The sequence below is a fragment of the Panthera tigris genome, chromosome A3, assembly GCF_018350195.1.
Source record: "Panthera tigris isolate Pti1 chromosome A3, P.tigris_Pti1_mat1.1, whole genome shotgun sequence".
In the NCBI taxonomy this organism is placed as follows: Eukaryota; Metazoa; Chordata; class Mammalia; order Carnivora; family Felidae; genus Panthera; species Panthera tigris.
Genome location: NC_056662.1, coordinates 101,100,056 through 101,244,234, shown reverse-complemented (window position 1 = coordinate 101,244,234; position 144,179 = coordinate 101,100,056). Strand labels below are relative to the sequence as shown.

Sequence of the window (144,179 nt, the reverse complement as noted above, 5' to 3'; positions counted from 1 at the left end):
ACGTGGAAGGGGACAGAGCCAAGCAGTGATCCGGCGCAAAGCTTTCGATGGATTTGCTTATTACTGTTCTGTTGTCGATTTCAGAACAGAGCACCCCAAAGCTTAGCAGCTTAAAAGAACGGCAATTCATTATCTCTCGTGATTCTGTGGGTTGGCTGGGTGGTTTCTCTGCTGGCTTGCCGGGGCTCACTCAGGCAGGGGCAGGCAGCTGGCAGGTCAGCTGGGCGGAAAGACCCAAACTGCTCTCCCCTCATATCTGCCAGCTGGTGCTGTTGCCAGGTGGGGAGCCTCAGGTCTCCTTTTAGTCACACACAAGGGGAGGTGTGGTTAGAGACCTCCAGCTCCCCCATGCAGGCTCTAAAGGGTTGAACAGACTATAGAAATTTATAAAGTAATAATAATGCTACTTTTATTATCACCATCCACTAGCAACTGTGACACCTCAGACATCCTGCATCTCTGTTATGCCACTGGATGCACAGGACAGCCCCCCACAGTAAAGAAGTTCAGGGTCTGCAAGGTTAACGGTGCCCACCCACGTTGAGAAACCTTGTTTCACGGGTTACTATTTGCATTGACAGCTATCCCAACATACTTTTAGTTAATATTCTCCCATTTGACATACACGAGCCTTACAAGCCTACACTGTCATTACCCCCAGGCCAATCTTTGTGCTAATTTTGTCATGCATTTTACTTTTACATAGGTTTTGAAGCTCACAGTATATTCCTTGTGGTGTTGCTTTCAATGGGCAATTGTCTTTAAGGAAACCGCAAAGCAAAAGACAGGTCTTTGATACTTACCTATCATGTCGTTTGTGTTTCTATCTGGTGAAATTTATCTTTTGCCAGAACTTTCCTTTGCATTTCTGTGATGCAGGTCCAATGGTGACACGTTGTCTGTTTCGTTTTCATCTTTAAATGGCTTTATTTTACTTTTATTTTTTAAGGATATATTTACTAGAAGTAGCATTCTAAATTGACATATTTTTCCTTCAGTGCTTGAAGATGCTGTCCCACGGTCAGCTACGCATCTTTTCCTGATAAGAAGTGTGCAGTCCTTTTTCTTGCTCTCCAATACTTTTTTTGTTTTTCCTGCCTGGATTCTTTCAAGGTTTTCTCCTTATGACCAGTTTTCAGCAGTTCGACGAGGATGTGCCTAAGTGCGATTTTCTTTGTGTTCATCCTGTTTGCGGGTTGTTGAGCTTCTTGGATCTGTGGGGTGACATTTTTCATCTGCTTTGGAAAATGTTCAGTCATCCTTCAGCTCATAATTCAGTTTTTAAAAGTTTTTTTTACATGTTTAGTTTTGAGAGAGAGAGAGAGAGAGAGAAAGAGAGAGAGACAGAGCAGGAGTGGGAGAAGAGCAGAGAGAGAGGGAGACACAGAATTCAATGCAGGCTCCGGGCTGTCAGCACAGAGCCGATGCGGGGCTGGAACCCATGAACCGCAAGTTCATGACTTGAGCTGAAGTCGGATACCCAACCGACTGGGCCACCCAGGTGCCCTTCAGCTCGTGGACCGTTGAGGGTTGGCTGGCTGTAGGCTGCTCGAGAATAGCTTCATCTTTGGCAGCTGGACTCTTTTCTACATGGTCTCTAATCTTCTAGCAGCCCAATGAGGATCTGTTCACAGGGAAGTTGCAGGGGCCAAGAAACTGAGGAGGAATTTATGCAAGGTCTCTTGAGGCCTGAGCAAGTCACAGGCAAGGGCTGAGGATCTAGCCTCTGTCTCCTGAGGGATAGAGCTGCACAGGGCTGTGGCCACAGGAAGGGAAATCACTGGGTGGAAGAATCCTGGAGGGGCCACAGCAGACAGCACAGCACCCACACTGCAGCGGGAGGGGCCAGATTCACTCTGCTGGGAACATGGTGGTTTCAATCTGGGGAACACTGGAGACACTTGGGTCATGTTGACTCTCCGGGGCTGGAGGGAACACCACGCTGACCAAGTTTCCAGCCTCTGCGTGCATGACTCCAGGAGAAAAACTCGCCATCAGCTGCAGACCAGTGACTTTGGCTTAACAAACCACAAAAACGAGGAGAGGCTCCTAAGTTTTTCGTTTACAAAGTGATTGATCAATGTTCTGGAACCCTCGGCTGCTTCTGTAAAATTTGTGGATTCTGTGGGTAAACAGCAACTCAGAAGCCTTTGTGATACTGGAGAAGATTTTGTCAAACGTATAACTTGCTTTCACAAGTTTGCATCTGTGAACATAAACCTAATGCACTCAAGCTTGTCACCCAGGGAGGCCTTGTGGTTCTAGCTATTTCCTCTTAGGCAAGGGGACTGCTTTGTTTGTCAAGAGCTGCTGAGCAGAAAAGTTGGCTGAGCTCATAGTAGAGGTGATTCACTCTCTCCTTGATAAAATAATAATATACACCCTTAAGAGTAATTACTGTGTAAGATAGTGGGCATGTAGGCTCCTTCCTTCCTTATTTCTTTCCCTCTTTTGTGTGTTTTTTTTCCTCTTTGTACATCTATTCTGACGACATTATTTTGGATGTTTAGAGCCTCTCAGAACAACTTGAATTGTGAGATTTTATAATTTACGTATCCAATTTTATGCACAATTTTGCTAAGTTTGCAATTAGAAATTGTACCTTAGATGCATCAATTAATTTTTATGTGAATTTTTGAACCAGTTCATTCTTATTAAACCAAAAGCATGTGTTACGTTTATTAAACATACAGACTATATTTTTTAATTAGGAATGTTATACGTTATAAATTTGCACAAGGATTTCCAAGTAACAGCAGATAAGCATGGGAGTCAAGGACTCCTTTTTTTCCTGTAGGACTAGAATAAGAAATGGGCACCTGGGTGGCTCAGTCGGTCAAGCGTCCGGCTTCGGCTCAGGTCATGATCTCACAGTCCGTGAGTTCAAGCCCCGCGTCGGGCTCTGTGCTGACAGCTCAGAGCTTGGAGCTTGCTTCGGATTCTGTGTCTCCCTCTCTCTCTGCCCCTCCCCTGCTCATGCTCTGCCTCTCTCTGTCTCAAAAATAAATAAAAACATTAAAAAAATTAAAAAAAAAGAATAAGAAAAAACCACTTTGTGCCTTGAATGCCTGCCATCATTAGGAGGAAAGTGACAGGATGAAGGAAGCAATTAAAGGGCATCATAAGACTTTAAATAAGAGAACTTATTTCAAAGATACAAAATCTATACTAATGATATGAACAGCAAAAGAGAGATGGAGTTGGAATTTTCCCGGGAAAACAAATGCACACATAGGATTTCCAAGTACGTTGGTTTTAGTCCCGGGTGTTGTAGGGTTACTCACTGGGCAGTCTGAGGAGCAAAGGTCAAGGAAGCCGCTTCCAGAGTTCCTCGAATCAAGCGATTCCGGAATCATGGAAAATCTGCTACGAATAATTTCAGTAGCAGCTCAAAGAAGACGAGTCCCGAGAGATCTCAGAAGCCATGATAAACCTCAAGAATTACAGGAAGCTCATCTGTGGGCTGCACACACTTTGGCCCACAACACCGGTAGGAGGGTAAGGGTTTCCTGCGCTATTCCAGTTTTTAGATCTTATACAAGCACCTTTTATTAACCAGACAAAATCTGGGGCCAAGGAGAAAGGGATTCTGGAAAGTGGTGTCCATGAGAATGTAGAAGGGCAAAGCAGTGATGCTAAGCAGACACATAAGCAATCTGGTCCACTTCTTTGTACTCCAACATCCAAAACACTTGTCTGCCCATGTTTATGTTTCCAATTAAAGTCCAATGGCATTGTGCGTCTACCTGATACGATGCAGCGATCCCAGGCAAACTCCAGACATGTTCTCCTTCTTCCCCAGAAGGGGATGCTTATTTGTTTTCCAGTTTAGCCACAATCACTTTTACCTTAAGTCATTTGCAGAATGAATTTACCACAAATACACCTTCTTTAAAAAGTAAGGAAAGAGAAGGCGATAGAGCCATCAAGTGCCTAGCTAGTACCCCCCAGGCCCTGAAGCCACAGTGGGAGTTCAGGAATCAGTACTGATCTCTTCCTTTGTCTTGCTGGGCAATTACCTGGAACCGAAAACCCATTTAATTCTTGGTAAGGGGAATTCCATGTAGCGGAGCCCGTGCATCACCTCCATCCTTGCCGCCATGGCCACTTAATGCCCGAGCTCAACGAATAAACGCTGGGGTGTCTGCATAACAGGCTAACCGACCCCCTCCGAGTTGGTCATCTCATCTGCCTGATAACTGAGAGCTCCCCGTGCAGGGCATGTGTTGTCACGAGCACTTGCGTAGGACACAAATACCCTTACAGCAAGTGCCTGGTCCAGAGATCCATTCATAAAACTCTACTTTGGAGCTTCTCGTCACCAACCTCCCAGGCTTGTTTTATCCAATCTTCTGACCATGTGACCACACTTTTAATCACTGCCGCTGAGTGAGCGAAGACTCTGCTTCAGTTCACCTCTACGAGAGGTAAAGCGGACTGGAGAAGCCAACTCTGAGTCCTGCCCACTAGATGAAGCTCTTCCTGCATGCTTTCCCCCAACTGTTCTTAAAGTAGTCTGCAAGGCTACAAAACTCTACGTTTGATCTGAATTTAGGCACATCTTGCGTAAAACCGGACTGCATAAAAATTCAGTGTATACTGGGCCTGAATTATTATTATTTTCTATGGTCACCTGTCTAAAGAGAATCCACGTAAGGGTTAGAATGAAAGAAGGGGAGCAATTCCACAAGTGTAGGTCCCATGGGAGCTTGAAGAACTCACCAGCCCTGGGGACTGCCTCAAGGCCTACCTAGCCTGTATATCCCACTTCTACCTGATGACAGGATACTGCGTGCATACATTACGGCTTGTTGGTAGGTTACCACTCAATTCGTAAGGACAGCTCAGGTCACGTGGCTACTGCAGGATCTATATACAACGTGTCGTCTCTACCAGGGCTTAACAGCAAGCCAGGAGCCCATCTCAAAAAGGGAATTGTTATCTGTGAAGAGATCAGAGCACTATTCTAATACCCTCGAGGTCCATACTGTGCTTCTCCTGTTGGGGCTCTCTGAAGCCTCCAAATGCTCTCTCCCCGTCTGCCACAGGCACTTTAAGCGTCACTGCGCTGCTGGGTCATAAAGTCCTCTGCCCGAAGCCCTCACTGCAGAGTGCCCTTCCCTTCTGGGTCTCACTCAAAACAGGCAACCTTACAGTTTTCTAAATAAATGAGTATATATTGGCTTCAAATCTAAAGAGGACTTCGTGCCGTGGAATCTGTTTCTTAGTTACTGAAAATATGTTTTATTTTTTAAGTCTATTTATTTTTTTTTAAGTAATCTCTACACCCAACACCGGGCTCGAACTCACGACCCCGAGATCAAGTCACATGCTCTTCCAACTGAGCCAGTCAGGCACCTCTGAAAATGTGCTTTCATCTTGGAGGCAATTTTTTTGACATTCCCCAGACCACTCAACTTCTAGAAACTTCTCCGCAACCAGGACCGTGGAGGAAGTTCGGTGGATTTGCCTTGCACTTCTGTATTCAACCACCAAATACATGGTTTCAAGCTAATTCTGGATTTTTAATCGTGCCAGCCCTGATAATGGTTTCTTAAAATTGAAAAAAAAGATTTGCCAATACTTTTTCAAAATGGTTCTTATACTTCCTTCCTCACCTTCTCTTCTCAAGACTCGAATTATTCATGTAACAGACTGCTTGAAGGTGTCGCACAGTTCGCCGATGCTCTCTCTGTTCATGTTTTTTTCAAGTATTTTTTTTTTTCATAATAGCACATCTTAGACAATTTCTAATGCTAAGGTTGCTAATCTTTTTTGCTGAAATATCAAATCTTGTGGCTTACATCTGTCTGACAGACTTGGGTCTCGCTTTTAAGTTTTGTTCGGCAGGACCGGAAGAACATTTTGTCCAGGGGTAATTTGCCCCACTACCAAGACAGTACTTCCTGAGTACTCAGCCGGATGCCCTGTGATCGTGAGGTTTCCTACTCTCACTGGTGCGCACAATAACTCTTTCTGGCCCTGTGTGAGCTCTGACAAATTTTCCTTGTAATACCTTTTTATGTTTATTTATTTATTGTCGACAGAGAGAGAGAGTGAGAGAGAAAATACAATTGGTGGAGGGTTGAGAGAGAGGGGAGAGAGAATCCTAGGCAGTCTCCACACTGTCAGCACAGAGCCTGACGCGGGGCTCGAAGCCACCAACTGTGACACCATGACCTGAGCTGAAATCAAGAGTCAGACGCTTAACCTACCAAGCCACCCAGGCTCCACCCACCGCTCCGTAACACTTTCAGGCAGTTTTTCCTCCAGCCTCAGCAGGTTCTTGACATGCATGTGTTGATCAATACACTCTTGAATATTGAGCGGAACAATCTGTAGACATCCTAGGTTCTCTCTCTGTGCTGATAATTTATCACTCCAAGGAAATCAGGGAATCAGAGCAAAGAGGAGGACTCTCTGTCCTAAAAAATATGTAAGCAACAAACGTAAAGACCTTGTAGAATTTCTTTGGATTTCTGGGCTTTTGTCCCACTCAGCAGACCAAGTCTTAGATGGAGAGGTAACAGGAAAAGCGGGTCACAGAACCCGAAGACAGCAAAGCAAATACTCTCGTCACAGGTTAGTAGACTGATTCTGTCCCCTGGCCCTCGGGGATAGACATGTTCTCTGCCGACAAACTTGTGCTGCCCTGGTCTGGCCTGGGACTCCTGGGGGACACCGCACCGGGGTGCTGCAATTGTAAAAAGCCAGTCCTGCAGCTAAGCCCAGCCCTGACAGAGCAAAGAGGATTACAACAATATTTATCTCGTGATAATTTCTCAGAATCCTATTAATTCTTAATTTCTAGAATAAATACACTTACGTAGGCAACAACTTCTGGCTGCCCCACCTGGTAGTAGAAGTTTTTTTTCACACTTAGGCAGCTTTTCACTTGTGCTGCCTGGTGGGACAGAGCACTCAGAATGGATGAGGACACACGGCTTAGCTGGAGATGACACGTTAGCAACGGCAGATGCTCAATACCTGGGCACTTACACACCATGACACCCACACTTCTTTATTCCTCTTCTCCCACATCGCGTGGCTGGACGGTAGTTTCTTGTGCCAAGAATATCAGGACGTTAGAGCAAAGAAGAATCTCCGTGGCCTAAATAACATCCGCAGGCACCAAATAAAAGGGGCCTGTACAAGTTCTTAGCGTGTCTGGGATTGTGTAATATCTGACAGATGCAGTCTTAGAGAGACAGTAAGAAAAATGTGTTACGAGTCTTAAAGAGACACAGAGGACTCTACAGTCACAGGACAGCAGACGGATTCTGCCCTTTGGCCCTCCAGGGAGAAACACCTGCTCTGGAGGCAAATTTATGCTGCTCTGGTGGAACCTGGACACTGGGGGTTTTATTGCACCTGTACCATTTTTGAGATAACCCAGCCCTGTGGCTGTGCCCAGTTATGCTCTATCCCCCGCTCATTTGCATGTTCCTAGGGCACAGCCCACTTCCCTGAACGCTGATTAATGGGCCCGTCACACCCTGTGCAGGACCCAGTCCCGGTCAGGACACAGCACGGACATGAAGGCCCCCGCTCAGCTCCTGGGCCTCCTGCTGCTCTGGCTCCCAGGTAAGGAAGGAGAACACTGGGAAATTACTCAGCCAGCGCGCCCCGTACTGCCTGGCCCGCCAGCCGCGTCCTCTTATGACACGATTCATCGTGTGGGTCTTTGTTTCTCTGTGCCCCATCTCAGGAGCCAGCTGCGAAATCCAGATGACCCGGTCTCCATCCTCGCTGTCTGCATCTCCAGGAGGCAGAGTCACCATCACCTGCCGGGCGAGTCAGAGCATTAACACGTGGTTAGCCTGGTATCAGCAGAAACCGGGGAAAGTTCCTAAGCTTCTGATCTATCGTGCATCCACGTTGCAAACTGGGGTCCCCTCGCGGTTCAGCGGCAGTGGGTCTGGGACAGATTTCACCCTCACCATCAGCAGCCTGGAGCCTGAAGACGCTGCCACTTACTACTGCCAGCAAAGTAACAATCTCCCTCGCACAGTGTTACAGACCAGAACATAAACCACCAGGGACGCAGATGTGAGAGGCGGGGCTGCCCCCGCGGCTCCTCCTGTGCCTGCATCTGCTCGGAGAGTTTGTCAGACGCAGCCCCACTCTGGGGGGGGGGGGTCACTGGGAGGTTTGGGAGGAGGGCAGGGAGGCGCCTCGCGCCCCTGACTGCCCTTCCCCCTCCTCAGTCCAGCGGCACAGACACGACAATGTCTCTTCCGATGTAATCCAGACGCAGATGTGGGCAATGGCATCCATCAGGGTTCACACAGCAGAAGAGAAGCCACTCTAGATTTCCAAGCAGGAATTTTTTTGATTGACTTTAAGTTGCAAAGAAATTCTGTGTTCACAGCAAAATTTAGCAGAAAGTAAAGAGATCTCCCGAATGTTCCCTGCTCACACACATGCACATGCACAGCCTCCCCTACTGTCAACATCCCCCACCAGAGTAGTGCATTTGTTATCGTCGACGAGCCTACGTGGACACATCATTATCACCCAAAGTCCATAGTTTACATTGGCATTTACTCTTGGGGTTGTGCACTCTGTGGGTTTGGACAAATTCATAATAACATTAGCCGCCATTTTCGCATCGTATGAAATAGTATCCTTGCCCCCCAGATTCCTCTACGCTCCACCTATTATCCCGCCATCCCCACCCTAGCCCCTGGCAACCACAGATCTTTCTACCGTCTTCACAGCTTCCCCTTTTTCAGAATGTCATATAGATGGAATCATATAGCACGTAATCTTTTCATATGGGCTTCTTTCACTTTGTAATATGCATTTAAGATTCCTCCATCTCTTTTCATGGCTTGTGAGTTCATTTCTTTTTAGTTTTGAATATTATTCTATTGTCTGGATGTGCCACAGTTTGCTTATTCATTCACTTACTGAAAGACATCTGTTTTGTTCCCACCACCCGCCCCCCCCCCCCCCCCAGTTTTTGGCAATTATGAATAAGGTGAGTATAAACATCTGTGTGCAGGTCTTGTGTGGACATCATTTTCAATGCTTTTGAGTAAATACTAAGAAACACAGCTGCTGGACGATATGGTAAGAGGGGGTTTCGTTTTGTGAGAAACTGCCAGACTGTCTTCCAAAGGAGCTGTGCCATTGTGCATTCCTGTCACCAATGAATGAGGCTTCCTGCTGCTCACATCGGTGTCAGCATTGGATGTTGTCGGTGTTCCTGATTTGGGCCATCCCAAGAGGTGTGCATCTCATCGTTGCCTGAATTTGCATTTCTCTGCAGACATGAGAAATATGAAGTATCTTCTCATACGCTTATTTGTCATCTGTATACCTTGTTTGGGGAGGTACCCATGAAGGTCTTTGCCCCATGTTTTAATCCCATTGTTTGTTTTCTTCTTGTTGAATTTAAAGAGCTCTTTGTATATTTTGGTAACAGTTCTTTATCAGAGAGATCCTTTGCAAAATTTTCTCTTGCGGTTTCTTGTTAGGAATTGTTGTAATACAGGGAATTAGAGTTTAACTACAGTTGTTGTTTTTTTTAATGGACTGGGAGTAGGGTAGGCAGAAGAGCAAATACGAGATTCGAGAGAGTGCCTGGTGCTCCCCCCGAGAAACCAGAACACATCACCACTGAAGGCTGAAGGTACAGGCTGCTTAACCATATGTGTGGTCCTCAAGCCTGTCTGGGAAGCCCCGGGGTAGATGTGCTGATGCTCTAGCCTCTGCAGCTCCTCCCCAGGTGGTTCTCCAGCCCTGACCTTGTCAACTCTGCCGGCAGGTGCTGACGGATAGCATCAAATCCTCCTCTTCTGAACTCCAAATCTCAGTGAGGGTGCCTTGTTGAGCACCTACCTCTACATGGAGCTATGGAGAAAAAAAAGGGGGAGATGTGTTTCCAGAAGTGATGGGTGGCTGACAGCAGGCAGCCCAGGATGGTCGCTAATTCCCAGCTGTCAGAGCTCTTCCGGCTGGAGGATAGACCCAGAATACACTTGAATGTTCTCCCAGGTATTAGCGGTACATCTGGGATCATAGCATGAAACTTTATTGAGTTATATGGTAAACAGAAAATGAGGAAATTACATTCATTATATATACACATATATGTATATAAATTACACATATAGCAAACGTTTGGCAAATAAATGGAAAACGTTTTTGACACACACACAAAACACTAAACATTAATGAAGCATTCTTTGTCCTTATCATGAAAATAACTTGCTCCTCAATATTTCCCCAGAAGCCTTCATCATCATCATCGTCATCATCTGTATCACTGAGAACTTCTTATAAATACAAAATTGCAGGTCACCTGAGACCTCGAGACGGAAACCTGCATTTTAACAAGTTACCAGGTGATCTATAGAAGGTGTAAGAAGCTGTTTTAGAGACTGTTTGCTTCAGCTTAAAGAATTTTTTTTTTCCACTGAAGCCATTGAAGACAATTGCTACTTACAGCTGTACGTGGAAACCACACTCAGCTCTATTTTCCAATTAACAGAAAACTAGACTTGAAGACATTTTTACGATGGTAGAGCCTAAAACACATATTTATCTGTCAATGGCATGATCAAACACTTTGCTTTTACTTACTTTAATTTTATTTCCAGTATAGTTAGCATAAGGCGATTCACCAGTTGCACCCATCACCCAGTGCTCCTCACAAGTGCACTCCTTACTCCCCATCACCTATTTTGCCCATCCCCCAACCCGACTTCCCTCTGGTGGCCACCAGTTTGTCGTCTATAGTTAAGAGTCTGTTTCTTGGTTTGGCTCTCTCTTTCTTTTTTCTTCTTTACTCATTTATTTTGTCTGTTAAATTCCATATATGAGTGAGATCATATGGTATTTGTCTTCCTCCGACTGACTTATTTCACTTAGCATTATACTCTCTTATCTCCATTCATGTCATTGCAAATGGCAAGACTTCGTTCTTCTTTATGGCTTAATAATACTCCTTTGTGTGTATATATATATATATATATATATATATATATATCTCACATCTTCCTTAACCATTTATCAGCCAAAAGACACTTGGGCTGCTTCCATAAGTTGGCTATTGTAAATAATGCTGCTGTAAACATAGAGGTACATGCATCTTTTTGAATTACTGTTTTTTGGGTTTTGGGGGTAAATACCCGGTAGTGCAATTATTAGATAGTAGGGTTCTACTTTTGACTTTTTTGAGGAATACTCTGAAAACTTAATGGATTAAAGTTGTTAGAAACTTGAGGAATTACAAAGGCAAGAGAATATAAATTTTATGCACCAGTATTGGAGATAAATCGACTTAAATTCCTTTGTGCAGCTTGATTTGGAGATTTTGTTCACTCCTGAAGCTTGCCATTAGAGTGTTTTACCCAGAGTAGTCACTACCTTCCCGTCCTGGTCCCAGATGAAGCGCTCTCCATAGGATAGAAAGCATCTCAGTGACATATAGTAGAACCACCCAGCTGAGCCCTGCCTGGATCATCCACACCATTGTTAATACGAACATTTGTGAATATGAAAATTAATGCTTAGTATTGTCTGCCATTGGGTTGTGAGGGGTTTGTTAACAATCGTTATTGTGCAAAAGCTGACAAATACAGTATTTATACACCTGCACATTTATGTAGATGCATTTTTTATTTTTTATTTTTATTTTTTTTCAATATATGAAATTTATTGTCAAATTGGTTTCCATACTACACCCGGTGCTCATCCCAAAAGGTGCCTTCTTCAATACCCATCACCCACCCTCCCCTCCCTCCCACCCCCCATCAACCCTCAGTTTGTTCTCAGTTTTTAACAGTCTCTTATGCTTTGGCTCCCTCCCACTCTAACCTTTTTTTTTTTTTCCTTACTCTCCCGCATGGGTTTCTGTAAAGTTTCTCAGGATCCACACAAGAATGAAACCATATGGTATCTGTCTTTCTCTGTATGGCTTATTTCACTTAGCATAACGCTCTCCAGTTCCATCCACGTTGCTACAGAGGGCCATATTTCATTCTTTCTCATTGCCACGTAGTACTCCATTGTGTATATAAGCCACAATTTCTTTATCCATTCATCAGTTGATGGACATTTCAGCTCTTTCCATAATTTGGCTATTGTTGAGAAAGCTGCTATAAACATTGGGGTACAAGTGCCCCTATGCGTAGATGTATTTTTTAAAATTGGCACCTTCAGTGTGAGTGTTTAGCAATCCATTCGTAATGACACTAGGAAGAAGTTAAAACAAAATAATATTTGAATAAAAGTTAAAAACCTAAGTTTTTAATAAAAGTTAAAAACCTTATTTATGGCAAATATGCATATATGTGTATCTATATACATACAAATGTATATATACATATTAGTTATATTCTAGGCAGTGCATAATTAAATATACATGTATTTATGTTATGTGACTATTATACATGTATATATATGGTGATATAACTATAAATACACGTTTATTTTTTCCAGATATAATTATGTGTTTAATGGTTATTGAACCCCTTCCAAATGAAAAATGTACTAAATTTGACTAAATTCTCACAAAAGCAAATTTCCCATAACCACACACACACACACACACACTCACTACTTTCATACAGAATAAGATTAAAAAATTGATTAATTCATTTGTTCATTCTCAAGTATTTATCAATGGATCACTATGTGTCTGGCATTGGGAAACTATTACCAAAAATCAAACCAAAACAAAACACACAAAAAAGAAGGAAGGAAAGAAATGACATGATCCCAGAAAAGAGTTCTCTAATATAATAATGGACACTCAAGACATCAAAAAAAGCTTTTAGTAAACAGAGCAAATACACTCAAAAGAATTGATCATCAAGCTTCAGTATCAAACCACACAGAAAACGTATTTACAATACATGCCTATGGGCAGAAAAGCTGACTGACATTAAGAAAAAAATATCTACCATACGAATAATAGATACAAAAAAGAAAGGAAATAATAATGAGATCAATGAAATGGAAAATTAAATATATGTTTAAAAATATACAAATACACATGTCTGATCACACTGGTAATAGTTATAAAATGTTTGATGAAATTTAACAATTCATTACTAATTTTTAGTTTTTATATTAAAAAAATTTTTTTAGCGTTTTATTTATTTTTGAAAGACAAAGAAAGAGCGCAAGCAGGGGAAGGGAAGAAAGAGAGGGAGACAGAATCTGAAGCAGGCTCCAGGCTCTGAGCTGTCAGCACAGAGCCTGACGTGGGGCTTGAACCCACAAACTGCGAGATCATGACCTGAGCCGAAGTCGGATGCTTAACCAACTGAGCCACCCAGGCGCCCCTCATTACCAATTTTGAATTAAGAAATGTCTTAGTAAACTAGGAATAAAAAGAATCAGAATAGAAGGCTATCATATAACTTTTCATACAAACTGGTTTATTTGTAAGAGCAAAAAGTGGGTGCTATTAAATATTAAAGATCACATTAGGACTGCGTCAGAGCAAAAGAGAAGTTATAGGTGCTCTAAGGCATGATAATTTGATGAGTAAAAACTGATGAGAATGAGAAACAGTAAAAATAGAAAAAAATTTTAACCAAAAGACATTAACCTCTAAAATAAAGAATAAAACCATGGAAATAGAATCCAATAATGTATGAGCCTTCTCTACTGCATAGTACCTTAAGAGCCATTGCATGGATTTGATCTATGAACATATGCTCTCCTGTTGTCCATATCTCACCAATATTTGTTCTGTAAGTAGCATACCAAGATAGAGCTGATATTTCACACCCATCCCTAAAAAATGAGAACTCATGGAATTCTATAGGAAAAAAAGTACATTTTCATACAAAAATTTAAGACTTAGAGGGTCATCCAATTCTTTTATTTTCTTGATTTTAGAAGGTGTAGCCTCTAATCTAATTACAAAATTTAGAGCCATGAGGACAAATAGGGGCCAGAAAAATTAGAGATGCTTTCTTCTTACAAACACGTTGGAGGAGCTCCTCTGGGACTGGATGTGAATCCTGCGTCCGATGAGAACCCCCAGTTGGCACTGGGCCCTACAGGGGCCCTGGTTCTGCGGCTGCAGCCAGACCCGCCCAACCCCTCACTGATTTGCATGTTTCCCCCAGAGAATCCACATTTCTGCTCTTCAGGATCCCCATAAATAGGCTGCTCAGTGAGTCGGGGCAAAAAAAGAACCTGAGGCAGGCCCTGGATTGAACATGGGGGTCCTGACCCAGCTCCTCTGCCTTCTGCTGGCCTGCCTCCCAGGTGAGGAGGGCGGCGCAGGGGACATCCCCGAGATGGTGGCCGTTCTCTCCTCCTGACTGGGGGGTCTCCCCAGGGCTCCGTGGATCTCTGACCCGGGATCTCCCCTCCCCGCGGAGACCCAGGTGCTCTCAGCTTAGGAGACCAGGACGCCAGAACCTTCTGGGAGGGAATGGAGTGGGATCTCGTAAACAACGGTGACTTTGTGTTTTGTTTCCTTGCCAGCTGCCGGCGGGACCGCTGAGTTGACTCAGTCTCCCACCCATCTCTCTGTGTCCCTGAAAGACAGCGTGTCCATCATCTGCAGGGCCAACGAGAGCGTTAGTGATTACTTAAGCTGGTATCAGCAGAAACCAGGCCAGCCTCCCAAGCTTATCATCTATGATGCCGATAACCTAGAGTCTGGAGTCTCAGACCGCTTCTCTGGGATTCAGTCTGGCACAGAATTCATCCTCAAAATCAGCACAGTCGAGGCTGATGACACCGCCGTTTATTACTGCCAGCACGATTATGCGCTTCCTCCCACGGTGCTGCAGCCCCGAGCATAAACCCTCCTCCCGGGCTGGGGCTGCTCCTGCGGCGACGGTTGTCAGGTGGTCGGGGTTCCAGCAGCTGCACTGTGCCCTGCGGTCTGTTGGTCGGGGCAGGGCGTGCTCTGGGGAAGGGCTTGCGGGGCTCAAGGGTGATGGCCTGCAAGGGACTTTGTCCTTCCAGAGTTTTCCTTTGGACCAACATAAAACAATGAATTCATTGAATTTTATCAAGGAGGCTTCTGGGTCAGGCTTGCAAAAGAATTTATCTACAGCATGGTTTTTGAATCTCTTCTCTGAGAAACTCTCCGAGAGGTTTTGTTTTGTTTTATTTTGAGACAGAGAACTAGGCTGAAAAAGGAGCCCATAACCAGGACAATACTCCTAATACGTTTAACAATAACAACAGTAATAAAGCAGGAATACGACTGACAGTAAACAGCGACAGTAACTAGTCCGCCCATTGACATTTGCCGAAGTCTTGAAGATCTGCTATGCGTTCAACGATGCACTAAGGCCTTACCCTTCTCGAGTAATCAGTCGCACAATAATCCTCTAGAGATGAGAAATCAGAGGTTCTCGGAGCTCAGGTTGCTCAAAATACCAGTGCTTGTAGGGAAGAAGAAAGGGAAAAAATTCTAATTTTCAGACTCCGTAAGTCCTACTCAGTAATTCATTCATTCATTTAAAAAGTAGGTAATATTATGGGCATCTGGCTGCCTCTGTCAGTTAAGCGTCTGACTTCAGCTCAGGTCACGATCTCACAGTTCATGGATTTAAGCCTCGAGTCGGGCTCTGTGCTGGCAGCACAGAGCCTGCTTGGGATCTATGTCTCCCTTGCTGTCTGCCCCTCCCCTGCTTGCTCTGTCTCACTCAAAATAAATAAATAAAACATTAAAAGAAATAAAAAGTAGATAATATTAAGTGCAGTAAAGTGAACTAACTGTATATCAGGTAAATTCAAAGTATACACCTGGATAAAGATAAACATGTGCATATCCTCCTCTGCTACCCAGTCCAGAGACCCGTGTTTCCAGCATCCCAAAGACCTCCTCATGCTCCTTCCATCATTTCCAGACTCCATCCCCACCACGCCCGACCGACCCCCAGCCGCCACCACTGTTCTCTTTCCTCTGGTCTTAAACTTCACATAAATGAAATCACGCACTGTGTACTTTTTGGCAGCTGGCTTTCTTTGGCAACATGTTTTTGAACTTCGCTTTTGTGGTTGGTATGGCCATAATCTGTCCCCTTTTGCTGCGGAAAAGTTCTCTAGCATGTGAACGCATCACGATTTGCTTTAAACGTATGTGTCCTTCTAGATTTGAGACTGTTGTTGATAAAGATTTTAGGAACATTTTTGAAACGTCTTTTGTGAACTCACGCACTCACTTCCCTTGGGTACATTCCTCAGAATTGCAAGCAGGGCGTTGCGTGAGCTCGGCTGCCAGTTGCTGTCTATGCTCCAGCAGCTGTGAATGAAAGTCCCAGTTGCTGTAATCTTTGCAATACTTGGTGTAGTCATACTTTTTACTATAATCATATTGGTAGATCTTTAGGTGATATTGTGGTTAAAATGTACATTTGCTTGATGATTAATGACGTTGAGTAACTTCTTATATGTTTTTCATTATTTATTTGGATATCTGGGGAAATATCTGTTCAAAACACTATATATATATATATATATATTTATATATTTATAAATATATAAATATATAAATATAAATATACATATATATATTTATATATTTATATATTTATAAATATATATATATTTATATATTTATATAATATATATATTTATATATATTTATAAATATATAAATATATATATTTATATATATATTTATATATTTATAAATATATATTTATATTTATATATATATATTTATATATTTATATAATATATATATATTTATAAATATATATATAAATATACATATATATATATAAATATATATATATTTTGTTACATATTCTGAAAATGGATCTTTTACCAAAAATATGCACTGGGAAACCTTCCCTCATTTTTAAGAATGTCCGTTAACTCTCTTAATGATATATTTGAAAGTAAGTTTCTAATCTTGATGAGGTCTAATTTATCAGTCTTTTTCTCCCTTAATTTTGCATGTGTATGTGTGTGCTCCATTTAATAAATATTTGCCTTACTTTTAGAGCCTAAAGATATCCTCCTGTGCTTTGTTCTAGAAGCTTCATTATTTTAGCTCTCACGTGTAGATGATAATGCTCCAGGAGTTCATAGTTTTGCCAGATGTAAGGTGGGACAAGGTTTTTATTTCTACTGTCCATTTAATCGCATTTCCACGTCCAATTGCTCCTCGTTATTTATTGGAAAAGAAAAACAGCGTATCATCCACTCCATTGTGTGGCAAATGGCCACCTCAGAATCATTTGTCATTTAATGTGAATATAATTTCTTTTACAAAAACCTTTCTTGCACAGCAGCTTGAAAAAAGAACCAAGGTCTGAAAAAAAAAAAAAAACTCATTGAAACCAAAGAGACTAGAAATGAGCTAGAAAACAGAAGAATGCTTACTTCAGTTGATAGGAAAATTCAAGGGCAGGAAAACCCAGACTACCGTGGGAGAGTCAGAATGATAGCTACCGTGTTGGGAGTAGTTACTGGCTGGGAAAGTGCATGAATGAGGTTTCTGGAGGATTTGAAATCTTCAGTATTTTCATCCAGTTGGTGACCTACATGTAAACCTTAGTCATTGGTGCCCTGAAAATGTTTGCCCTTTTTTTCTGTACGTGTTTCATCTCAATCAAAATGAAAAAGGACAAACCCAGAGCCTTTCAAACAAACATAAAGAAAAAAGCAAAAATCACTCAATATTTGTGGAAACTCAACCCCGTTAAAATATAAATATGACTCAGAAAGTTCTGAACGACCAGAAAACTGGTTGAGAAAATAGAAGGGGACACTGAACTGTGTGCCTTTACCCCTGAGGCACCACAGAGTTTATCTCGATTGATTTTCCTCGAACTACGGAGACATTTTATCTTACTTGGCTCACAGGAGAGCCTCCCAACCCCTTCTGGTTCTCTCCACACTGCTGCACCCACAGGGGATGTGCACGCTGTTCTCTAGGAAGGCGCTTCCCTTCCAAGTCTGAGATAAAAGGTCAGCTCTCGTTTTGCTTTGACTTATCAGGACTCATCAGTTCAGTTTCTCAAAAGGACACTCCCTGCTCAGTTCCTGGGGCAGCTGATGCTCTGGATCGCTGGCAAGGACAGAGGGCTGATGACAAAGGAACAGGGGTTGGGACGGTGAATTCTGGGGACAGAGGTGCGTATCAGGTGGATTTATCGACATGTTAGATGCATACATCTTGCTCCCTAGGATGGGTCATGTGATGTTTACATTCATGAGCCTGAGGAAAATTCCAGAAGAAACAAGGACCTGTGTTCTGATGAAGACTGTAACACAGAAGGAGAGGGATGGCACAGGTGACTTACACTCTCCTTTGAAGAGGCCCCTTTGTATGCTGCAAATCTCGGGTTCTTTTTGAGATTGGATATTTTAGGGGTTTTAATCAAAACTTTAAAAATGGTTTAGCCTGAAATAGGTAACAAAAGCAAAGTTCTAAAAATGACTCATAACGTTTGTACATAACCTTGCATTTCTCTCTTCTTACTTTAGGATCCAGTGGGGATATTGTGATGACGCAGACCCCTCTGTCCCTGCCGGTCACCCCTGGACAGCCGGCCTCAATCTCCTGCAGGGCCAGTCAGAGCCTCCTGCACAGTAACCAATATACCTGTTTAAGTTGGTTCCTGCAGAAGCCAGGCCAGTCTCCAGGGTGCCTGATCTATAGGGTTTCCTCTTGGGTCCCCGACAGGTTCACTGGAAGCAGGTCAGGGACAGATTTCACACCCTTACAGAGCGGAGGCCGAGGATGACAGAGTTTATTACAGCCTGCAAACTCTACAAACTCCTCCCATAGCTCTGCCCACAAACCTCCCCTCTCTGGGTCAGGCAGCTGCCCGCCCCGTGGTGAGAGTTCAGGGAAACAAGTGGGCAGATTATTGTCTTACTCTGTTCAGTTAGTCTCTGGGTGAGCTGGGATCGGCAGAGGGTTTCACACTTACAGACCAAAAGCCGTCATCTCCGGCACACGATTTTTCCCCTTATTCTTATGGATCAGTGGTGTATTTCTAAAGAATTCTTACGGTTTCTTTTCCCAAAAAAATAGACTCCTATAAGGCAGATGGATAATAAAGTCTTGATGATCCAGAAAAATCAGGCACGTAGATATACGTTTCTTCCAGTGTTTTGAGAGAACGTGAGCACTCTGAGCATAAACACATTCATGGAGCCTTCCCAGAGCTCCCTGTACCCAGCATGCCTTCTCACGGATTTTACCTTTGGTGGGTAACAATGTGCAATTATCTGTCCAAAGTGATCAGCTTGGGTCACAGGTGACTCGGGGCTCAGCAATCCACTCCAGACCATCTGCCGCTGGGGGAGCTCCCCTGCTGGGGGGGGGGGTTGACCTCACTCAAGGGCAAACTCTCCCCTTTAAGCAGAAAGAGGAAAATTCCCTTGGATCCAGGACGCGAACAGGTCTCCGTGTCTCTAATCTCATCCAGAGCAGCGTGGGCTTGGCTGTTTGGCATGACAAAGGCTAGAGGACACAGCGCACAGAATGTGTATGAGGATCACAGTATCACTCCATCCTCTAAAGGGTGACTGCAGGATATCAGACTCAGACCCCAACGAGACCGTCTCCCCACGTCACACAGCCACACACCGGCTTCCAGCCTTAGGGACCTGAAACCAACAGCACTGAAAGCAGAGACACTGCTTTCATCGTTCAGCGACGATGGTCAGGATTAGAGAGATTCCCAGAGGCGGATGCTCAGCTGGATTTCATGTTCCTTGTTCTTTCAGCCTGCACATGCTCTTATCATTTCCAGGTGCTGTGAAGGGACTGGTGTTGGCCGCTGGTTGGTTTTGTTGTCCAGGCCACAGGACGCATGGTTAGTCTGCAAGAGACAGACATTCTTTTTTAGATTTAGGACTCTCGAACTTTCTGTCTACAAATAGTACAGGAACATTTCCTAGCCATTCCCCCAGCAAGAGATAATCTAAAAATATTTTACATTTTATATTTTATATTTTACATTTTAGGATAACAGATTATGACATGAAACAACCAATACGAATTGGAGATCTTTATGACTGGAAGTTTGGATCTCTTGACCACCTTCATCAAATTCTCTTACCCCCTAATCCCTGCCTCTAGCAACCACAAATCTGATCTCTCTCTTTTTTTTTTTTTTTAAGTTTATTTTTGTTTTTGTTTCCTTCTTTGTTTTAGAATCCACTCATAAGTGAGAACACACACTATTTGTCTTTCTCTGTCTGATTTATTTCACTTAGCGTAATGTCCTCAAGGTCAATTCATGTTGTCACAAATGGCAGGACTCCCTCCTTTTTTTTTTTTAAACGTTTATTCATTTTTGAGAGAGACAGAGTGTGAGCAGGGGAGGGGCAGAGAGAGAGGGAGACAGACTCAGAAACAGGCTCCAGGCTCTGAACTGTTAGCCCAGAGCCCAACGCGGGGCTTGAGCTCGTCAACCGCGAGATCATGACCTGAGCCGACGCTGGACACTTAACCAACTCACTTAACCAACTGAGCCACCCAGATGCCCCGGGACTTCCTCTTTTTTAATGGCTGAATAATATTCCATTGTACGTATACACCACATTTTCTTTATCCATCAGTCCATCAATGGACACTTAGGTTGTTTCCACATCTGGGCTATTGTAAATAATGCTGCAGTGAACATGGGGGTGCAGATATCTTATTGACATACTGCTTTTATTTCCTCCCAATATATACCTAGAAGTGGAATAGCTGGGTCATAAGGGTAGTTCTATTTTTATATTTTTGAGGATCCTCCACACTGTTTTCCATAGTGGCTACACCAATTTGCAATCCCATCAATCATGCACAAGGACTTCTTCTTCTCCACATCTTTGCCAGGATTAGTTATCTCTTGTCTTTTGATGACAGCCCTTTTAATAAGCCTGGGATCATATCTGGTTGTGGTTTTGATTTGCATTTCCCGGGTGATTAGTGATATTGAACGCCTTTTCATGTATCTTTCATGTATCGTGTTGGCCATTTGTGTGTCTTTGAGAAAAACGTCTACTCAGGTTCTTTGCCCATTTTAAAATTAGATTATTTGTGTTTTTCTGCTACTTAGTTGTATGAGTTCTTTATATGTTTTGGATTAACCCCTGATCAGATATATGTTCTCCTGTTCTGTAGGTTGCCTTTTCATTTTGTGAATCATTTCTTTTGCTACGGAGAAGCCTTTGTTTAATGTGGTCTTGCTTGCTTATTTTTTATTATGTTGTTTGTGCTTTAGGTATCATGTCCAAAAACTCATTCCAAGAACCATGTCAAGGAGCTTTTCTCTGTTTTTTTCTTCCCCCTAGGAGTTTATGGTTTTAGGTCTTATAGTTAAGTCTTTAATCATTTTGAGCTTCCAGTAATAAGGTAAATAAATTGTGGGGATATAATGTACAACATGATAACCTTAGTTACAGTCACTATATGGCATATTTGAAAGTTGCTAAGACTGGGACACCTGGGTAGCTCAGTCAGTCAAGTGTCCGACTCTTGATTTCAGCTCAGGTCACGATCTCAGGATTGTGAGATAGAGACCTGAGTTGGCTCTGGGCTGACAGCATGGAACCTGCTTGGGATTCTCTCTCTCCCTCTCTCTGTCCCTCCCCCACTGATGTGCAGGCACTCTCTCTCTCTCTCTCTCTCTCAAAATAAATAAATAAACACTAAAAATAAAGAGGGGCACCTAGGTGGCCCAGTCGGTTAAGCATCTGACTCTTGGTTTTGGGTCAGGTCATGATCTCACGGTTTGTGAGTTCGAGCCCCCTGTTGGGCTCTGCACTGACAGCATGGAGCCTGCTTGGGATTCTCTCCCTCTCTCTCTCTCTCTCTCTCTCTCTCTCTCTGTCCTTCCCTGGCTTGCTCTCTCTCATTCCCTCTCTCTCTCAAAAAATAAAAATATTTTTTAAAAGTTGCTAGAACAGTAATTTCTAAATTACTAAATTACTAAATTCATCATAAGGAAAGAAACATGTTTTTCTTTGTTTTTGTTTTTGTTTTTGTTTTTTGTGGCTTTTTTTTGTTTGTTTGTTTATTTGCGTCTCTATGAGATGATGGAGTTAACTAGACTTACTGTGGTGATCATTTCACACTATACATAAGTCAAGTCATCATGCTGTATACCTAAAGCTTATACAGTGGCTGGATGTCATTTCTAGTTCAATAGAACTGAAAGAAACAAAGAATTTGGAGAACTTTAAAGGTTTTATGCTAATTTCACAGAAGTAACATTATTCCCTAATTCATACATCTTAAAGACTTTTGTAAAAAGGAGTTTCTGAAAATTGGACCTGTAATAAAAGCAAACAAGATAAGATTCTCACTACCACTCATTTCCCCCTAATCTATGTTTTCATACTGGATCGTGGGCACATCTTTTCCTAGGGTTGCCATGACAAAGTATCACATACTTGGTGACTTCAAACAACAGAAATGTACTCTCTCACAGGCCTAGAGGCTTCAAGTCTGAAATGAAGGTGCTGGCCAGACCCTGCCATCTCTGAAACCTGTAGAAGCTGATCTTCCCTTGCTTCTTCACAGCCCTGGTGGCCCCAGGCATTCCCTGATTTGGGGCAGCAAAAATCCAACCTCTATCTCTGTCTTCACATGGTCTCTTCTCTCTGTATCTCTGTGCCTTTTTGTTACCTTCTTCTCCTCCTTTTTTTTTTTTAGGTTTATTTATTTATTTTGAGGGAGAAAGGGTGCATGCGAGCAGAGGAGGGGCAGAAAGAGAAGGAGAAAGAGAATCCCAAGCAGGCTTCATGCTATCAGCACAGAACCCAACTCAGGGCTCAATCTCACAACCATGGGATCATGACCTGAGCCGAAATCAAGAGTCTGATGCTTAACTGGCTGAGCCACCCAGGCGCCCCTCTCCTCTTTTTCTTATAAGGCAACAGTAGGGACTAAGTGTAGGCCACCCAAAATGTGCCACTTAGGCATATTGATTATTTTAGGTAAGTTACTTGAAGGACAGCCTATGTAAGAAGGACACCTAGACCCTCTTCTGTTTCCCTGAAAGCAGGAAATAAATATCTCATGTGAAATGTATCTTCCCTGGACCAGGAGCTAAAGAGACTCCTTATCATCAGATACAAGAAATTTCTAACTGAGAGGGCTGTATAAACAACCTTTGTTACTTTTTCCTAAGTTACTACCACTGCCCAAGTCTTGTTTAGAATTCCTTACTAATCAAAGTTCTCAAAGTTCACTTTTCTTTGTCCTGTCAATTCCTCATAGATTTGTTGTTTCTTTGTCTAAGGGGTATGAAAACTGTCTTTTTTTCTTAGGCCTTTCTTAGGGCCTCAGTTTCATTATTGGGCCTCTGTGCACACATAACAAAAGTTTTCCCCATTTTTGTGCTTACTGTGTTTTTCTCTTGTAAATCTGTGTCATGTAAATTTCTTAGTCCAGCTAGAAGAACCTTGAGCAGAGGAAAGGCTCTTCCTCTCCTCTGCCACCAATCATATTCATTGAGGGCCCAACGTACTATAGTATGACCACATCCAAATTAATTCTATCTGCAACGTTTTTTTTTTCCCAAATAAAGTCACATTCTGAAGTAGTAAGGGGTTAAAACTTCAACATAATTTTTGAGGGGACACAATGCAACCAATAATAGTGTATAAAAAGTTTTTAATTTCATACATTTAAAAATAGTCCAAGAAAACTAGCTTTATGATTTTCAATAGAGACCATGCTATGTTTCTTTGTGACTTTTTTTTCTTCAGCTGCTTATCTTTCTTTCACTGGTAAGATTCATGAAGAGATCTGGAATTTTTAGGACGGCAGCCTGTTACTTAGCAATAGAAACACAAGTATTGGTACCATCACAGGCCAGGAGCAAGACCCAAAATTGTTTCGTTGAGCATCATAAGAAATGACCAGGTCCAAGAAACCAAAAAAAAAAAAAAAAAAAAAAAAAAATTCAAAATGGAATAAAATAAAAGGGTAATAATCTTTTAACTAGTGGATTATGGGACATGTGTAATTCTACATCTAACTCTTCACCATGATTTATCTGAGCAAATGAGATTGCTACCATAGAGTTCAGAGTTAATGATCAACACAATTGTTACTCCATTACCTTTTTCAGCACCGTGTTAAAATCTTACTCTTGTAGATTTTCCAGAAGATATTGTCAGCCTAAGTAATGAGGTAAAAACTGAGGCAAGCTTAAATGACCAGAAATTGAGTTTTTTCTGGAAGAACGGGGAAATCACAATTTGGACCAAGCTACTGGTGAGTCTGCTGAGGGTTTGGGGTAAGCTGTATTTATGGGCAAGAAATGGAAGAAGGGGTAAGGCCATCTGGAGTCCCAGCAGTGAATTCATTGGCTTGAGGATGGGGAGAAATTCTTGGTGGATGTTCACTGGTCAGCAGATAAATCTGGATCTTCCGTAAATCAGGCATCTAATGAAAATCTGTCTCTCGGTTCTCAATTTCCATTCTTCTGAAGGCCCATATGTGAGATTCTCCATTTCATATCCCCGGTTCTATATTAAATTGAAATCCTTTCACAATGTTCAGACCAAATATTCTTGTGGAATCTTACCTAGATTAGTATTTGTTAATTTGTTTCCTTGGTCAGTTCAGTCTGACTCTGGATTTAAATTACCCAAACTATAATAAGATGGCCAAATGGAGTTTTTCAACTGCTCCAGAATTTAGTTTGCAGGACAAACGCAATTTGACACAGGCACTGTTTATCAGGAACTGTTCAATTCAACGTGATCTGTTGACACATGAAGAAAAAAAATGGGTTATTTCCCTGTTTGCGAAGGGTGGTGGGATAGATTGACATCCCAGAGCAGCTCTGACCCAGCACCCTAATCCATAGGGATCATATTTAAATGAGAGCCCAGGAATGGATCAGTGCCCTGAGATATTAAAATAATGGAGGTAGTCATTGCTCTTCTCAAATATGGGATCTCCTATTGAATTGTACAATCATAGCTATGGCTTCCCCACATACAAGCCAGGTGAGAGCCTAAGGTTCTCCCATAGAGCTAACAAGAACTTCGAATATCCTGATAGGGCTTTGCTCTGTTTGATGGAAAAGAGCATGAAAAGAGGTTTTCTGGTTTTCTATCCAGGAAAAAATAATATAAAATCATTCCTTTTTTATTAGGTCCCATCATTCCAAGGGAATTATTTCCTTAAGAACTCTTTGATTGGCCTACTATGTGTATATGCGTGTGTGTGTGTGTGTGTGTGTGTATACCACATTGTAACAACTAGTTTCTAGGAATTTCATATTCATAGCCAGAGACATGAATTTTTTCACCCTTACTATTCTCTGTGCTGGGCTATAGGCTGTCGCTACAACAGACACATTATTTTTTCCCTGTCCACTTCTTTCGACCTGGGTGCTGTATAAAATTCAATTCACTGAGTCCGAGGGCAAGACCATTTATGCCATGTGATTCTAACATTCTTAAACAATTAGCCTACAAGAGTAGATACCAGAAAATTCTCAAACTAGCTCAACTCCATGTTGCTATTGGGAAAAAATTCTAATGAGCAGTACTTGTGAGGTGGGAGCTGTCTCCTTAACTAGATTAGGTGGAAGAACGGGAGCGAGATGGCCATTCGTCTCAGGAGACTGACCCTGGACACACATGTGTGCATTTCAGGGTCTCTGATTCCTTCTCAAGGGGCAGAGCCCTGTGTGCTGTATCCTTACAATACATTCACACTTGCAGAGTGAGATTCGTCTTTCCATTACTGCAGGTAGTATGGACTTTAGCTTTGTATTTTCTTCCAAATGCAGAAGACCTTTTATTTCACTTGCTTGAAGGTAGGCTCCTCCCACCCTCTCCTTGGCTCTTTGCACACTGCTGTACCCACCAAGGGATTTGCATATTGTCCCCTAAGGAGGACCTTCCCCTTAAAGTCTAGATAAAAGGTCAGCTTGAATCTGGCTTTGACTTGTCAGGACTCATAGGTTCAACTTCTCAAAATGAGGTTCCCCGCTCAGCTCCTGGGGCTGCTAGTGCTTTGGTTCCCTGGTAAGGACAGACGGGGAAAGAAAAAGGAGAACCAGGTGGGGAGGGTGAGCTACAGGGGTACCACTGTCTCCAGGTGTATTCTTTGTGCATGTCTGACATGTGTGACTTGTCCTCCAGGGTGGGGCAGGTGACATTTAGATCTGTGAGTGAGGAAGTTTCCAGAAGGAACAAGGGCTTGTGCTCTAGTGAGGACTGTGACACAGAAGGTGGGGATGGTGTCAGCGATGGTTAGAGACCTCTCTCCTCTTCATCTTCATAGATCTCAGGTTCCTTATTGTGATGGGACATTTTTGGTGGATGCTGGACATCGCAAGTACTGGGAGTAAAACAAAGTAGTATTTTAGCTAAAGTAAATGAGAAGGAAATAATGAAAGTTGCAAAGAATATTTGTATGTAACTTAGCACTTCTCTCTCCTTAATTTAGGATCCAGTGGGGATGTCACGATGACCCAGACCCCTCTGTCCCCGCCTGTCGCCCCTGGATAGCCGGCCTCAATCTCCTGAAGGGCCAGTCAGAGCCTCCTGCCCAGCAATGGAGACTCCTACTTAAGTTGGTACCTGCAGAAGCCAGGCCAGTCTCCACAGCGCCCAATCTATCAGGTTTCCAACCGGGCCTCTGGGGTCCCAGACAGGGTCAGTGGCAGCGGGTCAGGGACAGATTTCACACTCAAAATCAACAGAGTGGAGGCTGAGGATGTGGGAGTTTATTACTGCTTGCAAGATATACAACTTCCTCTCACAGTGATTCAGCCTTGAAGATAAACCTCTGCCTGAGCGGGTCCAGCTGCCCGAGCATGTGGCTTCTCTGGGGAACACACAGGACATTCTCTGAGTCTGTGAAAAAGGAAGGTGCTGGAGAACCCGAGGAACGGCTTGCAGCTGGATATCGGGCTCCACATGTCAAGGGCCCGTCAGCTGCACAGGCTGGCAGGCAGAACCAGCAGGGAAAGGGAGGGTCCTGTCCCGTGAGGGACCTGTTACAGTGACAGAGCTAATGACAGCTCCGCCTGGTCCTCCGTGTCGTGCCCGTGTTTGTCAAATACACGTAGCCAGTGTAGTAATGAGACAAGTGACACAGATGTGTGGCCAAAAAGTTAATAACTTTTGGAAATGAATAGTGTGGGATGTATTTTTCACAGGACCATATTTGTTAATCTTGGTATTTTCTCACTTTCTCCTTTTCCTACTTCTCTACTACGTATACTTTCCCCTCCGTTAATATGTACAAGAGAGCAATCTACACAAGCTGCCCTCACAGAGAGAATGGGTGAGAAAGATTAGCAAACATGTTTAATTCTGCTCAATCCAAGGACCTTTGCAAATTTTTAGTAAATATAAGATTTCGATGCCAAGTGTCTTTGATTTGCCTCCACCACATTTGCCTCCATTTCAAAAGTGGACTTCGAACTAAACAGAGAAAAGTAATGATGGAGACAAAAGTTGCATTTCTACACCACAGGAAAATCCAGAATATATGAGGTATTCCTTTCTCTCCTCAATGGTAAGGATGTTAAGTATACTGAACCCAGACATTGCTTTAGATATGATGAATTTGGAATCTATTGCTGTGAAAAAGATTTTAAATAATAAATAAGTGCATTTTTTTCACATGACATTGTCATGGGTTGAACATGACCCTGAACAGTATGTTTTTTGGGAATGTACACAAAATTCATGCTTTGAATAGATCCCATTCAAAAGAGTGCCTCAAAGGGACACGTGCCGTAATTACTAGTCATGCCCTTATGGCATCACATACCTGATAAAAGCAAGAGTGATTAAATTCACAAAATACACAACTTTGTAGGTAAGAAATAAAGTGTGTTGGGGATGATCGCCTATTCTAAGATAATGAATATCATGACAAGTGCAATTCAGTCTGATGTGTCAATTCTGATAGTTTTGATAGTGTGTGGAAAATGTATATAGAAATCAAGTAACCAGGAGCCCACAGATCATGGGACTTTGGAATATTGATGAATGCATGATTGAGATGGACAGAGATTATGCAAAGCACTGGGAGGAAATGCAGTGAGAGCAGGAAGACCAGGCTTCAGCAATGCCACAGTCATCTTACTCCGCATGATTCATAGCAACTTGTGATCTGGGTGTTCTACTTTGATGTCAGACTGTAGAGAAAGCCAAACTCACTCCGAGTGTTGAGATAGTTAAAGGAATCCACATGATGCCCTAATCCCACAGGTGCTATACTCAAAACAATAGTGAGAAATAAATTACCCCCCCCCAATTGAAAGGGGCCACCAAAAAGAATCAGAAGACAATCTAATTGGCTGTTCCAAAGAAATCCCAAAATACTCATGGTTGAATGTGGCAAGATGACTCTGTCTCTAATGAAACAGTCCCAAGGTGGGCAGGCTAATTTGGTAACGTAAGCGGCTCTGCTCCATTAGGTCATTTGGGTTTTCCCAAACTGGTCAATGTGTGTAGTGATTAGTGACCCTGCTTTTTATTTCACTCCTTAGCCTCAAAACCTATTCATTCCTTTTCTTTATTACATGTATATATATTTTTATTTTGAAGTAATCTCTACATCCAACATAGGGCTTGAATTTACCCAACATAGGGCTGAGGTCGCGAATCGTATGAGCTACTGACTGATCCAGTTTGGGAGAAGCCCCAAACCTATTCATTCTTAGGCTGATGGTCACTATTTCAAAATACACGTCTTGAGAGGCTAAGAGAAAAATTACCAAGTGTACTCACAACTGCAAAGAAAAGATCTCCCCCCACCGCCGTTCCCGAAACCAGCCAAGGCGTGCCCGGTTGTAGGTTGTAGTCTGACATAAAGGCGGGAACCAATCAAGTTCTGCTGAATGGTTTAAAATAAAGGCGGGAACCAATCGAGTTCTGCTGAGCGTTCAAATTTAAATGTTAACCAACAACAGCTCTGTAACCTCTAAAAAAGGGTCCCTAACTTGTTTGTGAGGGGCTATAAAAGAAGCTGTAAGATCCTTACTCGGGGCCTCTTAGCGTCACCAGCAACGAGTGCGTGGAGGACCACGTTCGAACCTGCAATAAACGACCCTTGCCGCTTGGCTTTGACTCTGGACTCTGGTGGTTTGTTTTCGGGGGGTCTTTTCGAATCGGGGCATATCAATCTCACAATAGCACATCTCAAAGGACAGTCTTTGAAGTCTATAGGATTTAATACCCAAGCAGTCCTCTTTGTGCGTTGTCGTAGACAGTGTGATTGACGGAGGCCACAGTCCTGTGTCTATTGTTACTCGATCTTCATCACAAAATGGGTTCCCTTCCCAACCAACTCTCTCCCGTGAACTCTTGGATGTTGATAGCAGCTGAGCCTCAGTGGACAGGGAGGGCTTCACTGTATCTGGAATACAACGAATCCTGGGAATGATGCATGACACTCTCTCGAGGGGAACTGGTATGAAGTGTAAAATTACCAAGTGGTTGGTAGTGTTTGTCCCTGGGTTTGAGAGCTCAGATACCCAGAGGTGACAATAATTAGCTCTACACCAGTAGAGGTGGCGGTGGTGGGCTCATGCCTTTGGGCCTGTGCATAGCTTCCACCCGTGTCACCATGGTTATGTCTCTCCTGAACAGAATGAGCATGAGCAAGAACTCTGGAGCTTGAGACAAAGGTTGAGGCCTGTTCATCTGCTCAGAGGTATAAGCTTGTGTTTGTTTGTTTGTTTGTTTGTTTGTTTGTTTGTTTGTTTTAGGTCTTATCTGTGGTGGATTCTCTGCTGAATTTTGCTATGACATGAAGTCCTAATGACCGTACATCCACGATCTTTTTTCCAGATCTCATAATTGGTGACCTTCTGATTTTCTCTTCCTAGGCCCTTCATTAAACAGTCACCCAGGAATCCATATCAACCTTTATCTCAAGCCAGTTCTCTATCCAGACTAAGTTCTCTGTGTGTGTTTGTGGTAGACAGAGGCATAAAGACAAGAATGCTTAGTAATGGAGGATTCCTGGCGTGGTAATCATGCTGCCTTCGGCTAGGGAAAACCAAACACTTGGAAGAATTCACGAATTCTACTCTTTTCCTGTCAACACCTCTCTTGTCATACCCTCAGGGCCAAAGCAGCCACATGTTCTCCTTTATTTTTCTCACCTCCAAGCACCTTAAAATAGAATTGTATGCAAGAAAAGTCAGCTACAACATAGAGAGTAGGGATCCCCTGGGTCTCCTCAACCCCAACCTGGGTTTTAGGTTTCCTTCCTTGTTTAGGTGTTTTTGAAAAGGAGGTGCTGTCTCATCCAGCTGGGTTGTCACCTGAGGGTGCACTTTGAGGATTTACAAAGAAATAGGATGCAGGACAATGGCTCTGGATTCCCAGCAAAGAGGCCAGAGTGAGTCCTGAGAGGCTGTGTATGTGGAAAACAAGAACTTGGCCCTCAGAACTAGGGCCACAGCCTTGGAAGCCTGAGGGTGAGGACTTCTTATCAAAGAGCCACAGGGGTCTGAGTTGGGGTCTTATCAGGATACCCAATTTTATCATGACCATCACAGCCTGTCATGCATTTGGGGACCCACCTTCAACAATGCATCCATTAGGCCCCCAAAACAAGGACTCTCAGGTGCCTTGGTTGAGGTGGGATGGACCCCACCGGATGAAGCAGGTTCGCGGTGGGAGCCTGTGGGTGAAACACCATAGTCCCCATTCAGAAGGCTCATAGTCACCCGAAGTAGGAAACAAGTTTCTCCTAATTGTACTGATGGCTCTTAAACTTGAGGGCCCCTCACTTACTGACAGAGGTTCTCCTCTGGAGCGATTGACGTCCAGCATCTGGAGTGGGTCTGTGCAATCCAGCTAGAAATGTATCATGGAGAGAAGACTCTTCCTTTCCCTCCAGGAACAGCTTCATTTTCTGTCTGGTCCTTATCAAGGATAAGAAATTCCTTTCATGACAGCTCTGATTTCTCACCTACAATTCCAGTCCCCTCTCAGGTCAGAAGCTATTCCCAGGAATCCTTCCCTGGGAGCCTTTTGCTCTCATCTCCCTCCCCATCTCGTCTCCAGCACCTCCAGCCCATCTTTCCTAAAGTCAGGAAACATGGACTCCGCTAGGAAGTGGTCCTCTGAGTTTCTAGGTCACTGAATCCTCATGTTGCCCCAGTTCTGTGATGTCAGGAACATATGAAACCTGCATTTTACCTCTTTTCTGTTTTATTTTGTAACTTTTGCAATGGTTGGGACTCTAAAGTGTTCAACATTTAACCTAGGAATGAAGATTCCTTTCATTTTTTTAATCTAAAAATTGTTTTGGGGGCGCCTGGGTGGCTCAGTTAGTTAAGCGGCCGACTTTGGCTCAGGTCATAGTCTTACGGTTCTCGAGTTCAAGTGCCACATCTGGATCTAAGCCTAGAGCCTGCTTCAGATTCTGTGTCTCCCATTCTCTTTTTGCCCCTCCCCCCCCCCTGTGTTTCTCTCTCTCTCTAAAAAATAAATAAACATTTAAAAAATTTAAAAATTGTTTTGGAGATTACAACCTTGGTACTATTTTGTCATAAAAAGAGATTTTTACAAAAAACATGTACTGTTTTCATGTATCATAGTCATTACCTATGATTGAATATGATACTAATGTAATAATATTTGTATAGAAAATATATACTTTGGCTGGATACCATTTATTTAAATGCTCTAAAATTATTTCTGAACTAATACTGGCATGTCATTTACATATCATAGTACAAAAAAAGGAAACCAGTGTTTGGATAGCAAGGATAATACAGACTTATTTATGTTACAGAAATAAATCATATTAGACATTATTTCCCTTTTCAAAATGTCGATTCCATAACGAGTGCAATAAAAATGTATTGTTAACCAAAAAAAAAGGAAAGAAAGCAAGCAAGCAAGAAAGAAAAAAAGAAAAGAACGAAAGAAAAGAGGAATGCTTTACGTTAATGAGTTTATAACACATATAAAGAACGACAAGAGGGGCGCCTGGGTGGCTCAGTCCGTTAAGTGTCCAACTCTGGATTTCAGCTCGGTCACGATCTCCCGGTTTGTGAGTTCAAGCCCAACGTTGGTCTCGGCGCTGAATTGAGAAGCCTGGCCGTGGAGGCTTTGAGGAGAAGACCACAGAGGCCTCTGACACAACCACCGGGTCCTCTTCTGTGTAAACAGGGGCCAGGCCATCACAGGACAGCCTCCCAGAGCCTCTTCCTCCCTCCTCACATACAGAGTTCATGCCCCACAGACCCTCCCGGGAATGGCCTGCCTGGTCTTCCTGGAGAGTCCGCTACCTGCTTTCACCCGGTCCTTACCCCAACGGAACACTAGGGGGCGGCCAAGTCAAGGGTTCAACTCACACAGTTCTCCTGGTGTAGGTCCTGGTCCAAAGTTGTTTTGTATTTTCCTATCACATCGAAGGTTATTGCTGTGAGGGTGTTTATTCAAAGTAAGCCTCTCATATCTCTCTCATTGTCTCTCATTCTCTCCCTGTCTCTCTTTCTCTGTAAATGTTAACTGGAGACAAATTTGGTAACAGCTAGTGCATGATCTTTCTTTTGTCCTTCATGTTCTGTTGTTGAACTGCTGTTGGGACCAGTACTACAAGGATAGTTGGAAACAAGGATACTGGCGAAAATGTTAAAACCTTGGAATTAAGGCAAAAACAAAGGCTGTTGCTCTCGTCTGCCCAGGCTCATCCTCAGGGTTGTCAGTGACTAGCAAATATTTGCTTTATTTTTTCCTGAAAATCAGTAGATTTCTCCCGTTTATTTTGCCTTAAGTAAATCATCTTGGAACAGAATTACCATTATACTAGATTAATATACACCCTCATAACTGGTTTCAAATTCCATCCAGGCCTGCTGGATTTCCAGAATATGAGAGAGCCACTGTCTGGGTTGAGGATGTTCCCAATTTCCTAGTCTAAGAGTGTGAGATGCGAGGAAGCTGTGTCCCAGTGAGTGCCTGACAATTGTCATAGCCTTGAACTTGTTGTTCAACTTTGAGATTTCATCCTGTGTCTGCTCCAGGCAGTTCAGAATTTAGTTATATCATAACATTTTATTTTGCTAGTGATCCTTATTCTCAGCTGGGGATACTGGTGATGTAGAGGAGTCAACGCACACATTTCTGGAAGCATCGACCCCGACCCCGTCATGACAGGTGATACTTCCAACAGCATTTGCCCTTGGGGTTATCCTTGGCTCCAGGTCAACAAGAGACTGAGGACATGTGAAGTTCACACTGAGAGGCTGCTGCTCTCCTAAGGCAGAAAATCACCATTTTCATTCACTAATTAAAATTCGCAATGACCCTTTGTTTGCAAATGTCACGTCTGAGGAACTGGGCGCTAAAACTTTAACCCTACTTTAAGGCGGGTAGAAGACACAATTCAACCAATAAGATTGTGTAGAAACAATCCACACAACTTTTGAAAATAGTCCTACAAAACTAGCTTTACAATTTCTAAAGAGTCTTTTCTTTCTCTTTCTTTCTTTCTTTCTTTCTTTCTTTCTTCTTTCTTTCTTTCTTTCCTTCTTTCTTCCCTTCAGCTGTTAATGTTCTGACTGCTTTCATTGGCATATTTCGTAGGAGGCTGCCATTGTCAGGATACAGACAATAATACTGGTAATACGTGTTTGTATAGATATCGTCAGGAGCCAGAAGGAACACCTAGAATGACTTTGCTTATAATCATAAGAAATGACCCGGCCAAGGCAGCTCCAAACCTGAGCTAAGGTAGTACAATGAATGGTGAACAATATTGTAAGTAGTGAAATACAAGGCATGTATGGTTCCACATCTACTCCACACGCTTACTTTTCTCTGCAACCAGGATTCTTGCCCCGAGTTCAGAGCTGAAAGCTCCACAGAATTGTGGCTCAGTTGTGTTCTCAGCTTGTTTTAACATATGATTCCTGAAGATTTCCCGGAAGATATTCAGGCCAAACACCCCTGAAGAATCTTACATGATACCGTCAGGTTAATCTGTTGTCCCGATCGACTAAGGTTGAGTTTGCGATTAATATTCAACATAGAATAACATGGCAAATGTGTCTTTTTCAATTGGTCCAGAATTTGGTTTGCAGGGAAAAGCAATGTGACATGAGCACTATTGTTCAGGAGCTGTTCATTTCAACGCCATCTGTGTCTGGCTGACGCGAGAAGTAAAATCACATCATTTTCCTATTTAATAAGGTTGGTGTGGTAGACGGACGCCCCAGGGCACCTCTGACCCAGCACCCTATCCCCGAGTGATCCGATTTAGACAGAAGCTCAGGAAGTTGTCAGTGATAGGCTGAGGCTCCGTGAATAAAATACTGGATATAGTCATTGCCTTTCTCACACATGTAATCTCCCTTTGAATTGTAGACTCATGATGTTGGATCCCCAACCTTTAGGGCAGGTGAGACCACAGGGTCCCACACAAAGCTAAGGAAACTGGGATGTCCTCATAGGACCTGGTTCCGCTTGATGAAAAGGCATCAAAGGGTACCATTCAAATACAATTATTGTAAAATCATTTCTTTTTCTTTATTTCCCATTATCTCAAGGGATTTTTGTCTCTGAGAAATCCTTGGAATAATTCTATCCAACTATCTAGATGTGTGTGTGGAGTGAGAAAATAAGATAGACTAGACACCGTATTGTAAAAATTGCTTTCCCAGAATTTCATGTTTTCACATTCACAGCCAGAGATATAATATTCTTTTACCTTTTCCTCTTGTCTCACACTGGGCTATTAACTCTCCCTACAAGAGACCCATCATTACGTCCCTGTCAAATTCATTTGTTGTTTGCACATTTGGGAAATTCAATTGCCAGGTTTCAGGAAAAGACCATTTCTACACCTGATTCTTCCATTCTCAACACTTCACCCGATGACAGCAGCTACCAGACAATCTGGAAAGAGCTCAGCTCCAAACTGCTATTGGGAGAAGTGCTGATGACCATACTCATAGGGCGGGAGCCGCTTCCTTATCCAGACCAGGTGGAAGAATGTGAGCAGATGTCCATTCACCTCCCAGAGATGGACCCAGGGCACACATGTCTTCTCCCATCTCCGTGCTTTCTCTAGTGCAGGCACAGTGAGCGCTGTGTCCCTGCCGTGATTCACCCTTTCACGTGGGATTATGTTCCCACTCCAGCAAGTTGCATGGACTTGACTTTATAGGTTTTCTCCCAAACACAGAAAACCTTATATAGCACTTTGCTTAAAGGGAGGCCCCTCCCACAACCTTCCAGCCCTGTCTGCACTGTTACACCCACAAGGGGATTTGCATGTTGTCCCCTCTGGAGGACCTTTCCCTTAAAGTCTAGATAAAAGGTCAGCTTGAATCCTGCTTTGACTTGTCAGGACTCATCAAGCCAACATCTCAAAATGAGGTTCCCTGCTCAGCTCCTGGGGCTGCTCGTGCTTTGGTTCCCTGGTAAGGACAGAAGGGATGAGAAAGAAGAACCGGGTGGGGAGGGTGAGCTCTGGGGACACCACTGTCTCTGGGTGTTTACTGTGCACATGTCAGACATGTGTGACCTGTCCCCCAAGGTGGGGCAGGTGAGGTTTAGATCTGGGAGAGTGCAGAAGATTCCAGAAGGAACAAGGGCTTGTGCTCTAGTGAGGACTGTGCCACAGAAGGTGGGGATGGTGTCAGCGATGGTTAGAGAACTTTCTCCACTTCACAGATCTCAGGTTCATTATTGTAATTATGCATTTGTGGTGCCTGCTGGAAGTCACAAGTAATGGGAGAAAAACAAAGTAGTTTTTTAGCTAAAATAAATGAGATGGAAACAATGAAACTTGCTAAAAATATTTGTATGTAACTTGGCACCTCTCTCTCTGTTCCTCAGGATCCGGTGCGGATGTCGTGATGACACAGACCCCTCTGTCCCTGCCTGTCACCCCTGGAGAGCCGGCCTCAATCTCCTGCAGGGCCAGTCAGAGCCTCCTGCACAGTAATGGAAACACCTATTTACATTGGTACCTGCAGAAGCCAGGCCAGTCTCCACGGCTCCTGATCTATAAGGTTTCCAACCGGGCCTCTGGGGTCCCAGACAGGTTCAGTGGCAGCGGGTCAGGGACAGATTTCACCCTGAGAATCAGCAGGGTGGAGGCTGACGACGTCGGAGTTTATTACTGCTACCAAAGTACAAAGAATCCTCCCACTGTGGTTCAGCCCAGAACACAAACCTCCCTTCCTGGGGGTCCAGCTGCCTGAGCATGTGGCCTCTCTGGGGAACACACAGGACGTTCTCTGAGTCTGTGTAAGAGGAAGGTGCTGTAGAACCTGGGGAACAGCCTGCAGCTGCACAGTACGGCCCCGTCAGCTGCACAGCCTGGCAGGCAGCATCAGAAGGGAAATTCAAGAGGTCCTGTCCTGTGAGGAACCAGTCAGGGGGAAGGGAAGAGCCAATGACAGCTGCACCTGATCCCCGGTCCCCGCCTGTGTTTTCAATTAAATGCAGCCAGTCTAGCCACCAGACAAGTCACACAGATATTTGGTGACAAATTCATCCATACTGCAGATGAACAGTGTGGGGTATGTTTTCCACAGCATCGTAGTTGCTAATATTGGTAATGTTGGTATTTTCTCACTTTCTCTTTTTCTTACTTCTCTGTGACTCCCTGTCCCCTGCATTCATATGTTCAAGAGAGCACTCGGCACAAGCTGTCCTCACCGAGAGTACAGATGAGAAAGGTTAATAACGATGTTTAATTCTGGTAAAATCAAATTAGCCTTTTGAAAATTTTCTGTAAATATAATAAGATTCCAGTGCCAAGATTCTTTGATTTCTCTCCATTACATTTTTCAGAGTGCAAAGGGGGTTCTCGCAATTTCAAAAGTGGGTTTTGATACTAAACAGTGAAAAGGAATGATCGAGACAAAAGTTACCTTTCTGTATCACAGGAAAATCCAGAATACATGAGATTTTTCTTTCTCTCCTCTATGGTAAGGGTGTTAAGTATCTTGAACGTAAACACTGCTTTGGATATGACGAATTTGGAACTCTGTTGCTATAAGAAAAGGTTTTGTACAATACATGAGCGCATCGTTCCATATGGTGTGCTCATTAACCAAAAATGACCCCGAATAATATATTTTGGGGGAATGTGTATTAAATTCATGCATTGAATACATCCCCTTCAATAGCGCGCTTAAATGTGAATCCTGACTAATCACGGGGTCATACCATTGGTTCATGGCACATACGACAGAAGCAAGAGAGATTAAATTCACAAGCATCTAATCCTATGCCTAGTTAAGAAAATAAGGTGTACTGGAGATGATCGACTCTTCCAAGATAATGAATATCATGACAAGTACAATTAAACCCAATGTTTCAGTTCCGGTTGCTTTGACAGGGTGTGGAAAAATGTATACAGAAATCAAACTGACTGGAGCCCACACATCATGGCAGCCTGAGTGATTGGTGTGAAACTCCTTTGCTAGCATGCATGTTAATCGTTATCAATTCAGACCTATAAACCCACTGCTTTCTTGTCTCCCGCAAAGTTTGGTATACGGTATATTCTTTCAACTCAAAAGACGTTCCAGTTTCCCTTTTTGTTCTTTCTGGACCCGACTGTTGCTTGGTAATTTCTTACTTGGTTTCTAAATGTTTGGGGATTGTTTGATAACTTTCTGTTACTGACTTGGAATATTGAAAGGAACAGCTTTGAATCCAAATGACAGCCCTGCCTTAGTTTAAAGCTAGGTTCTCTTTTCTGCTTATTATGGATCCTTGATAAGAAATACAATTGCTGAGAAGTCTGTTTTGCTTGCTGTTTGCTATGAGCATTGTGAGACCTTTCCTGATTGTAACCCGCTGTGTAGTAGAATGGGCTGTAAAACTTCCTAAATGTAGTCTGATATGTAATGGAATGAGTGATTGTGTACAAACTAACTGGCATTTCTTGCTTCTGTAAACCTGCTTGCTTAGCACATTCCTCACCTACCCCCTTCCCCCTTTCTTCCTCCCGCCACAAGTAAAAACCTCCCCTGTGCTATTTGTCTCTGTCTATAAAAACGCTATACCAACCCTAATCGTGGCCTCTTGCGTCACCGGCGACGAGTGCGCAGAGGACCAGGTTCGAACCTGCAATAAACGACCCTTGCCGCTGGGCTTTGACTTACGACTCTGGGGGTCTTTTGTGGGAGGTTTAGGGACTTCAGGCATTACAATATATGTCACTGTTTTCATAGAATAACGTTTTATGGCTTGTATCCATTTTAATTTTATTCACATACCCTGTGGCCCCCACTTGTGGTTTATCACAGCGAATGCTTTGAGGGAACATGTATTTTATGACCTTCAGCACAGCATCCTCCAAGTGTGAATTATGTCCCTGTGGGTGATGTCACTGTTCGGGGCGTCTGTGTCCTCACTGGCCCCAGGGTAGGGCTGTCTGCACTGGGGACTGGACCTGCTGAAGCCCGTCCCCTGCTGTGGTCCCCACTGGAAGCCACCTGACTTCATGTCACCTGGTCCCCAGGCCAGACCAGTCCTCCTAGACATGGATGGTCTTGTCCCAGAGTCAGGGATGCCAAAAGCGATTCCTTCTTAAAGTCAAAGATAGACACTGAACACAATGGAAGGGAAGGTACCCTCCAATCCTGTTCATGGGGTGCCCAGGCCGGGGTCTCTCACCAATGGGGGAAAATATTTTATGAAAATAAACATTCTGCTGGAATCCAGAACTCTGTGGGTTGAGGTTGTTCCCCACTTACTAGGGTAAGGATAGGAAATATGGGGGAAATGTGCCCAAGGAAGTTTCTCCTAAATTATTGTACCTAGTAGTTTTTTGTGAAATCTTATGCTTTCATCATGTGACTGCTCCAGGGGACTCAGAATTCATTCATTCTATTTTTATTTTATTTTTTTATTTCATTTATTGTATTTCTGATCCTTATTCTGCGCATGGCCGAGAGGTGCTTTAGAAGAGTCGATACGCAGATTTCTGCAAGCCCTGCAGAATGAAGGCAGTTGAAGTTTCAAACAGCACTTGAACCTTGGCTTACCCTTGGCTCCTGCCTAGAAAAGGCCACATGGATGTGTAGGTCACCAGTGTGCAGCTGTTGCTCCCCTGGGGCCGGAAGTTACTGTTTTCATTTACAGATGCGGACAGAGACTATACTTTATGATCAGGCCAGGAATGGCCACTGACTACTCCATTCAGCCCTTGCCTCTTTCTTGTTTGGTACAATTCGTGTTAACAACTGGAATAAAAAGAGGGAGTCAAAGGGAATTTCAGTTAATTAAAAAAAATCAGCTTGAGTGATTGAATTCTGATTTTGTTTCTCCCAGAGGGTATAAAATTCTCTTGTTCAAAATTTGTGTAAGCATTTTGTAGATTCTTGCAATAGCTGAATATGGAAGCAACATTGAATTTGGGATTCTCAGGCTCCATTTTTCTGCGAGTAGACTAGCTTTTCTAAATAAAAAAAAAAATCCAAAGAAAATTATTTTCTTTTTTCTCCTGGAATATTAAATTCAGTTTCTCTCTTTCAATTCCCACATTGTATGTTCAAAGGCAGCGTCGATTTAAACTTAAAAGACTGGAATGCCCATGTCTCAGGAGAACCAGGCTTTCTTACAAGGTCAAACGGATTATGAAAACAGCGATTAAATTTGCAGACAAGCTGTGGCTTCTAAGAGACCGTTATAGCAGGGACTCCCATTTCTGCAAGGGTGAGCCTAGGGAGGGTCTTAGAGGAGGTGAAAAACTTACCAGGCAGAGATGCTCAGTAGGCAATAGAATTATTGTCTCACTTTGTCCAATCAGTCTGGACACGGCAGCGAGTTTCACATTGACAGACAAAATGCCTTCATCTCCAGCACATGATTTTCTCACCTGAGAGATGAATCGTATATCTCTATAGGATTTTTATATTGATTTCAAGAAAAAGGAAACAAAACTAAATCCAATAGTTGGATACAGATTCATATGAAGCCGATGAAAAGTGACATCTTGAGAATTCAGAAAAGTCAGGTATGTAAACATATCTGGTTCTCAGTGCTTTCAGAGAACCTATACACTCAGAGGATTAAGCACATGCACTGAGCCTTCCCAGACCTCCCTGTACATCGGGAGTCGTCCTCTCATGGGTAAAACATTGTAGTTATTCAGAAGAGATGGACACATTTAATCCCAGGGGCCTCAGGGGCAGGAATCCCCTCTAGTTCACCTATGGTTGGGGGTGCTCCTCAATGGCTGGGTTGATCTCAGTGCTCTGACAATGACATCACTGGGTCTTTAATCAGGAAGAACCTCTATTCGTGTCCATGGAGGGAAGAGGCCTTTGTGTATCTCTAAGCTTGGACAAAACAGTGTGGGTTTGGACTGTTTGGACCGACAAAGTCTACAGAACACGGTGCCCACAATGTGTGGGAGTATCTTACTCCCCACCTGTGACGGGACCACAGACTCAGAAGTTCCATCTGCAAGACTGCCTTCCCACATCACCCCACCTCCACACCAGCTTTCAGTTTCACTGAACCCAAACTAATGTCCTCCGGCAACACAAAATTACAGTAAAAGCCACCCGTATAAGTTTTCTTCTCATTCAGCTGATGATGGTCACGTATAGAGATACACAGAGCCGCTCTGTTCCCCACTCAGACCCCATATGTCCCTTCACCAGATGTTATTATTTCTGTCCAGGCTGGAATGACTGACTTGGTTCAAGGGCCGATTTGTTGTCCAGGGCACAGAACGGTTTGTTAGAATTCAGAGTGTCACCCTTTCTGTCTACAGGTAGTAAAGGAAAACCGTGAAGCCTGTGTGACCAATTCTATAGGATGTTACATGTGTTGTGTATTTCAGAGCAACAGACTATGTGACAAAACAATCAGCCAGAATCAGAGACTCTTAAAAGACTTTTTTTTACATTAATTTCACAGGAAATGACAAAACTCTCTGATACTGAAGTATCGCAAAGAATACTTTATAAAAGTAACCTTTTCAAGAATTGCCTTGTAACAAAGAAAACACACGTTTCTCACAGTTACTACCTTTCTCACAATGCAAGTTTCAGTTTGGGTGATCAGTTTCCAAGCCTGCGATAGCAAAGCTCCACTAATTTGGTGGTCAAAGGGGCAACATTCTCTGATGTTGGAGCTCTGGTGGCAAGAAGTCTGAAATTAATGCTGTTGAGCAGCTCTGACCCAGCACCTAGTTCCCTGGTGACCATCTTCCATGAAAGTCCATGGAAATGTACAGGATACACTGAAACTTGAAAGGAATGCTGTTTCTCTTGTTCTAACATCATGGAATCTCCTTTTAAACTGGGAACTCATGGCTGTGGCTGCCCAAAATACATGACAAGAAAGAGTAGATGTGGGAAGAGATTTTCTAGAACTATTCGGAAAAAAATAATTTAAAATGATTCTTTGTTCATTTGAAATATCATTTCATCATATTTACTGCTAGAAACACATTTCTTTTGCCCTTTTCTCTTGCCTTAAACAGAACTATCAGTGGAAAACACTTTTGCACTTTTGGGGGAATTCAAACTGGTGCAGCCACTGTGGAAAACAGGATGGAGTTTCCACAGAAAATTAAAAATAGAGCTGCTGTAAGAGGGAGCGATTACACTACTAGGAATTTATCCAAAGGATACAAAACTGCTGATTTGAAGGGGCACATGCATCCCGGTGTTTATAGCAGCACTATCAACAATAACCAAAGTATGGAAAGAGCCCAAATGTCCTTCAACTGATGAATAGACAAGGAAGATGTGGTATATAGATACAGTGGAATAGTACTCAAACATCAAAAAGAGTGAAATCTTGCCATTTGCAACAAAGTGGATGGAACTAGAGTGTATTATGCTAAGCATAATAAGTCAAGTCAGAGAAAGACAAATGTCATATGACTTCACTCATATGTGCAATTTAAGAAAAAAACCAGATGAACATAGGAGAAGGGAAGGAAAAATAAGATAAAAACATAGAAGGAGGTAAACCATAAGAGACTTCTAAATGTAGAGAACAAATTGAGGGTTGTTGGAGGGTTGTTGAATGGAGGGACAGGCTAAATGGGTGATCGGTATTAAGTAGGGCACTTGTTGGGATGAGCACTGGGTGTTATATGAAGGGATGAATCCCTAAATTCTACTCCTGAAACCATGTAACACTATATGCTAACTAACTGGGATTTAAATTTTAAAATAAGTCAGGGCGCCTAGGTGGTTCCCTTGGTTAAGCGTCTGACTTCCGGCTCAGGTCATGATCTCACAGTTAGTGAGTTCGAGCCCTGCGTTGGGCTCTGTGCTGACAGCTCGGAGCCTGGAGCCTGCTTCGGATTATGTGTCTCCCTCTCTCTCTCTGCCTCTCCCCCACTTGTGCTCTGTCTGTCTCTCTCAAAAATAAATTTTAAAATGTGAAAAAAACTTTTTTAAGTTTTTAAGTAAAACAAAGCCTTGTTTTTGATCAAAGAAGAATTCTTATAGTATTTTGCATTTCCTGAATTCTTAAGGGCAACAGATTATGAGATAAAAGAACCAGTTAAAATGGCAGACTTTTAAGGGAGGTATCAATTAATTTTCACAGGAAGTAGCGATATTTTATGGAATTCAAGCATCTTGAAAATATTTTGTAAAAATAACATTTTAAGAATCAATGTGTAATGAAAAGGAAACATGACAGGTTTCTTGCTGGTACTCATTTTCCCATAAATTGGGGTCCATACTGGAGTGTAGGTAAAACCGATTAATTTATACCTTTACAGAAGGATCCTTTAAAACTAGGTTAAGGTATATGATATTGTTCTTTTTCTGTTTTTATCTTTGTTTTCATGTTCAATTCAATTGTTTTTTTCTTTTTCAACTGCATCTTTTTGACTTCTTACTCCAGGATGGTTAATTAGGAGTCTGACATATTCTGAAGTAAGACCCAGAATTGAAGTAGGTAGCATAATAAATAAAAGTCAAAGAAATACAGAAGTTCCAAAAGGTAATGAAAGAAAAGATAAATAAAATTGTTGGTAGTGAAATATGAGACATTTATTGTAATCCTGTCTCCTTACCATAATTTGTTACTGGCCACCCAGATTCTTACCATAGAGCTCAACAGTGAAAAAACCGTATCATTTTTACCCAAGATATTTTCCAACCTTGTTAAAAATTCTTATTTTGTTTATTTTTTCAAAAAAACCAACTCTTGCTTTCATTGATCTGCTCTACGGTTTGTTTAGATTCTATAGTGTTTATTTCTGCTCTGGTCTTTATTATTTCTCTTCTTCTGCTGGCTTTGGGGTGTCTTTGGTGTTCTGCTTCTATTTCCTTTAGGTGTGCTGTTAGATTTTGTATTGGGGATTTTTTTTGTTTCTTGAGATAGGCCTGGATTGCAATGTATTTTCCTCTCAGGACTGTCTTCACTGCTTCCCAAAGCATTTGGATTGTTGTATTTTCATCTTCATTTGTTTCCATATATTTTTTAATTTATTCTCTAATTGCCTGGTTGACCCATTCATTCTTTAGTAGGGTGTTCTTTAACCTCCATGCTTTTGGAGGTTTTCCAGACTTTTTCCTGTGGTTGATTTCAAGTTTCATAGCATTGTAGTCTGAAAGTGTGCATGGTATGATCTCAATTCTTTTATACTTATGAAGGGCTGTTTTGTGACCCAGTATGTTATCTGTCTTGGAAAATGTTCCATGTGCACTCAAGAAGAAAGTATATTCTGTTGCTTTGGGATGCAGAGTTCTAAACATATTTGTCAAGTCCATCTGATCCAATGTATCATTCAGGGCCCTTGTTTCTTTATTGATCCTGTGTCTAAATGATCTATCCATTATTGTAAGTGGATTATTAAAGTCCCCTGCAATTACCACATTCTTATCAACAAGGTTGCTTATGTTTGTGGTTAATTGTTTTATATATTTGGGAGCTCCTGTATTCGGCGCATAGATATTTATAATTGTTAGCTCTTCCTGATGGATAAACAAAATTGATAAACCTCTAGCCAGGCTTCTCAAAAAGAAAAGGGAGATGACCCAAGTAGATAAAATCATGAATGAAAATGGAATTATTACAACCAATCCTTCATAAATATAAGCAATTATCAGGGAATACTATGAAAAGTTATATGCCAACAAACTGGACAACCTGGAAGAAATGGACAAATTCCTAAGCACCCACACACTTCCAAAACTCAAACAGGAAGAAATGGAATACTTGAACAGACCCATAACCAGCAAAGAAATTGAAGCAGTTATCAAAAATCTCCCAACAAATAAGAGTCTGGGACCAGATGGCTTCTCAGGGGAATTCTACCAGACATTTAAAGCAGAGATAATACCTATCCTTCTCAAGCTGTTCCAAAAAATAGAAAGGGAAGGAAAACTTCCAGACTCATTCTATGAAACCAGCATTACTTTGATTCCTAAATCAGACAAAGACCCAGCAAAAAAAGAGAACTAACTACAGGCCAAAATCCCTGATGAATATGGATGCAAAAATTCTCAATAAGATACTAGCAAATGGAATTCAACAGCACATAAAAAGAATTATTCACCATAATCAAGTGGGATTCATTCCTGGGCTGCAGGGCTGGTTCAACATTCGCAAATCAATCAATGTGATACATCACATTAATAAAAGAAAAGATAAGAAGCATATGATCCTGTCAATCGATGCAGAAAAAGCATTTGACAAAATTCAGCATCCTTTCTTAATAAAAACCCTCGAGAATGTCGGGATAGAAGGAACATACTTAAACATCATAAAAGCCATTTATGAAACGCCCACAGCTAATATCATCCTCAATGGGGAAAAACTGACAGCTTTCCCCCTGAGATCAGGAACACGACAGAGATGTTCACTCTCACCGCTGTTGTTTAACATAGTGTTGGAAGTGCTAGCATCAGCAATCAGACAACAAAAGGTAATCAAAGGCATCAAAATTGGCAAAGATGAAGTCAAGCTTTTGCTTTTTGCAGATGACATGATATTATACATGGAAAACCGATAGACTCCACCAAAAGTCTGCTAGAACTGATACATAAATTCAGCAAAGTCGCAGGATACAAAATCAATGTACAGGAATCAGTTGCATTCTTATACACTAATAATGAAGCAACAGAAAGACTAATAAAGAAACTGATCCCATTCACAATTGCACCAAGAAGCATAAAATACCTAGGAATAAACCTAACCAAAGATGTAAAAGATCTGTATGCTGAAAACTATAGAAAACTTATGACGGAAATTGAAGAAGATATAAAGAAATGGAAAAACATTCCGTGCTCATGAGTTGGAAGAATAAATATTTTTAAAATGTCAATACTACCCAAAGCTATCTACACATTCAATGCAATCCCAATCAAAATTGCACCAGCATTCTTCTCGAAGCTAGAACAAGCAATCCTAAAATTTGTATGGAACCACAAAAGACCTCGAATAGCCAAAGTAATTTGGAAGAAGACCGAAGTGGGAGGCATCACAATCCCAGACTTTAGCCTCTATTACAAAGCTGTAATCATCAAGACAGCATGGTATTGGCACAAAAACAGACACATAGACCAATGGAATAGGATAGAAACCCCAGAATTAGACCCACAAAAGTATGGCCAACTAATCTTTGACAAAGCAGGAAAGAATATCTAATGGAAAAAAGACAGTCTATTTAACAAATGGTGCTGGGAGAACTGGACAGCAATATGCAGATGGATGAAATCAGACCACTTTCTTACACTATTCATAAAAATAAAAACTCAAAATGCATAAAGGACCTGAATGTGAGACAGGAAACCATCCAAACCCTAGAGGAGAAAGCAGGAAAAAACCTCTCTGACCTCAGCCACAGCAATTTCTTACTTGACACATCCCCAAAGGCAAGAGAATTAAAAGCAAAAATAAACTATTGGGACTTCATCAAGATAAAAAGCTTCTGCACTGCAAAGGAAACAATCAACAAAACTAAAAGGCAACCAATGGAATGGGAAAAGATATTTGCAAATGACATATAGGACAAAGGGCTAGTATCCAAAATCTAGAAAGAACTCACCAAACTCCACACCTAAAAAACAAATAATCCAGTGAAGAAATGGGCAGAAAGCATGAGTAGACACTTCTCTAAAGAAAACATCCAGATGGCCAACAGGCACATGAAAAGATGCTCAATGTCGCTCCTCATCAGGGAAATACAAATCAAAACCACACTCAGATACCACCTCACGCCAGTCAGAGTGGCCAAAATGAACAAATCAGGAGACTATAGATGCTGGCGAGGATGTGGAGAAACAGGAACCCACTTGCACTGGTGGTGGAATGCAAACTGATGCAGCGCTCTGGAAAACAGTGTGGAGGTTCCTCAAAAAATTAAAAATAGATCTACCCTATGACCCAGCAATAGCACTGCTAGGAATTTACCCAAGGGATACAGGAGTACTGATGCATAGGGGCACTTGTACCCCAATGTTTATAGCAGCACTTTCAACAATAGCCAAATTATGGAAAGAGCCTGTGTGTCCATCAACCGATGAATGGATAAAGAAGTTGTGGTTTATATATGCAATGGAATACTACTTGGCAATGAGAAAGAATGAACTATTGCCTTTTGTAGCAACATGGATGGAACTGGAGAGTGTTATGCTAAGTGAAAAAGTCATACAGAGAAAGACAGATACCATATGTTTTCACTCTTATGTGGATCCTGAGAAACTTACCAGAAGACCATGGGGGAGGGGAAGAAAAAAAAAGGTTAAAGAGGGAGGGAAGCAAACCATAAGAGACTCTTAAAAACTGAGAATAAACTGAGGGTTGATGGGGGGTGGGAGGGAGGAGACGGTGGGTGATGGGTATTGAGGAGGGCACCTGTTGGGATGAGTACCGGGTGTTGTATGGAAACCAATTGGACAATAAATTTCATATTTAAAAAAATAAAAATAAATAAAAAATAAAAATAAATTCGTATTTTGAAGGATTGCCCCGAAGATAGTCAAGCCAAGATCTCTTTGAGAAGCTTATTGAGAACTGTGTTTATTTGTTTGTGTTCTTTGGCAATTAAGTATGACTTTGGGTTAGTTACCCAAGATTACCCAAAGCCACACACTCGACTTTTCAATCGCTCTAGGCTGGTTTCTTTGTTTTGTTTTGGGTGACAAAGGACAGTGACTACCCTTGTGAAACAATTTAAAATAAGCTCCATTTTTCACAAGTTGTTCAATCCATCATGACTGGCATCACTGACGAGGGAAGGAGATTCAGGCGGATGTCCTCTTTGAATGACCTGAGGTATGGTGACCTGATGCCCCTGAGCCATGGCTATCTTTGAGGGAAATCGCAGGGAAATATCAGTCATAGGAAAGGGTTACCGCAAGATGTTAAAACAGCATCTCCGGTTCTTGCTCTTCTCACGTACAAATCTCCTTTTGAACTCTAAGTTCATGGCCATGGCTGTGACTCATTCAGGTCGGGAAGAGACTCAGGTTTTCACACAGAGGGAACAAGAACCTGGAAGGCCTGAAAGAACCTGTCCTACATGATGAGAAAGACTGTATGGGAGGAGTTTTTCTAAACACCAAGTAGGAAAAATAGTCCTTGTTTATGTTATGCCATTATCTTAGGCAGCTCTTCCGTTAAGAAATTCCTTTGATTAATCTGGTACATGACGGGTAAGTATGATGGGATACAGCCCATCAGTTGATGTCCAAGAATCCTACATTCACTGCCTGATACATAAAATCTTCCCTGCCTTCCTCTTACTTAAATTGAGCTATTAGCTCTCTATATGTAGGAGATGACCTCGTTTTCCCTGTCAAGTCCTCTTACAGAGTGCTTTTACGCTGTTTAACTCCCCAGATGACTTACAATGGCGGTTTCTAACACTGGCATTTTACATTCTTAACCAGCTATCCTGGCAACAGCAGATAGCTGACGACACTTGAACTAGCAGAATACCATCTGCCAGTGGAGACACCCCCCTGGTCACCACCAGAGTTATGGGAATTATTTTCTCTACAGATGAGCTGGCAGGAAGCCAAGAAGATGGCCATTCACTTCCCAGTGGTTGAACTTAGCTAGATACACATCTCTACATAGTCAATGTCCCTATGCTTTCTTAGAGTGTCAAGGCCGGTGCCCTAGGTCCTCACCACAGACCCAGATCTCCACGATCGGATCTTCACACTTCCACAGGCAGCAAGAACCGTATCTTTATTGCTTTTCCTCTGACACCACAGCATGCTTTATATGAATTTGCTTACATGATAAAGCCTTTACCCTTTTGTTGGCTCTTTCCACTCTGCTGCAGCCACAGGAGATTTGCATATTGTCCCCTAGGGAGGACCTTCCCTTGCAAGTCTGAGATAAAAGGTCACCTCTAAACTTGCTTTGACTTATCAGGGCTCATCGTGTTCAGCTTCTCAAAATGAGGTTCCCTGCTCAGCTCCTGGGACTCATCATGCTCTGGATCCCAGGTGAGTGCAAAGGGGGCGACGAGAAAGGAGAATGGGGTGGGGAGAGGGTGCTAGAGCGACACCCCTGCTCTCCATGTGTATTCTGACCATGTATGTTCATGCTCCAGGGAAGAGAACTTGATATTTTGCCTATGAGAATTAGGAACTACCTAAAACAAACAATGACTAGTGTCAGATGAGTTCCTTGAGACAGAATCATTTTTATGCCTTGTAAATATTAATTTTTTAATTATGATATGGGTCATTAATAAAAAGAACCCAGATGAACCTGAAATAATTAACAAAGGAAAATCAAGAAAATTGCTTATAATGTCTGTATGTAACCTTGAACTTCTTTCTCTTTAATTTAGGATCCAGTGGGGATATTGTGATGACGCAGACCCCTCTGTCCCTGCCCATCACCCCTGGAGAGCCAGCCTCAATCTCCTGCAGGGCCAGTCAGAGCCTCCTGCACAGTAATGGAAACACCTATTTAAGTTGGTACCTGCAGAAGCCAGGCCAGTCTCCACGGCTCCTGATCTATAAGGTTTCCAACCGGGCCTCTGGGGTCCCAGACAGGTTCAGTGGCAGCGGGTCAGGGACAGATTTCACCCTGAGAATCAGCAGGGTGGAGGCTGACGACGTCGGTGTTTATTACTGCGGTCAAGCTTTACAGTATCCTCCCACAGTGGTTAAACTTTGAACAAAAACCTGCCTGTCTGGGATATTTCAACTGCCCAAAAGTGTCGTTTGTCTGGGGAAGCCACAGCAGATCGTCTGAGTCTGTGTGGGCGGAAGAAGTTGGACAACCCAGGGGAATAGGTTGCAGCTGAGGGCCCCAGACCATGAGGGCTTTGGCTGCCCCTCAGGCTCCACGTGTTAAAGTCCCATCAGGTGCCACAGGCTAAGAATGGCAGAGCCAGTCTCGCGATGCTTCTGTGGACTTAGACATGCGCTTATCTTGGGTGTATTGTTAGCAATGGAGTCTGCATCACAGGGCTGGCATATGTTTGGCTCTGGCAAGCACTGCCGAATGGTTTTCCAACGAGTCAAACGTACACTCCGTCAACTATGTACAAATTCCAGTTGCTATAAATCCTTTGCAACACTTCTTATGCCACACTTTTTATCATATCCATATTGCTAGATCCTGAAATGGTATGGTGGTAAACATTTATATTTCCTTGATGAGGAAGACGTTGAGAAGTTTTTCGTGTTTATTTCCGATTAGCTATTTGGATATTCTTTTTCTTGGGAAGTGCTTGTTTTGTTTGTTTAACTGATATATACACTTACCTATCATCATATTGATATAATAGGTAATTTGTATGTTTATACATAAATATATATGGCTTGTCTCTTCTCTTTTAGGGAGTTCTTTATACATTCAGAAATAATCTTTTTGTCAGATTGGAGTATCCTCTCATGCTTTACGACACGTCTATTCACCTTATAAATGATTATTTGAAATGAAATTCTTAATTTGATGAAGTCTCATGTATCGAATTTTTTCCTCCCACAATTATATGGCCAGGTTGTTTAAAATGTATTTGCCTCCCTTTCTGGGTAGGTGGGTGACTCAGTCGGTTGAACGTCTGATTTCAGCTCAGGTCATAATCTCACAGTTCATGAGTTTGAGCCACCTGTCCGGCTCTGTGCGGACAGCTCAGAGCCTGGAGCCTGCTTCAGATTCTGTGTCTCCCTCTTTCTGCCCCTTCCCCACTAGCGCTATGTCTCTCAAAAATAAATAAAAACATTTAAAATTTAAAAAATATATTAAAACATCTTTACCCCCCCTTTAGGGACCAAAGATACCCTCCTACACTTTCTTCATTAAAGCATAATTACTTTAACGCTTACATGTAGAAATATGATCCTTCACTAACTCATGCTTTTGCTTGATATGAGTTGGGCCAAGGTTTTTACTTACATTTTTATAACTTATTAAAAGGTAAAAATGACCAATAATCCACCTTACTGCCTTTGTTAGAAATCAAGGGACGGCATACATGTGGGTCATTTCTTGGACTTTTTGTTTAGTTCTATTTGTTTGTCTATCTTTATACCCAGCATACACTACACTGTATTATGCAGCTTTGTCATAAGTTTTAAAACCTCTTATTATTAGTTTTCTGACATTATCTTACTTCTTAGGAGTTCCTTGGAGATTGTAGTGTTGCATCCACACGACTCCTGAAACAGAATGCTACGGGCACCAGTGACAGTCACAACAAAGTTTATTACAATGAGAGGCAAGGCCGACCGATCGGGACCAACACTCTTGATGAGAGTGCGGCCCCGAACAGCCGGGGGACAGAGTTTTTATAACCAATCACATCGTTTTATCATCACCTGGGAACAAAACAAAGAAACAGGTTCCAGATGAGTTAACAGTTGCCTAATGAGGTGTTTACTTTAGACTTTCTGCCTCTAAGTTGCAACCAGTGGATCTCCTTGACCCTGCCTCTGATGCTCTTTTCTTTGAACTTTTGTTTCCTTAATTGGTGAAGCCTAATTTACAAGGGTATGAGGCGTAGTTTACCAGAGCAAAGCAAGGCTGTTATCTCTTAATCTTCAGTGTCAACACAAAGCTGTTATTTTTCAAGCTAAGCATTAGCCCTACACTACAATTTAACCCTTACAGTAGATCATATAAATTTCATGTAAGTTAGTTTATCAATTTCTTCAATTTTGAAAAAAAGTCCTTTAGGAATTTTAATTGGATTACATTGAATATTTATATCAATTTGGGAAAAATTTAATCTTAATAATGTTGACTCCTTTACATTATCAACCTAGAAAATATCTCTAGATACCAAAATCTTCTCTAACCCACAATAGATATTATATATGTTTTTATTTATTTATTTTGAGAGAGAAGGAGAGAGAAAGAGAGAGAATCTGAGTGGGCAAAGGACAAAAAAAGAGGGAGAGAGAGAATCCCAAGCAGGCTCTGTGCTGTCAGTGCAGAGCCCGACGTGGGGCAGATTCTTATGAACCGTGAGATCATAACCAGAGCTGAAATCAAGGGTGGGATATTAACTGACTGAGCCACCCCGGCACCCCTAGGTATTTTAGAGATCGACACTGAACCCAAAGCCTTTGCTAAGATATTTCCAGTGTTTTCTTTTAGATTTTTTAAAGATTTATGTACACAATTTGTTATCGTAAGTAAGGATAGTGTAATGGAACACATTTTACAAGGTTTTACATTATGAAGATGAAATACAGAGACAGGTAACACTGCATCCTTATTTCCTGTCTTTTTTTGATTCATTTTTAGCCTCAGGTATTTATGGTGACATTATGTTTGACTGAGTCCCCAGTCTCTGGAGCTTCTGGAGGGAGAATTATCATTACCCCCAAGGCCAATGAAAGTCTCAAGGACACTGATGGGAAAACCGATTTGAACTGGTCCCAACAGAAAAGGGGAAAACCCAAGCACTTCATTTACCATGTTGCCCAGTTAGAGCCTGGGGGTCCCGGGATGGTTCACGGGCAGTTAGTCTGACAGGGATTTCCCACTGACCATCAGCAGCCAGGAGGCTGAAGCTGCCGCCATCTTCCTTCCCTCCTCCCACGGTGATGCAGTCCCCAACAGAGACCCCACAAAACACATCTCCACGAGACTTCACTCGAGACTTCCCCTGCTCAGGCCCCTACTTGCCTGGTCTTAATCAGTGACTTGATTAATCTGTGGCTATTTAACTGAAACAGAAAACCAAAACCCCAAACCAGAAACCCCAGGTCTAGAAGGAGCCACCTGAGTTTTAGTCAAGGACCATCCAGTGCCATTTCAATAATCTTGTAAATAAATAATTAATGCCTTACAGTTATTTTCAGTCGCATGAAGGTAGAAAAATTTCTTGTCTTGAAAGAAGTCAAGAGATAAGGTACATGTAAATCACACTTGAAGCATGACAAACACATTTTATCCATTTTAAACCAAACCCGGTTACGCGTTAGTACTTTCTTCGTTACTGGGTGAAAGGTTTAGTGAGGAGAGGAATCATTTCATGTTCCCTACAGACTCTGGCCTAGTGATGGATGTCATAGTGTCAACTTCATGAATAACAGTGAAGAGTCTCACAGCCCAGACTCAAAGGGACCCCACATCAAAAAATCCTTTGAGTTGCTATATCATACCAGAGCCATTAGATGGCAGGCAAACCCCACAATAAACAGCAAAGAAGAACCCTAGTCCTGATCTTCAAATACTGAGAGAGCAAGAGTGATATTGCCCAGTTATGACCCAGGAGCTCCAAAGGCTGAACGGGTTCTCTGGTGCGATGGGGACACCTGAGAGGAGCTGTCTCTGTGCTGGGTGGTGGAGAAAACCCTCTGTGTGGCTGTGCTCTAGGCCAACGTGGCCTTGGCCCATCCCCTCTGTGATGGCTGTGTCTCAGAGCACTTCCCTACCTTCTTGGAGCAGGGTCAGCTTCAGCAGGAACCTCGGGGACATGGGGACCCCGGCTTTGCTCCTTCCTTCTTGCTGACTGACTCTGGTGAGGAAGGAGGACTCAGGCTTCATCCTCAGCTTGTTGGCATTAAACTTGGACATTTAAACTTGGACTAGTAATACATCAAACTGAATGAGCTATCTGCTTAGTATTAACACTTGGGGACGTCCATGTTGGCTTTCCCACTTAGGTGCCAGTGGGGACACTGTGTGGACATCTCCTGCGTCCCTCCCTACGGTCCAGGAGAGAGGGTCACCATTCCCCGCAGGGCCAGCCAGCGGAGGAACACTGCCGTAGCCCGAAATCAGCAGAAACCAGGAAGGGCTCCGGGGCTCCTGCTCACTCACGCTGCCCCCTGGACGCGATGCCTGCCTGGTCAGGGGCAGCGGGTGGGGACAGAAGTCACTCGCATCATCAATGACCGAGATGCTTGCAGGAACACAGGCCCTGTCCTCCTGTCGCCTCTTGGGGGCACAAACCTCACCCAGCTGTCACTCCTGCCCTGGGGCTGCTGAAGGTCTGGGACCTTGTCGGCCACAGGGGTAGGGCCGACAGCTCTGACATGGCATCCCCCCTCCTCTTCCTGCCACTGGCTCCCAGGCTCCTCATCCGGGCACCTCCAGTGTGTCTCCTCTTGGTCACCGAGCGGAAGTGCAGGGTGTGTGTGCAGCTCCTGTTCTGGACTCACCCACCCCAGGTCCCCTTACTTCCCGCACAGGCCATTCACGCCTACAGACGACAGCCTTGTTCCCTCACACATCCGGGCCCTTGTTAACCTGCGGTTCTGACTCCACCTCAGAACTCTCTGTTGGTAAGTGCTGGTTCTTGGAAACCAGAAAGTCAACTATAAACGCTCAGAATCTTGCACGTGGGGACAGACCCGCCCACTGAGACCCGCGTCCTGGAGGCCGTGGGTGGCAGTGAGAGCTGGGCAGGGAGATCACGCCTGGCAGGGAGTCAGACACGAGGCTGTGACCAGGCCATGGAGAGGTTTTGTCTGTGAGCTTGGCTACAAGGGAGGGACTCGTCCATCTGCCTCTCAGGGTGGGGCTGTGCCCTGTTGGGTCACCTTTCATAACTTGTCCCGGGCCCCAGGACACATGGACAACTACATGAATTCTTGGACACAGGCAAAGGTGGGAAGGCTCAGGGGCACTTGATTTCCGGTTTGTGCCACGTTTAAGCATGACGTGGCTCTTCTGAGCATCCACGTTTCCTCGAAGGCTTTGAGCAAAATAATACACTGCGGTGCCCGGGTGGGGTGTCATTGCAGGCAGCCGAGGGTGGCACGTCCTGACTCAGGCCCCAGAGACCCTGGCAGCGTCTCGGGACAGCTTTGTCTCCATCACCTGCAGAAGCAGCACAGAGGTAGGTACCTCCATGGCGTGGTACCAACAGAAACCCAATGAGGCTCCCAGGCTGCTCATCTTTGGGGCGTCTGCCCGGGCCGCCGGAACCCCGTCCAGGTTCCGGGGAAGTGGCTCTGGCTCGGACTTCTCCCTCGCCATCCACGGAGTGGAGGCTGAGGACATCGGGATATATTACTGTCAGCAGCACTTCAGCTGGCCTCCCACGGCGACACGTCCCCACACCCAAATCCCCTGTCTGGGTCGTGGATGCCGCTTCTCGAACCAAGACACCTGCTTCCTGCAGGAGGCCACGGCGTGAGAGGTGTGACGTGCCTGTATTTGAGATTCCACACCCTGAGAGTCTCTGTCTCCTGACCTGGTGATGCGGGGGCGGGCTCTAAAGAGTGAATTGACTGTAGAAATTTATAAATTGATAGCAATGCTACTTTTATCATGATTGTCCACTGGCAATTGTGAACAATGCCAATGACAAGACACTTGTTCCCACAGGAAGGACCACGCCCCCCAGCACACCACACTCCCTGTCACGCCACTGGATGGCCTACCCACATGTCCGGTCGTTGGTGCGGGCTATTGGCCGGGTGCCTCAGGGCCCCACGTGGCCTCTCATCGGCCATGAGGCTAGATCGGCTTTCTTGCACCCTGAGATTGAAGGTGAAAGCTTCAAAGCCTCTCGAGGCCCGGACTCCAGAACTGGCCTGGGGCCCCTATCACCACATGCTGTTTGACACAGCACGTCCCAAGGGTGCACTTCGATTCAAGAAATCAAGAAATAGTCTCGACAGTCCTAAAGAGATCAGTTCCACGCTCGATGGGAGGAGCAGGTGACAGTGTTCTTCTCACCTACCATAAGTGCCTTGAATTATAAGTTTAACAACGGCCAAGAGAAGAACGGCTGAGATATGTACTTAATGCTTATTATGTGCCATAAACTAAGTCTTAATATGAGATGTTTTATTTGCCTCTTCCAGTAGAAGCCTGTGAGGCAGAGAGCGGTTATGAAATGTGTCCGAGGTCATTCAGACAGTAAGCCAGCATTCTAATCAGAAAATCTGAATCATAGAACGGGGTGGGTGGTGTCACCACCCAGAGGAATTCTGCATAGCTAGCCGTGGAAAAATTCCCTGAGAAGCACTAGCACTGGGGGGTAGCCAGTCACATAATAAATAATCTCAAGCCTCAGATATATCCCAGATCGGACCAGCTCTCAGCGTCTCCACTGCCTGACCTGGAGCAAGCCTCCATCATCTTTCACCCGGACCAGGGTTGCACCCTCCTCAAAGATGGCCAGCTTCTTCCCTGGTCCACCTGCAGTCCGTTCTCAACTCGGCAACATCCCCTCGCACCTTCTGCTGACACAGGTTTGTCGGTCGGGTAGCATGACGCCAAGAATTTTGTGAGCCACAGACCGAGGTGCTGACAGTAGCATGGTAGACAAGGACAGCAAGCAGTAGCCAGACGTAGGGTCTACTGTAGTGGTGACAAACGGCTGTCCCCTTCTTGGTGGAGGGGGTGCATAAAATATAGCTACTACCAGACGGGTAGCTGGATCCCCTGGGCACTGAAGCCCGATAAGGGTTCAGGGATAGGATTAATCTTTTCCTTTAAACTGTTGTGCAATTACCTGGTGGGAAAATGCCACGTAAGTCCCGGTTAGGGGACGTCTGTGTTGTGGAGCCCGGGCATCACCTCCATCCTCCTCGTCGTGGCCACCGGATGCCTGAGCTCAACGAACAGGCACCACCGTGTCTGGGAAAGAGGCTATCTGACCTCCACGGAGTTAGTCATCTCGTCTGCCTGACGATTGAGAGCTCCCTGTACAGGGCATGTGTTGTCATGAGCATTTGCATAGGACACAAATGCTCTTACAGTAAGTGCCTGGTCCAGAGATCCATTCATAAAACTCTACTTTGGAGCCTCTCGTCACCAACCTCCCAGGTCATTTTATCCAATCGTCTGACCATCGGACCACACCATTAATGAGTGCCCTTGAATGTTGTAGATGTCTGATTTGGGTTCTCTCTGAGAAGTAACATGGATTGGAAAACACAACCCCAAGCTCTGCCCACTAGATGAATTTCCTCCCACGTGTTCTCCTCTCCACCCCCCCCCCACCCCCGCCATTTTTAAAGTGGTCATTAAAGCTAAAAATCTACTTTGGAAGGCTGACAGCATATCCCACGTAAATTAAATCTCAACTATTTTCTTTCTCATTCAGTGTGTAGAGAAAATTCACATAAGGCTGTGGGTATAGGATGAGGGTAAAGGAGGAATTCAGCAAGTGCAGGTTCCAAGACAGTTTGAACAACTTCTATGTGTATAGCACGTGTGCCCTGGGGACTTCGTCAAGGACCAGCCTGTGTTTCCCACTTCTACCTGATGATAGGAGGCTGTTGTGCACGTATGCATTTATATCTGGGTGCATCAGATCCCACTGAATTCATAAAGGACAATGCAGATCACACGGCTTCTTTGTGTCCTAAAGACTACAGGTAGTCTCTACCAGGGCTCAATGAGAAGTCAGGACTATTATCCCACAAGGGATAGGTTATCATTAGGAGCGACCATAACATTGTTGTTTCGATACCCTAGAGGTCTGTACTGTGGTTCTGGAACCTCCAAGTACTGTCCCTATGTGCCACAGGCACTTTAAGCATCATTGGCTTACTGAATCATAAGTCCACTGCATGCTGAACTTGGTGCGGACTCCTCTTCTGTTCTGGGACTCACTCGACACAGCCAACTTTACTACTAAATCAATAAATGAGTCAGAGAAAGTCTCTCAAAAATGGACGTGTTGCCTTCAGAATCCAAAGAGGACCGCTACCCGGGGTTGACTGTATCTTTTAGTTATGAGATTCATGTCTTTATTTTAGAAACAATTTCTCAATATTCCCCAGATCATTTGACTACGGGAAACTTACTTACAACCACAACCAGGACCATGAGGGAGCTAGGGGCCAATTGTAGGGTTTATCTTGGGCTTGTATACTTAGCCACAGTATTTGATCTGTGACAAAGGAGGCAAGAATATACAATGGGGGAAATACAGTTTCTTCAAAAATGGTTATGGGAGTCAGTTAATCATCCGACTCCTTATTTGAGTTCAGATCATGTAGTGCTCTGAGCTGAGCATGGAACCTGCTTAAGATTCTCCCTCTCCCTCTCCCTCTGCCCCTTCCCCTCCCAAACACAAACAAACAAACAAACAAATATTATACACACACACACACACACACAATGATACTGGGGAAACTGGACTACTTGCAAAACAATGAAACTGGACCACTTTCTGGTACCGCACTCAAAAATAAACTCAAGATGGATTAGAGTCCTAAATGTGAAACCTGAAATCATAAACCACCTAAAAGAAAACATAGGTAGTAATCTCTTGGACATTGGCCCTAGCAACTTACTTATAAATGTGTCTCCTCAGCCATGGGGAAAGGAAGCAAAATAAAGTATTGGATCTACACCAAAATAAAAAGCTTTATTACAGCAAGGGGAACCATCAACAAAACCAAAAGGCAACCTAATGAATGGAGAAAGGTGTTTGCAAATGACTTATCCAACAAGGGGTTCATGTCCAAAATATATAAAGAACTCACACAACTCAAAACTAAAAAAAACAAACAGTCCAACCGACTCTGGATTTTTAATTATATAAGCCCTAGGAATGAGTTCTTAAAATTGGAAACAATTTAGCCAATATAGTTACAAATATTTTTGTACTCCCCTCCTCACGTTCTCTTCTTAGACCTCCAATTATATGCAAAATAGACTGCTTGAAGCTGTCACACAGTTCACTGATGCTCTGTTCATTTTACTTTTTTCCAAGTTCAGAAAGAGTTTTCTACAAACCCAGTAGATTCTTCACGTGTATATCAGTCACTGTGTGGTCACATGTGCAGGGGAACTCTGTAGATACTCTGGGTTCTGTCTCCGCGCTGACAACGGACCATCCCGAGGCCATCAGCAAATCAGATCAAAGAGAAAGATTGTCTGGCCTCGGTAATATCCCAACGTACCAGATGCAGAGCTTGTTAAATGGCTTGCAGTTTCTTAAAATGTGTCATTCTCAATCGAACCTATCTTAGATGGAGGGGAGGCAAAGAAAGCATATCATGAGCATTGAAGAGTACACAAGACACTTTCCTCAAAGGACAGTAGACTGATTCTATGCCATGGCCCCACAGAGAAACACGTTCTCTGCAGGCACGTGTGTGCCACCCTGGTCAGGCTCGGGCATCTGGCGGACAGGAGCCTGGGTTGTTACTGAGATTACCCAGCCCCGAAGCTGTGCCCAGCCTGTCCCTTCCTCTGCTGATTTGCATATTACTCAAGCACAGCCTAACTGAACACTGATTAATGGGCCGGTCACACCCTGTACAGGACCCAGTCCCGGTCAGGACACAGCATGGACATGAAGGCCCCCGCTCAGCTCCTGGGCCTCCTGCTGCTCTGGCTCCCAGGTAAGGAAGGAGAACACTGGGAAATTACTCAGCCAGCGCGCCCCGTACTGCCTGGCCCGCCAGCCGCGTCCTCTTATGACACGATTCATCGTGTGGGTCTTTGTTTCTCTGTGCCCCATCTCAGGAGCCAGCTGCGAAATCCAGATGACCCAGTCTCCATCCTCACTGTCTGCATCTCCAGGAGACAGAGTCACTATCACCTGCCGGGCGAGTCAGAACGTTAACACGTGGTTAGCCTGGTATCAGCAGAAACCGGGGAAAGTTCCTAAGCTTCTGATCTATCGTGCATCCACGTTGCAAACTGGGGTCCCCCCGCGGTTCAGCGGCAGTGGGTCTGGGACAGATTTCACCCTCACCATCAGCAGCCTGGAGCCTGAAGACGCTGCCACTTACTACTGCCAGCAGCATAACAGCGGCATCCACAGTGATTTAACGAGAGACAAAAACCTCTATAACCTTCAGTGATTATCTCATTATACCAGGTGCTTCTTTATCAGCAGCTGCTGTGGTGCTCAGCTCAGCATGTCTGTTCTGTTTGGAAATCCTGAGGTTCTGAAAAGCAAGTCCATGACAAGATTTGAACTCTGATCCCTGGCTGTGCCTCAGCCTTCGCTGCACAACTAGGTTCAAACACAATTTCGCCACTAAGGGCGTCAGATCCGATTCATATGAATGGACGCCTCCGATGGTCCCGGCCGGCGTGAGAAGACACCCACATCTGCAACAAACAGACACAGGCAGGGAAGAGTGGAAACCAATGTAGTTCGCAGATGGCAGGATTGTATGCAGAGAAAATTCCAAATATTTTACAAAGAAGCTACTAGAAATAATAGGAGAAATAGGTCATCATTGGATTCAAATCAACATGCAAAAGTCAGTTTGATTTCTATGCAACTGAAAGAAATACTTAAAAATTAAACTTAGAAAGAGCATGAGTTCCCAGTGCCTCAAAAGCGTCCAGTATTTAGGAAAAATAACAAAATACACTCCAAGTTCCAGAATATCCTTTAAACACACACACACACACACACACACACACACACACACACACAATCTACGTAAATGGAAGGCCGTATTATGCCCAAGGATTGAAAGTCTCCGTATTGTGAATATGTCAATTCTATCTTCCCTTTCTGTCCATGTCTGTGTAGAAGCTGGAACGTTCACCCGTCACAAGTCTCCAGCTCAAGCTAGGGCGCTTCTAGTGCCTATAATCCCACTCCCTAGCGATTATAAATGCTCAATATGCTGTCCTGTGGAAACCAGCCTGGACCTGCTCGTGCACATCCTGCTGTCTCCAGGAGTCCCTTGTAGGGATAATAAACACCCTCTCGACTTCTCTTGGTAGGTGGCATATCGTCAGCCTCAAAAAATGCCTATTAATTGGAAAAGGAGTACTTCCCACCTCCACGGAAAAACGCTAAAACATAAATATTGAAAGAGATAAGGAAAGAAGGAAAGCTCATAGAGTCGAGCCCCACTTTTCTCTTTTCCGGTGAGAATCTGAGATAAAGGACAGGCCAAGAGGCCTCAGAGCTGAGCAAAGCCTTCAGCCATCTCACACAGCCATAGATAAAAATTAATGTCGGGGCTCCCAGGTGGCACAGTTGGTTACGTGTCTGACTCTTGATCTTGGTTCAGGTCATGATGTCACAGTCCATGAGTCGAGCCCCACATCGGGCTCTGCGCTGATGGTGAGGAGACCAGTTGGGATTCTGTCTCTCCTTCTATCTGCCCTTTGCCCACTTGTGCGCGCTCTCTCTCTCTCTCCCTCTCCCTGTCTCCAAATAAACTTAAAAAAAATTTTTTTAATTAATCTTCAAGGACTATAAAGAAGGAGGGATTCTGACAAATTTCAAGGACTTCAGTTGGAATCCTGGCAGGCCCACCCCCTAGGAGGAGGGAAGAACCGGGCAATGTATGACCCATGCTGGAGCCCAGACTCAAAGCACAGTGCAATCCTTGACTGGATGAGGGTGACATACCCTAGCGTTTCAGGCTGCCAGACTCAAATGTAATCTCTTTCTGGATGAAAAAAATCATTCCAGAGCCGAAAATCGCCACTAAACTGTTTCACGGCCACTATGTGTGTAAATCGACAAAAGGATTAAGTACACACAACACAGTATAGTTTTCAGTCAACAATTCTAAGCCAACAAAATCAAGGAGAGAAAAAAACAGGCAACAGAAACAGACCCCTCCCTTTGCAGATATTAGGTAATAGGATGTAACATGCGTAATGCAGGAGGTGACAAGATTGAGAGTTAGAAAGCCCGAAACTATTATAAGTAACCGTCAAGACAACCCAGGTCAAGGTTCTCCCTTCCTGCACACATGACAAAGTGTAAAACCTGGTTCTCCCCAGGCCAGGGGTCATGGCTTTGGAGACCTGCAGATCACACTCACATATTTTTTAATGTTGTTCGATTATTGAGAGAGAGAGAACACAAGATGGAGAGGGGCAGAGAGAGAGAGAGAGAGAGGGAATCCCAAGCTGGCTCTGCACTGCCAGCACAGAGCCCAATGCGGGGCTTGAACTCACGAACCGTGAGATCACGACCTAGCTGAAACCAAGAGTCGGACACTTGACCAACCGGCTGAGCCACCCAGGCGCCCCGAGATTCACGTTTTTAAAAAAATGTTTATTTATTTATTGAGAGAAAGTGACAGAAAGAGAGAGCACATGAGAGGGGGAGGGGCAGAGAGAGGGAGAGAGAGAATCCCAAGCAGGTTCCACACTGCCAGCCCAGAGCCTCACGCAGGACTCGAACTCACGGAACTGTTGAGATCATGACCTGTGCAGAAACCAAGAGTTGGACGCTTCACAGACTGAGCCACCCAGGTGCTCCTGGTACATCATTTCTTTCTTTCAGAACTATTTTTCCTATTTGCATTTCCATGGTAAGTTTCTTCCCTTTTCCAGTTTCCTATGGGTGGCTGTGCTGAATCAGGCTCTATCCCTCTTGTCGGTGGCAGTGGGAGGGCGTGTCTCCATCTCCTACAGGGCCAGTCTCAGTCCCATCCATGGCACCGGTTCCAGCAGAAGCCACACTGATCTCTGGAACCACTGATGCAGAGGGTGTCCCCAGGGCCCCCCGGGGGCCCAGCCTAGGTCAGTGCCAGTGGGTCAGGGACAGATTTCACACACATAATAGGCAGCATGGAGCGTGGGGACACCACGCACACTTGTGCACACAGAACCCTCACTACGACCCTGCGCAGCGTGACGACCCTAAACACACCCTCCCGCATGGGGGCGGCGGTTCTGCTCAACCCAACAGCTGCCTCCTCCAGGGATCAGTCAGGGCAGCTGCTCCTCTCAGAGGAAAACCAAGCTGGTGGGGGAGGTGACAACGGTGGGGGGCCCTCACAGGAGGGCAGTGAGGCAGAAATATGGGTTTAACGCTAGCTAATAGCACAGGATTCGTGTTAATTTTCAGGTTTGATAAATAGGCTGTGGTTATGCAAGGTGATACGTTAGGGGAAGCCGGGGTGGGAGTATATAGGAACTCTCTTTTGTGTGAAATTTTGGGTGAGTCTAAATTATTCCGAAGTAAATGATGGCATAGAAATAAAAATAACTCAAAGTCAGGAGAGGGCATAGTCTTACTGAAGAATTCCGCAAGCCCCATTCTATTTTTCCTTCAGTCTCCGGTTGTAATTCCAGCGGCTGCTGGTGATGCCCGGCTCCCAACATCTGCAGGGTGTTCACTTATTGGAGCAATCTTGAAATACATAGAAGGTGATCAAACTTGCTAGTGCCTACTTCTGAGAATAAAACTCCAAGTAACCAGAGTTCAGTGTTTGCTTAGAATTCCATTTCTTTTTGTGGCACCTGGGTGGCTCAGTCATTTAATCATCCGACTGTTGATTTCAGCTCAGGCCATGGTCTCACAGTTCATGAGATCGAGCCTCGAACTGGGCTCTGCACGGACAGCACGGAGCCTGCTTAGGATTCTCTCTCTCTCTCTCTCTTGCTTTCTTCCCCTCCCCTGTTCTCTTTCTCTCTCTCTCTCAAAAAATAATACACATTAAAATAATTCTTTAAATTAACATGAAAAAAGCTTAAGGTTCACCAAATATGTATGGAATTCAGCCTTATTTAGAAGTATAAAGGTGACTGGGAAAGTTCTAGAGAACTACAAAACTGGTCGAGGAAAAGAAGGAAACATTTAACACAAGTTACTATTTTTTTAAATATGTATTTATTTTTGGGGGGTGAGTGCAGGTGGGGAGGGGCAGAGGGAAGGGGACAGAGGATCTGAAGCAGGTTCAGGGGCTCGAACTCATGAACCTTGACATCATGACCCGAGCTGAAGTCGGGCGCTCAACTGACTGAGCCACCCAGGTGCCCCAGTGTGTGCCTGTACTCTTTAGGCAGCATCGATTTTATCTCTCAATTTCCCTTCAAACACAGACATGTTATATTACTTTGCTCACGTGGGAGTGCCCCCCCACCCCCACTGCCTCCTCCCAGCTGCTGTGCCCACAGGAGATTTGCATATCGTTCCCTAAGGGAGGGCTAACGTACACAGTCTCAGATAAAACCTTTGCACCTGACATAAAAGATCAGCTCTAATCTTGCTTTGATTGATCAGGACTCACCAGTTCAGCTTCTCAAAATGAGGTTCCCTGCTCAGCTGCTGGGGCTGCTGATGCTCTGGATCCCAGGTGAGGGCAGAGGGGGGATGAGAAAGGAGAGCGGGGTGTGGAGGGAGAGCTCTGGGGGCGCTACTGCTCCCCACGTGTGTTCTGCCCACGGGTGGGACTGCCCTCCAGCAGGGGAATTTAATTTGGGGGCCTGGGAAATCAAGAAGAAACTGAAAGGAACAAAGAGCAGTGCTTTAGTGAGATGCTGGAAAAGAAGAGGCCACTTTGTGCCTGCAATTCTTTGGAAACTGGATACATTTAGAGGATGAATCAAATCACCAAAAGTGATTTAGCCTTAAATACAAAAACATTTTAAATCATAAAAATGGCTTCTAAGGTTTCTGCATAACGTTGTGCTTCTCTCTCATTATTTTAGGATCCAGTGGGGATGTCGTGATGACGCAGAGCCCTCTGTCCCTGCCCATCACCCCTGGAGAGCCAGCCTCAATCTCCTGCAGGGCCAGTCAGAGCCTCCTGCACAGTAATGGAAACACCTATTTAAGTTGGTACCTGCAGAAGCCAGGCCAGTCTCCACGGCTCCTGATCTATAGGGTTTCCAACCGGGCCTCTGGGGTCCCAGACAGGTTCAGTGGCAGCGGGTCAGGGACAGATTTCACCCTGAGAATCAGCAGGGTGGAGGCTGACGACTTCGGAGTTTATTACTGCCTGCAAGGTACACACAGACCTCCCACAATGGTTCAGCCCCAAACACAAACCTCCCTGCCTGTCACTGCCCAGCTGCCCACATGTGCTGTTTGTCTGGGGAGCAGGCAGAGCAGATTCTGAACGTGTGTAAGAAGATGCTAGAGAACTCAGGGGACTAGGTTGCAGCTGAGGGCTCTGGGCCACAAGGGCCTCGGCTGCAGCTCAGGCACCCCACACCGAGGCCCTGGAAACGGCATGTCCTTGCTGGGTGGAGGCAGCAGGGGCGTGGAGGGGCCCGAGAGCCTTTGGAGCCAGCAGTCATGAGAAAAAGGGAGAGGTGACTGAAAACTCATCGCAATTCGCCCTGCCTGGCCTACGGGTGTCAACTCAGTCCGCATGACAGGCAGACAAGTGGGTCAGATTTGTGGAACACAAGTTAAATACACGTTGGAGTTCAGCAATTTGGGTCTATCTTTAAGAAGATCAGATCTGGTAATATTATGAAATTGATATTTACCCACTTTCCTGTTTCTCCTCTTAGTACTTATGTTCCCACTCCACTGACATGTTTAAGGGAACATTCTAAACAAGCTGGTGTCAGGTGGGATGAACCGAGAACAATCAGTAAAAGTGTTGGATTCTGAGTGTGCAAAGAATCTTCTGTAATTTCAGAGCAGGTATGATATTGTGAGAGGTGACTGATGTGTGACTTTTACAAATAATCAACACATTTAATGCTATAAATTCAGTGTGACAAAGTCCCTGTTTCTGGCAAACGACCAATTTTGGGTTTTTTCTTTGTTAAAATTTTTATTTTTTTTATTTTTAGAGAGAGGGTGCACGCAAGTAAGGGAGAGGGGCAGAGGGAGAGAGAGAGAGAATCTTAAGCAGGTTCCATGCCCAGCTCAGAGCCTGATGCAAGGCTTGATCCTATGACCCTGGGGTCATGAACTGGGCCAAAGTCAAGAGTCAGAACCAACTGAGTCAACAGGCACCCCACAATCCACCAATTTCGATACACTGTTTTCTTTAGTTTTAAAACAATATCTAATTTCTCTTTTCATTTCTTGTTGGGCCCAAGTTTCACTTTCTGGGTATACTTTCTAGTGAGAGCAGATACTTAGGAAAGATGACCAACTTCAATCACAGGTGCCTTAGGGCCTAGGAATCCACTCCAGGGACCTGCGTTGGGGAAGGTCCTTCTGCTGGATGGCTTGACCTCAGTACTCATGCAAATAGAAAGTCTCCCTCGAAATCAGAGACAAGTCCCTTTTGGGCCGATCAGGGAACAGGCTCTGTATATCTCTCATGGTGGCCAAAGCAGTGTGGGTTTGGAATATCTGAGCTGACAAAGTCTATAGGTCATCAAAGTCTATAGGTCATCTGAGCTGACAAAGTCTATAGCTGACAAAGTCTATAGTCTATAGTCTGAGAGTATCACATTCTCCGTTCACAAACCCTGATTCTAAAAAAACAGATTCAGACTGTTTCACCAAACCTGTCTTCCCACCCACATCACACACTGTCTTCCCATTTTATGGAACCCAAACTAATATCGTCTGACAACAGAGACAAATCTACATTAAAATCCACCTGTGTAAGTCCTTCCTCATTCAGCTGATGATGGTCAAGTATAGAGAGACTCACAGAACTGCTCTGTTCTCCACGAGGATGCCTTGCATCCCTTTACTTATCACGTGTGTGGACTCACGGTCAGTTTCGTTGACCAGGCCACAGCATGGTTGGTTATCAGGCAGGAGACATTCTTTTTTAGAACTAGGAATATTATGGTCTCTGTATATAGATATATAAGGACGTTTCAAAGCCTCTTTGTAACCAAGAAAGAATTCTTATAAGATTGAACGTTCTCAAAAATAGTAATTTGAACATATATGATGCATATCAATGCCCGGGTGAGTGCTTTGGGGGGACATCTTCCTCACTTGGGACACAGAGTTAACCCTGGAAGCCCCAGCTCATTTTCTTTGCCTCCTATTACTCTGGCTCCCCGGGGAGAGGAACATGGGATTATTCTGCATGTCAATGAAAAGTTTCTCGATGTTGTTGAGTCCTGTGTGCCTGTGCACAGTCAGCCCAATAATTAAAGCTCCACAGAGACCAACCATCCTAGCTCTGCTGGGAAGACAACAGTTAAGGTCTAGGTTACATGGACGACTTTTGTGTTTCATGGCCAACCTCGGCTACCGCCAGAGAAACCATGATGATGTAGTCCGCAGCCTCCCTTTCTCTGTCCCCAGGTGACAGGACAATCCTGACCTAGCCCTAGAGGCTAGTCTGGTACCAGCAGAAACGCGGGCAGACCTCCAGGCTCCTCATCTATGGGGCACCCCCCAAGGCCATAGGCACCCGAGGCCAGTTCAGGGCCGGTAGATCTGAACCGACTTGACTCTCGCCACGGGCAGCCCGGAAGCGGAGGATGCGCCGGTTTGCTACAGTCAGCCAGACCCCAGTGAGAACCACAGTGACCCCGTCTCTACCACAGCCCTTAGCAGCCTCATCTGCCTTCACCCTCTTTCACCCCTAGTGAACAGCTGTTTCCTCCAGAGGCAGGGACATAGATCTTCGGCAGTTTTCTCTGTTCCCTTTGTCACCCCAAAGAGGAGGTTGTGAGCGTTAGAACCATACTTCATTCAGGTCTTATTGAATTCCCTGGGCTTTCAGACTCTCTTTTGCTCCCCCTCACAAAATGTCAGATGTTAAAGAAACATGGAAAACGTCATGTTCACATCTACACTTTTTATCAGGAGGAAACTGAGGCTCGGGGAAGGTCATCAACATCCCAAGTTTGTGCAAACAGTTAATGGTGAATAGATTAAGGGGGAACCTCCTCTCTCAGATTCTCCAATTTCTCATAGTTTGACCTGAACAAATGATGGCCTCATCTGTGAATGTGCAGTCCCTGACAAAATGGTTCCAGAAATGTTCCCCAGGGGCCCTCAGGGGATATTTTCTCTCAATCACAGCAGTAAGGTCTGGAGCCTGAAAATCTATTGTTGGCCAAGTCCTTTCAAGGAGAAGTACACGTTTTCTTTGCCGAAGGCCCCTTAAAAGCAACTCTGAGAATCGTGTGGTTTCAGAGGAAGAGAGACGCCAAGTCCCCTGCGCGTAGGGGAGGAGGTCCTGGCTTGTAAATCCACGTGGTGCATCTGCTTCCTTGTGTAAGTGAAGTGGATCTCCGAGAGGGAAGGTTCTCGGTGCTTTTACAAAGTGAGCATCCACCTGGTCCGGGGTATCACCTGTCTGTCCCTGTCCAGACGGGTTTAATTTGAACTTCTTAGGAAGGAAAGCTCCATGGACCAGTTATGTGAAGTGAATTTCCTTGGCGATAAGAATCTGTCAAGGAGACATTCCTGTAATTTGTATCAGAAAATCCCAACCCCACAGATCTGCCTCCTGTTTCCTTGGTAGTTGTCCAGCTAAGACCTTGCCTATCTGTTGAGTTCTCTTCAAACACCCCTGAACCCTCAAAGCACTGGGAAAACGAGCATCCCAGTGTGTGACCTGGCATCTAATTATCCTCAGTATGAGTTTCCACAAAAGACAGGCACTGGTTCCATCCAGAGAAGAGAACCCACTGGCAGGCAGGGCAAAATAGATCTTTCTGTCAGAAACTGAAGGACACTCAGCTATTGATTCATTAGCACAGAAATTTATCCAGCACTCTAACTCATTCTGGGTTTAAAAGCCTCCTATGCTTTGAGGACCTAGAATTGGGGCTCATATTAAATAACTACACATTGAAGTCATCTTTTTAGTCACAAGAGGAACGCTGTTCTGTTACTGGAACGTTTAGCTGAAAGTCATGTCTGTATCTATGAATGTTAGAGCAGTTTTCAAAAAGTTACATATCACTTATCAAAGAGTAAGTGAAAATACTAGAAGCAAGAGATTTTATGTAAGGATTTGTTCAAGGCAAGGTGATAAGAGATATTATTTCGTCTCACAGCAAATGTGGATCTATCCCTGTGTACACTGAAGAGATATCATGAAGGGACCGTGAGGAAACGTGGAAAGAAATACCTCCCCTGCTTTCCGGGGATGAGGAACTGCCTCACTGATTCTCTCCAGAAACAATTCTCCATTGTTGGTCATTGATTCTTAAAGATTATTAATGAAAATTACTTAGGGTATTCGTGAGTAAAGGCCCCATGGCCAGAGATACTCATTTCCCAAGTTGTCTTGAGTTTACATAAATTCTTTTTTTTTTTAATTTTTTTTAACGTTTATTTTTGAGACAGAGACAGAGCATGAACGGGAGAGGGTCAGAGAGAGAGGGAGACACAGAATCTGAAACAGGCTCCAGGCTCCGAGCCGTCAGCACAGAGCCCGACGCGGGGCTCGCACTCACGGACCGCGACATCATGACCTGAGCCGAAGCCAGACGCTTAACCGACTGAGCCACCCGGGCGCCCCAAGTTTACATAGATTCTTGAAGGACACTTTGCTGAGAACTGAACTCTAGTATGTGGCTTCTTTTTCTTGTCATTTTGAAGATGTCTCAGTCTCTGCTTCCCTCTGTTTGTGTTTGAGAAATTAACTGTCAGTCTTCTTGTTCCTTCGAAAAGGGAGGATTTTCTTTCAGGTTTGTTAAGATTTTTTTCTATGTCATCAGGAAAGAGACTAAATAAAGAATGGTGTTCCTCATACAATAACATGTGCGTGCAGAGCAACGACAACCAACTTCAACGAACGCCAACAGCGTATGAACCTAATATGCGGTTGGTGAAAGAAGCTTCATTCGTGTAGAGTCCAAAAAAAAAGGAAACATTGAACCGTTTGTGAGACGCCCTTCGGGGGCAAAGCTGTAAAGCAAAATGAGGGAGTGATTATAGTGGAGGTCAGGGTGGTGGTGTATCAGGTGTTCGTTCCTTTTACTGCTAGTTGGCATGGCATCGAATAGACAGATCACATTTTGTTCATCCATTTATAGGTTGATGGACATTTGTGCTGTTTCTACTTTGGGGCTCTTATAAATAAGGCCTGTTTATCTAGCATCGACTGTAGAATACTTCACGATGGAGAACCAGATTTTAAATATCACATAGGACGCTGTCAGTACAAGTAACAGAGGGTTAGAGAGAGTGTGGGTCCCAGAGCGGACTGAGTCAATGACTTAAAGATCAAACAGTTTCGGGGCGCCTGGGTGGCTCAGTTGGTTGAGCGGCCAACTTCAGCTCAGGTCATGATCTCACAGCTCGTGGGTTCGAGCCCCGCGTCGGGCTCTGTGCTGACAGCTCGGGGCCTGGAGCCTGCTTCGGATTCTGTGTCTCCCTCCCTCTCTCGCCCTAACCCACTCGCGTTCTGTGTCTGCCTCTCTCAAAAATAAATAAAGATCAAACAGTTTCCACGTCATTGCACTGCTGTCCTCAGCCTATTAATAACAGGCACCCTCGTGATGGGAAAGTGGCTGACATGCCACTTTGTGTCCAAACCACAGGAGAAAAACACTGTCTGTTCACTGAAACGTCAGATACAATTTTTGAGTCTGTATTTAAGTCCTATGGAGCAACCCAGAACAACCACAGTAACTGCATATACTGCTTCTCTTCAGGCAGTAAAGGTTGGGGTTATGTCAGCTTGCCACAAATCCAGAGAAAAGGTAGAAGCTGAAAGCATAAGGTACTGAGATGTTTAAGAATGAAGCCTGTCTATATGCTCAGTAAGCATTCGATCCTCCTTCCACACTCATGTATGCCTTGAGATCAGGGTAGTGAGAATGGGTGAGTCTTCATAACAGAGCCCCCGTGGCAGAGAGGAGACACAGCCCCAAGAGTCCAGAAGAATATGCAAGTATTTTCACACTGAAGAAACAGGAAACGCAGAGATGCCCTAGAGATCCTGGAACCTAAATCCAGACTCACTGTCAGATATCGAACTATGAAGTCACCTCCAGCCTTACCTGTGAGGTCTACGCAGCTTCTCTAAAACTCACATAGTCCCGCCCCTTCTCAGTGTGACCTTAAATGCTTTTGCAAGTCTTTAGCTGAGATCCAGTGAGATATTATTTTTCCGTTTCCATTTTCCCTTTTCCTGATAGCCTCTTGCCAGAAGAGAGAAGAGAAGCTGAGCGAAGGGCAGTCTTCTGAACTCACTGAGTAATGGTTTCTTGAGTTGGGCAGTGATGCAGGTGATGGGATGGTTACAGGGAACGCTGACGTGCCACATTCCAGGAGAGCATATCCTGCCGCGAAAGCACACTGGTCCCCTCTCCACAAGATGCAGCCGAAGCCATGAGCGGGCCAGTGATATAAATCTATCTGTGAGAACAACTCAGATTCAGGAGATACAAAAACTCTTGGGAAAGGTAGACAAGGGTCCATGGGAAGTCATTACAGCCTTCACAGAATGACTTCCTTGCCCAAGAGACATAGAAGAGGCTACTCAATCTTCCCTCGAGCCTTGCACGTTCTTCCACGATGAAGCCAGAAGACCTGCAACTCACACAGCTTAGGGAGAAACAGGGCTGAGCAGGGAGGAAGCAGCAGGTGCAGCAAAGCCTCCCTGACCCTCGGCCCCGGGAGAAGAGGTTTGTGTGCGAGACTGAAGCACTGTGGGAGGAGAGCTAGGATACTGCTGACAGCGGTAACCCGCCACGTCTTCAGCCTGGAGGTTGCTGATGGTGAGGGTGAAATCCGTCCCAGACGCACTGCCACTGAATCGGTCCGGGACTCCCGATGCCCGGGTGGAAGCCCAGGAAATGAGCCGTTGGGGAGCCTGTCCCAGTTTCTGCTGGTACCAGGCTGAGTAGTTCTGGTTGGAGCTGTATAGAAGGCTCTGGCTCCGACTTGCAGTTGATGGTGACGCTCTCCCTTGTAGACCTAGTCACGGAGCTGGGAGACTGGGTCATCACGATGTCCCCAGACACACCTGCAATCACAAATGGACAGTGGCCGTACACGGCATCACTAATATAGTAAAATATGTATTCGGAAAATGTACGTTTTCTTATTTCTCGTAGGAAATCAGACCGTTCTAATGAAATGTTTTATCCACGCCACGTGGGAAAGTCATCGGCCAATTTTATAAAGATCTTTCTCCTCTCGGCCTCTCACCTGAGACGCAGAGCACCGGGAAGAGGAGCAGTTGGGCTGTGGCGCCATCTTGCTGCTGGTCACCGGTCTGATGCACCCAGGCCCCATCCCCAGGAAACCCTATTAATAGAGCTCAGAGCAGCCAGCCTAGGGCGTCAGGAGCCTATGCAAAGCATCAGAGAGTATGAATGGGTCTGCTCGGTGACTTGTGAAGCACAGAATGGAAAGAAAGAGACAAAATACCACGACCGGAGGGAATGTGACCGTCTGCCACAAGAGGTCCGGAAATCACCTCAAACTATGATTCGCAATGGTATCCAGCCAGATCCCCAAATGTAAATGCTTGTCAGCACCAACTGTTCTATTTCAAATCAGCTGAAGTCAGCCTAAAAACATAAATCACTCTTTGTAGTAAAATGTATGTTTCTGAGTATACAATTTTCAGAACCTAATGGAAACAATGTAAATACGATGTCAGGACATGGAATATACTCATGCTGTTGGATACAATGAAGATACAGGGCACACGTTTATGTCTCTGTCTCTGGCTCTCTTCCGAATTTTAAATACATATTTGAAGTTGCTTTTGGACAACTCAAAGGCGCCTCGGTTCATCCAAAGCAGACCTCTTACAGGTCCCTCTGCGCAAACACCATCTCAGAAAATGTGTCACCACATACTTGTGAATCACCCCTGTCGCTGCTCTGCAGGTCAACCAGTGTCTGAAACAACATCTCAGATCCTCCCCACCCCCATTCACTGACTGACCTATGGGGTCATCGCTCCTCTGGGGGCGGTAGGGGAAATAGCTTCAGCTCCCAGTTCTGTGGGGCAGTTTTCATTTATTCAGACTCCAAATCAACAATACTTCCAGAATTACACGAGGAACAGCATCAGGAACTCTCCTGGGCGTAGAGCAGTTAAAACAAATCAAACAGAACCTCCGACCTCCTAGCTCTCTCCTTTCAGTGGGAGGGACAGATAACAAAGAAACAGATACCGTGTCTGCTGCTGCCACTCCTACCCTATGAGGTCCCTGCCCTGGAGCAGTGTCATCACTCAGGGCGAATGGGGCAGTGGATGTCCAAGTCCATTTGGTGTAACCTCATCCTTCAGCATGAACAGAGTCAGAAGAAGAGAGGACGCGTCTGTGCAAGCTAACACTTTTGTTCTGGAAAAATAAAGTCAACTGTAGTCTCACATGTTGTCACGTATCTAAATCATCTCTTGATCACGGACAGTAGTCTTTCAATTCACCACTTCCCGACAGCCTGAAACTACCCCGGACACAGGCCAATGATGAAAATCAATACCCTAACACCGTATATAAAAATGAACTAGACCCAGTTTCATCAGAGCACTTGGTATGGTTAATACTCATTTCTAGCGAAGAGAACCACCTCTCATTTTATCTTTTTCCATTTTTTTCTTGAAACATGAACTTTATCTGCATAGAAGAGGTAAGCATTGATTCTTAATTTGCCTCAGATTATAGTGACTTGCCCTTTGAAGCGCTCACCGTTTCTTCCTATAATCCTTAACTCAGAGCATTGGGTAGAGATGGAAGAGTGGACATCTGTATTCTTTCCTCCAAGCCATCTAGCTTCTCTGCTCAAGACTCTCTGTTACTCTTTGGTAAACTTGGTTTGGGTAATGCTGATTCCAACCTGATTCCAAGGATGAAATGCAGGACAGTAGATTTTTTCTTTCAGCAAGTTCTCCTCCTTGACTGCAGTGGTCTGTAGAAATCTGTCAAGAATGGTCATTACTGAAGCTTGACCGTCTGCAGAGAATCTCAGAATTCCCGATAGGATGTGAGGAATGAATACTGTATGTACAAGGAGCATACAACACCAGAATCCGTTGGCATCCATGCTAAAGCTTCCCTTAGTATGGAACTAGCACCATGGCAGTGATCGTGGAATGGTAGGAGGGAACTGGTAGTGACATAAATAAGTGACAGGATCAAACCTTTCCTGAAGCCTTCCACTCTGGACTTTTCATTAGCTTAAGTGCCCAGATTCCCTTTACTATTTAATACAGTGCAATTTGAGGTTCCTGCTAATTGCAACTGAAAATTTGCCAAAAGATTTTGTACTCGGGACCAACCTAATAAGGTAATGAAATTGGAAATATCTCCATTTTATTTTTTGGCCTGCAAAGTGTCACCCCCAGAAAATACGAAAGAAGCATTGTTTCCAATGGTCTGTTCCTAACCTGGAAAACCATGAAAAATGCAAGCCAATATGGTGATATCAGCCTTTTCCAGGGAAAAGATCATTATTTTCTTTAGATTGTCAAAACTTGTTTTTTAAGCCATTAACAATCCTTTACTTAAAGTATAAATTCAGTTATTTTTATCGTAGTTACAATCCTGAAAGAGAGCATGATCTCCTTCAGGAATGAGCACAGCACATGGGAAGGATCGGACCATATACACATGTGCGCTCACCTGCACACACACATATCTACACGTTGTCATCAAATAATCATAGCCAACTTGATAGCAGGTATGGTTTATCCACTAGCTGTATATGTTCACATGCATTCCATGAACTATTCCTCATCATAAATTATACCACCTTTAAATCAGTAATCAAAAACCTCCAAATAAACAAAAGTCCAGGACCAGACAGAGTCACTGGTAAATTCTACCAAACATTCAAAGATTTAAGATCTGTTCTTCTTAAGGCGCCTGGGTGGCTCAGTCAGTTAAGTGTCTGAATTTGGTTCAGGTCATGACCTCATGGTTTGTGAGTTCGAGCCCCGTGTCAGGCTCTGTGCTGAGAGCCTGGTGCCTGCTTCAGATTCTGTGTCTCCCTCTCTCTCTCTGCCCCTCCTCTGCTCATGCTCTGTCTCTGTATCTCTCTCAAAAATAAACATTTAATAAAATTTATCTATTCTCCAAATTCCAAAAAGTTGAAGAGGAAAAATGCTTCAAATTTGTTTTATGAAGCCAGCATCTCCCTGATACCAAAACCAGACAAGGATGCCACAAGAAAAAAGAAATTACATGCCAATATCCTGGACGAACATAGATACAAAAAGTCTCAACAAAATAATAGCAAACAAGATTCAACAATACATTAAAATGATCATACACTACGATCAGGTAGGACTATTCCAGGGATGCGAGGATGGCTCACCAGCCATCAATCAATCAATATGTTGTATCACATTAACAAAAGTAAGAGTAAAAACATAGGATTGTCTCAATAGATGCAAAAAGAGCATTTGATAAAATTCAGTACCCATTGATCAAAAAGACAAGAAATAACAAGTGTTAGAGAGGGAGGTGGAGAATGTAAATTGGTGGGAATGTAAATGGGTGCAGCCACTATGGAAAACAGTACGGAGTTTCCTCCAAAACTTAAAAATAGAACTACCATATGATCCAGCTATTCCATTTCTGGGTATTTATCTGAAGAAAACAAAAACAGTAATTCAAAAAGATATATGCATCATCATGTCCGTTGCCACCTTATTTAAAATAGCCATGCTATGGAAACAACCTAAGCGTCCATGGATGGATAAATGGATAAAGGAGATGTGATACACACACATACACACACAATGAAATACTACTCAGCCACGAAAGGGAAGGAAATCTTGCCATTTGTGACAACGTGGATGAAACTTGACGGTAATATGCCAAGTGAAATAAGCAAGACAAAGACATTCCTGTATAATAATCACTTATTGATGTGGAATCTAAAAAAGCCAAGTACGTAGAAACAGAGAGTAGATTTGTGGTGGCCAGGGGCTGGCTGGTGAGATAAATGGGGAAGTTTAAGTGCTGATCAAAAAGTACAAACTTCCATATATAAAATAAATAATTTCTGAGGATCTAATGTACAGCATGGTGACTGTAGTTAATAGTATTGTATTGTAAAAAAAAAAATAGTATTGTATTGTACTTGAAGGTTACAAAAGGCTAACTGAACATGTTCTCACCACATGCACACACGCACACACACACACACACACACACACACAAAATTAAAAGGAAAATTATGTGAGGAGATGGTCGCATTAACTATCCTTATTGTGATGATCATTTCACAATGTAAACGTATATCAAATTATCACATTTGGTAAAACTTAAACTTACACAATGTTGTATGTCAATTAAATCCAGAAAAAAAAAAAATGCCGCATCATTTCCTCCTGGCCTCTATGGTTTCTGAATTGAATTCCTGTCATTCAACTGGTTTTCTCCTATGGCTAAGCGCGATCTCACTCCTTCCGACTTTCAGATTTTTTTCTTTTCCTTTGGTGCTCAGAAATTAAAATGTGATTTGTCTTTACATAGATTTCTTCAGGTTTATCTTGCCGAGGGTTCGCCAAATGTGGAAACCTTTCAGCGATTTTTGTTCAAAATATTTTTCATCTCCATCCTCTCTCCCCCCTCCTTCTGGGATTCCAGTGGCACAAATGTTAGATCTTCCGTTTGGTCCCGTGTATCCCAGAGACTCTGTTCTTGTCTTGTCTCTTCTTTTCTTTTTGGCTTAGTTTCTCCTTTTCGTTTAGACCGGGTAGTTTCTTGTCTCTGATCTTTCCTCCTTTATCATTCCAGCCTTCTCCTTCCAGGCCCTTACTGGCCAACCACCCAGTAGTGCGTGCACGTCCTTGAGGCCACTTCTCCAGCCCCATTACGTCGACGACTCTTCACACTCTTTGAGTATCTACTATGTCAGCATCTTACTTCACACTCTGTGGTTGCGGCTCCAGTATGGAAACTGTCCGATTTTACTTACACCAACGTATGATGCCAACCCGGACGGAGCCTGGAGTTCTTTCTCTGGCGTCAGCCGGTTGGGAAGCCCTGCGTCTTTGACCCGATATTTTAAGAAACAAAGACAGGAAGGTTATTATAATGCAGTAAGTAGTTTTTACTATACGTACAGAAACGGAACACACAGCAGGGTCCCAAGGCGACACGGCAGCACGGAGGTGAGAGGGGTGGGCAGAGAGAGGAACCGTAGGCCGGGTACTTTACTGTGTATTTCGTGAGAAGAAATAGGGACGCAAAGTAAGCAAGCCACTTAGGCCTAAGATTGGACAGTTTGAAAGTTGCAGCAGGCTGCACACCACAGGAGTGTCCCCTGCAGCCGGGTACCTGGGGCGATTAGGGCAGGGGCCACTTCACAGACCGCAGGTCTGACTGAAAGGAGGCACGGGAGGATGTGGGGATTGTCCGGCCTGCGTATCAAAGGTGTGTGCTCAGGCAAGACTTTTACTGTTTGGGGGAATGCGCTAACCTGGGGAGAGGTGGTTCCTTCATGGCCGAGGCATCAAGAATGCAGAAATACGAACATATATTTGATATAAACCCCCGTGAGGCTAAAACCATGAGCTGAGGCAGAGGTGTTGGGGCAAGAGTGGCAAGTATTGTAGAGAGGTGAAACTCCTGTCCTGTGAGTTGAGTGTGTCCAGTGAACCGGCTTGGGTCCAAAACTAAAGACAGTGCTGTCGCCTTCCTGGGACTGACTGCTGCTGAGCTCCACCCAATCGTACCATTTGGGGTCTCTGACATTTCCAGTTTATGCTGGGCAGCTGAGACACACGGTCACTTGATGAACCACGGACATGTCCACCGGGGCCCGTGCCATTCTGGGAACCGCTTTGTGAACAGTGAAGAGTTGATTTTGCGAAGGGCCAAGTCCTGCTGTAGAACCCTTGACGTCTATGCTACGGCTCTTTGTCTGGGCTGGCCAGAGCGTCCACACAGTGTCCTCATCTAACACAGATGTATGTGCCACCAGGCGATGGGCCCAAATGCTAGAGCCACCTGCATCGTGACCTAAACCTGACAGAGGTTCCCTCCCGGCTCTGCGCCCACTCTAACCTGGTGACCTCAAAGTTGGCTGACACGCGGAACGGTGTAGTTTCCCCAATGTGTTGCTTCAACACTCCAGAGATGCCTACAAAATATTGTGCTTCCTTCTCAGTGGCCGGAGGTACAAGACGCGATTTCTATTCCTTTACCTTGAAGAGGATGTGCCTGCCACGCTCGGACGTCTGGACCCCTGACACAGCCACCAGCGAGGCGGGCCCAGGGGTTTTTGTAGGATCTGCACCCCACTGTCGGAGCACATGTGTTTTTGCAGGATATCTACGTCCTCGCCGTTTCTTGCCCATCGGGTCTAATGACCATGAGTGCGGTACGGTGGGACGCTTCATGTTGTGTTCACACAGTGCACTGTGACAGAGAGCAGAGAGTTCACATAGCCCCGGGCCAGGACTCAGGATGTGACCTGCTGCTCACCGCGGATGCATGGAGACTCCAACAGAGGACTGCGTTAGATGAGGTGTCATTACCCTGCTGGGGGATCTTGCATTTGGTCCAGCATGGGGTAAGCTCTTTCAAAACCCCCACAGGCCAGAAGAGGGAGCCTTGATCCAGCCAGAGAAGGGCAAGGGCTTCTGCGGACCCAACATAACTTTTGAGCCTTTGAACAATACCAAAGGCCCGTAATTTGCATATACTCTTCCCCTTAGATCTGAAGTGTTTCTGCTTCTCAGGAGCTTATAAGAGAGAGAGAGTCTCTCTCTGGGTAAGTGGCCCGAGCAAAGTAGACCCAGCGAAAACAGCAAGATGGTGTCTCCATCACAGCTTCTTGGGCTTCTGCTCCTCTGGGTTCCAGGTGAGAATATTCGGACCGAGGTAAAAGTGGGAGGATTATTTTCAATCGCTGATTTTCTTTCTTCCTGAGACTCTTTCGACAACGAATGTGGCGTACTGACTAAGTCTGAAAAATTTTTAAGTAAACAGTATTCTTTCTCCTCCCTAACTAGAGAATGTGGGCTTCTAGGCTCTGCTAATGTTTTTCATGTGTGGTTTCAGCCTCCAGTGGTGAGGTTGTGCTGACCCAGTCCCCAGCCTTCCTGTCCAGGACTCTAAAAGAAAAAGCCACCATCACCTGCCGAGCCAATCAGGGCATCAGCACCAACTTGCACTGGTATCAGCAGAAACCAAATCAGGCTCCGAAGCTCCTCGTGAAGTATGCTTCCCAGTCCATCTCGGGGGTGCCGTCGCGGTTCAGCGGCAGTGGGTCTGGGACAGATTTCACCCTCACCATCAGCAGCCTGGAGCCTGAAGACGCTGCCACTTACTACTGCCAGCAAAGTAACAATCTCCCTCGCACAGTGTTACAGACCAGAACATAAACCACCAGGGACGCAGATGTGAGAGGCGGGGCTGCCCCCGCGGCTCCTCCTGTGCCTGCATCTGCTCGGAGAGTTTGTCAGACGCAGCCCCGCTCTGGGGGGGGGGGGTCACTGGGAGGTTTGGGAGGAGGGCAGGGAGGCGCCTCGCGCCCCTGACTGCCCTTCCCCCTCCTCAGTCCAGCGGCACAGACACGACAATGTCTCTTCCGATGTAATCCAGACGCAGATGTGGGCAATGGCATCCATCAGGGTTCACACAGCAGAAGAGAAGCCACTCTAGATTTCCAAGCAGGAATTGCTTAATATAGGGAAGTAATATCTAAACTTCACTCTTTCAAAGGCCTGGGTATATAATAATAAGGGAAGCAGATACTAAAAACAGGTGATTCCTCCGTGGTCCCCCATAAGCCAGAGAACATATGCCACTGCCTTATACACTGTATAAGGTGTAAGAGGCTGCCTAACTACGTGGTCCTCAGGACTGTCTAGGAAGGCCAGGGATGGGGGTGCTGATGCTGTAGTCTCTGCAGCACCCCCCAGGTGATTCTCCGACCCTCCCTTGTCCTCGCCTCTGCCTGCAGGTGCTGATGACGGTCCTGAATCCTCCTCTGCTGACGTCCATCTAAGGTAGGGCCCCTCCGCGAGCAGCCCCGTAGGAAACCACGGAGGGAAGGGGCTGGCTCTGGGAAACGTGCTTCCGGAAGTGATGGTGGTGACGGGGGGCGGGGGGTGGGTGGTGACAGCAGACAGCCTGGATGGCCACCATTGTCACATCTCTCAGCATTCTCCCAGTCAGGGGAAGGCCCCAGATACATTGGGACATGCTTCTAGCTACCATCAGCAGGTGTGAATTCATAACAAGAAAATTTTGTCAAGCGGCCCAGAAAACAGAGAAAAGAGGAAATCGCATCACATGGTAGAAGAATAATTTGACACACCGTGAAAGACTTGATTAAAAAGCAAACTAAATGTGGATGAAGCACTGTGTTTCCTTAATATGAAAATATCTCCTTGCTCAAAATTTTCCAGAAGCCAGAGCATCATGGACACCCCTGGAAGCCGTTACAGATGCAAACTAGCAGGCTCTGGCTGACACTACTTCCACGGAGCTTCATCTATCAAGATACAGGAGATGTGTATAAGGTGTAAGATGCCCCGCTTTAGAGCACATTTACTTCCGCTAAGCAGTCTTTTCTATTTTCATTTATGAAGTTTCTGTTTAAAAGCACATGTTAGGGGCGCCTGGGGGGCTCAGAAGGTTGGGCGTCCGACTTCGGCTCAGGTCATGATCTCGCGGTCCATGAGTTCGAGCCCCGCGTCGGGCTCTGTGCTGACTGCTCAGAGCCTGGAGCCTGTTTCAGATTCTGTGTCTCCCTCTCTCTCTGACCTTCCTCCATTCATGCTCTGTCTCTCTCTGTCTCAAAAGTGAATAAACGTTAAAAAAAATTTTTTTTTAAAACCACATGTTAACAACATATCCGATTTTATTTTCTAATTCACACAAAATTAAATCTCACACCTGTTTTTATTTTATTTTTTTAATGCTTATTTATTTTTGAGAGAGAGCAAGTATGCATAAGCAGGGGAAGGGGAGAGAGAAAGAGGGAGAGAGAGAATCTTAAGCTGTCTCCCTGCTTATTGCGGGGACCCACGTGGGACTCAATCTCACGACTGCAAGATCACGATCTGAGCTGATACCAAGAGTCGGAAGCTTGACCTACTGAGCCACCCAGGTGTCCCATAAGCTTCTATTTAGACTGTAAGCACTGAAACATATAATTATTTGGAAATAGCATGACCGTATGACTTAAAAATTAAATAGCATAATGTGTTTTAACTACTTAAAGAATTATGAAGAATTAAGAATAAATCAAAATTATATGCGATTGTGTTGGCCATGATTGGACTTAAATTTGCTGGGCTTGGGATTCTGTACCTTCCTACAACTTGCCATGAGAATGATGTACCGTGGGTAATCACCACACCCTCAGTCTTGGCCAGATCAAACACAATCTACAGGCTGAAGAACAATTCGTCTGCCTGCAGAAGAACCACACACTGAGCCCTGTGTCCATCATCCAAACCACTGTTAACATGAACACCGTGACTGTAGAAACAAATGCTTAGTATTATAAGCCATTGAGTTCTTGGCCGATTTGTTAAAATCCTGTGTAAAATCTGACTAATACAATTTTTACGCATCTTTGCATGGAGATCAACAGGTTTTATTGAAACCAATGGCATAAAAATGAATACTTGTCAATCCCTTCATAAGAAGATATAAAAACATAAGGAAATGTTTATAAAATTAAATATTTGAATTAAAAGGGTAAAATCTATCCCTTGGTAGAAACATCTAACTAAGGTTACATAGAGTAATAATAATGACAATTTTTATAGATCATTCAGACTTAATTAAGTCTAAATTTTATAAATAAAATTACATATGCAAACACGTGTCCATACGCATGTATGTGTAATTGTATATAATATACACACATGGGGGTACATATTTTTGATGTGTGTATACAGTTATCTTAGGAATCAAATGGGTTAATATGACTCCAGTAACTCCCCATCAAAAATTGGTAGGGAGTATCTCCACCAATCTCTTAAGTATCTCAAGAGATATAAATCTGTGGACTATGTTTTATTCCCCTGGTCTCTTTGAATATCTTTGTGACAAGTATAGAGTCCTCGTTACTGACTAGGACTAGGAATAGTACCTAACCTGACTTAAAAGAAACTTTGTGATCTTTGTTTCTAAATAATACACCAGTTGGCATACTTACCTGAATATATGTTTTCTAACTCTGTGGAGATCCAAGAGGTATGAATGGAGGTATTTTTTTCCTACTGTGAGAAAGTAAACATCACAGCCTATGAAAGTCCCATGGTCTCTATGTCTTCATTCATGCTATGAGTTCCAGGTACGAGATACTAACAAATCATTTTTTTCATTATGGCAAAATCTATTAATGCCCTCATGACATAGGTCACAGCTCCTGTAATTCACAGAGAGAATAACAATAAGCGACCGACTCTGGATTTTGGCTGAGGTCATGATCTCACCATTTGTGAGATCGAGCCCTGGGCCGGGGCTCTGCGCTGGTGACAGGAAAACTGCTGGGATTCTCTCTCTCCCTCTCTCTCTCTCTCTCTCTGCCCCTCCCTCGTTTGCTCACCAGCTCCCTCTCTCTCCCAAAATAAATAAATAAACACAAAGAAAAGCATGGAATGGACACCTAAATTATGATCCTTGCAAATTTCCTTCTCCTCTCGGTACTTAATCTTATCAATAGTTTTGAAACCTGTGACCATTTCAATGCAGCCCAAATTATCAATCTTTTATGTGTGGTGCTCTTCAAGGTTTATCTGAAAAGCCATTTCATACACCAAATTGATGAATACATTACTACTTATTTTTTTATGAAGCTTTATTACTGTACTTGAGATTTATAATCTGGCTGGATTGTTTGATATGGTATAAAGTAGGGGGTCAGATTTAATTTTTCTTTCGGTATGAATACCCACTTGAGCCATCACACTACGTGAGGAAGAATGTTCTTTTGCCAGTTGCCTGAGGAGCCACGTTGATCGCAAATTAAGTATCTCAAGAGATATAAATCTTTGGACTATGTTTTATTCCCCTGGTCTCTTTGAATATCTTTGTGACAAGTATAGAGTCCTCATTACTGAGTCTTTAAATCAGTCTTAATAGTCACTAGAGTATTCTCCCCACATTCTTTCTTCCTCTTCAAAATTGCCTGGATTCTTTTTAGTTCTCTGAATTCCCTATACATTTTAGAATTTGCTGTACAGAATACATAACAACTGGGTTTTTATCGAGAACACATTGAAGCCACAGATCACTTTGTTGAGATAGATATATTGGGTCTTGAGATGCATGAATGTGTTTTATCTCTCTGTCCATTCAGGTCTCCTTTACTCTCTCTTAGCAAAGTTTTATTACCCTCAGGTCTGTATGGTGCCTGGTGCCTGGCACGTAAGAATGCATTTCCTCTCAATTGTACATTCAGCTTACAGTTTATTTCTAATTGCCAACATAATCAATTATCCTTGAAAACTTTTGCTTTGAATGTCTGTCTCCATTACGAAAATTCAGTTTCCCATTTAGACAGGAACCTTGCAGCCTTGATAATCGCTGTGGCCTCAGGCCGTAAGAAAGTGTCTCCTTGTGAATATTAGGTAGTAGGTCAATATGTATTCTTCTAGTCTATGATTAACCAAATCACTAGACTTATTCAGGAAGCTCATTACACTTTACTATCTTTCCTCTGTGACAGTAGTGTGAGGTCTTTAGATAAAGAAGGACTATAACCTCATTGATAAGGAAGGAATTCATCCCCCGCTGCAAGACCAAGGAGGTCCCGCAGGAGAATGGCAGTCATACCTAGGAAGCTGGGACCCATGCATTATGCAGGAAACCGCTGTGCCTCGAAGCACTGCAGACTTTTGTTTATGAAGGTCACACCGTGGGGTCCTGGCCACTCGTGACTGTCATAGGTAGCAGCATCAGCTGTCCCCACACTGCTGAGAGTGAGAGTAAAGGAGCTACTACCACTCAAGGGTGTTGGGACACCTGAGGCCCCTGTGGAAGTGTCATATAGCAGGACCTGAGGAATCCTGCCTCGTTTCTATGGGTACCAAGCAACCTTGCTTTTGTAATTGGGATGTGTAATTGGGCGGCTGGAGAGTGCATCATACTATTGCCTATTTTTAAAGCTGCAATTTTTAAGACATCCACAACTCAACACAAATACAGACCCTGACTTGGTCCATATGAATACGCGCATATATTTGAATTCTCCAAGGACACACTTTTGGACGAAGGATCCGTTTCCGTGGAGAAAAATTCTCTCAGGCACATACCTAATGTGATGAGACCCTCCGGGATTCCCAATCCCAGCTCCCATGGCAAGGATACTCAGAGTAACATTTCCGCTGTCCTCTTCCTCTTCTCAGCGGGGACACAGAGCAGCAGGAAATACAAGAGCAGGGACAGAGATGCCATCTGGCTCTGAGATCTGACGGACTCCGGCTGTCTCCTCCCTCGGGGATCCATTAATAGCAGTTCAGCAAGATGAGAACTCAGGGTGACCGTGCAGATAGACTCAGTTAGAGCAGAAACTGCAGTCACTACGCAGAGATGCTCTTTTCCCATTCTTACACGTCAGCCATAGTATTGGACGTGGTTGAAAACACGTGTAGTGGTGCCCTGTGCAGGGACTACCGAGGCCAACCTGAGCGGGACACGGACACGATGCCTCCCCTGCACTATTCGTGCTGCACACGAAGCCACAGCTGTCCTAGGGGCCAGAGGGGGAAAACCCTAGAGGCGTGAGGGCACAGTGAACAAGGAATGTACCTAAAGAGGCGTCAGAACACAAGATTCGTGCAGCATCTCGTGCCTTTGTGCCTCATTTGAAAGAAATGAGAGTGTAAAGCATGAGTGAAGGAGTGTGCATCTCATCATTTGAACCTGAACACAGCCCACTTCTTTCTTCTGGCACCTGTCGTGTAGGGCGTTCGGAACAGGCCGTGTTTCCCCGAGGCACGCCTCGCTTCCACTCCTGAAGGCCACTTTGTGGTCCCAGATGCTTTCTCCCTCAAAGGTTACCTCAGTTATGATTTTTCCTGTTGAACTACATGTTCTAATGATTTTCTTTACAGAACACTTTCTCATTCCCTTATTCCCTTTTTTGTCAACAAATGGCCTATGCCTTGTATCAGAAATGTGAATCATGAGGGGTGCCTGGGTGGCTCAGTCAGTTAAGCAGTCCACTCGGCTCAGGTCACAATCTCACAGTTTGCGAGTTTGAGCCCCGCATCGGGCTCTGTGCTGACAGCTCAGAGCCTGGAGCCTGCTTCGGATTCTGTGTCTCCTCCTGTCTCTGCCCCTCCCATGCTCGTGCTCTGTCTCTGTCTGTGTCTCTCAATAATAAACATTTTTTAAAAAATTAAAAAAAAAAGAAATGTAAATCATGGTACTCTTTAAATAGAATTCAAAATAAAACAAAGGAACTTAGATATTTTGCAACTCTATTGGTTACAGGTTTGTCATCAATATGAAGAAATTCAGGTTGGCCTTTTGAAACCATCGATATACTAACCACTGTTAGCTGTTTGGAAACTCCTGCAATCTCTGCCTCAGTTAGAAACCACTGCATGAATTTCTGGAACAGCAGAGAAACCTGGATCTAGGCATTTCTCATAAGGAATCGTGGGTCACTATGGGATTAGCTGGGTTTTCTCACAAGGGTTAAAAAAACTCTACTGGCGACAATTTTCCAGCTTTAAGTGTTGGGCGTCCTGGTTCCACCGCTGGATTCAGAGTTTCGTAGGTATATGTAACCTGTGACCAGAATATTTACCCGTGAGTTTATCCTCTAGTGGGTGACAATTTGCAATTACTTAGAAAGGTTGAACAGTTTCAATTATTGGTCCCAACAATCTACTCAATAGACCTAATGCTGGGGAAGCTCCCTCTGCTGGATGGCTTGATCTCAGTTCTCATGCAGGAAAGCTCACCTTTTATCAGAAAGACCTTGCATTTGGGCTCAGTCAGGACACAGGCTTCTGTGTGTCTCTCATCCTGGCCAAAGCAGAATGAGTTTGAGCCGTTCAGGCTGATAAAATTTATAGATCAAAGTCTACAGGATGTATACCAGCCTCATACACTCACCCCTCGCACTCTGGCTCCCGATAATGGACTCACACACTTTCACTAAAAAGACCTCTTCCCACGGAACACAAATCACACCTTGGCTTCCAGTTTCATGGATCCCAATGAACAGCCTGTGACACAGAAGCAAGACTGCGATAAAAGTCACCTGCCTAAGTCCTTGGTCTCAGTAGATGGTCATCAAGATTAGAGATGCCTGGAGTCCTGCTCCCTACTTGGATCTCATGGAAGTTCTTCTTACACTGCTCACGAATGTTTATTATTTGAGTGTAATGTGCAGCGACCAGCTTTGATGGCATCCATTTTATTGTCCAGGGTACAACAGAGTTTGTAAACACGCAGGAGAGAAGGGTTCTTTTTTGGAATTAGGAGCCCTCTTCTTCAGTCTACAGGTAGTGTAGGAAAATTACAAAGCCTTTTCCTGATCAAGAAAGAATTTTTAAAAGATTATATATTTCCTGGATGTGTTCAGGCAAGAAAATTAGAGATAAGCCACCACACAGGAGACTTTTAAAGTTTTCATGTTAAGTTTCATAGGCAATAGTAATACTCTTTGAAAAATCAAGCATTCTGAAGAATACTTTGTAAAAATAACATTTCCAAATGGATACACAGTAAAAGAAACTTGACAGGTGAATAATTCTCAGCCATATTTCCACGCTTGGAGGTTTCACACACAATAATGTGGAGTGTGATTTTTCTCTCGGTATAGTTGACACACTTTTCTATAATGTGACTCATAATCTAACATCTGTACTGAATAGTTCTTCCAACGCAGCTAGGATGTCTAAGATGGTCTTGTATCTTTCCTCTCTGTTTTTGTCCTTGTTTTTTTTCCATTTTCAACTGCATAACTTTCTGAACGAATTCACTATCAGGATTCTTTAGGAGCGCTAGAATTGCCAAGAATAAAATTCAGCATGCCTTGGCTAGGGTTGTAAATAAGATCAAGGAAGGAAACACACAAAAGGGTAAAAAAAATGTCAACCAGCAAAATATGGAACATGGGATATTATACTCTTATTTCTATCACAATATGTCATCAGCAACCAACTCCCTCCACAGAGTTTACTTTTTTTTTTTTTTTTTTGTGGAGAGAAGAGAGAAAGGCATAGAGAGAGAGAGAGAGAGAGAGAGAGAGAGAGAGAGAGAGAGAAATGACAAAGCACACTCAACAAGGGGAGAGCAGGAGGACAGAGAATCCTAAGCAGGCTTCACACTCAGCACAGAACTGGACATGGGACTCAATCCCACGACCCTGGGATCATGACCTGAGCCCAATTCAAGACTCCAACACTTAATGGACTGAGCCACCCATGTGTCCCAGGGTTCACTCTCCATATCACTTTTACACAATATCTCTCAAACCTTGGTACAAAATCTTTTTCCTGGAGGATTTCTGGAAGATATTCACACTGACCTTATTTCTGTATCATGCCTACAATTGTATGTATTTGTGTTTTTTTCAGTTCAGTATGACTAAGTTTAAATTACCTGTGATCTAATAAAACAACAAATCTATTCTTCCTGTAGCTCCAGCATTTTGGTCATAGGACAGTGACTCTCATTGTGAGGTCACTTGAAGCTGACACAATTGTCACGATTCAATATGACATACGTCAGGCTGACACAGGAAGAATCATCAGGTCGTGTCCCTATTTAATGAAGGATGGTTGGTAAACCAATGCCCCCCAGCAGCTCTGAACATGCACCCGATTCCACAGTGACTGTCCTTCAATGAAGATCCAGGAAATGTCAGTCATAGATACAGGCAACACCCGTACATTAAATAGTTATCCCAGGTTTTGCTATTCTCATATACGCAATCTCTTTTTGAACTCATTGACTCGTGGTTTTTGCTGCCTAACATACCCGTGTGAGACTTAGCTTCTCAGCGCTAACAAGAAACCAGAGCCTCTGACAGAAACTGGTTATGTGTGATGAGAAGCCTCCATATAGGAAGGGATTTTCTAAGCATCAAATGAAGAAAATGATACATTACAAAACAAAACATCATTCATTCTGTCCAATCTACTTAGATTTTGCTTCCCTTAAGAAATCTCTTTGAGGGGCTCCTGGGTGGCTCAGTCGGTTAAGCGTCCGACTTCGGCTCAGGTCATCATCTCGCAGTTCATGGGTTCAATCTCCATGTCAGGCTCTGTGCTGACAGCTCAGAGCCTGGAGCCTGTTTCAGATTCTGTGTCTCCCTCTCTCTCTGCCCCTCCCCCGTTCATGCTCTGTCTCTCTCGGTCTCAAAAATAAATAAATGTTAAAAAACATTTTTTTAAATAAAAGAAATCTCTTTGATTTGGGGTTTGTGTGTTTCTGTGTGTGTATCCATATCTCACATATACCATATGGTGTGTGTGTTGTCGGTCTTTCTGTCTATCTATCTATCTACCTACCTACCTACCTAAATATCTAGGGGGAAAGAGAGAAGAATGACAGGATACACACCATGTTGTAACAAATGGTTATCACAAATTGCATACTCACTGCCTGAAGCATAAAATTGGTTCTCCTTTCCTATTCTCCAAAGCAGGGCTATTAGTTCTCTACCTGTGAGTGAGAGATTCTTTTCAGTCAAGGTCTTTTTACTTTCATCTTCTCGAAAGGTCCCAGGGTGAGTTTAATTCATTATTTAATCATGATTAAATTATCTTAAACCATTAACCTGGAAACAGCAGATACCAGAGGCTTTAGAACTCTCTGCAGCTCATCCTGTCGTTTGGAGATACTCTGCCAATCAGCTGGATTGGGGTGACACTGTTTTGTCCAGGACATTAGCTGAGAGGAATCCAAGCAGGACGGCCATTCACCTGCCAGAAACTGACTCTGGACACTTAAGTCTACATCTTCCGGGTATCTGGAGCTTTCTCAGAACCGTGGGGCTATGGGCACCGTGTCTTCCCAGAGACCTTCACAGTTAGATCCTTCTGCCCACTCAGGCAGTAAGGAATTTGTCTGTTGGTTTTCCTCCCAACACAGAAGACATTTGCAGTTATTTTGCTCAAGGGAGAGGCACCTGTGCCCCTGCTTTTGGCTCTTTCCACTCTGCCACACCCACCAGGGAATTTGCATCTTGTCCCCTGGGGAGGACCTTCCCTCTGACATAAAGGCCAGCTCTGACCTTCTCTTTACCTGTTAGGACTCATCAGTTCAGCTTCTCAAAATGAGGTTCCCTGCTCAGCTGCTGGGGCTGCTGATGCTCTGGATCCCAGGTGAGGGCAGAGTGGGGATGAGAAAGGAGAGCGGGGTGTGGAGGGAGAGCTCTGGGGGCGCTACTGCTCCCCACGTGTGTTCTGTCCACGGGTGGGACTGCCCTCCAGCAGGGGATTTAATTTGGGGGCCTGGGAAATCAAGAGGAAACTGAAAGGAACAAAGAGCAGTGCTTTAGTGAGATGCTGGAAAGGAAGAGGCCACTTTGTGCCTGCAATTCTTTGGAAACTGGATACATTTAGAGGATGAATCAAATCACCAAAAGTGATTTAGCCTTAAATACAAAAACATTTTAAATCATAAAAATGGCTTCTAAGGTTTCTGCATAACGTTGTGCTTCTCTCTCATTATTTTAGGATCCAGTGGGGATGTCGTGATGACGCAGACCCCTCTGTCCCTGTCGGTCACCCCTGGAGAGCCAGCCTCAATCTCCTGCAGGGCCAGTCAGAGCCTCCTGCACAGTAATGGAAATACTTATCTGTATTGGTACCTGCAGAAGCCAGGCCAGTCTCCACGGCGCTTGATCTATCTTGTTTCCAATCGGGACTCTGGGGTCCCAGACAGGTTCAGTGGCAGCGGGTCAGGGACAGATTTCACCCTGAGAATCAGCAGGGTGGAGGCTGACGACGTCGGAGTTTATTACTGCTACCAAGCTACACATGCTCCTCGCACAGTGGTTCAGCCCCGAACACAAACCTTCTGTCTGGCGCGTCACCTCCCTCCACATGTGTGGCCTGAGTGGGGAGCAGACACAGCAGAGGCTCTCAGTGGCCCTACGAGGCAGATGCTGGAGAAGTCAGGGCATAACATGCAGCTGCGGGCTCTGGACCATGTCGTGGCCCCTCAGCTGCGACAGCCCAGCGCGGCATGACCCGCACGGGAACGGAGGTGATCACAGTGCCCTCTGAGCAGTAAGACGAAAGGGAGAGCAGACCTGCACCCCGTCCAGACGCTCCCCACTGTGTGCCTGGGTCAAGTACATTTCGTCACTGAAGGGTCAGCAATGGAGGCACATTTGTGACAACACAAGTTGAATACATTTTGGAGCTAACAAATTTTGCTGTTTTTCAATACGGTAATATTTGGTACTGTGTAGAAATTATTTTTTGTGTTTGTACTCTCTGAACTTCTTCATTACCACTTACACTAATCCCTCTTGTACAATATTCTCCAGATGGCATTACATACGCACTACCCCCACAGCAAATATGACTGAGAAGAATTCTTAAAAGTGTCTGGGGTTCGAGCACCAAATAGACTTTTGTAAATTCACAGCACATATGAGCTTCTAATCCTGTAAAGAAGATGTGGTCTACACATACAATGGAATTTTACTCAGCCATTGAAGAGAAGGAAATATTGCCATTTGCAACAACGTGGGTGAACCGTGACGGTATTGTGTAGGTGAAATAAGTCAGACGGAGAAAGACCAAGGCCATATGACGAGGATTTCATTTATGTATGGAACCTGAAAAACAAAACAAACAACAAACAACAAAAGCATAAACAGACACGTGAATGCAGAGAACACACTGGTGGTCGCCAGACAGGAGGTGGCCAAAGGGGATGGAAAAAACAGGCGAAGAGGAATGAGAGGGACAGGTTCCCAGTTATGGAACGAATAAGTCACTGTGATGAAAGCATAGGGAACACAGTCAGTGCTCTTGTCATGGTGCCTGTGGGGACAGACGGGAGCTACACTTGTGACTTGTGGTGACCACAGCATAGCGTACAGACTTGTCTAGCCTCTGTGTCGTACACCGGAAACCAATGTAGCATTGTGTATCTCCATACTTGAATAAAACAACAACAACAACAACACACACGTGCATGCATGCCTGTGCGCACACAGAAGAACCTATTCTAAAAGAGTGTACTTGTCTCAATGACCTTTCTCTGAGAGAAAAAGGGAGTTCTTAGAACTCCAAAGTAAGATCTGAGAAAACAAAACAAAACAAGCGGGAAGATGCAGAGCAGAGAATGTCCCTCGTATACCACAGGAAGTGTACAGAATGATATGAACTTTGTTTCCCAAAAGGGAACATTTTAGGATCACCTAGCCTAAATATTATTTTGGAGATGACAAATTTGGTGCGATATTGCCAAAAAAGATTTTGTGTGATAGATAAATACATTAGTTTTCCAGAACATGGTCTTACCTAAAAATGAACCCGTATTGTATGTTCCATTGAAAAAATATATAAATTATATGCTTTGAGTAGATCTCAATTAAAACAGTGCTCAAAAATTCTATGTGACCTAAGTTGGGCTCATGTCAATTTCCTGTCATAACACGATGCACTAGAAGTAAAAGAACGATTAAATCACCACAATAACATGATCCTGAATCTGGGTGAGTAATAAAGTTTCTTTATTGCCGATAAGTGCCTATTCCAAGATACTGGACTCCATGGCCTATGTAATTAACATTCGGGGATTCGCATATACTCCCTGCCTCCACATATGCACAGCCCCACCGCCTCAATATCCCTTTCCAGAGTGACACATTCGTTACTGTCAATGAAGCTACACTGACACAGCATTATCACCTCAAATGTACAGTTCCCATCATAGTTCACTCTTGATGTTGACAATTCGAAGGGTTTGGACAAATGTACCATGTTGTGTATCCAATACAGTATCACACAGAATAATCTCACTGCCCTAAAACTCCTCTGTACTCTGCTTATTCACCCCTCTCTCCCCTCTAAGCTTTGGCAACCGCTGAACTTTTTACTGTTTCCATGGACAGCAGATTATGCCTTTTCAGCTGAATCACGTTTCATTGCTTAACGCACCATAGTTTATTTATCCATTCACCTTTGGAAAGACACCTTGGTTGCATACGAGTTTTGGAATGATACCAAATCTCCTATATATATCGGTGTACAGGTTTTTCTGTGGCCATAAGTGTTCAGCTCCTTTGGGTAAATACCAAAAAATTTGACTGCCGAATTGTTTGGTAAGAGTACGTTTACTTCTGTAAGAACCTGCCAAACTGTGTTCCAAAATGGCTGTTCCATTTGTGCATTTCCACCAGCAATGAATGCTAGTCTGCTTCTCCTCATCCTCACCAGCATTTGGAGCTGTCTGTGTTCTAGATTTTGGATATTTAACTAGGCGTATAGTCTTGTTGGGATGAGCACTGGGTATTGTGTGTAAGTGATGAATCACAAGAATCTCCTCCTGAAGCCAAGACTCCATTGTATGTTAGCTAACTTGACAATAAAGTATTTAAAATATATATGCAAATAAAAATAAATGGGTGCATAGTAGCGTCTCTAATTACATTTCCTAATGACACATAATGTTGGTTATCTTTCCGATTTCTGTTTGATATCTGTATATCTTTTTGCATGAGGTATCTGTTCAGACCTTTTCTCCCTTTTGGAATTGGATTGTTTCTTTTTGTTGTTTTAAGTATTCTTTGTAAATTTAGATAACAATCCTTGGCCAGATGCGTTTTTGCAAGTATATTCTCCCAGTCTGTGACTTGTTTCCTTATACTCTGGAGAATGCCTTTTATAGAGTAATTTTTCTTATTGCAACTGGACCTTGTTATTTCATACATTGATAAAGAATATATCACCATATTGTTAATTTTTGAAATATTTTGATATCAGTATTTAAATATAATTAGTTTATTTTGTAATCTTATGCATTTTTTTGTTTTGTTTTGTTTTGTTTTTGCTTTTAAAAACATTTCTATGAAGGGCACTGATGTGACTAGGTCGGTTAAGGATCCAACTCCTGATTTCAGCTCAGGTCATGATCATGTGGTCTGTGAGATCGGTTCCAAATCGGGCTCTGTGCTAATGGTGTGGAGCCTACTTGGGATTCTCTATCTTGCTCTTTCTCTCTCTGCCCCTCCTCGCCTTTGTCTCTCTCTCTCTCTGTCTCAAAATACATAAACATTTAAAAAAAAAAACAACTTTTTTTTGTGAGTAGGCATCATAGATTAAATCTGACTACACAGAGGGAGATCTCACTTCATATGTGACTAAACAGTGAAGAGAAGACACTCTCAAAATGGTTGGGACACATGAAAAACAGAAGGTTGCTGGCTGGATCACCTGGCAGAAGTCACTTCTATAAAACCCTAGTGTGTTGCAGATTGCTGTCTCTTCTCCTTGCCTATTGTCAGTAAACACAGCAATTCATTGAAATGTCATTTCCTTAGAGGTTATTTATTTACTTATTGTTAAAGTTTATTCATTTATTTATTTTGAGAGCGACAGAGACAGTATGAGTGGGGGAGGAACAGAGACAGAGAGGGAGAGAGACAGAGAGAGAGAGACAGAGAGACAGAGAGGGAGAGAGAGAGAGAGAATCCCGAGAGGCTCTGTGCTGGTAGTTCAGACGTGATGTGGGGCTCGAACTCACAAAACCCTGAGATCATGACCTGAGCCGAAACCGAGTCTGAGGCCTGACCGACTGAGCCACCCAGGAGCCCCAAGGTTATTTATTTTTTATGGAGGTGATCAACTAAGTCTTTCATTTGCCAACACATTGAATAGTTGAGTTCTTCTCGATTTCTCTCAACCTATCTGGGTACATTGTATGATTACCTTCCCCCAAGCACCACCCAGAATGGAGCCTAAGTTTGCTCATAGCTTGTGATTCATGAGTCTTTTATCCAACTTACTTGCTGGAATAGGGGTGGAAGGGAGAGCTGGGCTGCGGACCCTTTAAGGTGCTCCAGTGTGTCTCCATTTGACTCCTTTCCATCTGGAATTCCCTTAATGATCAGTCACCTACATTACCTAATAAAGATTACAAACTCTTTCTGCCAATCACCTCTCTGTCCCTTCCACCTCTGTTTGTTTTCCTGCTCCCTCCAGCTTCAGGTGGGGATGCTCCGACATTTCACACGGGAAAAAAATATCTGGGGTTCAGAGAATACCTTGCCATGGGTCATTAGGTAAAAGCAACGGAAACTGGAGTAAAAGGACAAAATCTTCTCAATGATTGTTGTTGTTTTCAGTTGAACCCCATAAAAGCAGAAACCCGTGTAAAGTTTCTCTGCTCTCCCACAAAAGAGAACATACAAATAACTTTTGATCCTCCCTTTTCTCTCTCTTAATTGGACTTCATAAGCAGAAGTTTTAGAGGGAAAGGGGACTTGGAGATCTCTTCCAAGCAGAACTCATTCCTTTCCTAACGAGAACCTTTTTTGTTTACTTAGCATACTTTCTTTTAGATACAATACTTGCATTCCATATTTCATTTTTTTAATACACAAATACATCTGTGCTACCAAAAAGCGCTCCAAGTGAGGAAGGGACCTCAGGCAGTGCTGTCCCTCCAGGCAGTCCACAAGGAAGGAGGGCTAAAGAACCACAGTCCAGATCTCTGCTCTGGCGCCCTGGAGACTGTGGTAGAGCAGCCAGGCGAGGCCACCCGACCTCTGAAATGATGGTGACCTTACAGAATTCCTGACTTATGCCTGAGAGATAATGGAACATACATGTATTTGTCTCTGTGCCCCATCCCTGGCACAGAGGTCCTAACCCCCTTCTAATTTCCTAAGTGATAAGGGCACTAGGAGCAGGTCTTATTCTGGGAAGATGACTCTGAGTGGGCTCCTAGATGGGTGCTGCTCATCAGAAACACCGAACCATGATTAGAAGCATGGAATTTACAGCACCCTCCCCCATCCTCTAGAGAGAAGAGAGGGGCTGGACACAGAGATAATAACGGATCCTGTCAATGTGACCAAAGCCTCCATAAAATCCCAACAGTGCGGGGCTCCAAGAGCTCCCAGGTTGGTGAACGCATCCACCCTGGAAGGTGATGCACCCAAACCATGGGGACAGAAGCTGCTGCCCGCAGGACCTGCCTAGAGCTCACCTGTGTGTCTCTCCATCTAGCTGTTCATCTGTAACCTTTATCATATCCTTTACTAAACTTGGAAACATAGGTAGGTGTTCTCTGAGTTCCGTGAGCTGCTCTAGCAAATTAATCACCTCAGGGAGAGATGGTGGAACGGCCCCCACCCCCATCCACGGTTGGTGAGCGGCAGGAGTTTCTTCTTCACCTACTGGTAGACGCTGAGACTCCTTATGGGCTGGTCCTTCTCAAGCTGGGTCTCCAACCCGCCTTGAGGAGCCACAGGCAGCTGCCGTAGCAGGTGAAGTGCGGACACACAAGCTGCCCAAGAGCAGACCCGGACCCAGGAGGCTGTGCTCCTTGCGAGACTTCATCATGTATGTGCTTGGTGGCGTCTACACAGCAGGTCACACACAGCCACCTGGCTTTTATGGACTGGAGCGTCTCCACCACCGGGTGGTTATCGGTGCCCTGTGTCTGTGAGTTGTGACACCTTCCTCACAATGTGCAGGGGGCACTCTGCCTCCTCCCTAAACATTCACATAGGATGCACCTGGAACCAAATTTGAGGTCTTCCCTGAAACCAAGTTGAAAGTCATTTTTCTTGCCCATCACAAAGTTCAAAACGTGCCCTAATATATAAACAAAATGCTAGAGTGACGGCAAAAATATTATAAACTCTTCTTGCTTTCAATAAAAAGCAAAAATAAAAGTGAAAATGAGGCAACCTGAGAGGAAATTAGGAACCAATATTAAAGGGCCTGCTTCTCTGACAAGTGGATCAAAGAGGCATAAAAAAGGTACAGGATGAAGAGGAAGACATGATACCACAGACAAGGGTCTGGCCCATGGGTTCCAATTCGCGTCAACTCTGGAGAGCCGTCATAGCTCTGCACCTGCCTGCGGAGACGGCTTCGGCTTTTGTCCGCCTGCATCACAGCCCAACTTCCTCCTCTCCCCAGTCCTGCTTTCTCCCTCCGGAGATGTTCATCCCAAGAATATTCCCCAATCAGCGTCCCACGTGCTAAATTCGATGTGAGTCTGCTGTCCAGGGAATAATGCCCGTGACCAAGGACGTCAGAGAGTGACACAGGCCAGATTGTCATAATGACCTTCATACACAAAAGGTGTTCATTTTCCAAAATGAGCAGGGGCAGAATATGGCAGAAATAGGGATCTGTGGCAATAGACAATTGATCACATGTTGTAGGATATTAAATCAATGTGCAGACACTTAGAGAATTTTGTCTCTCTTACTGGAAAACTCTAGGTCAGGTGGGCTGAAGCCTAAAAAGTCACTGCTTCTGACTCAGGTCCTCGACCTCAGCCAGTTCAACGTCTCAAGCTCACCGACTGAGGGCAAGGCCAGGTCTTGGAAGAAGGACCCTGAAGTGTTGACAGAGATATATTGAGCAAATTTTGCTTCCTAATTTTCTCTAAGGAACTATGAGCTCAGGGCTGAGCTCAGAATGTTCTTTCTCTGCACTGATGAGGGAGCTCTCTGCTCGGAGGAGACAAGAGGGAAGGCCATGCTCCGGTGGGTGGAGAAGGAAACATTACTCTGTGCTTAGTGTTTAGTGTTTAGTGTTTGAGAAGTTAGAAGGGACAAAACTGACGGTTCTAATGTAAATAGTTGTCTTAATGGTGCCAGAACTTTCTTCTGGAGTGTTGCATTGACAGGGTATGCTACTGCTGTGGAAATCTGCACTCAAATCATACCTCTCTTATTTACAGAATAGACAGTTTCAATACATCACATAAAGATCAAACAGATTAGTGTCCTCTTCAAGCATTCTTTCCTCTCTCTCGCTCACACTCTCTCAGTTGAATCAAACTTTCCTGTAGACAAAAAGCAAGCATACAAATAAAAAAAAAAAAACCAAAAAAAAACCCAATCTATCTATCTCACATTCAAACAGCGGAAGATGGCACAAAAACAGACACATAGACCAATGGAATAGAATAGAAACCCCAGAACTCGACCCACAAATGTATGGCCAACCAATCTTTGACAAAGCAGGAAAGAAGACAGTCTTTCCAATGGAAAAAAGACAGTCTCTTTAACAAATGGTGCCGGGAGAACTGGACAGCAACATGCAGAAGGTTGAAACTAGACCACTTTCTCACACCATTCACAAAAATAAACTCAAAATGGATAAAGGACCTGAATGTGAGACAGGAAACCATCCAAACCTTAGAGGAGAAAGCAGGAAAAGACCTCTCTGACCTCAGTCGTAGCAATTTCTTACTCGACACATCCCCAAAGGCAAGGGAATTAAAAGCAAAAATGAACTACTGGGACCTCATGAAGATAAAAAGCTTCCGCACAGCAAAGGAAATGATCAACAAAACTAAAAGGCAACCAACGGAATGGGAAAAGATATTTGCAAATGACATATCAGACAAAGGGCTAGTATCCAAAATCTAGAAAGAGCTCACCAAACTCCACACCCGAAAAACAAATAATCCAGTGAAGAAATGGGCAGAAAACATGAATAGACAACTTCTCTAAAGAAGACATCCAGATGGCCAACAGGCACATGAAAAGATGTTCAACGTCGCTCCTCATCAGGGAAATACAAATCAAAACCACACTCAGATATCACCTCACGCCAGTCAGAGTGGCCAAAATGAACAAATCAGGAGACTATAGATTCTGGAGAGGATGTGGAACAATGGGAACCCTCTTGCACTGTTGGTGGGAATGCAAATTGGTGCAGCCACTCTGGAAAACAGTGTGGATGTTCCTCAGAAAATTAAAAATAGACCTATCCTATGACCCAGCAGTAGCACTGCTAGGAATTTACCCAAGGGATACACGGAGTGCTGATGCAGAGGGGCACTTGTACCCTAATGTTTATAGCCAACAGTAGCCAAATTATGGAAAGAGCCGAAATGTCCATCAACTGATGAATGGATAAAGAAATTGTGGTTTATATACACAATGGAGTACTACGTGGCAATGAGAAAGAACGAAATATGGCCCTTTGTAGCAACGTGGATGGAACTGGAGAGTGTGATGCTAAGTGAAATAAGCCATACAGAGAAAGACAGATACCATATGGTTTCACTCTTATGTGGATCCTGAGAAACTTAACAGGAACCCATGGGGGAGGGGAAGAAAAAAAAAGAGGTTAGAGTGGGAGAGAGCCAAAGCATAAGAGACTCTTACAAACTGAGAACAAACTGAGGGTTGACGGGGGGTGGGAGGGAGGGGAGGGTGGGTGATGGGTATTGAGGAGGGCACCTGTTGGGATGAGCACTGGGTGTTGTATGGAAACCAATTGGACAATAAATTTCATATATTGAAAAAAATAAAAAACAAAACAAAACAAAAAAATACAAAAAAACCAGTGGAAGAATATTTTTTAAATGACAAGAAAGTCATGGGATTTCATCAGACTTCTCAGAGCAGAAGTTCCAGCCCTCACGGGAGAGGCTTTGGGGTTCAGAATAAAAATTCCTACAGAGAGTAAAGAGTTCATAAAAGTAGAGAGATGACGAGGTGGCATATGGTCAAAGGAAACTTCTGTCTCACTTTTCCCTATTAGACTGTGGCGATTTGGGCCTCCCGAGGGAGTAGCATCCTTATAAGAATAACCTTCACAGGCAACGTAAGACATTGCAACCATTTCTCCACAGGACTCAGATGAATCTCAGGTATCTCGACAACATGTATTTCCTTATTTATTTATTCCAAGGAAAGAGAAAAAAAAGAAATTACCATATTGGGAAGTAATTCAGATTACACAGGTAGAGCCAGGGATGTGAAGGTTCTAGATCACTGAAGCTCATAAGTGACCTGCTTCACATGGCCGAGACGTCACGTATAAAGTCAGAAGATCAACACATTCGTAGGTGTATGTGAGCTGCCTTTGACCAGAATATTTATGCGTGAGTTTGTCCTCTAGTGGGTGACAATTTGCAGTTACTTAGAAAAGGTGACCAGTTTCACGCAGGTCCCAAGAATCTACTCAACAGGCCTGAAACTGCAGAAGCTCCCTCTGCTGGATGGCTTGCATCAGTTCTCAGGCAAGAAAGCTCCCCTTTTATCAGAAAGAACTTGCACTGGAACTCAGAACACAGGCTTCTGTCTCTCATCTTAGCCAAGGCAGGAGGGGTTTGAGCTGTTCGGGTAGATAAAATGTATAGATCCAAGTCGACAGGATGTATAACAAACAGCATCACACTCCCCACCCCGCACACTCTGGCCCTGGGATAATGAACGCACATGGTTACACCCACAAGACCTCTTCCCAAGGTACACAAATCCCACCCTGGCTTCCAGTGTCACGGATCCCAGTGAACACCCTGCGGCACAGAAACAAAACTGCAGTGAAAGCCACCTGGGTAAGTCCTTGCTCGTTTCGTGGACAGTGGCCAAGACTGAGATGCCTGGAGCCCTGTTCCCTACCCCGACCCCATGGAGATTCTTCTTACACCACTTACAAATGCTTATTCTTTGCACGAATGTGCAGTGACAAGCTTTGATGGGGTCCGTTTTATTGCCCAGGGTACGATGTAGTTTATAAACACACAGGACAGAAAGATTCTTCTTTGGAATTAGGAGCCCTCTTCCCTCAGTCTACAGGTAGTATAGGAAAATTTCAAAGCCTTTTCCTAATCAAGAAAGAATTTTTATCAGATTTCACGTTTTCTGGATATTTTCAGGCAAGAAATTTTGAGATAACCAAAACCAAACGGGAAAGGAAACTTTTAAAGTTTTCATGTTAAGCTTTGTAGGAAATAGTGATACTCTTTGAAATTCAAGCATTCTAAAGACTACTTTGTAAAACAAACATTTTCAAAACTGAAACACACAAAAAAGAAACACGATACATGAATAAGTTTCAGCTATTTTCCACACTTTGAGGTTTCATATATGATAATGTGGAATGTGATTCTTTTTTTTTTTAGTATAGTTGACAGTGTTATATAATGTGTTTCATAATCTAACACCCGTAATGAGTAGTTCTTCAAACTCATCTTAAGGTTTATAATATTGTGTTGTATTTTTCCTTTTTTTGTCGTTATTCTTTTCATTTTCAATTGCTTATCTTTCTAATTCATTCACTAGAAGGATTGATTAAGAGGGCTGGAATTGTCAAGAATAAAATTCAGGATTGCATTGGGTACCACTATAAAGATCAATGAAGAAAACACACAAAAGGGTAAATAAAATGTCAACTAGTATAATATGGGACACGGTCTATTATACTCTTACTTCTATGACAATATGTCATCAGCAACTGGGTCCCTCCAGAGTTCAGGCTTTCCTTTTTTTTTTTTTTTTTTTTTTTTTTTTTTTTTGAGAGAGAGAGAGAGAGAGAGAGAGCACACGCGAGTGGGGGAGAGGCATAAGGAGAGATAGGGAATCCCAAGCAGGATCCACACTCAGTGCAGAGCCCGCCGCAGGACTCAAGCCCACAACCCTGGGATCATGACCTGAGCCGAAGTCAAGACTCCGGCACTTAACTGACTGAGTCACCCAAGGGCCCCAGGGTTCACTCTGAATATCACTGTTACACAGTATCTCTTCAAACCTTGGTTTGAAAATCTTATTCCTGGAGGATTTCTAGAAGGTATTCACACTGACCTACGTTGTGTAATCATGTCCACAATTGTACGTATTCAGCTTTTTTTTTCAGTTCAGTATGATTTGGGGTTAATTTGCCTGAGATCTAATAAAACCACAAACTCTATACTTTCGGTTTCTCCAGGATTTGGTTTATAGGACAGTGACTTCTGTTGTGTGATCATTTGAAGCTGACACAATTCTCACAAACGAGTCAATATGCCATACGTCAGGCTGACACAGTTAGAATCATCACATCATGTCCCTATTTAACGAAGGATGGTTGGTAAACTGATGCCCCCCAGTGGCTCTGAACCGTGCCCGATTCCACTGTGACTGTCCTGAAATGAAGATTCAAGAAAATGTCAGTCATGGGTACAAGTTATACCCACACATCAAATAATTATCCCACGTTTTGCTATTCTCACATGCAGAATCTCTTTTTGAACTCATTAACTCATGGTTGTTGCTGCCTGACATAAACCAGTGCCAGACTTAGCTTCTCAGCACTAACAAGAGACCAGAGCCTCTGACAGAAACTGGTTATACATGATGAGAAAGTCTCTGTATAGGAAGGGATTTTATAAGCCTCAAAAAGAAAATGAAGGGGTGCCTGGGTGGCTCAGTTGGTTAAGCGTCTGACTTCAGCTCAGGTCACGATCTTGCCATTCCCAAGTTCGAACCCCACGTCGGGCTCTGTGCTGAGAGCTCAGAGCCTGGAGTCTGCTTCGGATTCTCTCTCTCTCTCTCTCTCTCTCTCTCTCTCTCTCTCTCTCTCTCAAAAGTAAATAAATATTTTTAAAAAAGAAAATGACAATAAAGTAAAATATTTCAAAACGAAACATTGTTCACTCTGTCCAATCTACTTAGAAAGTGCTTACCTTAAGAAATCTCTTTGATTTGGGGTGTGTATATTTCATATATACCATACGGTTTGTGTGTTATCTGTCTATACTATCTGTCTACTTAAATATCTAGGGGGAGACAGAGAAGTATGAGAGGATACACGCCACACAGTAACAAATGGTTACCACAAATTGCATACTCACTGCCTGAAGTATAAAATTCTTTCTCCTTTCCTAGTCTCCTAGGTAGGGCTCTTAGTTTTCTACCTGTGAGTGAGAGATTCTTTTCTATATGTCAAGTTCTTTTTATTTTCGTCTTCTCATACAGTATAATTCCCGAGGTCCCAGGGTGAGTTAATTCATTATTTAATCATGATTAAATTATCTTAAACCATTAACCTGGAAACAGCAGATACCAGAGGCTTTAGAACTCTCTGCAGCTCATCCTGTCGTTTGGAGATACTCTGCCAATCAGCTGGATTGGGGTGACACTGTTTTGTCCAGGACATTAGCTGAGAGGAATCCAAGCAGGACGGCCATTCACCTGCCAGAAACTGACTCTGGACACTTAAGTCTACATCTTCAGGGTATCTGGAGCTTTCTCAGAACCGTGGGGCTATGGGCACCGTGTCCCCCCAGAGATCCTGACCTTCACAGTTAGATCCTTCTGCCCACTCAGGCAGTAAGGAATTTGTCTGTTGGTTTTCCTCCCAACACAGAAGACATTTGCAGTTATTTTGCTCACGGAGAGGCACCTGTGCCCCCTGCCTTTGGCTCTTTCCACTCTGCCACACCCACCAGGGAATTTGCATCTTGTCCCCTGGGGAGGACCTTCCCTCTGACATAAAGGCCAGCTCTGACCTTCTCTTTACCTGTTAGGACTCATCAGTTCAGCTTCTCAAAATGAGGTTCCCTGCTCAGCTGCTGGGGCTGCTGATGCTCTGGATCCCAGGTGAGGGCAGAGTGGGGATGAGAAAGGAGAGCGGGGTGTGGAGGGAGAGCTCTGGGGGCGCTACTGCTCCCCACGTGTGTTCTGTCCACGGGTGGGACTGCCCTCCAGCAGGGGATTTAATTTGGGGGCCTGGGAAATCAAGAGGAAACTGAAAGGAACAAAGAGCAGTGCTTTAGTGAGATGCTGGAAAGGAAGAGGCCACTTTGTGCCTGCAATTCTTTGGAAACTGGATACATTTAGAGGATGAATCAAATCACCAAAAGTGATTTAGCCTTAAATACAAAAACATTTTAAATCATAAAAATGGCTTCTAAGGTTTCTGCATAACGTTGTGCTTCTCTCTCATTATTTTAGGATCCAGTGGGGATGTCGTGATGACGCAGAGCCCTCTGTCCCTGCCCATCACCCCTGGAGAGCCAGCCTCAATCTCCTGCAGGGCCAGTCAGAGCCTCCTGCACAGTAATGGAAACACCTATTTAAGTTGGTACCTGCAGAAGCCAGGCCAGTCTCCACGGCGCCTGATCTATAAGGTTTCCAACCGGGGCTCTGGGGTCCCAGACAGGTTCAGTGGCAGCGGGTCAGGGACAGATTTCACCCTGAGAATCAGCAGGGTGGAGGCTGACGACATCGGAGTTTATTACTGCTACCAAGGTACACATGCTCCTCGCACAGTGGTTCAGCCCCGAACACAAACCTTCTGTCTGGCGCGTCACCTCCCTCCACACGTGTGGCCTGAGTGGGGAGCAGACACAGCAGAGGCTCTCAGTGGCCCTACGAGGCAGACGCTGGAGAAGTCAGGGCATAACGTGCAGCTGCGGGCTCTGGACCATGTCGTGGCCCCTCAGCTGCGACAGCCCAGCGTGGCATGACCCGCACGGGAACGGAGGTGATCACAGTGCCTTCTGAGCAGTAAGACGAAAGGGAGAGCAGACCTGCACCCCGTCCAGACGCTCCCGGCTGTGTGCCTGGGTCAAGTACATTTCGTCACTGAAGGGTCAGCAATGGAGGCATATTGGTGACAACACAAGTTGAATACATTTTGGAGATAATAAATTTTGCCATATTTGGATATATTAGGATACAATAATATTTGGTATTGTTCAGCATTATTATTTTTATTTTCCCACTGTCTGAACTTCTACTTTACAAGTTACACTAACCCCTCTTTTACTATGTTCCTTAGACAGCATTACATACACACTATCCCCACAGCAAACGTGGCTGAGAATGATTAATAAAAGGATGTGATGTTCAAGCATCAAAATAGACTTTTGTAAACTCCTAGCGCATATACGCCCCTAATCCTATAAACAAGATGCGGTCTGTGTATACAATGGGATTTTACGAAGCAACAAAGAAGAATGGAATCTTGCCGTCTGTGACAGCATGGATGGACCACGAGGGTTTTATGCGATGTGAAATAAGCCAGACAGAGACTAACAAACACCATGGGATTTCATTTATATGTGACATCTAAAAAACAAAACCCACAAACCAACCAAACAAAAGCGGAACCGACCCATGAATACAGAGAACAATCTGGTCGTTGCCACAGGGGAAGGAGACAGGAGGGAAGGGCAAAATGGCCGAATGGGAGTGGAAGGTACAGGCTTCCAATCATGGGATGAATAAGGTTCACAGAGAATATGGTCATTGATATCGTAATAGCGGTGTAGGGAAACAGACAGTAGCTACACTCGTGGTGAGCTTAGCGTTGCATATGGACTTGTCACATCTCTATGTTGTACACCAGAAACCACTAGAACTTTGAGTATCAACTATACTGCAGTAAAACAACAACTACACACACACACACGCATGGGCGCACACACAAAAGAACCTAATCCTAGAAGTTTTTATTTGTGTCTCAATTCCCTTTTTCCGAGAGAAAAATGGAGTTCTTGGAATTTCAGAGTGGGTTCTGAGCATTCAAAACAACCTAAAAGAGGCAGAGCAGAGAATGTACTTCATATAGCACAGGAAGGATGCAAAATGATACGAAATTTTTTTCCCAAAAGGTAACATGTTAAGACCACTTAGCCTAAATATTATTTTTGAAGCAACAAATTTGGTACTATAATGCCAACAAAGGTTTCATGCAATAGACAATGGCATTAGTTTTATAGGACATGGTCTTATCTGAAAATGAATCTGAATTGTATATTCCGTTGAAAATGTATAGATCAGGACGCCTGGGTGGCACATTCGGTTAACCCTCCGACTCTTGGTTGGGGCTCAGGTCATGACCTCAGGGTTCAGGAGATCGAGCCCTGCATCAGGCTCTGTGCTGACCTTTGGAGACTGCTTGGGAATCTCCCTCTCTCCCTCTCTCTCTGTCCCTCCCCTGCTCTCTCTCTCTCTCTCTCTCTCTCAAAATAAATAAACATTAAAAAAAATTTTAATTAAACTCAGATTTACACAAAACTATTTGTGTGAAGAGCTAAATCATTCTTAAACATGGTTCTATAAGCATCATCAGGTCTATGTATATTAAAATTTATATTTCAAAATGATTCATCAGAAATGTATTGTAATATTGTCATAAACTATAAAGTATTCCTCAAAGTTCAAGTGACAGTTGCAACAGCAAAAAATATTCCCTATCAGAATTAAAAATGATCAAAAGACATTTGTGGTCTTGTATTTGCCAAGAAAGACTCATGTCATTTTCAATCATATACGGAAATTGAATTTGCTAAAAGTACAAATTTTGATGCCATAATAAATGAAATTGCAGAAAAGCAATCCAGAAAAATCTTATAACCAGTCAAAATGTCACATTAATCAAGTATTATCATCTATTATATGTACATATTTGTTGTATTTATAAAATTATAACACACAAATATTATTTTTGCAAGTTTATCTGTAAACTTACTGCAGGTTTATTGCAATATTTGCAAGTTTATTCCCAGTATTATTTTGCAAGTTATAACACACAAATATTATTTTGGCTAATATTTATTTGTCTTTGTTTGCGGCAGTCCTGTATGTCCTCGCTGGCCACCAGAGCCAGGAGATCAAGGAGCACATCCCCTGGATGACAGCTGTATAAGCAGAGGCGCCAGACAAGTGCAGAGGCTCTTTCCAGAGAGACCCCAGGCACCTGGAGCTGGGCAGAGAGAGAATGGGAAGACAGTGCAAACAAGGGTTTCCCTGATTTCCAGCGAGGAATGCAGTCAGCCCCTAGATGTGTTCTATATTAGAAAGCCTAACCTTCAGGCAGCAGCTTTTAAGATATGAAAATAGGCTTCTCTGAGGGTAAAGCTGGCAGGTGGGCGTTTCTGCCTGCTCCCTCTGTGCTGAGCCCTGAGATCGGTTTCTTTGTTTACTGTTGTCTTGTGGGTCTCCTGCAAGCCCCGCTGGCTTCCAGATCACAGTGTTTTTGGTGGTGTGTGGGGGAGGGGGGTTTCCTCAGGTAGAAGTCTTACAAATTGGGGACCTAGATGTTGGGTCCAAACTCTTCACTCTTCAGGGAAAAGCAGGGAGTTACAAGTTCCCTCCCGATCGTATGTTATTGTATTGAGGGTGGAGTTTATGGCAAGAATGGGTCCCAGCTTTGTGCACCTGTTTCAATCTGGGTGTTTCCTGCTTACCCCCACGTGTAGGAGTCCCTCCTCTCGTTTCTGGATTTCTTGCAGTGAGAGTTGTCCCACGTGTAGCTGTAGATTCCCGGTGTCCCTGGGAGAAGGTGAGTTCAGGAGCCTCCTACACCACTGTCTTGGACCAGAACTTCTTTCTCTTTGCATGTTTAAGGTAGAAGTTTGGATCATTGATATTCAATGTTTCCTCTTTTTTATTTGAGCATACGTGATGCACAATGTGATACTATTTCAGGTGTACAACATACTGATTCAACAAGTTTATACATTATGCTATGCTCACAGCTGTCACCATACAATGCTATTACAATATCACTGACTATATGCTTTATGCTGTAAAAGTATTAAATAAGTAAGTATAAGTAAATAAACATTTCCTGTTTCTGAATACAGGAATTTAATGCTATTAATTTCCTTCTAGGTATTGTTTAACAACATCCCACAAATTTTCATATGCTGTGCTTTTCTCATCATTTGGTGATACTTAGTATCATCTAATACTCACTTACCATTATTACAATTTATGATTCTACACATAAGTGATATAGAAAGGTATTGCTTCATATTTGAGGATTTTCTGAATAATTTATTGTAACTGCTTCTAACTTAATTATTTTGTTGCCAAAGAACATTTTCTGTCTGCTCTCCACACTTTTAAGTTTACTTAGACTGGTTTTACAGCACAGGGAATGGTTCATCTTGGTGCATGGTCCATGAACTGTACACCAGGATACACATTTTTCCACTTGTGCTAGACCGTTCTTTAGCAATTATTTCAAGTTGGTTGGTAATGTTGCTTACATCTTCTCTTCCCTAATAGTTTTAGTCTTGTTCTATCATGAGCTGAAAGAAGTGTGTTAGATATTTGACTACTTTTATAGAAATTGGTAAATACTACAAACCAGAATTTTATTTTTCTGGAGATCTGGTTGTCAGGCATTCACGAGCACAATAATGGTACAGTGTAGGCTATAATTGTTTCGTAATCGTTCTCTTTTTTCTGTTTCTACCACTGCTTTCTCATTGTTGGTGGTCCTAGGTCCTCTATCACATATAGTGACTCGAAATGATGCATAGAGCTGTCTGAATCACATACTTTCTGGCAGCCTTCCCTTAGATTCAGGCACCTCTTGCCAGCGAAAGTGAAAATCGCTCAGAGGGGACACTCGTATTCAGGCCTTGTGCCGAGAAAAGACGCCAGGGACAGCCAGGCCTTAATTAGACCAAACCAAAGGGTCCACAGTCCAGGATACTACCCCACCTGCTATCAATGAGTTTTATCATCTCAGGAGAGGAAGAAGGAAGAGTATACCAGGCACAGTATTGTAAGAAATTTGTCTGGGTGACTCAGTGGGTTAAGGGCCCAACTCTTGGTTTCCACTCAGGTCATGACCTCCTGGTTCATGAGTTCGAGCACCGAGCCTGCTTGGGATGCTCTCTCTCTCACGCTCTCTCTGCCCCTCCCCTACTCACTCTCTCTCTCAAAATAGATAAATAAACTTTAAAAAAAAAAAAAAAGAAGAAGAGCATCTCCAAAGCATTGTATGTTTAAGCAGGACGATGATCCTGGAGCTCCAGTGAGCCCCGATGATTTGTCAATGTAATTGAACACAATAATGAGTTACAGAAAAAACTAATTCAATCGTATGGATAAATGATCGGAAGCTAGCTGATAAACTTTCACATATATTTCTAATTTTTAATTACGAAGTCTCTTAGTATACTAGGAAGAGCAAGAGTTAGAATGCATATACCTTTTCAAACGGACTCATTTGTGAAAATAAAGAGCAGGTGCTCCGGATGAGAACACTGGAGCTGTATCAGGCAAAAAAGAAGACACAATTACCTCAGCCATGATTATGCAAAGAGAGAAAGTTAATACACAAAATGAGAAAAAGGTAATATACGAAACAAACTCACCTCCACACTAAAGAATGATAGCGTCCATGGAAATAGGTGCTAGGAGGCTGTGAGCCTGCTTCACTGTGCAGGCCTCCAGGGGCAGAGCCCAGGCTTCCTCCAAACACGTCAGCTGTCTCCCTTCTTCTTTTCCCCCATAGCTCATAGTATCTATTCTAGGGAACGTATCGAACCAGAACTGGTATTTCACACCCATCTCCAGAAGATGGTTTTAATATATTCATATTAAAGCTTAAAACTTAGATGGCCATCTAACTTTTCTTCTCATGCTTGGAAGGTGCATCCTTGAAAGTGGGTGATGGATGTGCACTGGGTGTTGTGTCTAAGCGATGAATCACGGGGATCTACCCCCAAAACCAAGAGCACACCATATACGTTGTATGTGAGCCAGCTTGACAAGAAATTATATTAAAAAAAAAAAAAAAAAAGAAGGTGCCTCCTCGCTTCCAGTTACAAACTCTTAAACCTTGTGGACAAAAGAGGATCAGAAAAATTAGAGATGCTTTCTTCTTACAAACACGTTGGAGGAGCTCCTCTGGGACTGGATGTGAATCCTGCGTCCGATGAGAACCCCCAGTTGGCACTGGGCCCTACAGGGGCCCTGGTTCTGCGGCTGCAGCCAGACCCGCCCAACCCCTCACTGATTTGCATGTTTCCCCCAGAGAATCCACATTTCTGCTCTTCAGGATCCCCATAAATAGGCTGCTCAGTGAGTCGGGGCAAAAAAAGAACCTGAGGCAGGCCCTGGATTGAACATGGGGGTCCTGACCCAGCTCCTCTGCCTCCTGCTGGCCTGCCTCCCAGGTGAGGAGGGCGGCGCAGGGGACATCCCCGAGATGGTGGCCGTTCTCTCCTCCTGACTGGGGGGTCTCCCCAGGGCTCCGTGGATCTCTGACCCGGGATCTCCCCTCCCCGCGGAGACCCAGGGGCTCTCAGCTTAGGAGACCAGGACGCCAGAACCTTCTGGGAGGGAATGGAGTGGGATCTCGTAAACAACGGTGACTTTGTGTTTTGTTTCCTTGCCAGCTGCCGGCGGGACCGCTGAGTTGACTCAGTCTCCCACCCATCTCTCTGTGTCCCTGAGAGACAGCGTGTCCGTCATCTGCAGGGCCAACGAGAGCGTTAGGGATTACTTAAGCTGGTATCAGCAGAAACCAGGCCAGCCTCCCAAGCTTATCATCTATGATGCCGATAACCTAGAGTCTGGAGTCTCAGACCGCTTCTCTGGGATTCAGTCTGGCACAGAATTCATCCTCAAAATCAGCACAGTCGAGGCTGATGACACCGCCGCTTATTACTGCCAGCAGGGTTATGCGCTTCCTCCCACGGTGCTGCAGCCCCGAGCATAAACCCTCCTCCCGGGCTGGGGCTGCTCCTGCGGCGACGGTTGTCAGGTGGTCGGGGTTCCAGCAGCTGCACTGTGCCCTGCGGTCTGTTGGTCGGGGCAGGGCGTGCTCTGGGGAAGGGCTTGCGGGGCTCAAGGGTGATGGCCTGCAAGGGACTTTGTCCTTCCAAAGCTTTCTTTCTTGACACCCCCAAACCCTCAAACCTTCAATTATTCTAATATTGAGATCTCTAGGGGAGCCTGCAAAGAAATTTGTCCATGGTCCATGGTCTTTGAATCCCACCTCTGAGATCCACTCTGAGAACTGGGGGGGGAGCCTATATCCAAGAAAATGCTACTACCACTACTAAACAGCAATAACTACACAGTCTATTGCCATTTGCCGAAGTCTTGAAGACCTGCTGTGCGTTCAACGATGCACTAAGGCCTTACCCATCTCGAGGAATCAGTCGCACAATAATCCTCTAGAGATGAGAAATCAGAGGAGCTCAGGGCTCAGGTACCAGTGCTTGTAGGGAAGAAGATGGAAAAAACAATCTGATCCTTGAGTCTGTAATGCCTACTCATTGGTGAACTCATTCATTTAAAAAATAAAGTGCATTTGCTGTGTATAACGTGAATTTAAAGCGTACACCTGGATGAACGTGACCATATGCATCCCCCCTCGCACAAGGACTCAGATAGACAGAGACGGTCTCCAGCGTCACACTCTTCCCTCATGCTCCGTCCGGTCAATTCCATGCTTCGTTCCCCCCTCCCCCCCCCCCCCCCCCCCCCGCCACCAGAGGCCACCACCACCTTTCTGTTTCCTAACCGTGTAGAGCAGACTTCCCCTGTTCTTGTACTTCATACAAATGGAATCGTAAGGTACGTCCTTTCTGGTGTCTTGCTTCGTTGGCCCCAACACATTCTTTGAACTTCCTCTATGTTGTTAGCGGGGCAGTAACTTGTTCCTTCTCACTGCAGAATAGTTTGTTGTTACAAGAATACGTCACGATGGCTGCATTTTTCAATTAATGAATTGTTTCAGATTTCAATGGGTTATCAACACAGTTGTGAAGAACACTCTTTCAAAGTCTGGTGGATTTATGCACTCACTTCCCATGGGTGTGTTCCTAGGCATGGAAGCGCTGAGTCACAGCGTTAGCCTAAGGTTGGTTTTGGTAGATACTATGAAACAACTTTCTGAAACGGGGGAACATCTTTACGCTCCACCGACCATGTATAACATTTCCACTTGCTGTAGATCCTTTCCCAATAGTTGCTATTGTCAGACTTTTTATTATATCCATATTGGTGGATCCTGAAGGAGTATTGTTAAAATTTACATCTCCTTGATGACTAATGATTGTAAGTAACTTACCCTATTTACTACTGAGTTGCTATTTAGATAGTTTGTTTCTTGGGCAGTGCCTGTTCTAGTCAGACACACACATAGTTGGGTCTTTTTTGGAGAGTACTTTGTATTCTGAAAATGAATCTTTTGTCAGAAATGTGCATGAGAATATCTTCTCCCATCTTACGGTTTCTCTATTTACTTCCTTAATGATACATTTGAAAAGCAATTATTAACTCTAATGAGACCTAATCTTTTTTCATTTCTTTCTCCTGCCATTTGGTGTGGAGGCAGGTGGGTCTGTGTAACAGATCTGATGTCTATTTTGCTCCCTCTTGTTAGTAAACGGCTTCATGCGTGGCTCAGAATGTCTGAAACTTGCTTGCACTGTTTTCTGGTCATCAGATTGAGGGGAGGTAGCTTATCCTCACCAACATACCTCTCGGTGCCTATGGATATAACCACAAATGATAATAATTTCTTAGTTGTGCACGCCTGGATTGACATTGGTCCATTCACCCAGGGGATATTGGCATGAGATGCCTCCAATGACATGTGTTCACTGATTTAATGGGAATGGACAGAGAGGCGGGCCTGTGGTGAGCTGCTTAGAGTCCCCTTCATGATAAAGGATTGCTGCAGGTGCTGTGAGGGCTTCCTGCAGGCCACCCTCCATTGTTCGCCCTCCGAGGAGATCACCTTGGCTGAAGAAGACCGCCTAGCCTAAGGTTACACTTCTTTTCCAGGAAAGACAATAACTACTCGACGCAAGGGTACAAAGGCCCAGCCCTCTTACGCCAATCCAAATCAATTCTGTAGAGCCACTGCCTCTCTAGACCTCCCTATGGGGTTGGCAGTGGCTTTTCTCGAGACTACGTCACAGCTCAATTTCTCTCTGTCCAATCCTGCTTCCTGTCTCCCCTTTCCAGGGATGCTCATCTCAAGAACACTCTTTAATAAACAGTCTAAACTCTCTCTCTCAGAGTTGGTTTCTCAGGGAATCTTGGGATTCCTATGGGGAATGGATTTCCCATTGTCGCCCTGTGACAAATGGAATCAGGGAGCAGCACAGGCCAGGTTGTAGTGATAACCTTCACAGGTAACGTGTGTATAATTACCAAAAGGGACAGCAGGTGCCGAGTGACGTCAGAAGTAGGGATCTGTAGCAGAGACTAATCGACCATGGGTTATTGGGGATTAAATTGATGTGTAGACCCTTGGAGAATTTCATGCATATGACTGGAAAACTCTAGGTCAGGTGAGCTGAAGCCCGCACTCACATCTTCTGACTCAGTCCCTGGATCTAAGCCAGTTCATGTGCCAGAGAGCACTGCTTGAAGCTGAGGCCGCATCGTCTTGAGAAACAACCCTGAAATTTAGCCACAGATGTTTGGAGAACATTTGCTTCAATATTTTCTGAGAGGAACTCAGGACAATTTCCTCAAAGCAAATATGAACTAGAGAAAGGAAAATACCCACATTTTCCCAGCCATGTAAGGTCTCCAAGTTTGTCTAATATTTAAGTGTCAATATGAATTTTCATAAAAGCCAGTTGGTTATCAGAGGGACACCTGGGTAGCTCAGTTGGTTAAGTGTTGACTTCGGCTCAGGTCATAGTCTCACGGTCCATGAGCTTGGGCCCTGCATTGGGCTCTGTGCTGACAGCTCGGAGCCTGGAGCCTGTTTCAGATTGTCTCCCTCCCTCCCTGCCCCTCTCCTGCTCGTGCTCTGTCTCTCTCTCTCAAAATTAAGTAAAAACTTTTTAAAAATTATAAAAAATATTACATCTTCATAAGAAACTGATTTGCCTGGGGTGCCTGGGTTGCTCCGATGGTTGAGTGCCCAACTCTTGATCTCAGGTCAGGTCATGATTCTAAGTTGTGGGATTGAGCCCCTGTCCAGCTCCAGGCTGAGCATGAAGGCTGCTTGGGATTCTCCTCCCTTTCTCTTTTTCTCTTTCTCTTTTTCTTCCTCTCTCTCTCTCTCCCTCTGCCCTTCTCCCCCACTCATGCACTCTCTCTCTCTCCAAAAAAAAAAAAAAAAAAAATTAAAAAAAAAGAAAGAAACTGATCTTTGTCATTTTCTCAAAGCATGATGCTTTCAGTGTATCTTTCTTATTTTCTTCCCTAAACGGACATCAGGGCAGACACAATACTCACACAGTCTCCAACAACTTTTTGTAGTTAGTTTGTTTGTTTATTTTTGAAAGAGAGAGAGAGCACAAGTGGGGGGGGAGGGCAGAAAGAGAGAGAGAGAGAGAGAGAGAGAGAATATCCCAAGCAGGCTTCATGCTCAGCATGGAGCTGGACACAGGGCTCAATCGACCTGAGCCGAAATCAAGAATCAGACGCTTAACCGACTGAGCCACCCAGGTGCCCCGTGGTCTCCCACATTTGTCAATGGCTCCAGGAAACAGAGTCACCATCAATGGCAAAGCCGGCCGAGCCAAAACATTGATGATGATGTACACGGGCATCAACACAAACCAGAACAAGCTCCTACACTTATTCTTAAATGTGTTTCCACTCTTATCTCTGGGATTTCATCCTGGTTCAGTGGCAGTGGGTATAGAACAGACTTATCCTGAGAGCTGATAAGGTGAAATCTGAAGATGCTGCATATTATTTCTGTCAACGAGATGATCACGCACCTCTCACGGTGATATACTCTGTTACAAAAACCTCCGAAGCCATCAGTGGGATGGCCTTGGCTGCCAGTGAGAATGTTCAGTATGTGGAACTCTGTGACCCATTGGTACCTGCAAAGTTCCGGTATGCGAATGCACATTCGCCTCCTTCCTCTGTTTGCCAGGCTGGACCTGACACACTTGATAAGGGAGAGACTATTACAACTTTCCACGACATTGTCCAGCTGAGCCGATGATCTCATGTTGAAGCAGAGACAAATTCACGTGGCTGTGTCCCTATCTTCTGCCACACCTATCGTTTCCACCCCGCAAAAAGTCAAAGGCACCAATGGATCCAGGTTAGGTTCCGAATTGCAGCAGTGAATGCAATCTTCCCTCTCTCTCTAAGCACACTCACACTTATCCACACGCTCATTTAAACTCTTCCCTAACGGGCGCCTGGGTTGCCAGTCGGTTGAGCGTCCAGCTTCTGCTCAGGTCATGATCTCATAGTTGGTGAGTTTGAGCCCCTCATCGCACTCTCTGCTGTCAGTGCAGAGCCTCCTTCAGACCTTCTGTCTCCCTCTCTCTCTCTCTGCCCCTTACACTCTCTCTCTCTCTCTCTCTCTCTCTCTCTCTCTCTCCTGGTTTGCTCTTGCTATGATGACCACTAGAATGTCAATTATTATTATTTCTTAGATCTTTGTTCCTTTTGGAAACAGTTCAGTTCCATAATTCCAAGATTAAACAGCTATCCCCTACATCCTTCCCGAATACTGTCATCTGCTGACTTTGGGCTTAACGCCTTTGTGCCGCTGCCTAAATTTCATCTGAAATCCCAAATACTTTTCCAAACCTGAAGGCTACATACATAAACATCAAAGAGATTACCTTAAATTTGTGAACTCCGAGTACCTGGGAGCCACAGATCTGTGTACCTTCTCCCTCTAGCATGGGGACAATGCTATTTCATCGAGGATCGGTTGCTTAAAGGCACTTTGCTTGGATCTGATGAGAAAGCAATAATAGCACCAAAGTAATACCCATGTGTTGACCCCATCATTCCCAGCCTATGGCGGCTTTCATGCTATCGTACCATTACAGGCCACTACCAGGAAAAGCTTTGCGTGTGACTGTAAAGCTTATGGCTCCTCATGGAGCTCGTGGACGCTCAACCGACCGAGCCACCCAGGCGCCCCAGTTAGGGAAGAGTTTAAATGAGCGTGTGGCTGAGTGTGAATGTGCTTCGAGAGAGAGGGAAGATTGCGTTTACCGCTGGACTTTATACTGCTGAAGTTACACCCGACTCTGAGACTGTTTACTGAGTACTCGGCTTAGTAGTTCATAACCACCAAACAAGGAAAGCAGTGGCGGCAACAATATTGCCCAGGAAGGAACTCGTTAGATAATAATGATGATTTCGTTTATGTTCGTGGTGTGCTGAAGGCCAGCAAGAGCCACTGTACCCAGTAATGATGTGCTCCATAATAAGCTCCAAAGTAAAAGCACATTCCTAAATTAACCACCATTCAACGGGGCTGAAATCCTGGAGGCCAACGGTAGGGGGATGATCTCACGAGGGACGATCTCACGATTCGTGAGTTCGAGCCCTGCATCGGGCTTTGCACTGACAGTATGGAGCCTGCTTGGGATTCCCATTCATTCTCTCTCTCTCTCTCTCTCTCTCTGCCCCTCCCCCACTCGCATGCTCCTGCACATGCTCTCTCTCTCAAAATAAATGAAACTTGGGGCACCTGGGTGGCTCAGTCTGATGAGCAACCACCTTTAGCTCAGGTCATGATCTCATGGTTCACCAGTTCAAGCCCCACGTTGGGCTCTGTGCTAGCAGCTCAGAGCCTAGAGCCTGCTTTGATTCTGTGTTTCCCTCTCTCTCTGCCCCTCCCCTGCTCATTCTCTCTCTCTCTCTCTCTCAAAAATAAATAAACATTAAAAAAATTTTAATAAAACTTTCCAAAAAAAAAGAAAGAAAGAAATGTTTCCTTTTTTTTTTTTTTTTTTTTTTTTTTTTTTTAAAGAGCAGAAACCAAAAAACCCAAGTTGGGATCTCATTTTCTCTGACAGCTCTTTTCTACAGTAATTTCTCATCCTCTTCTGAAGACATTCATTGATAACAGCAGTCAACACAATATAAAGGTGACATAAATATTAATTTCTACCCTTGAGGAGTAAGTAGAAACGTTGGTGTTTGTCAGTTTTTAGAAATGACTTAAGCCTCTCTTGCCTAAAGTAATCTCTCTTCCTCTTTCTGGAATTAACATCAATAAGACCAATAAATAGTATGGTTCATCACAAAGGTGGTATATATATAAACTATACATATATCTATATACATATATACAAATACACATGTCAGGGTGGGGATTATGAAGGATTTAGATCAAAAGAAAACTACCAATTTTTGTGAGTCTGTGCTCCCGTATACATGTGCTCACACAGGGGACACATAAATGCATTTCTACCTCAGGGGAATGCATGGGAAACCTTGGTTAGTGTTTCTTTATATAGATTCATCTAGTGCATGGCTGCAAGCTGTCTCCTCACTGAATCACTGCCTTGTACCATATATACAACCACCAGTGGTTTCTGATGAGAGGTAGCTATTAAAGTAGATAGCACAGATGAGGCTGTTTATGTGGGCAAGTGTATGCATCTGTCAGACATCCCCTGGGTCTCCCACACTGTTACTACAGTAGCATTATACGAATAGCAGCTAGGGGCACCTGGGTGGCCCAGTCGGTCAAGCATCCGACTTTGGCTCAGGTCATGATCTTGTGGTCCGTGAGTTTGAGCCCTGCATTGGGCTCTGTGCTGACAGCTCAGAGCCCGGAGTCTGTTTCAGATCTGTATCTCCCTCTCTTTCTGCCCCTCCCCTGCTCACATTCATCCTCTCTCTCTCTCTCTCTCTCAAAAATAAAACATTTTTGGGGGCACCTGGGTGGCTCAGTTGGTTACTGACAGCTCAGAGCCTGGAGCCTGCTTCGGAATCTGTGTCTCCCTCTCTCTCTGCCCCTCCCCACTCATGCTCTGTCTCTCTGTCTTAAAAGTAAATAAAACATTAAAAAATGTTTTTAACAAAAATCAAAATAAAAACGTTTTTAAAAAATTAAAAAAAAAAAAAAGAATAGCATCTAGCTAGTTACCTATCCACCTAATCTACTGCACCTCATTACCAAGGATAGTAAAAAAATGCTCAGAGGGGACACTTGTATTCTAGTCTTATGCTTAAAGAACACACTGGAGACAGACAGCCAGATCTTGATTAGACCAAACCAAAGGGTCCATAGTCCATGAATGTTACCCCACTCGCTATCACTGGATTTTATCATCTCAGAAGGAGGCATGAAAAATAAACCAGACATAATATTATAAGAAATTCGTTAGTCTGGACATTTTGTAACATCATAATTTTCTGTCTAACTCTGTCAGCTACTACAGGAGTTAGGACTTAATCAAGTATTCCAAAAATAACTTCAATATGACATTCATAATAGGAGAAGAAGAAGAGGCGTTGGTTTTCATTCATTACTCCTTCATAGGTGAACACATCATTCCAATCAAATAACACAAAAGATCCAGGACCTGTGTTCTGCCTGCCCCCAATCATATTCCTTTAATGGGAAGGATGCTGTGCAGCCAATTACGCCCATTTGAATTTAATTACAAATAATTAAAAAATAATAATAATTTTAAAAAATAATCTACCCCCAAATTAATGCTCTAACACTGTTGGTGGGAATACAAATGGGCACAACCACTATGGAAAACAGTATGGAGTTTCCTCAAAAAAAAATTAAAAATCCAAATACCATATGGTCCAATAATTCCACAAATAAATTCTATTTATTCCAAAGAAACAAAAACTAATTTTAAAAGATATATACACCCTTATGTTTACTGCAGCATTATTTACAATAGCCAAGATAGGCAAAAAAACTAAATGTCCATTGATAGATGAATGGATAAGGAAGATGTAGTGTGTGTGTGTGTGTGTGTGTGTGTGTGTGTGTGTGTGTGTGTCTGTGTGTGTATGCAGCTTTCATGCTCTAGCCAGCAGGAGCCCAAAGACACCAAAAGCATCATGGCCACAGTAAGTTTGCCCAACATTTCTCCATGTGCCCCTTCTCACCTGGAACCCAGAACTGCAGGATGAAGATCAGGGGAGCCCCGGACCCCGTCTCTGACAGCTGGACTAGACGCTGCTCCTCAAGGGCCCTGACCAGCTCTGCCTTTAAGGATGTCAAGAGCAGCCTGGAGCTTTGTCTACTGACACAACATGCAAATCAGCTCAGAAGACCTTGAGGTTGTGCTCAAGGGGGACACCTGCTCTCACAGCACCCTGTGGGACCTCGGGTCACCAGAAATTTCCAAGTGGAGCTCAAGCATGTCCCAAGGGACTCTGTGACCAGTTTCCTGAATCTCTGTCTTCTAGTCTGTCTGAGAAACCCTGTGTGGGAGTGACCTGGGGCTGTCTTAACGTTAGGACAGAAGTTGTTTCTCTTAATCCCTACAATTAAAACTTCATATAAGCACAATGATGTATTTCAAGTTGTGATTATTATCAGGAAGAGGAAGCTGTGGGATTATAAAAGATGGAAACAGGGGGCCTCGTTCAGATGGGGAGGGGAAGTCCGCTCCACTGAGTAGATGGCCTTGAAACCAAGTCCTGAAATGTCATGAGGACCTGGAAGGGTGGGAGGGGTGAGCATGGAAGCTTGGTGAAGGCTAGAGACCTACACTAATCAGTGAACTTGCCTCCGTTGGGTAAGACTGGGACTCTCCAGTTGCTCAGTCCTGAAAACCAATGTCATGCTTGGCACTTCTCCTTCTTTCCTGAATTATCAGCGTTCTCCCCTCTCTGGCATCATTCCCATCAGTATGTGAACATCTTTTAAAAAACTCTCTGGGGGGCGCCTGGGTGGCTCAGTTGGTTAAGCGTCCGACTTCGGCTCAGGTCATGATCTCACAGTTCATGAGTTCGAGCCCCGCGTCGGGCTCTGTGCTGACAGCTTGGAGCCTGGAGCCTGCTTCACATTCTGTGTCTCCCTCTCTCTCTGCCCCTTCCCTGCTCATGCTCTGTCTCTCTCTGTCTCAAAAATAAATAAACATTAAAAAAAAACCTCTCTGACATCACATCTCCCTCCAGTTATGGCCTATTTCACTCTTCTCCTTCACTATAAAGCTCACTGACGGAGCTATCTACAGCCACCGTCCCCAGACGTTCTACCCTCATTCTTTCTCGAGCTTTCTACATTCAAGTTCTTACTTCCACCATCTCATCGAAATGTCTCAAGGTCCCCAGTGACCTCCATATTGCCAAGTCCAATGACCACATGCCAGTCCTCGTCTCGCTAGACCCATCAGCAGCATTTAACACACTGACAACACCTTCCTCCTTGATACACCTTTTGCTCTGGACTCCAGGGCATTGCACCATCTTGCTGGGCCTCTGATCTAGGCAACGCTCACGCCATTGCTTATCACATTCCAAGCTCCGGTCCGATTCTCTCCCTGAACTCTAGACTCGTATATCCAATGGATACTTGACAGCTGCATGTGGAGATCTAATACGCATCTCAAACTTAAAATGTCCAACACCAAATTCCTGATCTCCTTCCCCAAATCCACTCTCCCACAGTCTTCTCTATTGGAACAGACTAGTACTCAGAGAAAAACTCTGGAGTCACCCTGAGAGCTCTCTTTCTCTCACACTCCCTGTCAAAACCATCAGCATATTGTTATCTCTGTCTTCAAAATATACCACTTCTCACCTCCTCCACTGCCACTGCCACAGACCCGAGCTGTCATCCTCTCCAGCTTGGAAGATCTCAATGGCCTCCCAACTGTTATCTTTCCAGTCTTGCCTCCCAGAGAGATCCTGTTAAACTATGTACCAAACTATGCCCTGCTCTATTCAAAACTCTCCCACTTACCACATCATTCAAAATAAAAGCCAAATCCTTAAAGGAGCCTACAAAGACCCGTATCAGGTGGCCTCCTTGTGATTTCTTTGATCTCATTTCTACTCCTCTCCCCCTTGTACACTCCACTTTGGCAACACTGGTTTCCTTCTACTTCCCCAACATGTTGATCACATTCCTGCCTCGGAAATGTGCTGTTTCCTCTACTTAGAACCAACTACAACTCTACTGCCTGGAGTATTCCGATGGTTCCTTTCCTCACCACACTGAAACATTGATTAAGTCACACCTTCTCAGTGCAGCCTTCTATGACCGTCTATAGTAGATTGACTGCAAATCCAGATACCCCACTCTCTACCCCTCCCTCTACCCATGCTTTTTGCAGTATAACTTTGTAGCTCCTCCTATCAAGAGCTGGGGTCTATTCACCTTCTTCTTCAACAGGATCAACTGTATCGATCTTTAGAATGCATCAGACAGGGAATTGTGTCAGCACTAAGGTTAGGCATCAAGATGCCTCATGTACTTTTACTTCCTCACTTCAGACCCTGCCACCTGCCACAGAAAGTTGGGATTAATCTGCCGCATGATGAGAGACATGACGCCCAGTCGCCCAGACAGCCCCAGCTGATAGCCAACCACGGCAATGTGAAAGACAGGAAAGAAATATGAGCCTTTCTAGAACTGGAGCACCTAGTTGACCTGTCAGCTAACTTTAAACACACGAGCAAGCCAGCCAAGACCTATCAGGATCAATCAGGCCTGGCCCATAGCAACAGAACTACTCAGCCAACCAGTAAACATGCTGGCAATAAAAATGCTACCATTTTAAGTCACTACATTTTGGGGGTGATTTATTACACGAGAATAGCTAACCGATACATCATCTGATTTTAAATTTCTACTCACTCTTACCCCAACAAGCTTTGATCCCCTTCATTTTTCTTTATAGCACTTCCAAAACAACATAGTAAGTATTCACTGATGCAGGTTATTTATTGTCTGTCTCCCCTGGCTGGGGTGAAAGCAAATATCTCTGCTCTTGATACATAGTAAGCACTCAGAAAACATACCTGGGGTGGGGGCACCTGGGGGGCTCAGTTGGTTAAGTGTCTGACTTCAGCTCAGATCATGATCTCACAGTTCTTGTGTTCGAGCCCCAGGTCGGGTTCCGTGCTGACAGCTCAGAGCCCAGAGCCTGCTTCGGATTCTGTGTCTCCCTCTCTCTCTCTGCCCCTCCCCCATTCACACTCTGATTCTCCCCCAAAAACAAACATTAAAAAAAAATTTTTTTTTTAAAGAAAACACATCTGCAATGAATTATATGGATTCCTTAATATGGGTACTTTAACAATATTTCTAATCATTATGAGAAGCTGTTCTGTAGGTAAGGGTGTTCAGAGCACCCTGATCAGGTTTGTTGTGGTCTTTTCCTGAACCCATGTATCTCAGAAGGAGGTAAAGAAATCATACTTAAAAGGCTTGGGATTTTTTCTGTTTTTACAATGAAATGGGCATGTCAATTAAATGTTTTCCAAGGGACTCAGGTTATGCAACACTTAGAGCCATGATTTCCTTCAGTCACAAGGTTCGACCTGAATGCCTAAGGGACGACTTTAAAGAAAGAGGTGACAAATGACGAGAACGAGGTGCTGAGGAACACTAGCTCATATTTCTAGAGTGACGGGGTGAAAGAATTAGAGAATTGCCTTTGTGAGAAAGAGCACACCTGGAAGAAATGGAGAGGAGAGAGAAGGGAGGTACGGAAGGAGACAGCAGAAACAAACGTCAGGGCCATTGCTCAGGAAAGCTGGAAAATAGGGTCCACGGAAGGAAAAAGTGAGAGAGGGATGCTACCTTCCACGTAGGAGGTTCTGAATAGGAGAGGTCAAAGGTTTAATATTGGGAAGGTCCTGAGTTGGAAGGTCCTGATTGCGGGTGAAGAAAGGAGACCAAGAGAATAAGGAAATAAAAGAGAAATGTTCCAGAGTCAAGGAGGCACAGGGAAGAGAGAATTCATCCATCAGGGTGTAAAATCCACCGGACCCTTCCCCAAAGGGTAGAGACAACCTTACTGGGTCAATTATGCCGTCCGTCTGTGGGAAATGCACAGGTTCCTGCGACACAAAAACTCCTGACAGCTTCTCTGAGACATCTTTACGGCATTTGTCTTCACTAATCTCCCACCAAAAGGGATCCAGAAAAAAGCCAACCCCCTTAATTTTCCCCTGGGCCCTGAACAACCCTCCAAGGAATAAGTCGGGAGAGGTGGCTTCTCAGGCAGATACAGGAATGTGCATGTTCAGGGCCGAGCAGGGAGGAAGCAGCAGGTGCAGCCAAGCCTCCCTGACCCTCGGCCCCAGGAGAAGAGGTTTGTGTGCGAGGCTGAAGCACCGTGGGAGGAGAGCTATAATACTGCTGACAGTAGTAACTCGCCACGTCTTCAGCCTGGAGGTTGCTGATGGTGAGGGTGAAATCCGTCCTGGACCCACTGCCACTGAATCGGTCGGGGACTCCAGATGCCCGGGTGGAAGCTGAGTAGATGAGCAGCTTAGGACGCTGCCCTGGTTTCTGCTGGTACCAGGCTAAGTAGCTGCTAACACTCTCACTGGCCCTGCAGTTCATGGTGACCTGCTGACCTGGAGACCCAGCCAGTAAGCCCGGAGACTGCGTCATCGTGATCGCCCCACGGGCACCTGCAAGCACGAGTAGATAATGATGATACATACGCACTTTATCGTGACACCGAAATACGTCGTCTGAAAAGCGTTGTACCTGTCAGTGCATAATTGGGTCTATTTTGGAAATCGCCGGTATTTCTCATTATACCTTAAAAAAATGTTTTTAACTCTAACCGATACTACTCCAAAAGGATTGTGGCAAATTTTAAGTTTCTCACCTGAGACCCACAGCAACAAGGATATGAGGACCTGCCTCTGGGCCACCATCTTGCTGTCCCTGCCTGCCCGATGCAGCTTAGCTCACATGGCAAAGGCCCCTTTTATCAAACCTGAGCAGCTGGTCTGGGCCTGGAGGGGCCTATGCAAAGCAGCTGGTGAGTAAAGAAGCAAACTGCATGAGCAGTGGGTTATGAAAGTATCCAATGTAAATCTAAAGAGCCAAAAATACCACCAAAAATATAGTTGTAGGACTAGAAACACAGAAGTCAACTTAGAAGCTCCTAGAACAACTCAGAAGTTCTAAAATGACAAACTGCTACAAGATCTAATGATGAGTTTCTATTTTATTTTATTTTTTAAATTTTAATGTTTATTTATTTTTGAGAGAAAGGGAGAGACAGAGTGTGAGCTGGGGAGGGTCAGAGAGAGAGGGAGACACAGAATCCAAAGCAGGTTCCAGGCTCTGAGCTGTCAGCACAGAGCCCGAAGTGGGGCTTGAACTAGTGAACCGCAAGATCATGACCTGAGCCGAAGCCAAACGCCAAACCAACTGAGCCACCCAGGCGCCCCGAGCTTCTATTTTTAATTCAAGAATGTTTTTAAATGGGTTGAGTTTCTAGAAATGATGAGCTAGGCTCTTCATATCAATAATCCTGGTAAAATTATAAAATATGCTGGGAAACGAAGGAAGGAAGGAAGGAAGGAAGGAAGGAAGGAAGGAAGGAAGGAGAGAGGGAGGAAGAGAGGAAGGAAGGAAGAAAGGGAGGGAGGGAGGGAGGGAGGGAGGGAGGGAAGAACGGAGGAAGGGAGGCAGGGAGAGAGGGAGGAAGGAAGGGAGGGAGGGAGAAAGGAATGGAAGGCACAAGAAGGAAATGGAGAACTTTGGGCCCAACTTTTTATAAAATCTCTGACCAAAGATATTGGGACTCTAAAGCCATTTTTATCCTGCAGATATGTAAGGATGCCACAAACCCCTGAGCTCGGTTTTGGGGCTGTACAAAGGGCCAGAGAGATGGGAAGACAGGACCAGAACTTACTCACTTAAGGAGAAAAGCAGGACCCTAATTTGAGCTAAGGGAAGTCTGAATCCTGAATTTTAGTTATTCTATTTTTTCAATTCAATATTTCCATTTTGCGTTAAATTGGAGAATTAATTAAATCTAGGTTCTTTCAAGAAAATTTAGTTCCAGGGTGCCTGGGTGGCTCAGTCAGTTGAGCATCTGACTTTGGCCTCAGATCATGATGCTGCAGTTCATGAGTTCCAGCCCCGTATCTGTCTCCAGCCCCACAGTGGGCTTGCTGCTGTCAGCACAGAGCCTGCTTTGGATCCTCTCTCCTCCTCTCTCTCTGCCCCTACCAGGTTCACACTCTCTGTCTCTCTGTCTCTGTCTCTCTTTCAAAAATAAATAAACATTGAAAAGGAAAGGAAAGGAAAGGAAAGGAAAGGAAAGGAAAGGAAAGGAAAGGAAAGGAAAGGAAAGGAAAGGAAAAAGAGAAAAGAAAAGAAAAGAAAAGAAAAGAAAAGAGAAAAGAAAAGAAAAGAAAAAAAATTTAGTTCCATCCAATGGTTTGAGAAGTCAGCTCAGGGTTGCCTGTTCCTGGTCCTGCTGTTGATTCCCCAGCAGAGGGAAGAGTGGGGGTGGGGGTGTGCAATTCCCTTAAGAAACTGAGCGTGCATCCCCATAAGGACGGCATAGGTTTCTGTGGCTTCAGGTATCCAGCTACTGAAACTCTTCCAATCTTGTCTCTGAGCGCGGCAGATGCCTGGTGCTCACTCCGTGAGGTGGTACGTTGGCTGTTCTGTGGGCATCCACGTGGCCTCTGCACTGCTTCTTGACGTGAGAAATTTCCTAAGACCCAGCTATACTCTGTATCAAGTAGATCCAAGCTGGGGATCCATACCTCACCCTGACAAAGGGTCAATTCTCCCATCATTCAGCCCCCCAATCCGCCCCTAGTGATGGTTAATTTTACGTGTCAACTTAGCTAGGCTATGGCGCCCAGTTTGTTTGGTTAATTGCCAGTTTAGATGTGGTCCTGAAGGTAGCTTTTTTTTTTCCAATATATGAAATTTATTGTCAAATTGGTTTCCATACAACACCCAGTGCTCATCCCAAAAGGTGCCCATTTCAGTGCCCATCGCCCACCCTCCCCTCCCTCCCACTCCCCATCAACCCTCAGTTTGTTCTCAGTTTTTAAGAGTCTCTTATGCTTTGGCTCTCTCCCACTCTAAACTCTTTTTTTTTTCTTCCCCTCCCCCATGGGTTCCTGTTAAGTTTCTCAGGATCCACATAAGAGTGCAAACATATGGTATCTGTCTTTCTCTGTATGGCTTATTTCACTTAGCATCACACTCTCCAGTTCTATCCACGTTGCTACAAAGGGCCATATTTCATTCTTTCTCATTGAAGGTAGCTTTTGGTGTGATTAACATTTAAATTAGTAGACCTTGCATAACAGATTACTCTCTGTAATGAGGGTGGGGACCTCATCCAATCAGTTGAAGGCTTTAAGAAGCAAGACTGAAGTTTCCCAAAGGAGAAGTGATTCTTCCTTAAGATGCAACATAGAAACTCAGCCTGAGTTTCCTGCCTACAGATTTCCAACTCAAGGCTGCAAGATCAACACTGACCTGAATTTCCAGGCTGCCAGCCTGCTCTACAGATTCTGGACTCACCAACCCCCACACTCTCAGTTCTCAAAATCTCTCTCTCCATGGATATCTTATTGGTTCCGTTTCTCTGGAGAACCCTGACTGGTAACACTCTTCACATCCCTCAGGTCCCACCTGTAAGAATGCCAGGCATAGCATTCGTTTCTGCCTCCCCACTGTTCTTTCCATAGACCATTCTTATTCCTTCTCTTACTTTACAAAGCTCTCACGGGGTAGGACTCAACTGCTGGGCTGTATATATGGGAAATCCAGGCAAGACAGTGTGGGACATGTCTGTACTCCCCAATTCTCTCCCCCTGGGGGGAAAAATTTAAGGGAAAATCCAATTGTATTTCTTTTCTTTTAAGTTTATTTATTTATTTTGAGAGAGAGCACAAGCCGGGGAGGGGCAGAGAGAGAGAGAGAGAGAGAGAGAGGGATGGAGAGGGAGGATACCAAGCAGGCTCCACACTGTCAGTGTAGAGCCTGATGGGGGGCTCAAACCCAGGAATCCTGAGATCATGACCTGAGCCTAAGTCAGATGCTTAACCTACTGAGCCACCCAGGTGCCCCCTGATGTTCTGGAATTACAAGCTCTATGACTGCCTCTCACACTCGCTGACCACACCTAGTGGCAGAATAAACAAAATGGGTATCTTCTAGGATTCTGAGGACTTACCCTAAAGCTTTCTGAGGAAACATTCCTTCGGTTCTTTTTTTTTTTTTTTTTTTTATTTCTTTTAAACCTTCAGAGAAATTTTGCATTCTTTCCCACAATTGGTCCATTTGCATTTTACTATAAAATATTCTCATCACAAATGTTATACCTCTGAAAATCCCTATCACCCTAGCTTGAGACACAACGCCCAAGAAAGGGCACAGAATCAAATTCTCTCAAGTATACTACAGCCACAAAATAAACAGTCCCCACTGACACTTCTTTAAAAAAAAAAAAAAAAAATTTACTTATTGTTGAGAGACAGAGTGTGAGCAGGGGAGGGGCAGAGAGAGAAGCAGGCTCTGAAGCAGGCTCCAGGCTCTGAACTGTCAGCACAGAGCCTGAAGCGGGGCTCGAACCCACAAACCGTGAGATCATGACCTGAGCCGAATTGGAGGCTTAACTGAATGAGCCACCCAGGTGCCCCCTCCATTGATATTTCTTTATTCACAAGCTAGATCCAGTCTTTACTACCAATTCTCATATTTTTTATCATGGATTTTTGCATAAATTTTGATTTTTAAATATTGCATTAAAAGATTATTTTATCTGAATTACTGAGCGGTGTGTGTGTGTGTGTGTGTTTGTGTGTGTGTGTGTGTATCTCCCTAAGTTTTGTGCCTGAGGCGAGCACGTCTTCTGCCTCACTCTGGTTCTGATCCTGCATAAAGGACTCCAAAGAGCCTGGATGACTTTTAACACCTCAGACTCCACATCTTCACTGTGAAGACAAAATTAGCCTTGTGAATATTGTAATTGATACCTAAAGATGCACACGTTCCCAAGTACAACCAGGGATGAAAGATTCTAGCTGCTAAACTCCCCGCCCTCCAAAGTTCCAGGTTCCTGATAGGAAAGAGGACCCCAGGGGCCAGGACCGTAACAGAGATGGAATCTGGGGTTGGCCTTGAAGGGCTCCTGGCATCTGGCTCAGCAGTGAGGAGGCTCTGGGTCCCCTGAGGGGAGAAAGAACTCAACCCAAAGATCAGAAAGAAGGCCTGGGGAATGGAGCAAAAGGAGAGGGGGCGGAGTAAGAAACGCAGTTAGACAGTAGCCAGGGGTCAGGTCAAGTCACCCTGGAATGACCTGGAGAGTTCATGAAAATCCCGGTGGCCAGTGACCACCCAGACTGGTTCCATCAGAATCTCCAGGGGTGGAAACCAGGCATCAGTAGTTTTTAAAGTTCCCCAGGAGGTTCCAATCACAGCAGCCAAAAACGAGAACCACGGGTGTAGGCCTAGGAGGATGTGACAAGGGGTTTGTAACTGCAATGAGAAACCTTTGAAGAGTTTTAAACAGGGAAATCATTACATCTAGTTTCCTTTTTTTTTTTTTTTTTTTTTTAAGGATCACGCTGGTTACAAAAGAGAATCATCCAAAAGGCTTGTTGCTCATCAACCACTTATCTGTAAATTTGCTTCCCCTGTAAGTGGGGCTGACCACTGAAAATCAATATACACTAAGAAATAGAGCTGGAGGTAGAGAAACAGAAAGAGGGGACGGGGGTGGACCAAATGTTTATACAGGGGTAATAAGTTTACAGGGGATTTTATTTTACTATCCTACCTAAATTCTCAGTAAGACTTATAAATCGCTTATTTTAAAAATAATTTAAGATTGCTCTATACCTGCCTTTTTTTTTCTCTCTTCAAATATTTCCATGACTTTTTACCTAAAAACAATAAAATCTGACCTGGTTTGTAATAGTTTTGTTACCCAGAAACCTCAACCATCCCATTAGACCTATGTAGGTTTGTTGGCTTGTACAACACTGCCATCTACTGGCATAAACTCACAACTGCACCCTGACTAGTGTGTGGTGAGTCACTCTAGGAAATGTGACACTGTTTCTTTTTATTTTCATTTTTAATGTTTACAGCAATGGCCAATCATATACAAAGATAGATCATATACATGTCCACACATGTGCACGCGCACGCGCACGCGCACGCGCACGTGCACACACACACACACACACACACACACACTGGAGTATTTTGAAGCTGATCCATTAAGAATTTTAGTGCATTGCTCACCAAAAAGGACTTTAAAAAAATTAAGTGCTATGCTACTATGGTACAGAACTAAAAGTAATTCTCTAATATTATCTAATTCCCAGTTTTTATTCAAACCACCTTGATCATCTCTACACACTGTTGTTTCAGTAAGTTTGTTTGAATCATGGTCCAGGTCCAGGTAAATGTATGGTTAATTAAGTTTTACCAAAACCTCAAAAAAAAAAAAAAAAAAAAAACCTCTATTTTACAAAACCTGTCCAGGAAATAGTAAAAGAGTGTGGACCACCATTATTTAGAAATATAAATCATGTCACGGGACGAGGATAGCCTTGAGACCAAAATCTTTACCCCTCCCTCTACCCATGATTTTTGCAATATAACTTTGCAGTTCTTTCCAGTTTTAAAAACTGTTTGGTATCCTGAGTCCTACAGCAGCTGACATGCTGAAGAAAGACACATACGTTCATGTTGCTCAGGGTCATTTTTCATTCTTTCACTGGATTTCAGAAAGTGCATTAAAAATGTCCCGTCAGACTTGGACCAGATGGCAACTGTGCAGAGAATTTTCCTGGTCTGCAAATATTTTTCCAAGTGCCTCAGGAAATGTAATAGAAGTGCTTTAACTGGGAGGCAAAACATCTGGTTCTTCCCCCATTCCAGTCCTTCCCTACCTGTGTAGCCTTGAGTGAATCACTTCCTCTCTTAGACACCTAGCCTCCTCCTGTTTGTTACCAATGGGGAGAGACACAGTTTGTCTCTGCCAGTTCAAACAGTCCACAAACCTACAAAACCCCTCCCAGGAGGCACCCAGTCTATTTTCTATTCAGTCTAACATGGTTTCTGGGTCTGCTGTCATGAAGACAATCCTGGTTTAAGGCACCACTGTCCAGTTTCCAGGGCTTCAGAAACTACCAAAGACCAACACCAGAGGGGACCACAGCAAAGAGAAAACAACAAGGATTTCCCGTGACTCCTCAACAATACTTGTTCATTTCGTTCATTTATTCAATAAATATGTATTGGGCACCAACTGGAGGCCAGACACTTGTTAGTCACTGAAAGCACAATGGTGAGTAAGAACTCTTTTATCTATCATCAAAATACCATAATTCACAGACTTTGGTTTCAAAATACATAGAAGGAACAGAGAACTATGGACGTTCCATTTCCTAACTGCATCCCTACATTTTCTAAGAACACACTGACCTCACCTTTTAAGGAATTTCTCCTTTCTGGTTGGATACATTTTTTTTTTTTTTGGAAAGAGAGTGTGAGCAAGGAAGAACAGAGAGAGAGGGAGACAAGAGACAGGGAATCCCAAGCAGGCTCACACTGGCAGCACAGCCCGATGTGGACTCAGACTCATGAACCATGAGATCGTTAAGATCATGAGATCGTTAAGATCATGAGATCATGACCTGAGCTGAAACCAAGAGTCAGATGCTTTTGCCTCCCCAGACAAAAATAATTTATCATTTTCATGACATCAGTTTTCTCTAGGTTAACATGCAACTCTTTGAAATCTAGTTTTTAATTAGGTATAATTAGAAATTTTTAAAAACTTCATTTCTCTAGCAAGTCAAATGACCCTGAAAGGACATATAGTGTTAAAGAAACAATTACTCAAGGCATTTGTTGAAGAAAAGTAAGGCAGACTTAGGATCATCAAGATAATGTGTAGGAAACACTGCACAGTGGGAAGGAGAGATTGGGCCCCACTCCATCTACAAGGAAAAGTGGGAGTTTATAGCCAAGGAGCAGAGTGGGGGTCAGCGGATGGAAAAATGACTAAGAGAAAAAAACATCCAGTTCAAGGGAGGATCTGGTAAAATCGACCTAACAGGACTCTTGCTGAAGGCACACTGGGGTGATCAGACATCGCCTGGGAACAGTGAAGGTGAGGAGCCCATCAGATGTTGATGGTGATTGATTGGGTTTTGGAGTGTTGGTGGGGTTCGGAGCCTATGGCCAATTAAGAATTCTTGAAGACATCTTTTAGTGTAAAAAGATGATTTTGTTAAAGCATGGGGACAGGACCAGTGGACAGAAAGAGCTGCACTGGGGTTGTGAAGAGTGACTGCTTATACACAGTGGAGTTGGGGGAGATAAAGTCAAGAGGAAGTTTCTTGAAGGGATTTCCATATGCTGAAGAAGACTCAGGATTACTGGAGGCCTAGCTATTGTCAAGCTAAAGTGGTTTTCCCTCTAGCAAAGCATTATCATTAAACCAGTAGGGAGTTCCTGGAGATTAGGCCCTCAGGATGAGATATTTGTAAACTGATGGAGACTCTATCCTTTAACCATTTGTTTTCTGTCTTTTCCTTTGTTTATGGGCAGCCAGGGGCCAGGGTACCTGAGGAATATCACACATATCCTACCTGGGGTGGGAGGTGTGGGGGCGGGGGAGGCCAGGGTTGGGGGTTGTTGTAAGCTTGTGCTTTGTCCTCAGCTTGCCTCACGCTCCCTCATCAGTGACCAGATATCAAGGAGGCGGATTCTGGTTAAACTGACTTAACATGGTTCTTGCTAAAATTGGACAACGCAAAGATGAACACAGAAGCCCAAAATTCGGGGTCCACTTGAGAAGAGAGCTCAGAGGAGCCACAGTACAGTTTGGTCAAGGAAAGAGTCTTCATTGTCAGTCATCTTTGTGCCTCATTTTCAAGTTTTGAATAACTTAACAGCATTTATTACAGTTTATGACTATTCTGTTTGGACTTAGTCTCTCCATCTTATTTTGTAATTCTATTTATCTAACATTTTTCTCTTGATTTTTTATTTCCTTTTCCTGAATTTTGCCAGACTGGTTTAATTTTCTTTGTCCATTTTTTGTTTCTTTTAGTGGCCTGGAAGATTTTTATCCCATTGCCTTTGAATGCCTGTAACTTTGCCTCTTTTTCTTTCTATCACTATCACCATAGCCTGAAGGGTGCCTCAATGGAGGCAGCCCAGGTGTTATTCCCATCCCACACACAGGCCCAGTCCCTAGTAACTCTGAGGTGCATGTTTTCCACGGTTTTCTGAGGGAAAATCAGTACTGGCTACTCAAAGACCCCTTCTATTTTTGCAATGGAATGGAAGATTCTAGATTTCAGTTTCTCCATCAACTGAATCACAAAATTTAAATCTTTGTGATTTTCCACAACTGTTTTTTTCTGGTAATGGGATCCTGCATGATTCTCCAACCACAAAATAACTTTATTCTCATTTTTATATTTCTTCTGTCATTGCAAGGGGGATTTTGAACGAGTGATGGACAGGTCCATTATACTCAACTTAAAAGTCCAAATCAGGAGCTCCTGTGTGGCTCAGTTGGTTTGTTATGCCCAGAATTCGTGATCCCCAAATACCGCCAGGGAGCCGAGTCCAATGTAAAAGCAAAAGAGCCTTTATTCGAGCTAGCTCGAGCTCAATCCCCTACCTGCACCGACACAGCAGTGAGATACCGGGGAGAGAGGGCGAGTTTCAAAAGGACAAAGGTTTTATTGGGGCCTAGGGGCAGTTGGTGAGGTTATGGCTATGGCCTCAGCCGATTGGCTGGGGAAGGGTCCTGGGGAAGGGTCCGAGTCCTGTTAGGCAGGTGAGGGGGTGGTTACTCAAGGGGAGGAGGTGTGGTCAAGGTGAAGGACACAGAACAAGATGGAGTCGGCCGGCGTAGGCCCGCCCTTTCAGGTTAAGCATCTGACTCTTGTTTTGGCTCAGGTCATGATCTCAAGGTTTGTGAGACTGTCTCAAGATTCGTGAGATTGAGCGCCACCATATTGGGCTCTGCTCTGACAATGCAGAGCCTGCCTGCTTAGGATTCTCTCTCCGCCTTTCCCTCCTCTCCTCCCCAACTCCCTCTCAAAATAAATAAATAAACTTTTTTTTTTTAAGTCCAAATTATTCCTTGTTTCAATCTGTTGGGTTTCGGTTTTGCTTTTGTGTGTAAGTGCATTCGTTTTCCTGTAGGCCTGCCCTCTTCCCATCCTTCTGCCTTGTTTGTAACTCTGTGTTATCAGCCAGGATAATCAGGATACTTGGGGTGTTGGGGGGGTGGCAGTGATGGAGAAAGGAGTAATCTGTGCTTTCTCTTTCACCAACAATAGACTAATAGCCCTAGAATGTGTATGCTGATTAGGGTGGGAGAGAGAGCCAGGACCTGGCCTAGTAACCCCATTTAGAACTCAAAGGAGTCAATTAAGAGAGGGTCCAGGTTAAGATGATGGATTAAACACATACATTCCATCACAATACCTGCTTGTTAAAAACAAACAAACAAGGGCACCTGGGTGGCTCAGTCATTTGGGCTTCTGACAGACTTCGGTCCAGGTCATGATCTCACAGTCCCTGAGTTCGAGCCCCGCGTCAGGCTCTGTGCTGTCAGTTCGGAGCCTGCAGCCTGCTTCGGATTCTGTGTCTCCCTCTGTCTGCCCCTCCCCCACTCACACTGTCTCTATCAAAAATGAATATCGAAAAATGAATAAACATTAAAAAAATTTTTTTGAAACACCCTAAAATACAAAAAAAAAAAAGATTTTTAAGAATATTATTTTAAAGAAATAAACCCACAAGAACAGGAAGAATAGGGCAAGAGGCAAAAACAATACAATATTAGGTCAAATGGTAACCAAGACCCACAGAGCTGAAAAGAAAAGCTAATGGGAACAGAAAGCAGTGAGAGATCAGAATCCCTCTGCATGGGATCAGGATTATACACGTTGAAGGTATAAGGCAGTTTGGGACTGTGGGCAGAAAAGATCCAGAGCCCAAGTCCTTACCCAAGATGAGCAAGACTAGGTGGGGGGTGGAGGGCACTCAGGGCTGGGTCCTGAGCCATCAGGGAGCAAAGCAGAGTGCCCATGAGGGACCTGAAGATTTGACAGTGGGGAAGAAAACAAGTATGAAGAATCAAGCCTGAAATCATCAATTTCACAACTGCATCCAGAGCTAGCCCAATCAAAGTAGTTGTCCATGATAGGTTTCTCAGTAGTAGAATAAAAGAGGACACAGGGCTAGGGCTAGATGCCAAGGGGACAAACAAAGGGGGGCAGGGAACTCCAGAGCAGAGTTCGAGGGACTCATCGCTTGTGTATAACCAACCAGAAACCACAACACTTGACATGTAAATCTGGGTGGCAAGCCTCTCCAAGGGTAATAAACCCTGCACTGTTACTGCTGTTTTCTTTTTCACTCTAGGAAGTCAGAAAATACCCGCAGCCTTAATGTCTTCTTGGAAACATGATGAACATCTACATTTTCCAGAGCAGGTCCAAAATCTTGGGTCATGTTTACGGCACAAGCATGTGCACATGTTAGAACAAAGGATTTTGCTTCTTTCAGCACCTCTTCCTTCAGAGATGAGTGGAAACAGATACAGCTCCAAAGGACTAAGGAAGCAGCAATTTCTCAAGTAACCTCCTCTGTCTCCCTTCTTCTCGCTATGGGGCCACACTTGCCCCTTAGGAATTCAGGATAGGTGTCAATTTGTGGCACTCTAGCTGGAAGACCGCCAATTGATCAAGTTCTAGGCACCAGTGAATGTGGACTCAAGAATTTCATCCTTACCTTATGGGATATCAACTTGAATCAAGTATAAATGATAGCCATTACAATCCTAAGGAGGAGTAAAGCTGATGTAAAAAGAACCACCTATCTTGGACTCCACTGTGATTGATGAGCTAGAAAAAAATATTGAACCACAGACTTCAAGATGGATTATCAGAAACAAATATTCCAGAGCCAGGTAAGGAAACCACCATCCTCAAACCTTGCAAAAAGCAAAACTATGCCATAGTGTCCCGGACAAGTTAGCTGATTTACTGTATGTTACCGGTGTGAGTGAAGCGGATGTCTCCAAATAGCCTGGTCAATTACGCCAACTAAAGGGCAAAAGTAGTGTTTCTTGAAATGGTAGATGTGAAAAACATTGATTAGACAGTTTAGCAATAGTTTTCAGGATGACTTACAGGTGGGCATTTGGTGTCTCTCGTTTCACTCTCTTTCCCTTGCTTTCTCTCTCTCTTCCACAAGCAGTTTAGAATTTACTCTAAGAATCTAACTTTGCTGGGGGTCAAATGGGAAACAGCTTCAGTGATGAGTTTGTTGGAATGCTCTCCCCAAATTTTCATTTCCATCACTCTTATACACAAATCCACGAACCTGTCAGACTCGTGTACTGACAGTGTGCCTTTCCTCAGTAAATCAGTATTATCAAGGTCCATCATGGGCGTTTTGTAGAATGGTAGATCCTGGCAGAACCTCACAGATGCTTTGAAGACAACCTTTACCTTCGAATGATGAACCATACACATATTCAGGATCTCAACCATTTCTCAGTGATCCGTGTTATGTTACAACATCACATCAGCCATTCTTATTGATCACAACTATATGGGATCGGTAAAATAGTTTCTGTCACAATAGTTCTTATGATAAGCAAATACTGTAGCAAATACTATATTAGTACAATAATTTAGACGCGCTCTTCACAGTAGATCCCAACTTCACATTAGTTCCCAATTTCACATTATTCACTGAGGAACATAATCCCCAGTAGAGCCATATCATCTTTATCGTTCCCACTTTCCAGCCCCTCCCTCACGCCCACCTATCCTATATTTGTATCTCCTATACAGAACCAGATTAATTCTTGATTTAAAGATTACAGAAAAACATTAACTGACCAAAAAAACCCTCATGCACGTGTATATATCATTTAAAATTATATTTATACATTGTACATGAATATTGAGAATCCTAGTAGGCAATGTCAGAGTTTACTTTTTATCAAAATTGCTGCAGCCTTATTGTTTCTGAAAACCACAAAATGAATGTATTCACCTAATTTTTAAAAATCAGATAATCTACAACATACAGAAGGGGGAAAAGGAAGTGTCATCGCTCTCCTCTTCCCAAACAACATACCTCTGTAAGCCCAGGAGATAACTACTGAGTAAAACTTGTTGTATTTCTTTCAGGAATTATCCTGTATTTATATCCATATATATCCATTAAAATGGAACAATATCACACAAAACATATCATTCCATGGCCTGTATTTTCACAAACACCTTCCTTGTGACTACATAGAAACCGACCTCATCCTCTTATTGGTTGCTTAGTGCACCATTGCAAAGTTCTATCATAATCCATTTAACCAAATTCCTATTGGTGAAAATTTCAGTTATTTTCCATTTCTTCAACTTCTAAACATTTCAATGATCAGTCTTGTATATACATTTGAGCACAGTCATCTACTCATTTCCATCCCTAGGACAGTCTAAGGAGATCCCTTTTCCTTCTCCCACCCCAATGTCATCGGCCATGCATGCTGCTTCCATTGGGTATTTCTACTCCCAGGGCCAATTAAGTGCATGAGCTCCCAGTGCTGCCACTCACTATTAGGGTGAAGTTACTTAACATCTCTGAACTCAATTTTCCTCACCTATAGAACAGGGATAATATCAGTTTCTTGTTCCTAGATTCTGGGGAATAATTAAATGTGGATGATTCATGTAAAATGTCTGACACTTTGTAAGTGTTCAATAAATGTCAAGTATTATGGCTAGTATTGCTTGTATCTCTGCAGAGAAAAATCACTCTGTCCTCTTTAGGATCTATGTTGACTATGTCCTCAGTCAACTCTTTTGCACACTAAATGTCCACTGGCCAGTTTCTCTCTTCTGTCTACCTCCATGATTCCTCTCTTTCCTCATCTTCTGGTGAGATCCACTGCTGATTTTGCTATTAAAGACAATAGCAAAACTCTTGCTGACAGAATCAAGGAAACCTACCCCTACCTTTCAGAATTACAGTTACAATTTCTCTTATGAAACTTATTATTTCTTTAATTTTTTTAACATTTATTTATTTCTGAGAGACAGAGACAGAGTGTGAGAGAGGGAGGTGGAGGGGTAGAGAAAGAAAAAGATACAGAATCTGAAGCAGGCTCCGGGGGCTCTGAGCTGTCAGCACAGAGTCTGATGTGGGGCTGGAAATCATGAAACATGGGATCAGGACCTGAGCCAAAGTTGGACACTTAACTGACTGAGCCAGCCGGGAGCTCCAAATATTTTCTTTTTTTTTTTTTTTTTATTAACGTTTAGTTACTTTTGAGAGACAGAGCGCAAGCCGGGGAGGGGCAGAGAGAGAGAGAGGGGGAGACACAGAATCCAAAGCAGGCTCCAGGCTCTGAGCTGCCAGCACAGAGCCCCACGTGGGGCTCAAACCCATGAACTTTGAGATCATGACCTGAGCTAAAGTCAGATGCTTAACCAACTGAGCCACCCAGGTGCCCCTGAAACATACTATTTCAGTGGTTAGTATTAGTCTTTGGTTTATTATAATTTATTAGCTCTGGTTCATTATTGATTTTCAACTCTTCATTGTGGAATGTCTTTTTTTTTTTCATTCATTCATTCTGCAAATGTTTGTTGAACATTTGCCAAGTGAAGGTACTAGACTGGGCCTTCCAAATACAAGACAATGAAACATCAAACAATTTACAGTCCAGTAGGGTAGAAAGAATCTGACAGCCGGTAAGAACAACTAGGTGTTCTAGATCTGTCTCTGTAGTCTACAAAGCAGAGTCACTTGGCTGGGGGATAATCCAAGAGAAGGTCTCTCTTGAACTGAGTTTTGAAAAAATTCATTGGGCTCTGCACTGACAGTACAGAGCCTGCTTGGAATTCTCTCTCTCCCTCTCTCTCTGCCCCTCCCTCACTCTGTCTCTCAAAATGACACACACACACACACACACACACACACACACACACACACACACACACTTTGATGGGGTTACCACGGAAACACCATGGCATGGCACGATTCCCCAGCAGCTCCAAAGACATTCTGTACATGGTTCATCTCATTGAACATGGTGGGTACCCTCTGACAACAGATGATCAACTAAGTAAAGTCTACTTTCTACTCTATTGATCTTTGATCTTTGTTTTGGGCTCAGATGTCCTCTACAGCTTGATGCCAAAATATGTTTTAAAGTAAAACATGAGCCTTGATCTGATCTGATCTGATATACATTTAGTATACCTTTTTTGTAATATCATGGCAAAGGAGAGGTCAAATACGAAGACACTCTTTAATTATCCTTAACTGAGAGAAAACTAGAATCCCATAATTATACTGAATGAGGTTTATCATTTGCAAAAGCTCCCTGCCCCAGGAGAAGGTATAAAAGAGTGAAAATTTTAAAACTTATTTGTTTTCTTTGTCATTTCCATTCAGCCTACCTTCAAATAAATAAATAGGCAGTCCAGATAGGGTAGATGGCTAAAGAAAGGGATCATCAGCCCGTAGACATAAATATATCCTCTTCCAAGATTTTAGATCTTACCTAAAAAACATTCTCTATCAGGGAAGCCCTGAGGGTTCGACACCTGCTGGAAAACAGAATAAAGCTTCAGCAGCTGACCCAGGGCCTCTGGTCCCCTTTAGTGAGAAGGGTTTTTGTACATTGACACAATGGGGAGCTATCACTGTGGTGGACGTTTGGCCAAGGAACCAAGCTGGAAATCAAACGTGAGTAAAACCCAAACCTTCCTTCTTCAGTTGTTTGTTGTCTTGTGATTCCCGGATCTATGAAGCGATCTGTATAAGCTGACGTTTTACAACCAGGATCTGACATCCTCTAAGGCAAAGATAAAGTCTACAAACAAACTCAAAAGTGGATTACACATTTTCTGTGAGGAACGGGATTCAGTCATTGGGTGAGAATAACTTGTCTAAGTGATAGTTTCAGAAATCTATGGGGAAGCATAATTATATGTTCTACACAGAGCCTTGCTCAGTTGTCAGAAAAGGAAATTCAGTTTTCGTATAGGAAGGAGATTAGGAGGAACTACTGTGTGTACAGTTTCGGCCAGGGGACGAAGCTGGAGATAAAACGTAAGTATTTTTTTCAACTAATTCTTCACTGTTTTTGTCTAATTGGTTTGCTTTTTCTCCCCCCGCCCCCCGGCCTTTTCAAGTGTTCTAATTAATTACATGTCAGGGATAAAACAAATCTCATTCCCAGATCAGGTACAGAGGAGGGAAAATCATTCCACTGGAGGCTAGCTGACCGCTGATTTTTAAGATTTCCAAATCAAAATAGGGTCACTGGGGAGAGAGACTACCGTTTCAGGGTGGGTTTTCATAGAGGTGGAGGTTAAGGGAAATCACTGTGGTTCACTTTCGGCCAGGGGACCAAACTGGAGATGAAACGTAAGTACCTTTTTGTTCAATTATGTGTGAGGTTTTCGTCCTGTTGTAATATTTGTTCAAGTTTGTGACATTTTGGTAAAATGAGCCACTCCTGGTGCCCCAAAAGAAAATAGCAGAAAATGAGAAAATAGCCAACTTTTCAGCTAAGCAAACAAATCGTTGAGTTTGTGATGAGAGTAGGCTTTGTGGGGAGAAGGGGAAAGACAGCTGGAGTTTTCTCGGAATTGGACTTTCTTATATGATCAGCGTCAGAAGGAGGTTTTTGTTGAGGGCTAAGTGTCAAAGCCCTCAGTGCGGCTCACTTTCGGCCCAGGTACCAAGCTGGAGATCAAACGTAAGTACACTTTTCTAGTCCTTTTTCTGGTAGCGTTGTGAAATTTGGGGGTTTTCATGTGTGGAGTGTGAGTTGAGGTCAATTCTGAAGAGCACGGTTTTCTTCTGAAAATCAGATGAGTAAGGGACTGAAAATCAATTTGTCTCAAGGAAGAGCAAAGAGACAGTTGAGATGGCATCTAAATTGCCAGATTTTCTCTGTATCCATCAATCTAATGAGCTTAGCAGCAAAAAGAGGTTTGTGTTGAGGGAAAAGTAATCAAGTTAATACAGTGGACCACCTTTGGCCAAGGGACACATCTGGAGATTAAACGTAAGTAATTTTTCTCTGTTGCCTGTTGAAATTTGGGTCTAAATATCAGTGATGACTTTCAGAGACTGAAGTATGAATTTTGTGCAGACGGTACATGAGACCATTTCAGATTTGTCATCAATTTCAAAAGTTAAACTCAGCTCCAAAAATGGATTTCTAGACAAAAAGATTAATTTAATCTAAATTTCATTGTTCAAAAGGAAAAAAAAATTAGTGTAGATGAAAAGGAATCTTTGAAGCTCGAGAGAAAAAGTGAACTAATTTTCGCTGAGTTTTACCAGATGTTATAGCGAGTTTTGCTTGTTCTGTGTGATACAGAAATTTATTTCTTAGTCTGTTTTCTCTCCTGATAAATAATTTTATAAGATAACAATTAAAACCCATAGAATGCATGAAAAATTGGTAAGAAGTTAGAAAAGCGTAGTTGTTTGCCATGTAAAACCTGCAGCTTAATTGAGAATCAGCTGAAATGCTATCTTTGGAGACTAAAACGAGTGATTAACTGTTAATATTCAAAAATTCTACAGAAGTTCTATATCCTGATAGCTACCTTCTTTGTAAAAATCCAATTTCTATATTAGACTAAACGTGAGATGATTTCTTATTGTAACGGTGAAAAGATGGTTATCGCGAAAATCTCAGTTTTGAAAACATTCGTTTAAATTAAGTAAAATAAAATAATTGCATGTTTGAATGCTCATGGACTTGTAGAAAAATAGTAAATATTTTAGTGAGTGTGTTCTTTTATTTCCCTCCGTTATTACTTGGCCACTTTATATCTTCAAGGAAGCCATGGCACATCTTGCGTGGTCTATAGACCTCATGGCGGTCTTTTGTCATGACCGAATAACTTTCGTGATCAGGCCACAGCACTCGTGTGGCAGTGCGCCTAGCCACTAAAGGCCACGGCCACTCCACGTTCGTTCGCCTGTTCAACTCTACTGTGGCGGCTTTCCCGACACAGTGATACGAATAATGGCAGTAACGAAAAAGAATAGAAATGTAGTGGGCACTGAGCTAACATAGAAGAAACAGGGAGAAGTCTGATTTATTAGAAATTTCAGAAATAAAATTCAGTCATTGTTATATGAAAATTTCCATTAGAGGACTATAAAAAAGTTAAAGCTACTTTTGTTTTCAGTGACATGTAATGATTTCAATATCCTCTCATCAAATATATTTAAATAATAAAAGTACAATCCTAAAGAAAGAAATATATATCATTCTTTCCGAGTAAAATCCTTACCAGCAAAAACTGAATTTAAGGCCGTCTGGCCATTCCAGTTTTAATCAATTAACTTTTACTGAGTTCACATTAAATACCATCAGATAAAAAAATAAATTTGTGACATGTTTTTAATTTTCAAAAAATTAATGGCTTGGGAAGGACTATTTTTCAGTTGTATGAAATATCTAATCATAGAAAAATGCCATTAATAAAAACTTGATATAAATATATTTTCCAATACTTTCATTCTGTGGTAGAAAATTTTTAATCTGAGTATTTTAATTCCATACCCTCTAAAATAGTTTAGTAATTTTTTGTTGTTTACTTCAGCTGATTTCAAAAGTGGTGCTTATGAAAGATTATTTTTGGTCTGCAACAGTTTTATAGGACTATTTTAGAGCTGTTTTAAAACTCTGAGAACTATTTTAGAACTATTTAAACTATGTAGCTTTTTAAAACTATTTTAGGGCCTTTTAAAAACATTTTTTATAAGCTTAAACTCCATTAAAAGCTAATAAAATGTCTTGTAAGACTTTCCATATCAATGTGCTAATCATTTAATATTTGAATGCAGGATGGATATTTTAAAGGCATCAAGGAGTCACCCGGTTAGGAGTATCTTCCTAGATACTTCCCTTCCTTTTTTTCTAGAATTCACACTCTTTTGCGGCCAATGCTATTTTATAAAATTCTCAGAGAAAAATTAGTAATGAAGGTGAAAAGAGGAAAAAAAATCAAAACATAGAAAGTTCAGTATCTTACTTTGAAATGCTTTGTTAATGGAGGTTAGCTTTATAAAAACCTGTTCACTTATCTGCAGTCTTCTCCCAGCAAAGGATTCTAGATTTGTTATTTTAGCCCTTGCTCTCTGACCAGACAGCTTGAATGCCCACAGGGGGGGATTTCCCAGACGCCATCTGGCAGCTGCTCATGGTCAGAACCGAAGCTAGCTAGTTCCTCGTAGGCAGGTGGCCAAAATTACAGTTGACCCCCATTGTCTGGTCTGTTATCGCCCCATATCATGACAGCTGTCAGACGAGGGCTCAGTCTTCCTTCAAGGCTTTTGTAAGGAGGTGGGAGAGTTGCTAGCCTGATCACAGAAGGTAACAGGGCTGTGCCTCAGCCCAGGCACAGACTCGGGGCTTAAAGTCACTCTATAGCGTGGGTCTGGCTCTAACACACTCAAAGAAAACCCAGGAAGGAAAAAGCAGCCCGATATTGCTACACAGTTCTGGGAGAGGCACGGAGGAATGATCGCTGTAAGGGGGTCCAAGACCTGTTTTCTCTTCTAAACTTTGAGGGAATCAGACTAAATGGCCTTTGTTTCTTTGCCTAAAGTACTGGGTGTATGGCAGGGGGCAGGGAACACAGCTGAAGGAAAGGTGAGGTCAGAAAAGCAAAAAAGCCCTTAAAATGGCTGCAGAGAGTTCAAACAAAACAGTGTAAAACTTTCTTAAGAGATAGGGACTAGAGAAACACTCAAAATCATGGAGATTATAAATCTGCTTCCTGGTCTCCCTCATTGCTACACAGAATAAATTGCTCTGTCTCCCTTACGGGCTCCGGGATTGCCCACAAACAATATGCCCAAATGGAGAACTTCCCTGTTACTTAACAACCATTCTCTGTGCTTCCTTCCTCAGGGAGTGATGCTCAGCCATCTGTCTTTCTCTTCCAACCATCTCTGGACGAGTTACATACAGGAAGTGCCTCTATCGTGTGCATATTGAATGACTTCTACCCCAAAGAGGTCAATGTCAAGTGGAAAGTGGATGGCGTTGTCCAAAACAAAGGCATCCAGGAGAGTACCACAGAGCAGAACAGCAAGGACAGCACCTACAGCCTCAGCAGCACCCTGACGATGTCCAGTACAGAGTACCAAAGTCATGAAAATTTCTCCTGCGAGGTCACTCACAAGAGCCTGGCCTCCACCCTCGTCAAGAGCTTCAACAGGAGCGAGTGTCAGAGAGAGTAGCCTAGCAGGCCTCATCACCTGCGCCTCAGTCCCAGACTCTCTGTCTCCCTCCTCAGGCCTCCGGACCTTTCCCCATCGGAGACCCACACCTATTGCAGGCCCTTGTCCCCACCTTACTGCCTCCCCCTCTTTGGCTTTAATCATGCTAATAATATTTGGGGGGAAATGAATAAATAAAGTGAATCTTTGCACCAGTTGGTATAGTTTTTTGGTTTTTTTTTTTTTTTTCCAATTACCCAGTTTATCTTCTAAGGAACTAAACACCCAGTTGCTATAAAATCACCACCACGTATAAAAATCATCATCCCGCATTCTACCTGACCTTCCTGTCCTCTACGAGACACTCCATGAAAGCCATAAGCGACCTGTCTTCATATCCTGCCCACCCCCAGGGCCATGGTGTAAGAGGCTTGCTTCCTCATTTTCCCCTCCTCAGCAGACCCTCAGAGTCCTTTTAAGGGTGACAGTTTCTACAGTCACATATCTTCTGATCCAGTTGAACTTACCTAAGAATTTACTCAAAGCAAATTTTTCAAAAGAAAGAAACATCTATAAAGAGTCATTCACTGTGACATTATATAAAATAACAAGACAATGAAAATGATCTAAATGAACATGCAACAGGGAAATGGCAAAGTCCATTATGGCACTTTAACTTAATGGAATGTGATCTCTCTATCTGCCAAAAACCATACTGAGTGCTTTCCACAACCTAATTTAAACCTTACTTTACTGCAAGGTTAAAAATGTTCATTAAAATGTTGGGCAAGTTCTAAGGTGCACCTGGCTGGCTCAATCGGTTGGGCATTCCATTCTTGGGTTTGGGCTGAGGGCACGATCTCATGGTTTTGTGGGTTCGAGCCACGCATCAGGCACTGTGCTGACAGCACAGAGCCTGCTTGGGATTCTCTCTCTCTCCCTCTCTCTCTGCCCCTCCCCCACTCATGCTGTCTCTGTCTCTCTCAAAAACACATAAACTTTAAAAACTTTATTAAAAAATAAAAATAAATAAAAAATTTTAAATGTTGGGCAAGTTCTAGAAAGCGGAGAGAGATTCATACAGTATAACCTAGCAATCCCACTTCAAATGACTGTGTCTCTGTCCACCGGAAGACCTGTGCACATTTTCAGAGCTGCTTCATTTATAAAAGCCCAAAACCAGAAATAATCCAAATGCCCACAAACAATAGAATGGGTCACAAAGTTGTAGTATGTTTACACACTGAAATTCTATTACATAAGGAGAATTTTAAAACTATAACTATACCGAATGGCATAGATGAATCTCATAAACATGACAACAAGCAAAAGAAACCAAACACAAAAGATAATTTTTTAATTTTTTTTAATGTTTATTTATTTTTGAGAGAGAGGGACAGAGCATGAGCAGGAGAGGGGCAGAGAGAGAGGGAGACAGAGTCCAAACTAAAAAAAAAAAATTTAATGTTTATTTTTGAGAGAGAGAGACAGAGTGAGCACGGGTGGGGGAGGGGCAGAGAGAGAGGAAGACACGGAACCGGAAGGAGTCTCCAGGCTCTGAGCTGTCAGCACAGAGCCGGACACTGAGCTTGAACGCACAAGCTGTGAGATTATGAGCTGAGCCGAAGTCAGATGCTTAACCACTGAGCCACCCAGGCACTCCCAAAAGATATATTCTATATATTTTCATTTATATAAAGTTCCAAGCCAGTTAAAACCACAATTAGAAATTTGGATGGGGATTACTTTTGGGCATGGGGTGAGGTGGTGCCTAGCAGGAGGGCTTCTGGAGTTTTGTTAAGTAATGTGTACCACTGTGGAAATTTGTCAAACTGTATAATCTGTGCACTTTTCTACATATAGATAGATAGATAGATATAGATAGATAGATATAGATGACTGGTACTTCAAAATAACTTCACATCAAGAAATATCTTACACCAGGGGCACCTGGGTAGCTCAGTCGGTTTAAGCGTCTGGCTCTCGGTTTTGGCTCAGATCATGATCTCACAACTTACGGGTTTGAGCCCCATGTCGGCTCTGCACTGACAGTGTGGAGGCTGCTTGGGATTCTCTCTCTCCCTCTCTCTCTGCCTCTCCCCGACTCATGCTTCTATCTCACAAATAAATAAACATTTAAAAAAAGAAGTATCTTACACCCAATTTATAGATAAAAGAGGCTAAGGTCAAGACCACATGGTCAGTGGTGGGCCTGGGATCAGATCCCCACCCGCCTAACTCTGCTCTCTGAAAACGTATACAATTCTGCCTTCCTGTGCTTATGGTGCTGCATAGAACAAAGAGTCAAACATTCCATCTTCCTGAGGTCTCTCCTCTTTTCATCCTTCTAGAAGGTGCCATTCGGCCTGGGCACCTATGCTGGGGGGAGGAGAGGGAGGGTTGGTATCAATGTGAACAAGGTGGGCCTTTTACTAAATCGTATCAGTGGCCAGAGTGGCCACTGGAGGACCTAAGGCTGAATCTCAAAGACAGAAGCCAGGGATTCTGTGCTCTCTCCCTACTGGGTGAGCACTGGTGAGTTAGCACTAGGGTTCAAGTCACCCATTACCATGAGCCTGGCTAGATGAAGTGGACACATTGTTATGTTCTTTTCCCACATCATTGTTCATATATAATTGCCTGGGAAGATATGCTCACAAGTCATAACAGAAAGTTACTTGACGTTTGTGCCTCAGTTTTCTCATCGGAAAGTCTTACTTGTAAGACTGTTGTGAGACTTGAATGAAATAATTCATGTGAACCACTGAACACCCAGCCTAGCATGTATTGAGGAAGGCACAAGTATTAGTCATCGTCATAATAATAGTAGCTCAGTTTGGCTACTATTTGATTTCTTTCAACTTATTCTCCAGCCATAATTCTTTTAACCCCAAAGACTTCCCTTTCCCCAGTTGGAGTGCTTTGATACCTTTGTTGAAAATCAAGTGACCATAAAGTTCGGTCTACTTCTAAAATCTCTATTCCCTTCCGGGATCTATTTGTCATTAGACACTGCCTTGATTGCAGAAGCTTTAGGAGTTTCACTGTGGATGTGCCAAGTCTGAGATGCCTATCAGACAACAAAGCAGAGATGACAGGTGGACAACTGGATATAAGACCCTGTAATGTGGAAGACAGAGGTCAGTACTAGAGGCATAAATGTGGTCATCACCATAAGGATGGTGTTAAAAGCCCTCAGACTGTGACAGAATAGACACCAGGTGTGCAGGGATAGAGAAACCCAAGCACTAAGATGGGAAGCACTCCAACATTAAGAAGTTGGTGAGATGAGGAAGAACCAGAAAAGAAGACAGAAAGGATTGGTCAGAGAAGGAGGAAAATCAGGAGAGTGGTGTTGTCCTGGAATCCAAAAGAAGAAATGTTACACGGAGGAGAAACTGATCAGTTGTCAACTGTTGTCAACTGGAATGAAAATGGACCACTGGATCTAGAGATGTGGGGGTCATTGGTGAACTAGATAAAAGCAGTGTCCGTAGAACAGCAAGGGCAAAAATCTGATCAGAATGAGTTCAAGAGAAAATGAGAAGAAAGAAATTGGATACAGTTTGCACGGCCAAGTCTTTGGAGGAAAGAGTTGGAAAAAGGCAGTATCTGGAAGAAGAGAAATGACAGCCTTTTGGAATGCTAATGAGAATAATCCGGTAAAGAAGAAAATCTGGTGCTGCAGGAAAGACAAGAGAAACATGCTAGAGTGATGTCCTTGAGTAGGTGAGATGGGGTGGGTGGAACACAGGTGGAGGTGCTGCCCCTCGCTAGGAACACGGTTCAACCACAGACAGAAGTGAAGGGAGTGTCCACACCCACTGATGCAGAGAGGTCCACAGACATGCTGGGAATT

The 144,179-nt window shown here is 43.8% G+C and overlaps 3 gene segments (V, D, J or C); all 3 read left to right on the top strand.

The window, feature by feature from the left end:
- The first annotated feature begins 7,509 nt into the window (after nucleotides 1-7,509).
- Nucleotides 7,510-8,057, top strand: LOC122237377. The segment is given in 2 exon segments: nucleotides 7,510-7,584; nucleotides 7,709-8,057. Coding segments are annotated over 2 exon segments (372 nt in total).
- Nucleotides 8,058-14,171: 6,114 nt separating this feature from the next.
- On the top strand, nucleotides 14,172-14,780 carry LOC102965596. The segment is given in 2 exon segments: nucleotides 14,172-14,235; nucleotides 14,458-14,780. Coding segments are annotated over 2 exon segments (372 nt in total).
- A 43,738-nt stretch (nucleotides 14,781-58,518) lies between these two features.
- On the top strand, nucleotides 58,519-140,535 carry LOC102972940. The segment is given in 4 exon segments: nucleotides 58,519-58,589; nucleotides 58,714-59,008; nucleotides 136,137-136,174; nucleotides 140,010-140,535. Coding segments are annotated over 4 exon segments (720 nt in total).
- The last annotated feature ends 3,644 nt before the right edge of the window (nucleotides 140,536-144,179 follow it).